Source organism: Tasmannia lanceolata, unplaced genomic scaffold (assembly GCF_043159265.1).
Source record: "Tasmannia lanceolata isolate RefF3 unplaced genomic scaffold, GAP_Taslan_0.1 ptg000015l, whole genome shotgun sequence".
Taxonomy (NCBI): Eukaryota; Viridiplantae; Streptophyta; class Magnoliopsida; order Canellales; family Winteraceae; genus Tasmannia; species Tasmannia lanceolata.
In genome coordinates, this window is record NW_027518692.1 from 41,194,462 (window position 1) to 41,337,923 (window position 143,462).

The 143,462-nt window shown below is 38.8% G+C and overlaps 10 protein-coding genes and 1 pseudogene across 17 annotated transcripts in view; 7 read left to right on the forward strand and 4 right to left on the reverse strand.

The window, feature by feature from the left end:
- The window catches only part of LOC143847291 (putative protein S-acyltransferase 7), a 15,207-nt gene extending 5,009 nt beyond the window's left edge, over nt 1-10,198 (forward strand). The window contains exons 3-5 of the mRNA XM_077356076.1: nt 7,848-8,144; nt 8,389-8,622; nt 9,278-10,198. Coding sequence (XP_077212191.1) covers nt 7,848-8,144; nt 8,389-8,622; nt 9,278-9,793 — 1,047 coding nt within the window. The 3' untranslated portion in view covers nt 9,794-10,198. The remainder of the gene's footprint in view (nt 1-7,847; nt 8,145-8,388; nt 8,623-9,277) is intronic.
- An 8,984-nt stretch (nt 10,199-19,182) lies between these two features.
- Nucleotides 19,183-27,286, forward strand: LOC143847292 (large ribosomal subunit protein eL8y-like). Its single transcript, XM_077356077.1, has 7 exons — nt 19,183-19,290; nt 19,873-19,923; nt 20,013-20,214; nt 26,147-26,316; nt 26,563-26,691; nt 26,769-26,861; nt 26,942-27,286. The coding sequence occupies exons 1-7, from the start codon at nt 19,288-19,290 to the stop codon at nt 27,071-27,073; spliced, it is 780 nt and encodes a 259-aa protein (XP_077212192.1). The 5' UTR covers nt 19,183-19,287; the 3' UTR covers nt 27,074-27,286.
- A 4,393-nt stretch (nt 27,287-31,679) lies between these two features.
- On the forward strand, nt 31,680-48,244 carry LOC143847293 (uncharacterized). Of its 2 annotated transcripts, XM_077356078.1 has the most exons (11): nt 31,680-31,948; nt 33,438-33,500; nt 33,748-33,842; nt 41,407-42,279; nt 43,135-43,234; nt 43,312-43,437; nt 43,555-44,406; nt 44,554-46,731; nt 46,815-46,875; nt 47,233-47,384; nt 47,630-48,244. In XM_077356078.1, exons 1-11 carry the CDS (start codon nt 31,876-31,878, stop codon nt 47,923-47,925), a joined length of 4,869 nt encoding a protein of 1,622 aa, XP_077212193.1. In that variant the 5' UTR covers nt 31,680-31,875; the 3' UTR covers nt 47,926-48,244. The 2 variants fall into 2 exon arrangements, with proteins under 2 accessions (XP_077212193.1, XP_077212194.1); XM_077356079.1 differs by lacking the exon at nt 33,438-33,500.
- A 660-nt stretch (nt 48,245-48,904) lies between these two features.
- Nucleotides 48,905-52,861, forward strand: LOC143845514 (pentatricopeptide repeat-containing protein At5g66520-like). Of its 2 annotated transcripts, XM_077353892.1 has the most exons (2): nt 48,905-51,196; nt 52,503-52,861. In XM_077353892.1, the coding sequence occupies exons 1-2, from the start codon at nt 49,128-49,130 to the stop codon at nt 52,624-52,626; spliced, it is 2,193 nt and encodes a 730-aa protein (XP_077210007.1). In that variant the 5' UTR covers nt 48,905-49,127; the 3' UTR covers nt 52,627-52,861. The 2 variants fall into 2 exon arrangements, with proteins under 2 accessions (XP_077210007.1, XP_077210008.1); XM_077353893.1 differs by lacking the exon at nt 52,503-52,861 and having other exon boundaries at nt 48,907-51,238.
- Nucleotides 52,862-58,499: 5,638 nt separating this feature from the next.
- On the forward strand, nt 58,500-59,303 carry LOC143891991 (uncharacterized). The gene has a single exon (XM_077396470.1). It carries the CDS (start codon nt 58,500-58,502, stop codon nt 59,301-59,303), a length of 804 nt encoding a protein of 267 aa, XP_077252585.1.
- Nucleotides 59,304-59,408: 105 nt separating this feature from the next.
- Nucleotides 59,409-63,586, reverse strand: LOC143891992 (uncharacterized). Its single transcript, XM_077396471.1, has 5 exons — nt 63,382-63,586; nt 62,888-63,211; nt 61,905-62,349; nt 60,037-60,131; nt 59,409-59,560 (listed from the first exon to the last, which is right to left on the reverse strand). Exons 1-5 carry the CDS (start codon nt 63,584-63,586, stop codon nt 59,409-59,411), a joined length of 1,221 nt encoding a protein of 406 aa, XP_077252586.1.
- A 5,174-nt stretch (nt 63,587-68,760) lies between these two features.
- Nucleotides 68,761-72,605, reverse strand: LOC143847294 (ACT domain-containing protein ACR4-like). Its single transcript, XM_077356080.1, has 7 exons — nt 72,373-72,605; nt 72,149-72,194; nt 71,941-72,055; nt 71,792-71,859; nt 70,348-70,950; nt 69,572-69,676; nt 68,761-69,351 (listed from the first exon to the last, which is right to left on the reverse strand). The coding sequence occupies exons 1-7, from the start codon at nt 72,444-72,446 to the stop codon at nt 69,007-69,009; spliced, it is 1,356 nt and encodes a 451-aa protein (XP_077212195.1). The 5' UTR covers nt 72,447-72,605; the 3' UTR covers nt 68,761-69,006.
- Nucleotides 72,606-86,488: 13,883 nt separating this feature from the next.
- On the reverse strand, nt 86,489-88,471 carry LOC143845927 (transcription factor TCP20 pseudogene; annotated as a pseudogene). The gene is made up of 2 exons (XR_013234567.1): nt 86,839-88,471; nt 86,489-86,730 (listed from the first exon to the last, which is right to left on the reverse strand). The product of XR_013234567.1 is annotated as a transcription factor TCP20 pseudogene (transcript).
- Nucleotides 88,472-113,106: 24,635 nt separating this feature from the next.
- On the reverse strand, nt 113,107-115,668 carry LOC143846208 (HVA22-like protein e). The gene is made up of 4 exons (XM_077354630.1): nt 115,505-115,668; nt 115,367-115,393; nt 115,115-115,237; nt 113,107-113,481 (listed from the first exon to the last, which is right to left on the reverse strand). The coding sequence occupies exons 1-4, from the start codon at nt 115,549-115,551 to the stop codon at nt 113,313-113,315; spliced, it is 366 nt and encodes a 121-aa protein (XP_077210745.1). The 5' UTR covers nt 115,552-115,668; the 3' UTR covers nt 113,107-113,312.
- A 7,045-nt stretch (nt 115,669-122,713) lies between these two features.
- On the forward strand, nt 122,714-135,359 carry LOC143847295 (F-box only protein 6-like). Of its 5 annotated transcripts, XM_077356082.1 has the most exons (3): nt 133,444-133,497; nt 133,611-133,700; nt 133,866-135,359. In XM_077356082.1, exons 2-3 carry the CDS (start codon nt 133,684-133,686, stop codon nt 135,112-135,114), a joined length of 1,266 nt encoding a protein of 421 aa, XP_077212197.1. In that variant the 5' UTR covers nt 133,444-133,497; nt 133,611-133,683; the 3' UTR covers nt 135,115-135,359. The 5 variants fall into 5 exon arrangements, with proteins under 5 accessions (XP_077212200.1, XP_077212196.1, XP_077212199.1 ...); XM_077356085.1 differs by lacking the exons at nt 133,444-133,497; nt 133,611-133,700 and adding an exon at nt 122,714-122,868; XM_077356081.1 differs by lacking the exons at nt 133,444-133,497; nt 133,611-133,700 and adding an exon at nt 122,900-123,030.
- Nucleotides 135,360-138,130: 2,771 nt separating this feature from the next.
- Nucleotides 138,131-143,462, forward strand: part of LOC143845581 (sm-like protein LSM7) — a 9,646-nt gene continuing 4,314 nt past the window's right edge. Inside the window, exons 1-2 of the mRNA XM_077353958.1 lie at nt 138,131-138,268; nt 141,534-141,615. Coding sequence (XP_077210073.1) covers nt 138,266-138,268; nt 141,534-141,615 — 85 coding nt within the window. The 5' untranslated portion in view covers nt 138,131-138,265. The remainder of the gene's footprint in view (nt 138,269-141,533; nt 141,616-143,462) is intronic.

Consider the following 143,462-nt stretch of genomic DNA (forward strand, 5'->3'; position numbering starts at 1 on the left):
GTTTTCTCCTGGTAAAAGTTGACCTTCCAATTACTGGCTCCCACCTGGATACTTGGATAACACTAGAAATAATTTTATCATGCTGTTAACTGTGTTGGGTACAAATTCCATTTGTGATTGAAAATTCCATTTTACCACTGTTAAGCCTCAACTGCCATTATTGCATCTTCAATATCCTTAGCTTCTTCATGTAATTACTTCTAGTGCTGCATATTCTCTGCCAGTATTTGCTGACTCCAGATACCTTGTATTTTTATTTTTTTGAACGGAAACTCCAGATACCTAGTTATATCTTCCTTCTTAGGACAGTCAAAGTTGTAGCACCTCTCAGGTCATGCATTTTTAAGCATCACCATATATCTCTTTTGTGGCATTCAACTGATTATCATGCGATAGGATATTATGTCCCTAAAATAAGACAATAATATTAAGGTGAAGCTATTTATTATAAAATAAAGCAATTTATAATATTGGTAAGTAACCAATTTATTATAAAATAAGACAATAATATTAAGGTGAAACCATGGTTTTAAATTTCGTCGGTCCGGAATTTCAAACCAAATTACCAAATTTCGGACCGAAATTTTGGTTTTCGGTGGGGTCCGAAACGGTTACTGAAACCGAAATTTTAAACCATGAGTGAAACTACATTTTCAAAAATAAATAAATAAATAAATTTTTTTTTTAAAATAAAAAAAATAAAAAATATATACATATATATATATATATATATATATATATATATATATATATAGAGGAAAATGATTGTGAGCTTGAAGCTCATATAGCTTATATGAGCTTGAGGACCCACATGGGTCCCACATTTTTTGTGTTGATCCAAACCATTCATTTACAAGGCCCCATCATAGATAGGGTGTGTACCAAAAATCAGCTCCATTGGATCATCGTAACCCCTCCAAAAGCGGAGGGCAAAAATGGGCAGATTTGTGGCAAACGGTGTCTGTCCATTTTGCCCTCCACTTTTGGATGGGTTAGGATGATCCTATGGAGCTGATTTTTTGTGCACACCCTATCTATGTAAGGGCCTTTCAAATGAATGCTTTGGATCATCCTAACAATATGGGCCCACATGTGTTTGGGCCCTCAAGCTCATATAAGCTATATGAGCTTCAAGCTCACAATCATTTTCCTCACACACACACACACACACACACACACACACACATATATATATATATATATATATATATATATATATATGAGAAAAGTGTAGCTACACATACATGTAGCTAACTTAGCTACACCAACGGCTTAATATACAGTGGGCCCCACATTGTTTGGGTGATGCAAACCATTCATTTGATGGGCCCTCACATAGATAGGGTGTGCCCAAAAAATCAGCTCCATAGGATCATCCCAACCCTACGATTTGTGCAGGCAAAATTGGACGTGTAAAACCTTCACAAATCTATCAATTTTTGCCTTCACAGTTTGAAGGGTTGGGATGATCCTATGGAGCTGATTTTTTGGGCACACCCTATCAATGTGAGGGCCTATCAAATGAATGGTTTGGATCACCCAAATAATGTGGGCCCACTGTATTTTAAGCCGTCGGTGTAGCTAAGTTAGCTACATGTATGTGTAGCTTCACTTAACTCCATATATATATATATATTAAGGTGAAGCTAAAGATTGCCCTTAAAATACAAGAAACAGTGACTTCATCTTTTGTGATGTGTCTTGAGTTATAATCAAGGTTTTAAATTTCGGTTTCGGGGGTAATTTCGGATCTAGCCGAAATCCCGAAATTTTGGGTGAAATTTGGTAAAGACAGACGAAATACCCTTTTTTGTGGGCTGAAATTTGGGAAAGAAATTTTTTTTTTTTTAAATTTCGCCAAAATTGACGAAATTTTGGACGTTTCGGAGCGCTTCGGTTTCGGTCTTGAACAAAATCCGAAATTGGACGAAATTTAAAACCCTGATTATAATATGCAAGATAATCATTACAATATTTCATGTGTTCCCCTAGAAAATATCTATGTTGCATCAGTACGGATATGAGTGTCGGAATCCGACATGGGTATCGAGTTTTGGATTTGGAAAACCTCAAAAAGAACGTTTCATGGATTCGCCAAAATATTTTAATTAATTATCAAATTTTATTTTTTTATGGGTAGCCATTAAAAAAAAAAACATTACAATATGGTTATAAAATGTCGTATGATGAATATTTTAATAGGTTAAGCATATATAATATTTTATTTCCATTTAAGAAGCTTAAATATTAGGATAATAGGATGGGTAAAACTCAAAACATATGGTAATTGTAAAGTTGTGGTAGTAGTACTCAGAGACAATAGATAAAAGAGATCAAGAAGTGTCTGAGAGAATCTTTTTTTTTTTAAATAGGTAAGCTGGGGTTAGGCGGACCCCGACCAGATATATTAAGAAAGATCAATAAAGATACTACAAGAAAACAGAAAAGCAAGCCCCTCGCACATCAGAAGAAGGGCAAACAAACTATCAAAAGGGAGCCAAAGGCCACCCAACAAAACGGCAAAGACAAATAAAGGAGAACAACCTAACCGCTTCAGCAAAATGAAAACAACAGCCACAACACTGCCAAAATTCGAACAGCTACCACAAAAACAAACAGCACCAGAGCTAACAGCAGACCCAAAAACACCAGCACCAAAAGCAGACCCCAATTCATGATCAGCCTCTCGGAATGAGCCCACGAAATGGGGACCTTATTCCAGTAGAGGGGATCGGGGAGATGGATGGCAGCACACAGGAAGAAGGAGGCTTAAGGAGGGAAGCAGCTGACGTTCCCTTTTTATTCTTCTTGCTCTGAACTAAATTCCAAGGACCTTCAGACGATGGGGACGATAAAGAGAGAGAAAGGTCCGGAGGCTTGGTCTGCTTTGTAGATGTCTCGGGGATATCAGAGCCAATGACTGAGAATTTATTTCTAGATAAGGCACTATTGGTAGAAGGGGTTTCAGGATGATCCAAGCTGATCCTATTATGAGCAATTGGAGAATCAGAACTTAGCTGAACAGCTTTATCACTATCCTTAGTGATTGGCCTCCATTCCTTTCTGTATTGAACAGGAAACGAGATGGGCTGAGAGAGAAGGGGAGGAGGCATTTGGTTCTTAGGGCATCCTTCAGAAGAATGACTAAAATCAAGACAGGTTTTGCAAGGTTTGGGCTTCCATTCATATTCTACAACCTGAGTTTCATCTCCAGTAGGAGTTTGGATGTGGACAACATCAGGAAGGGGGCTTTCGGCAGTTATTTCGACACAAACTCTAGCAAATTGTAATCTTGAGGCCTCAGCAGTGTGAGAATCCATGTATAAAGGTTTGCCAATGATGCTAGATAGCTTTCCAATACCTGTAGGAGTCCAGAATTTCAGGTGCAATGCAGGGAATTTAATCCAAATTGGGATAGTTGAAAGTTTCAGCTTCTCCAAAGAACAGCCTGGAAACCATTTCTGCAGGATGAGAGCACGACCCCCAAAGGTGGTGGGGTATTCCAGGACTTTAATGCAGTCCTCTTCCAGGTTGAACTTGAACAAGAAAAAGCTATTAGGGAGAGCAATTAGATCAAGTCCCCTTTCAGCTGCCAGATTCTCAATAAGTGATTTTTAAGAGCAGTGAAGTAGGGCCTCCGACCAAGAAAATAACCCAGAAGGCAGTTTTCCCATTTAGACTTTGCTTCAATAAAATCACCCTCCTTGAAAGCTGCCTTTATTATGCCATCTTCAGTAGTTACCGGGTTGAAAAAAGGGACAGAAGTATCAACTGCTTTGGTTCGACTCTTTCCAAACACTTCCTTCCATTTGCCCTCTGAAATTGAGGAGATGGAAGGAGCTGGTCTGGAAGAAATGAAACAGGGAGCAGAATCCATGGATCCATTAGCTCGAGCAGGGAGAGATCCAGAAGGATTATGGGAGCTGCTGGGAGGACAGTTGGCCAGCATCTGACAGGAGCCAATTGGACTAGCAATTTGATTGATAGAGGGGGATGGGAGACGAAAGGTACAAGGGGTAGGACCAGCTGGGAGAGGCCAGCAGTCGCTACACTTGAGATCAGGGGGAGAAGCTTTTTTCTCAAGAAGAGGACTAGAAAGGAGCGGTTCAGAAGGAGACCCCAATACCGAGGCATTTATCCTCATAGTATTAGCAAATCCCATCTGAATCTCTACACCTTTTCCATCAGAATGGTTTTCATGTCCAGCAGTTTCACTCAGAGAGCAGGGGTTGCCAAGAGAGAACTCAGCTTCACAAGGTTGGACTTCCGAAGAGAAGGACGGATCCGATTCAGATAAGAGTAATGCTTCCTTCTGAGATTGCAACTTTGAGCTGAGAAGGGAGTATATATCTTCTTCACCCTCAATATGGATTTGAGGTTGGGCCTTTGGTTTTCTTCTCCCATTCTTTCTCTTTTTGGATGATGAAGAAGCTTTCGAAGTAGGAGAGCTGAGCTCCTTTTCTATAAGCTTGAGATATCGCATCTTCTCTGGAACTGATAGCCGAATGCTATTAAAGCCTTCATCATCACGGAGAGCGCGGAGGTCCAGCAAAGTCTTATTCGGATTAGGAATCAGGTCGATCTTGTGCTTGACCAGATCAGAGAAAGAAAGAGGTTCGATCTCGGAATCGCTTGCAGCAGAATTTTTGATAGCATTGATGCCAGGAGACCAGAAGTTTAGACGCCCAAATGGATGGGGAGGAATATCCTCATCAGAGCCATCATGAGAAGAGTCAAGGCCCTCCATTTGACCTTAAGAAAAACAGAGGCGCAAATCTCTCTCTCTCCAAAATGGACGATCTCCCTCCACCCGATGAGATCGAAATCCTGAGACGACTCAGCGAATCCACCGATCTCGGTCGGTGCAGATGCGATTCAAAAACCCTCCAATCCCACTCCTATGAGGTCCGATCCCTCAACCTGATCTGCTCCTTCGATCGTTACCAAAAAACTAGGGCACCAGAAACTAAAACCCTAAAAACTCCATTTCTCTCTTTTATCTTCTCCCCTTCCTCTTTTCCCTCTTTTCCTATCTCGCGGCAAGGTGGACCATCAGCCGCTACCTCTCACCCCTTCCTATCACCCCTCGATCCTCCCTAGAATCTTGAAGTATTGGAATCCAAGACGTGGCCAACACAGATTCTTCACTCATTTAGAGAATCCATGTAACAGTGGAAAAGATACACAAAGTCAGAATAAACTTGCGATGAACTTTTATTTATTCTTGGCTATCTCTAAACCCTATAAGTGATCATGTTAATACCATTCAATACGGTTTGGTCAATCTTTTATTAATTTGTTAGATATGAACCAGTCCGTTATATATCCCATTATACACGAACAGTTGTCCTAAGATTAAAGATGCAACATTTTTTTGAGTTGCTTTTCATTCCCATATTGTGGTCCTCCGTCAAGGTAGGAGCAAGGTTCAGATGAACAGAGATGTTTAATACGTAAGCATATTGAAAATAGGGTTAACGATGTGATTCTATTGCAGTGGGCCAAGTGAACAACCCAGATCTAAAACAGTTATTTATTTATTTATTCTTTTTGTAGGTCAGCTGGGATCTTAGTTGTTAATTCTATTTCATTCGCCGTTTCGTTTTGGTCAATTGAACGGAACGTTTCTGCATTTCGTTCGTTTCAGCGTTTCGTTTCGGAAAAGATGCTATGACCAGTGGCTAGATGAAATTTTTTAAAGACCAAATATAGCCGACTTTTTTATCAGACTTTTGGGATTTAAAGGTGTCTTATTTCGGACGAAACAGAACAAAATCTAGTGTTTTGGCCAAAACAGGACGAAAATCTGGACGGAACAGAACAAAACCCCAAAACGGAATTCACACCTAAGGTTGGGATTGAACCTACGACCTCAAGGCCGAGGTACAAAGCCTTGACTAATTAAGCTACAGGCCCAACCCCAAAAGGTTTTGAAAGTAGTGTCCTGTGCTTGGATCGAACAATTGACTTTCAAATCTTTAGTTAGATGCTCTCCCAAGTGAGCTATCCCCACTACCAAGATCTAGACTGATCATGGGGATGGAGATGAATAACTAAAACCCTAGATGAATGAAAGCTTGGGAAAGGGTGAGAATATCGAGTAACTATTCAAAAAAAAAAGGACAAGAATATCGAGTATACTAGAATATGAATAAAAGAATGAGGGAGTGAATGAATATAATCTATGCACAGAAACACAAAAGTAAAGGATAGAGAATAGATCTAGGTGCCTATGATAAAGAGAACAAGAAATGGTAAGTATGTTGTTATTACACTAATGAACCCTAGACATCACATTAGAGGGGATCAAGGTATCGCACCTTGGAGACAAGGCATCACGTCAATGATTTTGCAAAGGTTGCAGAAAAGTTTTTTTTTTTTAATGAGAAAAGCGTTTCTAGTCTGCCGACTAGAGATCATTCTCTAGTCCGGCGACCAAAAAACATGGGTCCCACCTTATTTGGGTGATGCAAAGCATTAATTTGATGGGCCCTGACATATAGAGGGTGTCCACAAAAAATCAGCTCCATAGGATCATCCCAACCCTGTGATTTGTGGAGCTTAAAATGGACGGCTATAAATTGGCACAAATCTCTCCATTTTTTAGCTCCACAAATGAAAGGGTTAAGATGATCCTATGAAGCTGATTTTTTGTGGACACCCTATCTATGATGGGGCCTATCAATTGTATGCTTTAGATCACCACAAAAAATGTGGGACCCAAGTGTTTTTGGTCGCCGGACTAGAGAATGATCTCTAGTCGGTAGACTAGAAACACTTTTCTCTTTTTTAATTATTTTATAACGTGTTGCTACCATTTTCAAAGATATATATATTTTTTGAAATGGTACCATTTTCAAATATATATATATGAGAAAACGGTTCCGACACATATGTGTAGAGAGTTCTCTACACACTAGCTTAAAATACAGTGGGGGCCGACATTGTTTGGGTGATCCAAGCCATCCATTTTAAAGGCCCTCACATAGATAGGGTGTCTACAAAAAATCAGATTCATAGGATCATCCCAACCCTACAATTTGTGGAGGTAAAATGGATGTCTTTAAACCTTCACAAATTAGTCCATTATATATATATATATATATATATATATATATGAGAAAACGGTTCCTACACATATGTGTAGAGAGTTCTCTACACACTAGCTTAAAATACAGTGGGGGCCGACATTGTTTGGGTGATCCAAGCCATCCATTTTAAAGGCCCTCACATAGATAGGGTGTCTACAAAAAATCAGATTCATAGGATCATCCCAACCCTACGATTTGTGGAGGTAAAATGGATGTCTTTAAACCTTCACAAATTAGTCCATTTTTTGCCTTCACAGTTCGAATGGTTAGGATGATCCTATGGATCTGATTTTTTGTGGACACCCTATCTATGTGAGGGCCTTAAAAATGAATGGTTTGGATCACCCAAATAATGTGGCCCCCACTGTATTTTAAGCTAGTGTGTAGATAACTTATCTACACATATGTGTAGGAACCGTTTTCTCTCTCTCTCTCTCTCTCTCTCTCTCTCTCTCTATATATATATATATATATATATATATATATATATATATAGAGAGAGAGAGAGAGAGAGAGAGAGACCTGTTGAATAGATGTCTTTGACAATGATCTGTGGAACTAGATGCAAAACACTAGAAAAAATGATGGATACCTGTTGAATAGATGTCTTTTTCTATCCTGAAAAGATCAAGTCAACAAGCAATATGAGTCTGATCATTAATGAAGCTTCCAATTTCTATGAAAATTTTCCTGTTCCTATTTATACATGGTATTTCCCTGATCTGTAAATCTGAACTGAGGTTTTGTCTTTTTCAGATTTTAGGCCTTCTCATGGTCACCTCTGGAAGAGATCCTGGTATAATCCCTCGTAATGCACATCCTCCAGAGCCAGAAGGCTACGATGGGCCCGCTGAAGTTGGAGGGGGGCAAACACCACAGTTACGTTTACCTCGCATGAAGGATGTTGTTGTAAATGGGTTTACCGTAAAGGTCAAATATTGTGATACATGCATGTTGTATCGGCCCCCTCGGTGCTCACATTGTTCCATCTGCAATAACTGCGTGGAACGTTTCGATCACCACTGTCCCTGGGTTGGGCAATGTATTGGGCTGGTAAGTGATAAAAGTTAAGAAATACGGCTTTTAAGAAAATTAAAACCTACATTCTCAAAAAACAAAAGAAAAAAGAAAGTTAGAACCTGAGAGTTCATTTGAAGAAAATAAAAACAAGTCGAGTATTTCTTCCTGTAACTACAAGCCTAACAGAAATAACCATTTACCCTGTGTTATTTTATAATCTGTGCTACCCTTTCATCTATAGTTTTTTGGGTCTTACATATTACAATTGTGGATGCAGCGGAATTACCGTTATTTTTTCATGTTCGTCTTCTCAACGACTCTACTCTGCATATATGTTTTTGGGTTCTGCTGGGTCTATATTATGAGGATAAAGAACGCTGAGCAAATAACTATCTGGAAGGCGATGACCAAGACTCCTGCTTCCATTGTGCTGATAGTTTACACCTTTATATCAGTCTGGTTCGTTGGTGGCCTCACTGTCTTCCATTTATATCTCATCAGTACAAACCAGGTAACAAGATAATCTTCTCAATAACACATACAAATCTCTGTCACAGATATCTCCGAAATCTTCACAATATAGCTATTTTATTGTGACATTTTGATAAAATGAAAAAAAATCCCAGAATAATCCCCAAGAATTTAACAAATATAGCGATATTTTCATTTGCTGGATAATATCACAATATTTTTATGATATATCTAGGGAGATGATATCCTCCCCTCCGCGCGCGCGCTTCTGCATGACGCATGCGCCCCCCTTATAACGTGATTTGACGTGAACAGTGGGCAACTTTTAACGCTTTTTGACGTCAAATCACATTAAAAGGGGGGAGCATGCATACTGCAGGGGGGTGAAAATATCATCGCCCTATATTTACTATATATGTTTTTTTCTTAATTAATATATTTTAAAGAATTTTATTTTTATCATTTTTCCCGATATAAATCTGAAAAAAATATATATATATACATATATATATATATATATATATATATATATATATATATATATATCTCCCGAGATTTTCCCTTGCCAAGAAATTCATGAGAACGATATTTGTGACTCAGATACAAATCCACTTAAAAAATCTAAGAAGTCTGAACAAAGTTCCCTTGATTGATGGAAGATTTTTTTTCTTCTTTTTTTTTTTTCACTTCGGCAGACAACTTATGAGAACTTCAGATATCGATATGATCAGCGAACCAACCCCTATCACCGAGGATTGGTAGAGAACTTCAAAGAAATCTTCTTTACGAGCATTCCTTCCTCTAAGAACAAATTTAGGGCAAGGGTGCCACGTGAACCTGGTCTACAACCACGGTCCGTGGGTGGGGGCTTTATTAGCCCAAACATGGGGAAAACTGTGGGAGATCTAGAAATGGGTAGGAAGCCAACATGGAGAGAGGCAGGGGCGGGAGTTGGTGATTTTGAACAGGGGTTAAACAATGATGGTTTGGACAACAAAGAGGGTGGGTTTGATGATGCCTCCCCGGATTTAAGCCAGGGCCTACCTGTGGAAAGCATGGAGGGGCGAGCTGGAATACATCCAAGGCGTTCAAGTTGGGGGAGAAAAAGTGGCAGCTGGGAAATTTCACCCGAAGTTCTTGCTTTGGCGGCTGGAGTTGGGGAATCAAATCGTGTGGGTAGTGGCAGTGGGAGCAAAACAGCTGGTAATTAATGGGTTCTAGGTCAGAAACCAGGCTGTAGAAAAAGAGAGGGAGGATAATGGGTGTGGAGTAGGTTGGTTTGGTTTGAAACTTTCAACTGTTATTGCATGTGTGCATCTTTGTGGAGCTTTTCTTCAGGGTGGTGGGGTTGGGCCAATGTATTTCTTGCAAGGAGTAGTGGGCGTTTTTCTTCAGTCGTGTTGTACTAGTGTACTAGTGTTGAATTTGTTTGTTTGGCTTTTTTTTTTTTCCCTTCCCAAGGTTTTATAAGAATGTGGGTGTACAGGGGCTGGTGATTTCAGTGTGGAGGAGGATCTCCTTAATTCAGGTTGGGGACATACATTTCTATTTTATTAGCAGTACACGCTCCTTATTTAATTGCGTAATCTCTGTTATATTGAAACCCAATTATATTATTAGTTTGATTCATTTCAGTAATTTGATTGGGGCAGAGACTGTAGAGGTAGGGTCCAAGGTCTGGTCGTTTGGATTGTTCATTTGGTGGTTCGCTAATCAGATGGTTAGGGTTTTCTGATCCAATAGGGGTATAGTCCATCCGTAGTGGCCCACTAAGTTGATACTTCCCTCGGTCAGTTTGGTTAGTTTGGTTACACGTAGTTGATCTCACAGAGCACTAGTGAATTAGAAGTTTAGAACTTTGGGTAGTCAAAAGAAATTATATCAGTAAAGCAGTATTTTCGTAGTGTAGTAGTAACTATGGTTTTGAATTTCGGTTTCAGTAAAATTTCCTTCCTGGCCGAAATCCTGAAATTTTGGTTTTTCTGGGCGAACCACGTTTTGGATAACTCATGTTTTTATATTTGGATTTGGATTTGGATTTGAGTTTTGGATACAAAATACATCAATCAACTTCATGCTCATGTTATACGAGAGAGGGAGGGAGGGACGCCTTGCCGCTGCTGCAGCAAGGTTGAGCAGTGGGGTTGAAGGTACTTGCCACAAATATAGATTTCCAAATCAGGTTTGAAAATCAGATTATTTTTCACAGTTGTAGCTGACTTGGAAATTTAAGGATTTGATCCATATCCAAATCTCAACGGCCAAATGTGAGAATTCCAAATCTAAATCTTGTGGGTATCCAAACTTGGCCTAAAGAAATAAAAAGGGCATTTTTTTCTGAAATTTTGGCTGAAATTTGGTAAATTTCAAGAATTTCGGTTTTGGACTCGACCGAAATCCGAAAATTTTGTAAGTACTGTTTCATTGTATCCCAGCTCCGGGCGTTGTAGTGGGGTATCCCAACATTTTTAGGTACTTTGTTGGTGGACAAAAGTTGTCACATGGCAGATAAGGGAGGGACATGATATGTTCTGCATAAAATTGTTCAACCAAGACGTGCCCTTTCTGCCTAAGTTCTTCTAATCCAAGTCTCCCCAGGTCTCTGATATGTTCTGCATCAAAAAAATATAATGACATTGCTCAGACATCCGGGCACGTGTAAAAAATAAATATGGAAAAACTACTAGAAAGCCCCTATATAAAAACGGAGGAATGATAGAATGAAGGGCACCGTTGCAAAAATCAGCTACAAGGGTTCTCCTATTGTTTGGTTTATGCAAAGTCAACACGTTTTTCACTTTTTTTTTGGTCACATTTCCACTTGCACACCCCCGTTATAACGTGATTTGACATAAAGTTGCCGACTTTTCACGTCAAATCAGGTTGTAAGGGAGTGTGCACGTAATGCAGGGAGGTGAAAATATCAACTTCCTTTTCGGTGCATTCCACCTTTTTCGGCGCTGCACTTTGCATAAAGCAGCCAATATGGGCGCCCTAGGAGCTGGTTTTTGCAAGGGCGCCCTTCATTCAATCATTACTCGTAAAAACGTAGTATGTTCTTGTGTAAATAGCTTTTAATTTTTTTTCTTTTACCTATTTTACCATTTAGAAATCCCTAAAATCTCTCAACAGTAAGGGGGGGTTAGTCGGGCGGGATTTACGTGGTTTTTGGCAGACTTGAAATACAGCGTTAGTCGCAAGTCTAGTAAAAACAGGGATTTTTGCATTGGCGGGAACTTAATGTTCACGAATACACGTGAAAGTGGTAAGCGCTAAGTTCGCCTCAAATAGGTGAAACTTTAAAGTCGCGCTCGTCTGCCTTTCTCCGTCGCCTCTCTACTCTGCAGCCATCCAGATATCAAGCAAAAGGTCTCCCTCTCCCTCTCCCTCTCCCTCTCCCTCTCCTTTTGCCCTCCTTTCTTTCTGTGAAATTTCTACCTACGGTTTTGGGTTTTAGAGGCAGATCGAATCTTCATTTTTGAGAACTCTCTCTCTCTCTCTCTCTCTCTCTCTCTCTCTCTCTCCCCTCTTGCCATTCTTTTTCTGGAAAATTTCGACCTAGGGTTTTAGAGGCAGATCGAATCTGAAATTTTTTTTCTCATTTTTCAGAAGGGTTCTTGCTATAGGTTGCTGAAAATTTCTATCTAGGGTTCTTTGGTTCTCTTTCTTGTGTCTTTTTTAGGTTTGAGAGGGTTTTGGGTTTTGGGAAAATATGATTGTTTTGCCTTTCTTTTTCCTTCTCCCTCTCCCTCTCCCATATATTTTTTTGGGTTTTGGAAAAATATGGCTATTTTGCTTTTCATTATCCTCCCTTGCTTTGTATTTTCTTCTCTAACTCTCTCGGTATGGGTTAGAGAGGGTTTGGAAATTTCTTTTCCTAGTTAAGATCAAGATCCATGATTTATAAGATCTGATCCATCTGGCTTGCATGGATTTTATTTGGATGAGAGCTATTGTTCCTTTTAATTTATAAGATTTGAGGTAGCTTTTATAGAAATGGGTTTGGATGAGGGTTTTTGTAGCTTTTATAGAAATGGGTTTCGATGAGGTAGCATCTACTACCATTTTAATTGAGGTCAAAACCCTCATAATTTTGTTGTTATAAGTTTGTCATAATGTTTGATTTCAGCACTAGAATTAGCAAACTTTTGCAACCAATTAAGATTAAATCAGAGAGGTGATGGTCTATGCTATGGGAGCTCTTTTGCTCTAAAATCACCCATTCATTTATTTTGAACCCTGTTGAGATTAAATTCTCTATTTTTGAAGGTTACTCTATAAATGTGATAGGACAAAGGTATAGTGTGTCCCACCTTGGAATGATCTTGCTATCCATTTGATAAGTCTTGTAAACCAAGCCCTATCAGGTGGACGGCTTAGATCAATCTAAAAAGTCCACGCCAGAGTCCCGAAAGTCCTAGTGTCCGCACATTAAAGTCCAAGTCCCCAAAGAGTCATGGACAATATGGAGAAGTCCGCACATTAATGTCCACACATTAAAATCCCGCGCGACTAACCCCCCCTAAGTCATTTGAAAATCCCTCTCTCTCTCTCTCAATTATTGTCCATTATTTTTTTGGGAAATGATATATCCGCCCCTGTGATCACCAGGAACACCCCCTGGCAGTGTATCAATGACTAAAGAGGGCTGTTGTACTTATGTCAGAAGAATTCAGTGCCCCTGTTGCCACAAACACTAAAAGGGGCGGATATATCACTTCCCTTATTTATTTTTTTCAAAATGTACTTGCAGGCCACACAATAGGATGATACAAGCCGCCCATTTGATGAGCCATAACACACACTAGTAAAAAACCCGTGCGATGCACGGGCCGACAAAGAACTATACGGACAACGTCATAGGTTGATCCAAACCGTCCATGTGATGGAACACAACATAAATAGGTTGTGCCCCAAAAATCATTTCCATAGGCCGATCCTAGCCCTCCAATCTATAGATGTTTCCATAATTCCTCTTATCTTAAATCGGATGGTCAAGATCACCCTATAGTTCTATAGTTTTTTAATTAAAAAACCATAAAGGAGGGGAGGGGGGGTAAGATCGAAATTATATGGCTTTAATGGGTGCCTTTGTTAAAAGCATAAAAGAGGGGGTAGGATTGAAATTATATGATTTAATGGGTGCCTTTGTTAAAAGCATAGAGGGGGGTAGGATTGAAATTATATGAGTTGAATGGGTGCATTTGTTCAAAAAAGTCAAAAAATGTGACGTATAATTCTCATGTGATTTTCAAAAAAAAGGAAAAAACTCTCTTCTTTTCATCCCAGCTTATTGTATTAGATATGTTGTGGCCAAAATTCATTTTCATAGGATAATCCTAACCCTTCGATCTATAAGGAACTGTATTTTATGGAACCTTCTATATATCGGAGAGTTGGGATCATCCCATGGAAATGATTTTTGGGCCAGAACCTATATACATTGTGGCCCATCAAATGGACCGTTTGGATCATCCTATTGTGTGTCCTTTACAATACTTTTTGAAAAATAATAATGGATTATACGGGCTTACACCATGTAAACTCTCATTTAAAAGAGACAAGTTGCCTTTATTTACTAGAGAGATGTTGCCTTTATTTAAGGAGTTTTTGTATGATTCCCGAGCTGGAAGCACAGTGTAGGCAGTATCACCCTTAATATTTGATCCATCAAGGGCATTTCTTATTTAAGAGAGAGATTCGAATGATTGCCTTTATTGATGAGGGGAGAAATTTTAAGAATTTTTACATTATATTAGGTAAAATGGGTAAAAGAGAAAAGTAAGATCTATTTGAGGCACAAAACCATAGTATTGGTGATTAACAAAAGGGATTCTTGTATATACGTTTTGATCCATTGGGTTTTCCCAAATATAGCTGAAAGTATTGAAATCACCCTAACGTTTCCATATAAACATCTTTCGTTCCTAAACAATAGCTATTCATAGTATTTCTCCCACTCAGCAACCCTCCTGTTCGTAGCTATCTTTCCATGGAAAGTGAATATACATCCAACCTCGAAGAATTTTCTGAATCCAAACCACACAAGTAACTTACTAAGTATGCAATTTTCTGTAAAATTCAAAAATAGTATGTAAATTTGGAAACAGTCTTAATAGAGACATGGAGGAAATCCCATTTTTTCTCTATAAATACTAATTGCATTTCAACCAAAAGAACCAAGAAAAAAAAAGATTTGAAGCCATGGCTGCAATCCCAAAGCTTTTCTGTGTTTTCTTCCTACTCTCCATCTTTGCAAAAGGTTGTTCTTTTTCTATTCACTTTCATAAAAAACTGAGTTTTGGCGTATGGGTTGAGAGAGATTTTAGAGTGAGTTGTAGATGTTGGAGTGCGTGGAGTTTCTTATCACTATTAGATATTTGATAAGAAAAATGGGTCCCAACTTGCTAAACAATTTTGCCAGTGATGGCATCAGATGGAGCCCACTGCAGTAGTCATTCGTCCCCCTTTTGACTGTGATCTGAAGTCAAAAAGCGTTAGAGTTGCCCAATGTTCACGTTATAAGGGAGGGAGTGCATAGAGTGGGGTGAAAATATCATCTCCCTTTTCAAAATCTGTGTTATTATTTTGGGAGATGATATTTTCACTCGCCCTGCATTAACGCATGTGCTCCCTGATAAAGTGATTTGACGTGAAAAGTGGGCAATTTTAACGCGGGAGGAGGGTGATATCAACACCCTATTATTTTTTATTATATTATTCTTTCTGTTTTTGAATTGACCCGATTTGGAAAAAATGGGTTGGGTTAGGGGATGGCCACCCTCAACCCGAGGCTAAGGTTAGGCCGGGACAGTACTGTTGGAGATGATTTTTTGGGCACACATTATGTCGAGGCCCATACTACATTTATTTAGCACAATAGTTTTTATTAATTATTATTTGATTTTTTCAGGCTTTTCCCAGCCTTGTGATTTCTCAAGCAACTGTGGAAGGAAAGCCTGAGTTTTTGGTGGAGGTCATCAACCCGTGCAGTTGCCCGCAAAAGGATGTGAGATTGAAATGTGGGATATTCAAGAGCGCAGAGAATGTTGATCCCAACATCTTTAGACAAGATGGACCAGATTGCCTTGTCAACAGTGGAAAACCCATTCATAAGGGATCTCTCATTAGCTTCAAATATGCATAAGATCCCCCTTTTGATTTCCTTCCTGTCAGCTCCAAAGTCATGTGCTCTTAAGACCCCAAAAAAAAAAAAAAACAAGGCCTTGTGCAATTTCCTTTTGAATCGTAGTAATAGTAGGAATGAGTTTGATTTTGAGAGATTATTACTGAGCTTTTTAGAGTTTTTTCTTTGTTTTTGAAACCTAATAAAATGATTATTGAATTTGTGTTGTTGTCTTTGTGGAGCTTCTTGTTTTGAAGGTTTTGGATATTGATTGCCACAATCTCCTCCTCTCTTTTGACAACTGCAAATTGGGCAACATTAAATTTACAACTCAGGACTATTGGAATATTGCCATTCCAAAATCTCCATTGCTATCTTTAAAATGTCTAAAGCTTGGACTGTTACTAATGTAGAAAGCTATTGTAATTAGTATCTTATAATATCTTGTAATCAAATATCTGTAGGTAATTAAGGCCTTATCAAAGGATACCTAGACAAGGTAGGCTGAAATTGGCTACTCCTTCGTGTTTCTTACAGTTCTTTCATTCTCCCACTCATCTCAGATGACACAAACTCGCTGTGTTTGGATTGCTAAAATCAGGAATCGGAATCTGCATCCTATTCTGATTCCTCTGTAAATGGAATGAAAAAAAATTAAGGTTACTGATGTTGGCACTACCATGTTTTAATAGTTGCACGGACACGGCTTGTCTATTCTTTTTGAAACAGCGGTCAAATATTATTATAGTTCCCAAAAAGCTCTGAGAAGCCAATTAAAAAAGTAAAAACAAGCTGTGTAACTATTAAAACACCGCAGTTCCAATATTAGTATCCAAAATTAATTCAAACAATTCAATAAAAATTTCATCCTTGCCGGGCAAAATCAGAATACCACCTCTTAGGGTGGGGAAACAGATTCAGATAGTTTTTCCATCAATTAATTCTGCTAGGCAAAATCTGAATACCACCTCGCGTCAAGTTCAACCCCCCTTGATTCCGTTGTTTTTTTTAACCAAATGCTGGAATTGTCCGCAGTCAGAATAAGATGCTAATTCCTATGCCTGATTCTAGAAATCCAAAGGCATCCCTATGTGGTTTTGTTGATCTCAAGCAACTAATTTGAATGTTATTAGTCACAAGTCATAACACCCTTAAAACTCCTAATTCCTCATTAAGGATCAAAAGACCTACAGCTCAATTGGCTGAGGCTTCGTACCTCAATCTTGAGGTCATAGGTTCAATCCTTACCTTAACAAGTTCAAAATGCACGAGTAACCATCCATCACACATAAGAGTTCCAAAATAGACTAAGATGGTTCGATGGATCTAAAGGATCCAAACGTAGTTGGATAGGACTTGGGCACAACATATGGAACTATCAGACATGATTCAAACCATATTTTTATCATATAAAAATCCCCCCTCTCTTGTTCTTTCTTCCCCCTCCGCTCTTCCCTAACCCTAAGCCCTAGGAATTAACCTAACCCTAAAGGCTAGATGCTTGTATGAAACTCTGATTAATTATTTAATTTACAACTATTATTTTACTTATTTATAAGTTTAGATTAGTCACACATAATAAACTCATTGAACAAAATAAACTAGGGAAAACACATTAATAATGAATAGAACATTCTAACCTTTTCCAAAATTCGAACGGCCTTAAGTAGGACGTTGGACAAGTTCAAGTAGAATTCTGAGAACACTCATAATAGGATGTGGCTAAGAAGAGATTTGGATGGAATTGTAACCGACATTGGTATCTCCATAGGATCCGACTAATAAGAAATCCAAATGGACCGTGATGATGGATCCAATTAATGTGAATCAGATCCGCTAGCACCCCTATTCCTAGGGTTGTCAAGACCCAGACAGTCCAAAGTTAAACCGACAAGACCTGGACACATTACTAGGATCCATGGACACATTTCGAAACCCTATCATAGGGTCCGGAATTTTTACCGATCGAATTGAGACAATCAACAAAAGCCCATGGGACAATCCAAAATCCGATTTTAGTATACCGTTTTACGAGAATACCCTCTAATTTTTTATAATTTTAAGTATTATAATAGGAGAGAAGAGCATGTACGCCCTGGAGTGGATAACTTATCTATTATCTACTCCCTAGCTTAAAATAACAGTTGGGGCCACATTGTTTGGGTGATCCAAAGCATTCATTTGATGGGCCTCACATAGATAGGGTGTGCCCAAAAAATCAGCTCGATAGGATCATCCTAACCTATGAACCGTGGAGGCAAGAATGGACGTGTATAAACCTATACAAATCTGTCCATTTTTTTCCTCCACAGATCATAGGGTTAGGATGATCCTATCGAGCTAATTTTTTGGGCACACCCTATCTATGTGAGGGCCCATCAAATAAATGCTTTGGGTCACCCAAACAATATGGCTCCAATTGCTAATTTAAGCTAGGAAGTAGATAAGTTATCTACTCTAGGAAGTACCCACTCTTTTCTCTTATAATAGGGGTGTTCAATTAAAAATGTCATACATATTTTTTTGAAGAGAAAAGAGTAGTACTCCATGGAGTAGATAACTTATCTACTCCCTAGCTTAAAATAAGGTGGCGATCCAAAGCATTCATTTGATGGGCCCTCACATGGATAGGGTGTGTCAAAAAAATCAGCTTGACAGTCCATTGTGTTGCCGCCGTTGCGGCTCACCCTTGCAACTATCTATCATGTTTGCAATTGCCCTCTTTTGAGAAGTAGGATCCGAAGAACACTTCGAATGCAAATAAGAGATTTGAAAAGATTGTGACGGAGACAGAGATGGATCCGTTGACACACCTACCTATATTGAGTTCATTTTCTTATAATACAACACTAAGCATGTTTTATTCCGCTTTCTTTCTAAGAAATTTTTTTATTGGAAAAACCTTTTTTATTACTTTATGTTTTGTTTTGATAGGGTGGGGCCTAGCACCTAATACGCAAGCATAACATGTGTGGAGGCCACCATTTTACACTTGAACTGGTGGGCCCAACATTTTTCTAACCATGCCTAGCATGGGTGAGGCCAGCATTTTTCACCTCATTTTCTGATGTAGCGGGTCCACCATCTCCACAAAAAACCCTAGATCGTGTTTTTTTTTTTTTTTTTGGCTTGGGTAGGTTGAAGACGAGTCAACATCAAAAAAAAAACCCGACATTTTGACACAGTTTTTACGGGTACCCGCGGGTCAACATAGAAACGGGTCACAAAATATTGACCTGGACCCGGAATTTACGGGCGGGCCGGGTCGACCCGCTGGTCCGGGTCAATTTTAGCCAGGTCTAGGGTCCACCATCCCGATCCCAACCTATGCATTAGGGTGGGCCCCACCATTTTATTCCTCATGTTTTGATGGTGTTGCCGTGTGGGGCCATCAGAAATGTCATTTTTGCTTTCATTACGAAATGACCAAAATGCCTTCACTCACGTACATGAAGAAACTCCACTATATATATTCTCCCTCAGTCCCTGCTTTTGAGGTTGGGCGGGTCAGTTTCTAGGGTTTCGGCATCTCACAAACTCTCGCATTCGAGCAGCAACAAAAGAAGGTTATCTACAGAAATGGTATTTCGAACTCTCCCTCTTTCTCTCTACACACAGTAGATTATTGCAAACCCTAGTTTTTGACAGTATTTTTAGCTATAAGATTATAGGGAACCCTAGGTTTCAGTAATTTACTAGGCATTTGTTCTTAAGATCAGTTTGAAGAAGTATGGTGTACTATTCTTTTTTGCTTCTCTGGGTTTCTTCAAGCTGATTTCTCAGAAGTCTGATATGATCTGCTTTTTGTTCTCTCCTTATCTCTTTGAAGTTTTGATCTGTCGATTGCTTGGGTTAATAGCTGTAATTGTAGACGTTTAATTTGTAGATTTTGTTGATTACTTTTGATTTTATTGATCTTTATTCCACTCTTTATTAATGCTTAGGCCTTGAAGAATCCAAGACATTTTGATGATTTTCTTTGCAGTTAGATTTTGTTGATTAGTTTTGATGTTTTTCTATTTTATTCATCTTTATTCAATTTTCCTCTATTAATTCTTAGTATCTGGAAGAAACCTAAAGATTGTGATGAATATTTTTGTATTTTATCACCGTTTTAGTTGTCTTCTTATTTTGTTTAATGTTTTTTGTAATTTAAATTTGCAGGCCCCAAAAAGAGGTGGAAAAGCGCCGGTTCCAGCGGCAAAGAAGAAGCCGGTAAATTATTGTGATGGAAGATTGTTTTGTGTTCCATTTCCTGATTCCAGATTTATTTATTGTTTTGTTTGTTGTGTTTTGGGTTTCAGGAGAAGGTTGTAAATCCTTTGTTTGAGAAGCGTCCAAAGCAGTTTGGAATTGGAGGGGCATTGCCACCAAAGAGGGATTTGCACCGATTTGTGAAGTGGCCTAAAGTTGTACGCATTCAAAGACAGAGGAGGATTCTCAAGCAGCGGCTGAAGGTCCCGCCTGCCTTGAACCAGTTCACTAAGACGTTGGACAAGAACCTTGGTAACCTAAAAAGGGCCTATTTGTACTGTTATATTTTATATACATTCTGCATAATATTTCGATAGCATGGTGATATTGTTGTTTGAAATTGGCTTTTGTTACATTAGATTCTGGCAATTATGAGAACTGCTCTACTTTATTTGTGGGTTGCTTGACAATTGTTTGTAATAAGGATTGCTTTAGTGATAATAGTTTTCTGTTTGTTGGTTGAATGAAATGGTTAGGATTTCCTCTATCATTCATGAATGGATCGTTTAATCAATATTTTGTTCTAGTTGTGAGGATACTCTATGTTAAATTACTTTGAATGATGAATTGTGTAAGAAATCTTGTCAACTTTCAGATTGTTTTCCTTGATGTGCTTTGTTGTGGTACTCTTAGCAATATGACCTTTTATAACAATGCTAGACATGCCCCAGAGCCTTCTCCCACCGCGCAAGTTTTCTAGATGTAACTTGGCTTTCTGTTGCTGTACCATTGATGTGGTTTTGGTTGCAGACATTGATATTATTTTACCAACTATACTTCTTTCAGAGGGGTATAGTTGGTAAAATCAATGTCTGCAACCAAAACCACATCAATGGTACAACAACAGAAAACCAAGTTACATCTAGAAAACTTGCGCAGTGGGAGAACACTCTGGGGCACGTTTGGGACAAAGGCTTTGTTGAGTTGTTGAGTATACTTCTTTCAGAGGGATGGCCATTCTCATTACCATAGAATTTTTATTGGCTAATACTCATTGTTCCACAATCTCTTTCTGTGGATGCGCGCACACACACGTATATAATCATGAATGAAATTATCTTTCACATAAGAACTAAAACTGTTTTGTTTGGGGTTTCTCGCATCATCAGTTGTGATATAGGACCAATTTGATTACCGTATGGAAAAGAGCTTTTGATGGCACGTGGGCATGTTTTAATTTATTGTTTGGAAGCTTGCCTCTGTTCAATTCTAGGCCTTTATAACGCTTTATATCATTTACTGGAAATCAGGCTTTCATGGTCTGAGTTTTTTTTTTTTTTAAATGACGAGCCGTCACTTAAATTGGTTGCTATTGCTCAAGATTTTCCTTTTGTTATGTTTGTAAGCATGTGGAGCCATTTCATGATTTATCATGTAAAGAAGGATCCCCCTGTTTTTGTGCTTGTAAGCATTTGGAGCCATTTCATGATTTATCATATAAGGAAGGATTCCCCTGTTTTTGTGCTTGTTACTTGTAAGCATGTGGAACCATTTCACGCTTCATGATACAAGGGTTCATATGGTAATATTTGTTTCTTAGGACGTTGGGGTAGGCAATGGTATTTTTACAATACCATGATCTTGCAATCCTCTATCAAGGAACTTGGTAATTTTCCTTGTCCATTTTTAAGCTTACTTGGGTGCTTCCATTTCCTTTCACTTCTTTCTTGGTACTTTTTCTTTGCTTTACAAGTTTATAGGTCTCAAATTTGGGCTTCGTAGTCTATCTAGCATATCACTTGTAATTGAGTTTCGTAAAGTTATCTCCATGGGAAGAGTGTAATGGTGGCCAGCCAAGGTTTTGCGGCCTTAATTGTTTTCATCTCTTTTTCTTACTACTTATACACTGTTTAAAGACTCCGGCAGTAAATAATCGACCCATCCAAGTGTACTCGGTTTTACCTAGTCTGAGTTCTTGTCGAAGTCTGAGCTTTGCCGTATCAAGTCAATCAAAAACTCCTTTGTCTCGTCCGAGTTGACTCAGATTTTGCTTGGCTGGGTTATTGTTCACGTCCGAGTTTTTAAACACTGATTTTATTATATCCTTTAGTTTCACATGTAGGCCTGGAGAAGAAGTATCTTTTCCATTTTCGTGGATTTTCGTTTGCTTGATTTGGTACACCCACTGGCCACCATTGTTAGCATGGTTGGTTTATACATTATTAGTTACCTCATTTATCTCTGATTCAGTACAAAATTGGAAATGTTTAAGAAGTTATTTCCACTCATTACAATTTGTGCTGTTGCTATCTTGAATTTTGCTTATGTTGTCCTGGTACATCTTTTACATGATTTCGAAGTTTTGGATATAGGTACTCCTACATTTATGGAGCATATGGCAACTTAGACTTTCTCCTGTTGTTGCATGTCTTTTTTTTTGGTAGCTCATTTCACGATGAAGAATCTCCGCTTCTAGCCGCACTCTATTCTTACATAAACCAAGCAGCCAGAAAGAAGCACCCGCTCTGAAGCTAGCTTTCGTTCTAACCCGATCTTATATCTCTCATCGTGAAATGAGCTACCTATCTGAATGTCGAAGATGCACCAGCCACTCCATATGACATTGGGATTTTTGGTAGTGCATCTTGGCGACTCAAATTTTAATTATCTATATAAATAAAGGCTAATGATATGGGCATTACCATGTTTTGATAATTGCACTAATTTACCTTGTCTTTTCTGTTTTAACTGGCTTTTGAGAGCTTTTTCGGAATTATAATAAATGTTTGACATCCGGATAAGTAATAAAAGACAAGTTGAGTTAGCACCATTATAAAAACATGGTGGTGTGAATATCAGTAGCCTAAATAAAACATTAGTTTGTGAATTTCAGCAACATCTACTTTATATGTAGTTTTATGGTTTCCTAAATTATACATATCAACATTCGACAAAAGAAAAAATATTATAAAAGGAAAAAGTACAATACACAAATACATAATATGGTCTGTTATGGCAAAGGAAAATGTGATGCAAAAGAACTGAGGAAGTAAAGAAAACCTTTCCAAGTGAGTGTCTCAGCCTCACTTTGTGCTAACGAGTTAGTGGATGCATTAACCAAATTATTTATTTTATCAAAAAGGAAAAAGAGCGATTCAGCTTCCGAGTTCAACATTGTTTTGGTTGTTTTGGGCTGGAGACTGAGGGTTTACATTATTTTTGTAGATTCCTTCGGAGATCAAAGTGGGATAAATGACATCTGAAGTGCAAGGTTGTTACATTTTAAAAAAAAGTGCAAGGTTTTTATTTCACGTTGCTTTAAAAATGGATTGATACTCAGTTCTCACCATTTCAAAAAAAAAACAAAAAGGATTGATACTCAGTTTTGTCAAGGTTCGTACACCTTGTTAAAACCGAGCTGTACCAGTCAGACTGGTTGGATGACCCCCGAGAACTGTTTGTTTGAGTATTGCTTAAGTTGAAGGGCTTGTTGGAACTTGGAAGGATAAAAGAAATCTAGTGGACTTGCTGTTTTAGAAATGTTGCAGGCCAGCTGTGGGATTTGGTGGCATTGCATAGTGGGGACTTAGGAAACAAGCTACCAATCCATTGAAAGTTGAGATGCTCTGATCACTTGCATGAATTGACAGTTGATACATAGGACTCGTGCCATGACGGCTCTTTGAACTTGCATTGGATTTTGGAATTGGGAGGTTTGCTGTCTGCCAATATCATGTGACCAAGGTTTTAAATTTCGGTTTCGGTCACACGGAAACAGGGACATTTCGGTTTTGGTGAACATTTTGTAAGTTTATGGAAACGTATGGAAACAAATGCAAATGATGAAGTTTATAGTGTTGGGAAAGTTGCCTTATTTCCCACCACCGTTGTGTGGTTTGGTGGGAAAGGCAGAGGCAAAAACAAGAAAGTAGCTGTTTAGGATTTTTTAGAAACCTAAGTATAGAAGAGAAAGTTTGTTCTCTTGTGTGGTGAGAGGAAAAAGAGGCTTGGTGTGACGGCTGCCGAGAGAGATGAGAGAGAGAGAGAAGAAGAAGAAGAAAAGAAAAGAAGAGGGTTTTCTCTTTGGGTTTTCTTCTTTGGGTTATTCTCTTGGGTTTCTTTCGGGGTTTTCTCTTGGTTTTCTCTCCGTGTACAGTCTTGGGTTTGAGAGAGCAAGGAAAGGGTTACGGGTTTGTGGGTTTGAGATTAATCCGTTGTAATCCTTGTATTTTGTTTTTCTCATAGTGGAAGATCGTGTTTCTCGCCCGTGGAGTAGGCTTTGCCGAACCACGTAAAATCATGGTGTTCATCTTGTGGCTTGCTTGTGTTTATTTTACTTTCCGTTTAATTTGTGCACGATCGGATTGGATTTGCCCGGTGGATTTTCTCAACATAAAGGAAATGCTAGAACAAGCACAAATACATACTTAGAAACCATCACGTAAGCACGAAAGCCATCCATAACGGTTTAATCACATTGAACACTTAGTGGCATACGTTTTCTCACATGTCCGTAACAGTAAAGTCAATTTAGAAGTACAATATAATGAAGTATAAGAAAGTTCAATGACCACCCACCCCTCTAAGGACCCCAACTCTATGTCAATACTCTACCGCATAGAGTTACAAGGTTTTATTGGTCCCGTGCCAATCTGACATCCCCTGCATAACATACGGTTACTTTGTTGTGCAAGTCAATGATGTTGCCTAAAATAAAATGCAAATCATAACATCTTTCTATTTTTTGTCGTTCCGACCATTTCGGTTGAATCTTGGAAATTTCGAGGAAATAATGACGTGAAAGGAATTCATGTATATTTTGTTTTGGTGGGGATGGAAATTGAAACATTTCAGTCGCTTCGCTGAAATTTCGGAGAAATTTGAAACCATGTATGTGACTCCCACATTTCATTGTATACCTTGTTAAAAACTAACTGTATCTGTCAGACTGGTTGGATGATCCCGGAGAAGTATGAGTATTGCTCTTGTTAGAGGGATTAAAGAAATCTAGTGGGGTTGCTCTTTAAGAAATGCAGCAGGCCAGCTGTGGGATTTGGTGGCTAATGTCAATGTGGGGGGCTTCCTTAGGGAGCATCTACCAAGCCATTGAAAGTTGAGATGCTCAAATCACTTGAACGAATTGACAGTTGATACATGGGACTCATGCCATGACACAGGCCCTTGAACTTGCATTGGATTTGGGAATTGGGAGGTTTGCTGTCTGCCAATATGTGACCCCCATATTTCGCTAGAAATATTTGCAGACCATCAAGAAAGTAAGATAAATAAATGTGTTTGTTTGATTTGGTTTGTTGCTCGAAGGTCACGATAGTGTGATTGTTTTGCATCCAATGATAAAGTATAGAATAGTAGCCTGCCCACTTTATCTTCTGAGATACTCCTGCCTGTCAGCATTGAACACAATGTTTAGGTATTTCCCCATTCTTTATCTCATCTATTTCTTTCAGCACTTATTTCTTGCTTGCACTCTTCTGCCACTTACTGGCAAGTGGCATTCCAATGTGTATTGGATTGGGCCTTCTATTCCATTTTTTTTTCTTGGATTGACAAGGGCTATAATCAGATATTATTGGGATTTCAGTCTGAGGTTCCAGATCCAGTTGTAGGCATTGGGACTGTTTTCAGGATTACTCGGGCGACTTTTTTACCTTGTATTTGGATCGGCTTTATGTTGAATCTGTTTTTTTTTTTTTTCAAACCAGCTCAACATAACCCAAGTTTCACCCGTATACATTGGGAAGTGATATATGCGCCCCTTTTGATTACTTGGGACACCCAGCAGGAGTGTACGTGGCAATCAGCACCCATTGAATCCTTCTGATGTGAAGTACATCAGCCCCTCTGCAGTCATTGATACACTTGCCGCTGGGTGTCCCAAGTAATCAAAAGGGGCGGATTTATCACTTCCCTATATATATCATCAATTGATACGATTATAAATTATTATATTATGTGCCACCGACAATTTTGGCTCATCTCCTTTCGGGGAGATGCATCAATAGGTCTGCAGATATTTTTTGTGTAATTGGATGTAATATTTATTTGCTTTAATATTCTTGTTTCCAATTAAGCCTTTGATTTTTAATTGAACTACTTTTAATCCAGGGAATATAGCATGAGGTCTGGCTTTCAGCCTTACATGATGGTCTTTTACATGTTCATTTTTTTTACGCCAGTAACTAAAAATATACTAAGAGATGTCTTTCCTACTACTTCTCTGCAGCAACTAGCCTTTTTAAGATGCTTCTCAAGTACAGGCCTGAGGACAGGGCCGCAAAGAACGAAAGGCTTCTGAAAAGGGCTCAGGCCGAAGCTGAAGGGAAGACTATTGAGGTCAAGAAGCCCATTGTTGTCAAGTATGGGCTTAATCATATTACGTACCTTATCGAGCAGGTTTGGATAATGTCTTTACACACAATACGTTTTTCATTTATAACTGATGGAAATCTAGATGCCAAATAAATATTTTACTGATCAGGACATTACAAAGGAAGAAGAAAATCATCAGTTGCTAGCAGTTGCCTTATATTTTAGTTTGGAGTTTATTGTAGATTGTGGAAGTTTTTTTTATTGCTTTTCATCCTTTGAAAAATTGATCTCCACTCTGTTTTACTGTTCATCCTTTTTCCATCTGTACAGAACAAGGCACAATTGGTAGTTATTGCTCATGATGTGGACCCAATTGAACTGGTTGTCTGGCTCCCAGCCTTGTGCAGAAAGATGGAGATTCCATACTGTATTGTGAAAGGAAAAGCACGCTTGGGAGCGGTAGGGTCTCTTTTGTTATTTCTCTGTCTACTCAATTTTTTGTTAGTCATGGCCTAAGTTATTGATTTCTTCAACAGATTGTGCACAAGAAAACCGCAACGGCTTTGTGTCTGACTACTGTGAAAAACGAGGATAAGATGGAATTTAGCAAAATCTTGGAGGCCATCAAGGTGGAGAAACAAATATCTTATTTCTCATCCTTTTCTGTCATATGTTACTTTTTTTTTTTATTAACTTGTTTTCTCTTCAGGCCAATTTTAACGATAAGTATGAAGAGTACCGTAAGAAGTGGGGAGGTGGGATCATGGGATCCAAATCCCAGGCCAAAACCAAGGCCAAGGAGAAGTTGCTGGCCAAGGAAGCTGCCCAAAGGATGACCTAAGGGTATCTCTCTTTCTATACGTTCACTCAGTTTTGTGTTCGTAGGTTTATCTTTTGTCTCTCTGCTTTTACCATTTCCCATATGGTCTGTTCACTCTATCACAAGTGGATAATATTTCTGCGAATCAGGACATTCATAGAACCTTAGAATTTTTGGTTTTTAGTTGTATGCGCGTCTTCTTGATTGATAGGAAAGAGCAGGAAATTTTTTATTCGTCTTCCGATGAATAATCCGGTGGGAACATTTTTTATGCATGTCCTCTTCTTCTCAATACTAGAACCCTAGACGTTATAATCCGGGTGCACCGATGGTGAGGGCCCCTGCTGATTATTGAGACCCTCACCATCGGTTGTCACAATCCGAAATGAACAGGGCCTTAAGATTATTACAGCCCAATGCGAATCCAAAACCAATTATTGGACTCAAAATTAAAGGTTTGGATGCATTGAAAAATCGATCTGTTATGCCTGCTTTTGTCTTAAGGCACAAGCTTGTGATCAGTTTGCAAGGGGGAATTGATCTTACGCTCACCAAATTGGCTAGTATGGCCCTGTTCGTTTGAGATTGTGGAAACTGATTGTGAGCCCTCAGACTGATAATTGGACTCGAACTTAATGTAATTTCGAGTCCAATAATCGGATTGGGGGCTCACAATAGATTGTCATAACATCAAACGGACAGCGCCTAGCGGGCCTAGCCAAGCAGAAATTCTCATGATTCATGAAATGTGCGAGGCTTATTTATTGACATGGTTTCTTAGTGTATTGTACACTGTGCGTCTATGTATGTTCGTCACTCTGTTCATGATTAGCGTGTGGTTTGTAGGGTCTACCAAGTACCAACTGATTGACATTGAGATGCGGACCCTACAAAGGCTAAATAATTCACACACCGAATGTTTGTGTTGTATGCACTGCAAACACACGGGAAAAACAAGATGTTTACCCTTTCTATATTTTGAGTCTCAGTTGGTCCCTTTGTACAAAATGTCTCTTCCTTGTGTTCGTCAAAGTTGCTCTGCTCTTAGTGTTATCGATGAGATCCATAAAGAAAGGTTATTGAAGGGGTCCTGTTTAGATTGCAGGAATGTTTTTGGAAAAATTCGGAAAAGAAAAAACTTTTCTGGAATTTCATGCTTTTCCATTGCTTGATTTGCACATGAAAAAAATTGACTTGGACCTTTAATGCTTTTCATGCTTTTCCCGAGAACAAATTTTCCTGAAGAGATGTTTTTCTTGCAATCCAAACAGGGGATTTCAATCTCACAAAGTCATTCGGCCTCTTTGGTAGGGGGCAGCTTTCTTGGGCAAAGGGATGTCAATCCTTTTTGGGAATAAAAAGAAGAAAGCACGATAAAAAAACAATTTGAAAAAGGAAAATGCGTGTTGAAGACTCCAATTCATGATTTTTTTTCCCCCAAAAAAAAAAAAAAACTCTGTTTTCTAGGCAATTTGCAAAAGCTTAGAATTTTTCTAGAAAAAAATGAGCACTGAAAATGAGTTTTCTAGCGTTTGACTAATTTATTTTTCACGGGACACTTTTCCAAAATTAAGAATTTTCCTATTTTGTAAGAATATGCAAGCTTGCTAGACGGCGACCCTTGAATTCTTTTCTTCCATGGAATATTTTTTCCACGCCTGTTTTTCAACAACTTTTTCCTCTGTCCAAACAACCCCTTTTAGGGTATTGAATTTGCAAATCTGCCCATTGAAGGCAATTATTTCTCCCTACCTATTTAATTCCATTTTTGCAAAGATATTCGTACAATGTATCCTTAAAAGAGAAATTATATGATGCCCGATCGTCAAAATGTAAAGGGCGGAAGGAGACAAACGTGCTGCCTTGGTTTTTGAACCAAACGGTGCTTTCCCATAAAAATCAAGGGAGAGAGGGTCTGTCTCTCTCCGCCATTTATTTTGACGGTCGGACATCATATAATTTCTCTTCCTTAAATATCCTTAACCGTTGAAGAAGTAATGTCAAATTATTTTTATTTTGAAAATTAGTCAAATTAACTTTTAATTTATGCATTTATTTCTGATAATATTTTTAAATCGCCCTCATTTATTAGCTGCCTATTTTATATAATCTTATCCTGTAGTAGACACCCTTAAGCTATAAAAAATGCTGGCTATTCTTCAGGCCAAAAGCCAACGGTGGAATGTCTCTGTTGGCTACTATTGCTTTCTAATCTTCTAATTTCCACTTAGGAGCTGTTTGGATAGAAAAAATTGTCTTGCAGTCTTTTCCATGGGAAGAGAAATTCCAAGGTCCAACTAGAATAAAATTTTCAATCCTGTATGCCTTTTCTAAGTAGCATGTCCTTTTTAAAGTCACAATTCGTCCTAATTCTTCACTTTTATTTGGAAACTTTGTGACTTCGTGTTGAAGTAAATTATGCAGAGTGCATTCCTTTTCTTTTTTTAGGGGAGTAATATAATAGAGCATTACACCTTATGGACAAGTGTGATCCAGCTTCATTGGTCTAAAGCATCCCTTGAAAATGGGTCCAATCTGTGATGGTTTATAACCCTAAAATCTGTTTAAGGGTTATATTATCACATTTTAATTCAAATTTAAAATGCATTTTGTTTTATTCTAACCAATTCTAATAGTTTGATCATGCTGATTAGTTTTTAATTAATAGCTGCTTAATATAAGTTTTTGATAAGAAGAATGTAGTTGCTTAAATTAAGTTTTTGGTGAATAACTTGAAAGCTCTATCTCAATCATTTGTCATGCGGGCTCGTTGTATGATAATAGGATTGTTCGTCCGTCGTGGGGATGGTTTATATGGTTAGCTATCTCTTGAGCGATAATATGCAAGTAATAACTTCAGGTTGAAGTTCATTTATCATGAGATCTCTATTTTAGATAACCCTCCCGTGAAGCGATTGATGGAGGAACTCAAGAACCGAATGATAAGGGGATTAGTGATGGAGGAACTCAAGAACCGATTGGTTAGGGGATCGTGTTAGCGCTGTGGTGAAAAGTGGCACAAGGGTCATCAACCGCTGTACATATATATGGTTGCCGGAATTTTTTTGATTCTTGAGACTTTTGTGGAATTTCCGCAGGAAACCCACGTTTGGTTGGTGGGGAAAAAAAAAATACTCCCAGGAACCAAAAATAAGCTTGCAGAAGAATTTTTTTCTTCCCAACAGTTCAAGCAACCAAACATAGAATCTTTTTCCCACCATAGTCCGCTCAACCAAACAAAGGATTTTTATTTTACCGGGATACTTCCAGGGAGTTTTTTTTCCCACCAATCTCCCAGGAAGTTTTTTGTTCCACAAAAATCCCAAGAACCAAAAAAATTCCGGCAACCAAACCAGATTTTTTTTATGGTGTCAGAATGTACGTAAGCATATTAAAAAAAAAAAAAAAACTTATAATAGGGACCACCTTGCTTGAGGATCCAAATCATTCATTTGTTAGGCTCCAACATAAATTAGGTTGTACCCAAAAAGATCTTCTCTATTGGATGATCTTAACCCTCCTATTTGTAGAGTTTTCCATAATGTGTCATCCCTATGAGGACTAGGATCATCCTCTTCGATGGAGTGAAAAAGAGTTGTAGAAAGCAGTGAGGCTCACATATTTGGATGATCTAAGTCGCGACTCAAAATTTCAACCCTAGGAAAAATTTGGAGTAAGATGGATGGCTCTGTATTGGTATAGAAACCTCCACAGATGAATGGTTAGGATCATCTTATGCGAGGATTTTGGGGCCAGGAACACAAAAGAATGACTTGCATCATCCAAATTGGTAGGACTCCACATTACAAAGGTTTTTCATTTTTGGTTGCTTTGAAAAAAAGTGTAACATTGTGCGACACAATATGGTGACAAAATCCATTTGTCTGATGGTTAGGATCGTTTTGTGACCCTTTGTTTTTTCCTTCTTAAGCATGGGAGTGTCGAGTGGGACCATATATGGACGGTCTAGATTGATCTAAATGGTCCCTGCATTACCATCGTGGTGGGCCCACATTCTTCAGCCCTGAGGCTTCGTTTAAGATTTTGACAACAGAGACTGTGAGTCGGAAAAATCACTTTTAATCTGGAGTCCAATAATCGGTTTTGGACACAATAGGTTGTTATAATCTTAAACAAACAGGGCCTTGACAACCTGTTGTGCGTCCAAAACCGATTATTGGATTCCAATTTAATGCCCTGTTTGTTTGGGATTATGACAATCGGTTGTCACCCCACAGTTCGATTATTGGACCCAAAATTGTATTCAATTTTGAGTCCAATAATCAGTTTGGCTCTCACAATTGGTTGTCATAAAGGTCGACAATAATCATTGGACTCAAATTAGGTTGAATTTTGAGTCCAATAATCAGTTTTGGACACAATCGGTTCTGAAAATCCAAAATCCAAAATCCAAAACAAACTGGGGCTTAGTGTTGCCTATCTCAAAAGGCCTTGTCCGTTTTAGATTTTGAAAGCCAATTATCTCCAAAACTGATTAATCGAATCAAAATAGGTTGACCAATTAATTATTATCCTTGCGTAAGCCATCGTTAGTTTTCAATCTTACGCTTAAACACAGCTTATAAATATATGTCTCTCATTTAATTTTAAGATCCTCAAAATCTCAACACTCTTGTTTTGCTCTTTCTGACCACCCAAACAAACCCTCACCCCTTTTCTTTCTCACAGAGAAGCCCATCTCTTTTCAAATTCCTTCCTTTCATTAACCCCTCAAAACCCTAAAACATCTCTCTCTCTCTCTCTCTCTCTCTCTCTCCCCCCTCGTGATTCTCCTTGGATCCCTAAATTCTCCTTGTAAAACGATGACTGAAGGCAAGGTCGATCTACCGTCGGACCTCCTTCCCTTGAAATCCTGCGATCTGTGTCTCGAGAAAGGTAATTAGGATTTTAGAGCTCTTTTATTTGGCTTTATATTCCTCTTTTCTCTTATTTTTTCCACTTTAATCAAGTTCCTGTTGATTTTTTGTTTCTCGATCTGAAGTATTGGTAATCGGACGGTCCTTTAATCGTTTTCATGATTTCAATCATTTTTTCTTCTATTCTCTACTTATTTTTCATGTGATTTTTAGGTCATTGAATATGCCGGTTTTTTTTTTTTTTTCAATTGTTATAAAAATTGCTTTTTTTTTTTCGTTTGAGATTTCTCAGATCTTCGAATAGCTAGGTTTTTGTTTTATTTTCACTTCAGATCGGGAGATATTTTGTTTTTGTGCCTTTGATTTTATGTGTTTTTCTTTTTTCATTGTTTTCTTGGTTTCAGATTTTGATTTGTTGTGATATCTGGTCAAACAGCTTGTTTTAATTTATATTCGGTTAGTTGTTCTTCCTTTTAGCATTTAGGTTAATTCTCTACTTTGGTGGCATGAACGATACGATTCTGGTGTTTATATTTATCCACTCTTGTGGATGATCGTTAGGTATTGCCTGTTGGTTTGTTCCGGATGGTACTGGCCAAGGTTTTAAATTTCGGTTTCGATGTCGGTTTTGGCCATCACCGAAATTGAAATATTTTGGTTTTGGTGGAAATTTTGACTGAAATCATGTAAAATTAAGTTAAAAATTTCGGTATTCATAAAATTACTGTAGAAATGTCTTTTTGGTGGAAATTTCGGCAATTTCGGTGGATATCTTAAAATTTTGGTGGAAAAATTTGTAAATAAGGGTGAAAAATGAAATTTCGGTTGAAATTTATGCAAAATATTGGAATTTTGGGGTAATTTCGGCTAAATTTCAGTGAAATGCTATAAAATCCGATTCGTGGTGTATTTCTTTTCGGTCTTGGCCAAAACTGAAATATTTCGGCCGAAATTTAAAACTATGGTACTGGCCTGCTACCGAAATTGATTTATTCATGTGTTTTGCGGAGTTTCTTTAATTTTATGTTCATTTGGAAAATTTCCTTTCTTTTAGCAAGAAGATTGCTCCTTTATTTGACAGGAAGTTTTAAGATTGGTTCTTTGCACTTCTTCTGCTTATTGCCTACTGTCCACTTTGCTTGCTTAACTCAAGGGCTTAGAGCCACATTAATCTTCCAATTAACTTGCATTTGATTTTTTTTTTTTTCGGGCAAGGATTGCCATGATTTCAACCTATTTTAGTTCCCATGGCTTTTCTGGCTTGTGTAAATGAGTGGGTTTTTTCCCCTTTGTTGCGTCCCATCTCTTAAATTTGTTTTTGTTGATTTTCTTTGATAGATTTCTAGTTATGTTGCTGTTTAAGTCACTTATCGATGCAGTGAAAGCTTTGTGTTATTCACTAAGCTTTTCTCCCTCTGGTTATATCCATATTTTTTTATTGTGAATTTCTCTTTAAAAAATGGGGTTATATTATTTACCGGCACTATTATGTTTTCCTGCCATGCTAGATGATGCCTGTGGAGGAAATAATGATGAAAAGGCACTTATGGGGTTTCTTGATAACTCCAATGGTAATTTAACGATTAACTGTTTAATCTCTTCATAGTATTACTGGTTTAATGTTTGAAGCATGAATTTAGTCTTCTCTTCTCATCTTTATTAACTATCTCTCTACTGAAAGCTTTTTTTTTTGCACTCAGATGTTTTTATTTGTTTAATACTTTTCTTTAGTGTTTAAATACCTTTTTTTAAGAGTGCATGTATATGCATTCAAAGTCATTACTTCTCATTTTGACTCTTTAAATGGAAATTGTGCAGATCAAGCAGCTTCTGAGAGCTGTATACCATTGTCTCCTCAATGGCTTTATGTGAAACCCAGTGATAGTAAGGCTGGTCTTTCTGCTGCATCAGGGGTATTGTTTCTCAATCTTTTAACATGTCTAGCCTTTTTTTGTCCTGTTATTTTTCTTTTCAATATTCGATCAGCATGTTGATGCTATGATTATTATAAATCCTCTTAAGTATCATCAAGTGTATGGTGGGTCTTCATCAAGTGTATGGTGGGTCTTAGAGATAATTTTCATGTACATGTGATCTAATTTCTTGCAATAATAGCATAACTTCCATTGTTGTATACTTGCTAGCCATTTGTTTTCCTTGTCTAAATTAGTTGGTCCTTGTTGTTTAAGCTTCTCTGATTTGAAATTTTTCGTTTGCCCTTCAATTGACACTTTATGTTCTTAGTGCAAAGCTATATCAGTTAGCCATAAATGTATGTTATTGATGAATGATAGTTTACAAATTTGTTGCTCACTGTTTTTCATATTTTTTTCTGAGTAAATCCTACATTTTAATAGATTGTGCATCCATCATGTTATATTTTATCTGTGTTGCATGATTCTTTGCCCCTATGCTGAATCCATGTCGACACGTGAATTGGACATGATTCTTGTGGGACACATCTGGATTCTTGTCGTAGCTGTGTCCCGCACGGATCATAATTTTTTGGGCGAATCCAACACATCATCTAAACACATTTTTTTAATAAAAACACAACCCGTCTTATCTTAATAAAAATCCTAGTCCGTCGAACCTCCACCTTCGAACGTAGACCTCCTTCCCCTTTCTTCTTCGACTCTCTTAATAAAAACCCTAATGCCTGAACCCACGACCCTCAATTTTTTGATGAATATATATACACACATTATTTTAAAATTTAAAATTTTAATTATTCTAATTATATTTAATAAAAATTACCGAATCAACTGATCCTACTTTTGGAGGTTTGCAGAATGCGACACCTTGAATCGTGTCGGATTCCGACACGTGAATCCAAATCCATGCAACACAGATGAACAGCATGATTTTTTCTTGCTTTATGATCTGTGGTTACCGATCCCTCCGCACACATAAACACCCTTTAAATTGAAGTTGTTAATAAAGACCATAGATCTCAGTTGCTTTTGGTTTTTAGGGCATGCGACTGTTTGTTAAAGCAAGCACATCAAGACTGATGGAATGATAGGCAAATACGAGTGAGTTCCATTTCATTTCCTGGGTTCCTACCTGCTGCCACTAATTAAGGAGTTTGCTTGTTGCAACAAAAACGCGGTGTGATGCTATATTAGGCGTAGTGCTACTTTAGGACCCCTTCATTTATTTCAATTTTTCATTTCCTTCAATATCTCATCCTTATGCGGTTGTGTATCTTCCACAAAGATAGGAGTTAGGTAGGGGTTATAGGTTGAAGCTTTGGATGGGCAGGCAGTTCATTATTGCCACGTTTGTGACGGATAGGTCATGTTATTTATGAGATTGTTGAAGTATGTAGAGAAAAGTGTGTTCATTTATCTCCTGTAATCTTGTACTGGAGAAGCTAATGATGTTGAGGATTCACTTCCTAGGAAATGCGCTTTTAGGGTCGCTTCTTGCATGATGGAATAACACCCTAATCTTTTCAGGGTCACTTTATGTCTTGAGGCAGAAGCTAGTGACTCCTATGCTAGGAGTACCCTACACTCAGTCTCGAGGCTGATTGGTCATGCAGATTCCTTGATGGCAGAGTTGAGAACCCTTCATTTTAGTCTTCATAGTTTCTTAAGAAAATTGGATGGAAATCTTGAAGTTGAAGGTGATTTTGCAAATGCGATTTCTTGGTCCCTTGATAATAGTACATGCCATGGAGATTTGTGAGGTTGATTGGTGAAATAGTCAATTTGTTTAGAGGGAAAGGCATCATCTTCACGCATATTTTGAGGTGTACTAACCACCTTCAAGTTTGCTAAGTCAGTTGCTTCTAGTTCTTCTATGTATTTTGGGCCTAGCTTGCATGCTGATATTTCTTTGTAATTTCACAATTCTACTTCTAATAAATCTGTTATTTTCGTAAAAAAAAAAGGTGACTCCTATGTTAGAAACGGAGACAAAGTAGTGTGCACATTAAATTTTGTTGTAACTTCTTTAACAGAGAGGTCAGTCAGTGTTTGATTGATGTGATTGGATTTTTTGTACATAAGCATAATGTAAGGGGTAGGCGGATAACTCAACTAGTTAATGAGAGTTTCATTTTTTATTAGATTTTTGTATTATAGGTTAACAACATCTGGTAAATGTTACACTCCTTTGTTTAGGCGGTGGAGGATCATTATTTATTTCTCATGTTATGACATTTTTTTAGATAGCTTGTCTCGACAATATCGTAATTGATGATCTTAGAACTGCAATAAATTCATCAGCAACATGTGCAGTCAACAACCAAATTGGTTAATCCATTTCGATGTAATCTGTGAGTTATGGAGCTTCCTTCAATCAATAAAAAATAAATAAAAAAATGGAGCTTCCTTCCAACTTTTTTGGGGCAAGTTGGATGCAAGCTTTAAAACATGTCAGTCTTTGATGGAAATTTCGGTAGAAATCATATAAATTAATTGAAATATATTATATATGAAAACATATGCAAATGATGGACATTTAAAATGAAACTTAAGTGTAGAATAAACACAAATACACACTGAAAACCATGCTGTAAGCGAAAGAACTACCCATAATGGTTTAACAACATTGAACACATACTGACAAGCACTGTTGTACATGTCTGATAATTCGGTGCATACTGGATTTTATATGCGATTAATATAAATGTTTATACATAATACATACACCACATTTCACTTGGAATCCATATAAATATAATTATGTAACACATACATGCATAGTATACTACTGATAAACTTATGGTTTTGGTTTCGATGTGCGTTTTGGTTTTGTACGCGTTTCAATAGGGATGGAAACAAAAACATATCGGTCATGTCGTGTCGGTTTCGGTGAAAATTTAAAACCATGGCTTGGTGATGTTAGAGCATATCGATGACTTGATTTAGCCATGGGTGTAGTCATTGTGTCTTGTAGAGGTTCAAAACTTTGTGGCATGTTACTTATGATGACCTATTTGTTATGGATCATGCGGAAAAAAAGAAATAGGGGATTTTTCATGAGGTGGAACAGCCTGTGGGATCGATTAAGAACATGATGTTTGACTCCATCGTTTATTATTGAGTGGTTGTAGAGAAGTTCAGAGGAGTCTTGGCTTCTGATTTGCAACTTTGCACACCTTCTGGCATATGCGTTGGTGTTATTTCATGCTGCCTTTTTGCTATAAGATGTCCTCTCCCCAGATCCCTTTAGTTGAACTTTGATGGTTTTAGTTTAGGCTACGTTGCATGGGTACGGGTATGACTGTTGAAATCCGACATAGTTGTTGAGTGTCAAATTTGGCAGTTTCAAGATAAAGGACTTGGGTATTTGGCTATCTATCTCAATCAATTCTAGAAATTTAATACTTTTGCACAATAGTATGGTTTTAGCATATAATATTTTGGAAATAATAATAGGTTAAAGAAATATGATGTTTTCTTTCCATATAGAACCTCACTGTTAAGATGGATAAAACTCAGAGCCTATGGAAATTATAAATTTGTCAGTGTATTAAAAAAAATAGATAAAAGAGTTCTTGAAGCGTCGCAACTCGCAACAAATTCATGAAGTGTCGGAATCCACAAGTGTCAGACATGGGTAATTCACCCATTTAGAAGAATCCATGTGACATGGAGTTTAGGTAATTCATACCAAGGTTACCAGGAATGCTCCCAGAAGTTGGGAAGCAGTGAAGCACGCTTCTGGGGAATCGCGTTTCGGAAGCGGGTACCGCAACGCTTTACAAAAACCGGGGAAGCACGTTCTCGATTTGTTGGAACCACATTTCCCATAGTTTGAGAAGCATTTTTCAAATTTGGAAGCACGTTTCCACATTTTGGGAAGCACATTTTCTAATTTTTTTTAATTTGTTCTTTTATTTCTCTAATTTATTTTTCTTTTCTTTTCTTCTCTTTTATTCATTTCATCATATCCTGCCTTTTTAATTTTAATTTTTTAGTTTAATCATACCTATTTTTGTAGGTTCTTTATTTCTTATCTAATTAGTAATAAGAAGAGGTATTATTTAAAGTTTCCTTTTTATTTCCCCTATTCTCTATTTTTCTTTAATTTTTGATATTTTTGAATGATTAATTTTTTATTTTTTGAATATTGATTAACTTGTGCTTAATTGATTAATCATGAAAAAGAGGAAGAAGAGACGAATCAAGAAAGACAATAAAAATAGGAAAGAAGTTGGTTTGAGCTGATACTTTGATGAAATTAAAATACTAAATTAATCTTTTAACACTCCAATACTTTAATGTTCATTTTAGTATACAAATGGCTATAATGAATATATGTTTCTTGAAAAATAACATAAATAGATTATATGTTAATCAGTTATTGTCCATAATTCATACATGAGATGAGTCAGATGCTTTATTTTAGTGTTTATGTAATGCTGATGCGTGATAAAGTTATATAATTCTAGTTACTCTGTAGATTAATTGATGTTAGTTTGTCACTTTATCTAAGTGATTAACTGCACATTTATGTAAAAACTTACCCATTTACCACACTTCATTTTAGTGTTTATGTAATGTTAATGTGTATATGTAGTTATGTTCAATTGACAAGAAAGGTGATGTTTGTTAGTTTCTTCATTTAAGCGATTAATTATTTAATCATTTAAGTGATTAATCATTCAATTGTTCATTTTAGACTCGAGAAAATTTCGTATTAAATTTGATTTTAAAAATTTTCATTAATGGGTGGGAGTTGGATTTGCATAAAAATTTGTTATGTTGGTTGTAATTAGGTTTTAACATTGGTTTGGATTTTGATTTGTTTTCGGTGGTAAGATTTGATTTGCTTATATTGCTTGGAAACTTGAATTCACATGCTTTTAAATTTTACAAACATTAAAAATAAATCATTAAAGCTTATTTCTAATTGTCACTAATTTTTACAGTTATTTTATATTTTATATTTTCACTAATTCATTGTGTTGTATGGATTCGGATTCGCGTGTCAGGATCCATCATGGATTTGAGGTATCGGATTCGGCACACTTTCAAATGTAGGATTCGTAGATTAGGTAATTCTTATTAAATAAAATAAATAAAATAAAAATTTAGTGTGGGAGAGGGGTCAACGTTCGAGGGTGGAGTGTCGAGGCATTAGGGTCTTTATTAAAAGAGTACGAGCTGTTTTTTTATAAAAAAAGAAGTTAAGAAGAATGCGAGTTTAGAAGGAAAATATCTAAGATTTGCATTTACAACAGTCAATGATGTGTCCGATTCGCCTAAAAAATAGGATTCGCGCAGGACACGGCTATAGCAAGAATCCGGATGTCCCACGCGAATCCATTTTCGAAACGTGTGTCAGAAAGTGTTGAGACAGATTCGGCATAGGAGGGCAAATAATCCGTGCACACAACTAATTTCACCTACTTCTTCTTTACTTCTCTGGCACGTCTCTTTACGCTTCCCTTTATGCCTCCCCATCTTTTCCGTAACCCTTCACGCTTCCTGCTTCCTCCCTTCTGGAGAGCCCTCGCACCCCGGCCTGGCAACTATGATTCAGACCCTGCTGGTATTGGGGGAACCTTAAGGGCACATGATAAAGTGGACGTGGTGGGTATTTTTGAATAGTTTTAAAACTCCCCCGCGTCATCGTGGACTCCCCCAAGTCGATTCCTTTTTTCCTTGGCCGCATTCTGCGTTTTGCGACAGTTTCTGCGTTTTGCGACCGCTTTCCACGTTTTGCCCTGTAGAGTCAATAAAATTCCTTTGACTCTCCCGAGTTATGAACGCGTCAACCGAGTACTCAGCTGTGTCACTTGGCCGCGCATGCGCCAAGTCGACAAGGATTTTTTTGTCCGCATTTTGACCCGCATCCGCGTTTTTAAACATTGGTATTTTTTGTCCGATTGGGGTGAAGAATTCCAATGAAATGGAGGTTATTGATCTTAAATGTGGTTTCTTCACGCGGATCCTCCGTTGACTTGCTGGTGGAAGGTGGGGATTCTCTCAACAATCATAAATCGGCTGAAAGGTGGAAGGGCTGCCCCCCTTGAGACCCCGCAATGATGGGAGCCTCGTGCACTGGGCCACCCCTTTTATTTTTATTTTTATAGAGGAGCTGCTATATTACGTTGTCTTTCCATCAGATTTCCATCAGCTGTTGTTAACAATTATTTTTCTATAGAGAAGTTATTTGAGCTTGCTGTTTTGCTGCGTTGTTGGCTTCCTATGGCCATCTTGTTCAGGCCTTCATTTGAATCCCCCCTCATTTAATAAAGTTTCTTTATCATTCGGAAAAAAGGACAAACGTAGGGAGGATTTTATCACGGAGCAATCTCCGCCCTCCATCTTAAGCAGGAATCTTCCTCATGCATGCCATTCCCGCTCTAGAACCGTGATTCAACGTTCCTTAGGAAGGAAACCGCTCCCATGGCTTTCCCGAAGAGACGGAAACCGCTTCCATGACGCTCCCAACCTGCTTCTATTACCCCATCGGTCCCACCATACCAACTTCCTCGCATAAAAATTAACTTTTCAAAATACTTCATTGGGGCAAGCACAAATGTGTCTTCAGAAGGCACGAGGAAAGAGGGCACACAAATGAAGATGGTTAGAAATTAATACGTTTTGATTTACTTAGAAATTACTATTTTATATGTACTTGAATTTTGAAAAGGGAGATGATATTTCCATCCCCTATAGTATGCATGCCCCCCCCCCCCCTATAACGTGATTTGACGTGACGTGAACAGTGGGCAACTTAACGCTTTTTGACGTCAAATCACGTTATAAGGGGGGCGCATATCATCGCCCTTTTGAAAAACATATAAAGAAAAATATTACATAAACACTCCCATGGCGCTCCCGGCGTTAGACTCTTCTAGATCCCACGCTTCCCCACTCCCAATCCCGCACCTGCTTCGTGCTTGTAAGCCCCTTATATAATTCCCTTCCTTTTCTTTAATAAATTCTTTAAGAGAAAAAGGATAAACCTGATCCCTCATCATGGTGGGAAAACTGGGGACCATGGCTCCATCAGCTTTGTTTTTTCATTAAGGCTGCATAAAGTATATAGTGCCTAAATAACGCTGTATCTTCTGTATTGAGTCCTTTCTACAGGGATGACTAGAATTTGTTTCTTTGCACTTCACTTGCCTTACTACAATTTTGGCTTTCTAGGGATTGCTTTTTTTGGCCCTACATTGTTGGGTTTTGAGCTATGGCTATATATTTCATTCTTTTTCACGGCGATGCCTTTGTAATGCTTATATGTTTTTAGATGATTAGCTCAAGTATATTTTAAAAGCGACTTTAAATGTAGAAGGAGCATGTTTCAGCTAATGCTATGAGTATTTGTTTTTCAGTTTCAAGAAATTTCTGTTTATTAATCGTTTGTAGCTTAGTAAGGAGGCTTGCAGACGCTCTCAATTTTTATTGGTCACTTATAATCCTCATTTTTCTATTCGTGGTTTGTTAGACTGTAATGGTTAGACAATTCTTGCTATAAATGATGAATCAATATTCCTTTGTCTGGCAGGATGTGCATATACCAAATTCTTTGCCTCATGGAAACTCTGCTGATCCACTTCAGAAGGAGGCCTGGCGCTTGGATGGATCTCAGGACAAAAAGGAATGGCGAAGAAATACACCTGAGGTCGAATTTAGCCGTCGTTGGCGTGAAGAGGAGAGAGAAACTGGCATACTTGGCAGGAGAGATCGCAGAAAAGAAGATAGAGAAAATGAATACCGCAAGAGTAGAGAAACCACCGAAACTAGGGCATTGCCTTCATCTGATAGGTGGCATGACGCTAGTAGCCGTAATTCTGGGCATGAACCACGGCGAGACAGCAAATGGTCGTCAAGGTGGGGTCCAGAAGACAAGGACAAGGACTCTCGAATGGAGAAACGGATAGATGGAGAGAAGGAAGATTCTCACAATGAAAAACAATCCTTTGTAGGTAGCAACCGTGTGGCTTCTGAGCGTGAAACTGATTCTCGGGATAAGTGGAGGCCACGCCATCGACAGGAAGGCCACTCTGCTGGGTCAGCAGTTTACCGTGCTGCTCCAGGATTTGGGTTAGAAAGAGGAAGGGTGGAGAGTTCAAATGTCGGATTTGCTGTAGGACGAGGGAGGTCAAACGTTATTGGAAGACCATCACTTAGTAGGCAGTCCTCTGCAGGTCCTATTGGTGCTGCCCCTGCAGAAAAGAGTGGTGTAGGACAAGGGAAGTCAGGCCTATCTGGTGACATGTTTTGCTACCCAAGGGGAAAACTTCTTGATATTTATCGGAAGCACAGGGTCGTTCCTTCCTTTGACCCCATCCCTGATGGGCTTGAGGAGGTTTCCCAGATTACACAATTTCACCCACTGGAGCCATTGGCCTTTGTTACACCTGATGCAGAAGAGGAGGTAAGATTTGTCTCTGTGGTGAATTTTATTCACCTTTTTCTATATTATTTTCTATTGACTTTCCGATTTGAAATATTACAGTGTTAGTAGGTTGAAATAATATAGTGGCACGGCAAGTTGTGCCTGAGTTGAACTTTGTTAATATTTTCGAGACCAAAGTAGTAAATATTTCTGCTTTGTTAATATTTTCCAGACCAAAGTAGTAAAACCATATTTTCTATTAATAGGTAGATTGCTTTCTTCCTTACTTTGTACATGTTTTCTCATTTTTTTTGTGTTTGACTATAAATGGGTTCAGTGCTTTCCGAAATGCTATTTACAGCACATGTACAAACCTTTAATATATTTGATGGTTTTTTTTTTTTTTGAAAATAATATATTTGATGGTGTTAATAAATCATACAAGGCTAAGTTTGCCATTTTCCCTTAGTTTTTCCTTGTCCTCTCAATATTTTGTTAGTCTTTGATCATTTAAATTTCAAAAAAAAAAAAACCCAAATTTTAAATTGCTAAATATTGCATTTTTCTGGTTTCATGATTTTTTTTTTTTTGAAATTCTGGGACACATCATAGGTGTCCCTTCCAACAGACTGACCACTGTTCTTGTTATATAACTTTTTTTGTATTTGTATCCTGTTCTTGAAAATTGCAAAAGCATCTGGGTGTCTATTTTGTTCCTTTCAAAGAAAAAAAAAATCATTCCTTTTTTATGTATTGGTTGCGTGAAGGTTGAGCAGCTACATTTTTCACTTTACCATTTATTAGCCAAATAATTTCAGTTTCAACTTTATGGGAGAATGTCTTCTATTTGTCCTGTATCGCCAAATCAGCTCATGTAATTGATGGGGCTGGCAGGCTGTTCTAGAAGATATTGGGAAGGGTAAAATCATTAGCAGTGGAGCATTTCATAATTCAACTAGAGACAAGATGGTTAAAGTCAATGACAACGACATTGGTAATCAAATTGTCATTTATCTCAATTTTTGTCCATTTGGGCACAATTCAAAATCTTTAAACAAGTTCTTTGTTCAGGTGACGTAAAACTAGATATACGTTCAAATGGTAAAATGGAAGAGACGGCTGAATTGTTTGCAGAAGTTGCAAGTAATGATGTTTCACAGGGAAGTGTTGCTGGAATGAACTTGTTTGATGGTAAAGGTAAACCTTAATCCAATCTTTTAGAATTCTCTATAATTTTACTTGAATTTGTGTGGATACTTGGTCTCGTAGTCTTTTGTTCCATGTCTGAAAGAACTGTTCTATTATTTCTTTCAGAAAGCGATACGAATCTTGAAGAACGCGATGATAAAGTTAGGGATCCATTTGAGACTTCGGTAGTTTCCAAGGGTAACAATATTGGCATTATCAGCGGATCAGGAATTGACCAAGTTGACTATGGACCCAAACATGGTGAAACTAGCAGTGTAAATAGTGATGTTAATGTGGGACATTCAAGGATGTGGGACCAGCTTCTCAACCAACCTATGTTTGCGGACATTGGGCCAGCTTCTTTTGATATTCAAACCAAGCTACCTAATGATTCAAGTTCTCTATTTGATCTTCTATCTCTCCAAGATGTTCCAAGTAACACACAGTTTATAGAGCCTAATGGTGAAGTAAAGGCGTCAGAAGGGGCTACCCTGCCTGAGGAGTTGAGTTTATTTTACCGGGATCCCCAAGGAGAGATACAGGGTCCTTTTCTGGGTGTTGACATTATATCGTGGTTTGAACAAGGCTTTTTTGGCACTGACTTGCCCGTATGTCTGTCAACTGCTCCAGAAGGAACACCTTTTCAGGAACTTGGTGAAATCATGCCGCATTTGAACCTTAAAGCTCAGTCCATCTCAAGTATCATCCCTGAGGATAACCTAGAAACATCTGATAAAATGGAAGGCAGCTTGGAGGCTAGTACTCTGACTCCTGCTCTTACTGGGTCTGCTGCCAGAATTGACCCACAGTGGCCAGCAGCTGAATTTGAGGGTCCTATTCAGCCAAGACTATCTAAACATGAAGATCAGATGGGATCCCAGTATGGTAGGTTGCCACCTTCTGATTCAGAAATTTTGACTGCTATTTCCAATGCTGAGAGGGAAAGTTTTCGTGAACTCGGTGCACAGGATGCTGAAGGTTAGTTGTTACTTTGCTTGGGTTGGTTTTTTTGACCTAATTGGCATTTACCTTTTTTTTTTGCTAATTTTAGTAAGTCATACATTCGATTTTTCCTCTGATGTTCTTTTTTCTTTTTTGCTTTTTTGCTTTTTTTGGGGTCGACAGAAGTGTTGTTTCCTGGGAGGCCTGGAAGTAGCAATAGAGCAAGTAACCTTCATGATCCTTTAGGAAATCCTACCAGCCACCATTTTCTCACAAATGATTTGGCAGAAACCAACACTCTCAATCATAATGTTTCAAGGGATGATAATTTGCATCCCTTTGGGCTATTGTGGTCTGAGTTGGAAGGGCCTCATTTGAAGCATACCCAGTCATCAAATATTGGCGAGCAGGGCCATCTTATCAGTACTGGTATGGGAAGAGATGCCCCTCTTTCCAGCCGTAAGCAGAACTCGTTCAGTGCTTTACCTGATAGTTATAGAATAAACACAGTTGGTAGCTCTAACATGCTTCAGGATCCTATGGATGCTCGCCACCTGTCACACCTAGAGCTAGAACCGAACCAGTTTGATTTAGCAGAGCACTTGCTCTCACAGCAGTTGCAAAAACAACAACTCCAGCAGCAAAATTTACTCTCCACTCATCCCTCTATGCATTTGAATGGTTCTGCCCTGGAGCAGTTTTCAAATTCTGCCGTCCCTCAGGGCTTAAATCCTATTCATCAACAGTCAATCAGTCAACGAATGCCAGATTTGGAGCATCTTTTGAAGCTTAAGCTTCAGCAACAGCAAATACACGAGTTGGAGCAGCAGCAGATTCAGCAGCAACAGCAATTTGAACTCCAACGGCAGCATCAATTGCAGCAACAACAGCTTAATTATCATCAAATGCAATTGGAGCAACAACAAAAGTCTCAAGCTCAGCAGTTGCTTCTTGAACAGTTGCTACACCATCAGATGCATGACCCTGGCCTTTCTCATACACGAGTTGATCCTCTTGGGGGTAACAACATGCTGGATCAGGCTTTATTGAGACAGCGTCTTCATGAATTACAGCAAAAATCTCTTCCTCCAAGGCACTATGAACCCTCCCTAGAGCAACTCATCCAGGCAAAATTTGGCCAGAACCCACATCCAGAGACTCACAATAATCTGTTACAACTACTAGAACATGCAAAGCATGGACATAGGCTTTCTTTGGAACAGCAAATTCTTCTAGGCATTCAGCAAGAGCAGCTGCAGGCTCAACATTTCGCTTTGGCGTCAAGGCAGCGACCAATGGAAGAAGAAAGGCATATTGATGGGGTCTGGTCGGTGGATGAATCTGGTCAGTTTGTCAGGACAACTCCTAATCATCACCAGACACAGCCCGCAGGATTTAACCCTGGTGATTTTTACCAGCGTCAACAGAGGGCTTCCTTTGAACACCCAAGCAATCTTGAGCGGAATCTCGCCTTACATGAGCAACTTCAGCGAGGATTTTACGAGCAATCTCCTGGGATGAACAACATGGACCTTGTAAACAATCTAGCCAGGGTTCAAGGGCAAGATATGCGGGGAAGGCATGCTCAGATGTATTCTGCTCGTCAGATGGGTTCGTTCTCTTCTGGTATTCAATCTCATCACTCTCAGATCCCAAACAAGATTCAAGCTTCACATCTGGATGGGATAGACAGTGGATGGTCTGAACACAATGGTCAGCTACCAAACGACTGGATAGAATCACATATTCACCAGTTGCATCTTGAGGCTGAGCGGAAGAATAGGAATTCAGAAGTAAATCTCATTTCTGAGGATCCACATTCATGGGTATCAGCACATCAAAAGATGGGCCTTCATCCTACTCACTCATTTGAGATGAGCAATGGTGCTCCTACTTCATCCTATGAAAGGAGGGAACCCTCTTGGCTCATTTCTGGGTCTCCTTCGGATCATCCATATAATCTTCTCACAGGTGAAACAGGTTCGGGGGATTCTTTTGCAGAAGGGCCTAATGGCCCTAATTTAGGGCATGGGGTGCAGGAGCGGTTGGGGAATGTTGGCATGGATGAGCGAGCTAGACCTAATTCTGCAGCATTCATTGAAGATGAACAATTTTTTCCCGGTATGAGTGAGAATGCTCTGGCCATTTATGCAGATTCCAACGTGACTGGTAAGCCACCTATGGACAGAATGGACTTATCAGAGACGAAGAAGTCCAGGAAGCGGGGTTCGAAAGGAAAGGTGGTAAACATATCAACTACTGAGTCTCAAGAAAGCACGGTTGAACATGGAACGTCTGTTATGGAACGTAGGGAGGTGTCGGTTAAGAACCCTATTGGGCATGCTTTATTCAGCAGTGCTGGTAAATGCTCTCTTTCAGTGGATATGCATTTTAGTTTAGTCTCCTGATTTGTTAATCATTGATGGCTGTATGGTATGGTACAGGTGGAAACATGGGCTTCTACAATTATGAGATGGCAGCGGATAATGAGGTGTCCAAGGACAGGTATATGACTTTGATGTTGCTTCCAGGACTGTTTTTAATGGTTTACTAGAAGAGTGATTTTTTTAGTATGTTGTTTAGTTACACATCTTGCTTTCTGAAGTTCTCTGTTAGGCTCTTCCCTAAAATTAACTGAGATACTTGGAAATCGAGTAGTCTCTGTTGATTTTGCAGCAATCTGATGGAAATGAACTGATCCTATTAATGAACCAGATGGTACTGGTTGGGTTTGTTTGACTTGTTTAACTGTTCAACTAGAGATAATCTGTAGATAAAAACCAGAGATTTGAGTACTGGATCTATATGCCTCAACATAGACATTCTGCTTATATTATGTCTTCTTTACTTTTCCTCTGACAGGGTGCCTGCAATCCTATCCAAAGGGAATGATAACTTATTGCTCAAACGCCCAATTGTCTCACGAGCTTTATCGTCCCAAGAGTCATTATCTGAACTGGCCAATGCCAATACCATCAAAGGGAAGAATCCAATCAATCTTGTAGCTTCAGATGGTAAGTACATCCTCATCAGGCCTCTTATTCCTTTAGGATCCTTGGTTGAATTAAAAATTAATTGCCCTTCAATTTAAGTACAACAGAATATTGGCAAATCACATGACCTGCAAAATACGGCTACCAACAGTTAAACTCTTCTTTCAATGAGTGGCTTTCTAGACAACACTTAACTTTTTCCCCTTATCATTGTTACTATTTTGAACCCAATTAGACATGTTTAATGGTTTGGAATGAACTTTCAGAGGGGAGACGTGAGTCTGGAGGGAATCCATCATCTCAGGTTTCTCAAACTCAAGCCTCTACCAAGAATGCAGATGTGTCAGAGCCATCATTCATAGACATGCTCAGGAGTACAAAGAAACCAGCGTCAGAATCCGATTCTATCAATGGAGCTTTCGAGTCATTGGATGGTGGACAAGGAGGTAGAAGTGGCAAGAAGAAAGGGAAGAAAGGGAGGCAGATTGACCCTGCTCTTCTTGGCTTCAAGGTTTCGAGCAACCGCATTATGATGGGTGAGATTCAACGCCCTGAAGACTAGTATTCTCTCCTGTATTTTTGTATCTTCTCTTCCATCTCTGTAGATTGTACAGTGTTCGCATCCTTCGTGTGAAGTTTTTGAGGTGTCAAAATTCTTTCATTTTTTTTTGGGGCAAATGCCCTATCCAGTTTTGGAAATTCAGGGAACCATCTGGGGCTCTCTGGTGAGATAAAACTATGTTAGTTGTAAATCTTTGTATAGACAATATAAAATTCATAGGGTATTCTCATTGAAGAAACACCATGACTAACATGTATCCAATTTGCAGCTGATTTTCCTTCCGTACTTATTGAATGTCTCTGCCTTTTTCATTTGATCCCATGTAAAATGGTGATAAATTGGATTTCATTTTTCTGGTTGCTCCAAACTGGAGGAAGACATTCTTTCCATTCAACAATGCCATATGAATATGATGGAAACAAGATGTGTAAGATCTCATATAATTATGTGTGGCTTGAAGATTTGGGTTCTTGTTGCTGTATAAGCTTGTAAAGTTGAGGCTTGAAAAAGGTTAGGAAGTTGTAAAGCAAAAGAGAAGGGTCTCAGTATTTATCTCATATCTCATTCCATACCAATGCTATACAAGTATACAGTACTAACACATCTCATGAACTCATGCCCTATCATTCAATCCCAACCATCTATCTATAATATCTAATAAGAACGCCTTTCTTTCGATTGTCAGTTTTATCTTTTAATTGAAAACGTTTTTTATAATGTCTAATAAAAACGCCTGTTTTTTAATTGAAAACGTTTTCCACAAAAGCCTTTTACTTGAATTTTTCTACGGCAGACTTTTTTTACACCTTACCAGTAGCATGACTAGGGCCCATCATCTTACAACACATTTTGAAAAAGCTGAGGGCATCATTTCATACCCATGAGAGGGCCCACCATCTCTACCCAAATCCATGCATCGGGTGGGACCTATCATTTTACCTCATGCTTTGATGGGGGTGGCTCACCCAATTTCCACTCAAGCCCATACATAGGATGAGCCCCCCTGTACTCGAATCATAGGCCTTTCCCAATGACAAACTAGATAGATACATACTCAACCAAACTAAAGCCCAAAAGCCCGTGATTGAGACTTACAAGGCCCATGTGCAAACCCAAAAGATTCAGTCCACGTCACAATCCCAACGGCTCTATTATAAAAACAAAAGAAAGACCGCCTACGAACTCACAAAAAAGCCCCAGAGATGGCTTGCTTGGCTCCTCCCTCCATCTCCCTCCAACCCCACAATTTCAATTCAAATGCACCCCAAAAGTCCACAGAGGAATGGCTCTTCTCTTCTCTCAAATCCGCCCAAACCCCAAACCAACTCAAAACCCTCCATGCCCAAATCATCAAATCCGGCCTTACTCGAAACGACCTCGTTCTGGGCCAGCTCATTCTATGCTGCTCTTTCAGCAATTCCATGGACTACGCACGTCAAGTGTTCGATAAAATTCCTCGACCAAAACTTTTCTTCTACAATGCCATGATCAAAGGGTACTCCGAAACCGGGGCCCACTCCGTTGCTCTTCATCTCTATTCGCTCATGCGGGTCCAATCCATTCCTTGTGATTCCTTCACATTTCCACCCGTTCTACGCTCTTCCTCTACTTTGAAGAGAATTGACATTGGACAAGAGCTACACGGGCTTGTTTCAAAAAAGGGTTTTGGTTCCAAGGTGATTGTTCAGACTGCGCTAATTGATATGTACTGTGCGTGTGGGTTCCCAAATTATGCTCGCCAATTGTTCAATAGAGTGCCTGAAAGAGATGTCATATGTTGGAACACTATGATTGCTGGTTATGTCAAATGTGGAGAGTTCGGGAGTGCTCGGGAGCTGTTCGATCGAATGCCCATGAGGAATGTCTCAACGTGGAATACTTTGATGGATATGTATTGTAAATGTGGGGATGTTGAGACTGCGCATCGTTTGTTCAATGAAATGCCTGAGAGGGATATTATCTCATGGAATGCGATTATTTCTGGGTATGCCAAAGGTGGGCAGTGTGTCGATGCAAGAAGACTGTTTGATGAAATGCCTAAGAGAAATGTGGTTTCTTGGAATGTTGTGATTACCTGTTACATGCACAATCGGTGTTTCGTGGAGGCATTGGAGTTGTTTAGAATGATGCAAGTGTCAGACATTAGGCCGAATGAAGTCACCGTTGTGGCCGTGCTTCCTGCTTGTGCTCATTTGGGGGCATTGGATATGGGGCAATGGATCCATGCTTATATAGGTAGAAATCGAATAAAAATGGATGTCTACGTTAATACTGCGCTGATAAATATGTATGGGAAGTGCGGGAGTGTGAAGGAAGCGAAGAGAGTTTTCGACAATGCGATAGTAAAGGATTGCTTCTTATGCGGCACAATGATTGAAGTTCTAGCAATGAACGGAAAGGCGGATGAGGCATTCGAGATTTTTGAATATATGAAAAGTAAAGGGATCAAGCCAAATGATGTAACCTTTGTTGGTCTCTTGAAGGCTTGCAGTCACACAGGCTTGGTGGATATTGGTGTGAGATATTTTGATATGATGAGAAAGGAATTTGGGTTGATGCCAAAGGTAGAACATTTTGGGTGTATGGTTGATATTCTTGGCCGGGCCGGTTTTTTGGATGAGGCCCATGAACTCATCAAGAGCATGCCTATGGAACCCCATCCAGTTGTATGGGGAGCTCTGCTTAGCTCTTGTAGGATTCATGGCAATGTCAAGCTAGCTGAAGAGGTTGCGCTTCATCTCTTAGAATTGGAGCCAGAGAGTTGTGGGAATTATGTATTGTTATCCAATATATATTCTAAAGCTGGGAGATGGGATGATGCTGTAAAGATAAGGAAGCTTATGAAGGAGAAGGGAGTACAAAAGAAGCCTGGTTGTAGTTCAATTGAGGTGAACAATGGGGTCTATGAATTCTTTGCCGGAGATCGAGCTCATACCCAATGTATAGAGATATATGAAATGTTGGATCAAATGGTGAGAAGCTTGAAAGAAGAAGGATATGTGCCACACACCTCTTCTGTGTTACATGATGTGGAGAGTGATGGGAAGGAGCAAGCGCTTATCCATCATAGTGAGAAGTTGGCTGTTGCTTTTGGACTTCTAAGCACTGAGCGAGGAAGTGTTATTCGGATTGTTAAGAACCTCCGTGTATGCGATGATTGTCATCTGTTCATGAAGCTAGTCTCCAAGTATTATGGCAGGCAGATGATTGTGAGAGATTGCAACCGTTTCCACCATTTCAGAGACGGATATTGTTCTTGTTCTGATTACTGGTAAATATATATCTTTTTTAATTTAACAAGATTTTTTTAAAAGGTAACAACTTTATAAATTGCTATAAGCAAGATTACATTAACGGGGCCAAGCTGTCCCACCAATGGGGAAAAAAACATACAGCAAAAACCCAACAAACCCCCAAATAGGTCATCATATGATGTACTTATTAAGGGACTCCTTGTCCCTCCGCTATGTAATCTTCGTTTGATTTCAATATATATGTCACTTTTTTAAAAAAAAAAAAAAAAAAAAAACCCCAAATAGATCAAAGGGGCCTGCATCCTCCTACAGCTTGATTTTTTTTTTTTGAAAATTAACAGTGAATTTTATTAGATTCAAAATTGGGACAAGATGTCCCAGCTCAAGAGTACAAGTGATAATTCAATGGCCATCAGCCTATTGAGATGGTAGAGATTTTATACAAGTGACATTTGTTTCCGTTAGAAGAACCCCTGCTTTTGCTAACTCATCCGCCGAGGAATTTGCCGTTCTCCTATGATGAATTAAATGTGGACGGATGCTCTTGACGAGGTCTCGAATCTCATCAAGTATATACTGCAATCTCCACGGCCCACCACCAAGATTGATGGCCCAAGCTGTCACATTTGACGAGTCCCCCTCCGCAATCAACAACCCTAAATTATGATTGGCATACCACTGGAGGCCGAATAACACCCCCCTAGCCTCAGCTTCATTTGCATCGCATATTCCCGCTGATCCGGAGTAGGAGACTATAGTTCTACTATAGGAATCACGAATTAAACCCCCAAAGCCGGCCGGTCCAGGGTTGCCTAGTGAACTGCCATCGAAGTTAAGTTTTAACCACCCCTCTCCTAGAGCCACCCATTCTGGAGTGATTGCCATCCGAGGTTTTCTTTCGTGTAACACCACCTTCCAATTTCTCAGAGCCATCCTTGTTGAGTATGGGATTTTAGGGATTTTAGCCCATAAAATGATAGATAATTTTATTTCCAGCACTACATGCTTCCAATGCCGGGCTTAATCGGCAAAAATTCTATTGTTCCGTCCTTCCAGACAAACCATATAATGGCATATGGTGCCATTATATGGTTGGGGACTCCATAGTGCTTCGCCTCACGCCAATATAGGATAACATCGGATATTTGTCCCTGCATTACCCATTGGATCCTGAATGAACTAAACATGACATTCCATATTCTGTTTGCATACGGGCAATGGATAAAAAGATGATCGATTGTCTCCTCTGCCGCACCACATAATACACATTTGCTTGCAATTTGAAGACTCCGCTGTTTAAGCCTTTCTTTAGTGTTTATGCAGTTATGTGTCACAGTCCAAGCGAACCCCGAGATTCTTGGCGGGATTGATTGGCCCCATACGTTTTTCCGACAGGCATCAACCTCTTCCTTGTTGCACAACTGATGAAAGAATGATCGGACAATGAATCCTCCCTCCGACTTAGGTTGCCATAGAAGACCATCTTCTGTGTTATGTGAAAAAGAGCAACCCTCCAACAGGTGGAGTAGTGATGTATAGTTAATTATTTTATCGTCTTTGAGGTTCCTCCGCAATTGTATCTCCCACCCCACTTTTCCAGTCCCCACCCTTGCATTTATGTTATCAGCCACAGTAGCTTGTTGGTCGCGTGCCAGCCTGAATAGATCCGGGAACCTATCTTTGAGTGTTTGTTGCCCTAGCCATAAATCAAGCCAAAATCGGACATTCGCTCCTTGACCCACTTTAGACCGAATTAATGGGTTTCCAGGCCCCCGACCCTTAGCCGCGTGGCGGCTCTCGACAAATCCAGTCTCCCCAACCGCTTCCGTAATTTCTCCCAATGATATTCTGCCACAAAGCGTTTTTGTCAGTGCCGAAACGCCATAGCCATTTTCCCAAAAGTGACTTATTCCGTAATCTCAGTTTTCCGATCCGGGAACCTATCTTTGAGTGTTTGTTGCCCTACAGCTTGATATGTTGGCGATTTTTTCCCAATCTAGCAAACTCGTAGTAATACTCTCCGTCAATGTAGGTTCCGGGTGAAACAACCAATTACTCCAAATGCTTAAGTTGTTGATTTATTAGATTTGTTGCTAAAATATCGTATTAACTTCAGTTGGGGGACATCTTGTCCCTAATTGACTCTTTTTGGAATTAATAAAATGCCAATTTTCAAAAAAATAAAAATAAAATATCGTTATTAAGCCCAAAACTCCCGGTGGATGACTAGTATCCAAGGAAACGAAAGAATTGGTTACATTTTTCATATGCTCTCCTCTTATAGATAGGACTAACAAAATTGAACAGAGTTCTTTATTGAATCATTTCGTAACTGATAACTTGAAGTCCAATTATGAAAGATTTCACTACATTCAAGAGAGTAATAATAAGTAGTACAATTATTTTTGTTGGGAAAGTTGCCTTATTCCCCATGACTATGCTGGGAAGGCATGAAGGCAAAAATAGAATTTGCCATTTTAGGGTTTTTGCAAAACCTAAGTTATAAAAACACTTGTCTATACACGAACAGTGGTGTGGGAAGGTAAGAACGAGAGTGGGTGTCTCTTGTGTGCAGCTGCAAAAGAGTGCCGTTGAGGTGTGTCGGCTGCCTCAGGTGAGAGAGAGAGAAAAAGAGAGAGAAGGGAAAGAGAAAAAGAGAACAGAGAAGAAAGAGAAAGAGAGTGTTTCTTTGAGTTCTTGTGGGTTCTTCTTGGGGGTTTTTTCTCTTGGGTTTTTTTATTTTTAAAGGTAACAATTTCAATTCATAAATATAAAATTTACATATTAACACACGGGACAAGCTGTCCCTGTGAATGTACAAAAACAATCATAATAGATCTTAAGAAATCCCCGAATCTTAATGAAGAATATTTCCACACTTGGTCGTCTTACATCATCCTTTGCCAAAGTGTCTGCCATCGAATTCGCTGTACGTCTCCTATGCCTTAACAAGGGACCAATTTCTCAGATGAGATCTCTAATCTCTTCAATAGAGTTTGCCAGCCGCCACAGCCCGGCACTTTTACTCCCAGCCCAAGCGATTACATTTATGGAGTCCCCTTCAGCTATTAACGGGCCCATGTTGTGGGACCTGTACCACCTCAAACTGAACAACAAGGCTTTCGCCTCAGCCTCATTTGCGTCACAGAGACCAGCCGGTCCCGAGTACGTCATGATGACCGTGCCATTTGCGTCACGCAGTACTCCCCCAAAACCCCCAGGCCCTGGATTTCCCAGAGAGCGTCCATCAAAATTTAATTTGTGATAACCGTCAGGAGGGGCTATCAACCATGGACATATACTTTTTGTTGCTTTTCTCTCCGAGAAGATAATTTGACCTTTCCGTAGAGATTGATCCACCGAATATGGAATTTCCCCCTTACTACTTGCCCAATGAAAGATCGCAATCTTAATAGTGAGAGAGACATATGAGGCTGCCCTCGATTTTCCGTTGAAAATTCTACTGTTTCTTTCAAGCCATAAGAACCAGAGTGCAAAGGGTGTTATCGGCAATGCATGGGCCGTCCAGAGCAAGGCGGTGAAACCAAAACTTAGGAAGGAAATCATGGAGATATATAATCAGTGGACTGGACCTTTGATTATTGGGGGAGATTTCAACACTATCAAATTTCCTTATGAAAAGAATGGGATGGCAATGGGAAGATGCTCTCTAAGCATGATGAATCTGTCAAAGGTGTTTCAACCGTGTGAACTAGTGGATCCACCTTTAGAAAGTGCAAAATTCACGTGGACAAACAATCAAGTGTGTCTTATCACAAGCAGATTAGATCGATTGGGAGGATTTTTTTCCCACTGATTTTGCAAATGCAAAGGGGGCCGCTGTGCCCATCTTCCAACCACTGCCCAATTGTGCTTGAAAAGAGAAGTTGGGATGACGATCCCTTTGATCTAGCTCTATGTGAAATAGCGGCAAATAAACTTCTGGTATACAAGGTGTTACAGGGATTGCTGGTAGAAAATAGACTAATGCTAATCCAGAGAAGAGAGAAAACTCAATGCAGATGGTAATGAGGAGTTGAGAGGTGATTCTTTCAACCCCTTGGCCGTTGGAAGGAAATTGAGGGCCTAAGTAACTACGGAAAGAGTCTGAATTTACGGATGACTGATAGTTTGAATTCTATTGACCTAGATGGGGGTGCCCACTAATTTTTTTTAATCTCACACTCTGATTAATGTTGCCTATTAATTCCCCCCCCCCCCCCCCCCCCCCCCCCCTTCTTCCTTGTCTCCTTCTTCCACATTCTTTATTTTTCATTTGCAACTAAACACTTGAAAGCCAAAATCAACTTAAATTCTTTTTTTAACTCTGTATGATTTCCCACTACTTTCCTGCCAACCAAAAGCCCCTTAAATATGCGGAGATTAGATCACTTATACTTGTTAATCTAATGATTAGGAATGCATGACATGGTTATGATTTATTTAGAGGGAAACTACCATAGATTTATGGGCCCTCAAAGGCCGTATTCGTTTAAGATTATGACAACCAATTGTGAGTCCAAAACCCATTATTGGACTCAAAATTTTAAAACTTCAATGCGCTGGTTTAAGTTACTTTTTTTTTTTGTTGTCATTTGTATTCAAACAATGGTATAATTCAATCTTAGGTAAAAGGTAATTTCTGAGTCCAATAGGGGCACAAATGGTGCAATCTAGACCGTTGATCTTGTAGAACATCATGAGGCGACCGATATGGCCTTGATCTCATCTGAACATCCCATGGGTAAGAGATCAAGGGCCTAGGATCATCTAATGAAGTTAATTTAGGCATTTGACTGAATTTACCATTGTCATCCTATGAAGCTAACCACATTAAGGAGCCAGAAGTTGGGCCCAAGGAAAAAGGAAGAACGTAAGAGTAATTTCTTTTGGCTCTGTTTCTTTCTATGTAAAATGGGTGCAAAAAAATTTGTTTCTTTTGGCATAAAATTTGTTTTAAGCCCATTTTGCCTAAAACGAAAGAATGGAGTCATTTAGCATTTTTCATTTCTTAACAAACTCATCAGAGGAAGCAAAATATCTTCTTCCTTTCCAATGAGCTCCACAAGTCAATAAAGGCAAAAATAAGAGCTATTATTTTAGGATTCTGTCCAGAAAAGCTAAACCATTAATCTTGAGGCCAACCCTAAGTCCAACACAAGATAGCATTCCCTCAACCCTAAGCCGACCCAAACTGAGCCTCCAGCGGAGGATGGTCAACCCTGACCCAACCACCTCCAAATCTCTCGACACTAACGCTATCTTCCTAACCCTTTTTTACCAATTCAGGTTGGGTCGAGTTGGGTTGGGTTCAAGTTGGCCTAGTGCAAAAATAGAAAAAAAAAAAAGCAACAAAAGAACATAACCATAATTATTGAATGATAATTGACCCGTGCCCACGCGCAAAATTACAGGTATGGGTTGGCATTTGAGTGACCCGTCAAAATTGACCCGCGGGTCATCCAACCCGCCAAAACATGGTTTTGGTCGAGTGAACCCACGGGTACCCACATTTCGTTTTATTTGTTTTTTTTTTGTTTTTTTTGGTTCTAGTAGATACCGGCTGCATTTCTTAACACGCAACATAGGACAACTTTCAGATAAAAGAGAGGATTTCTCTCTTTTGGAGGGTACTACAGGTATTTTGTGTTACTTCATTGAGAAACAATCCATACGAATCGTGAGATCAAAGAAAAGAGAAATGGACGGTCTAGATTAAGAGGAAATACAACCTAGCATAAAAGGGACAAGGATTCGGGATTTGCCAGTTTCTCATCCTTTTCCTTAGCAATTTGCCAGTTTCTTGGAAGAAATTCAAGATGCGGTTAGGGGTCATCTACATCCTTCTCTCACGTTAGGCGGTCGGCAAATAGGGAAGCCGATGGTTTAGCTAGGGCTGGTGTTTCGAGGGAGGCCTGTTACTTAAGGTCACTCAGGGTAAAATTTGAACATGTTTACTTTTTTCTTATGTAATAACGTGGAACTTTTAGAAACTTCCAAGCAAAAAAGGGTTACACCTATCCAAAAAGGGCTAATGTTTAAGGGATTTGCTAATGGCACTCATTAAGGGTTCTATAAAAGGTAAATTTACAGCGGTTTCAAAACAGGTGTTGTTTCATATCGGTAAAATTCTCTCAACAGTGTAAAATTACCTTTTATAGAACCTTAACAAGTGCACTCGTCAGCGAAACTCTAATTATCTCTCATTATTTGAATCGGGAAGCAATTCCTTTACAGGTTTGGCCACCAGGAATTTGTTTTCATGATAAATCGGTAGTCACTAAGTGCAGATAAGGTTGGAGTAGCTAAAAGTCTGGAAACAAAATCAAAAGATGAATCGGATTTTGAGAAGAGTTCATCTCATAGCCGGAAACTAGGGCTGCAACTCGGGTCGGGCGGGTCGACCCTACCCAAGAAATATCTCGGGTTGGGTCGGGTCGGGTTTTTTTTCGGAAAACCCACGATTCCCAAACCCGGCCCTGCCCATGATAAATCTCGGGTCGGGTCGGGTTTTTTCACGTTGACGCAATTTTTTAAGGAAAATTCTTGTTTGGCAAGGCAACTCAACTCATAGAAGCAGAAACTACACTCACATTACACTTGGATCAAACAATGATGTAATTACACTCACATTACACTTGAATCAAACAATGCTGTAATCAAACAATGTTGTAATTACAATCAAACAATCCTGAATCAACTCAACTCATAGAAGCAGAAATTACACTCACACGCAATAACAGTGGGTGCGTGGGTTTTCACTTTTAACTTTTAACTAACAATAGAAAAAAAATGTACATACTATAACTTATGTAACTCGGGTCGGGTCGGGTCGGGTTGGGACCCTTCAAACCCGGCTCGACCCGAGATTCATGCGGGCTTTTGAATGCTCAACCCGGCTCGACCCGAAACCCATGAAACCTGAACCCAACCCAGGCTATTTTCGGGTCGGGTCGATGCGGGTCGGGTAAAACCCGGCTCGAGTTGCAGCCCTACCGGAAACACACACCGATTTTGTTTCCTGATTTATACCAACTTCACCCTTGTCTCTTGGAGACTACATATTTATCATGAAAACAAATTCCTATTTAAAGGCCGCTGAGGGTTATTTTTACGTGTCCATACAAGTCTACTTTCTTCACTTTCTCTTTCCCATAGCTGAAGGGATCTCTCTGCTTCTTTTCATCAAAGGCTCGTAAGAGTTTAATTGTGGCTTTTTCTTTCTATTTTTCTTCTCAACTTAGCCTCTGCTTCTCAAATACACAGAAAAAAAAAAGACACTCTCACCATGTAATCTTTATATTGGAAGGAAGAAGAAACATGGAATCAAAAGGAGAATACTCCTTCCTTCCTCAAGACATAATTGATGTTAATATCCTTCCTCGCCTCCCTGCCAAGTCTCTCCTCAGATTCACATTCGTATGCCAAACGTGGAAAACACGAATCTCTTGTATGTTGCCAACTCCACCAAACCTTGTTTGCTATGACCATAAAAATCCCAGTTTGTCATTCCTCTCCTTTAAGGGATGTCCAACTGGCGAACCTGACTATTCTATCGAATTCGTCCGCAGAAGATACAATAAAATGATTGCATCTTGCAACGGATTGCTCGTCTTTGGGGAATGGGATACCCCAAATGTCAAATTCTACATATATAATCCTGTAACTAGAGATGATGACTTCCCTGATTTAGAAGAATTACGCTATATATTCTTCGGATTTCCAGGATTGGATTTCGACCCATTGAAAGCCAATCCTTGTTATAAACTAGTTATCCCTTTCGAGTTTCTCAAGTTCTGCAACTATGAACTACACTTCCAAGTATTCTCTTTGAAGACAAACAAGTGGGAGTTATCTAAAACGAACATCATCTGCTCGGATAGATTTTATATTGATTCTCAATCATTTTACATTGGTGGCTTTTTGTATTGGAAAGTTAAACTTGAATATTCCCTAAAAATTCTGGAGTTCAACCCTGATGGAAATGAAGCCAGTCTCATCTCATTACCATCTGGAACGCAGCTGCATGAATATGCTGCGGATGTGATTGAAAAATGGAAACCATATGGAGATGTTATGATTGGAGAATGGGATGGTAGGCATGCTTGCACTAGAACAATCTGAGGCATAGTTATGGAGTTATGGATAATGAACGAACACAAGCAATTTTCGAGGATGTATTCAATTGGATTGGAGACAATACTCGGAGAGAGGGGGATTGACATATGGTCATTGTCTTGTGAGGGTGAACTCTGCTTCCATAGTAGAAGTAGTTATGCAAGTTTGCTTCTTAGAAGCCCAAGAGACAGCTCCCCCACCAAGAGTGAATATCCATCCACTCGTTGATGAATGATCATCATGCTCAGTTAACCAACTGGCATCTGTGTATCATTCTAATACCATAGGATACCCACTATAGTTCAACCCGTAGTCTATAGTGCATTTTAGATACTTCAGTATCCTATTTATAGCATTCCAATGTATATAATCAGGATTACTAGTAAACATACTAAGTTTTTTTCTATTGAGAATACAATATCAGGTCTAGTGCATGTCATAGCATACATTAAACTACCTATGGCACTAGCATACTTTAATTGAGAAATAGACCTACCAGTATTAAGATATAATTTTACATTTGAATCAAAAGGTGTGCAATCAAAGTGATTAAACTTTTTGAGGACTTTCTCTGTATAGTTTGATTGGGTAAGAATAAGGTTATTACCTTGCCTACCAGTATTAAGATATAATTTTACATTTGAATCAAAAGGTGATGAAACAGGTGTGCAATCAAAGTGATTAAACTTTTTAAGGACTTTCTCTATATAGTGTGATTGGGTAAGAATTAGGTTATTACCTTGCCTTATAATTCTGATACCCAAAATCACATCTGCTACACCCATATCCTTCATGTCAAAGTTAGATGACAAAAACCCTTTAGTACTAGTGAAACTGTCCATATCAGTAACAAATATCAACATGTCATCTACATAAAGACATATAATAACACATTTTCCATTTTTATATTTACTATATACACACTTATCTGACCCATGTATCTTGAAACCATTTGACACTAAGACCTTGTCAAATCTCTCATGCCACTGTTTAGGGGCTTGTTTAAGCCCATACAAAGACTTAATTAATTTAAAAACCTTATGCTCTTGACCTAACATGATAAACTCTTCAGGTTGATCCATATATACTTCTTCATCAAGTTCACCATTCAAGAATGCTGTTTTAACATCCATTTGGTGAATGTGAAACTTGTATATGGATGCAAAAGCAATAAGAATTCTAATGCCGGAGATCCTAGCAACTGGGGCATAAGTATCAAAGTAGTCTATTCCGGCTTTTTGTGTAAAGCCTTTGGCAACCAACCTTGCCTTAAACTTTTCTATGGTTCCATCTACTTTCATCTTCGTCTTGAAGATCCACTTACAACCTATGGGTTTGGATCCATATGGTAAATCAACTAGTTTCCAAGTTTTATTACCCATTATTGAATCCATTTCATCATTTATAGCCTCTTTCCAAAATGCTGCATCTTGGGATTTAATGGCTTCTTCATAGGTTTTAGGATCTGTTTCTATGTTTAGACTTAACATATTAGATTCAAAGATCTTATCTCTTGATCCTTCAACTAAGTATACTACAAAGTCAGGACCAAAGTTTTTATCTTTTCTTTCTCTTTTACTTCTTCTAATTTCTCTAGGTTCCTCGTTACTTTCCTTTTGAGGTTCTAATGAAGATTCTAAAGGTAGGTTAGAATTCATTAGTTTAGGAATAGAAGAGAACCTATTTTCAAAGAAGGTTGCATCCCTAGACTCAATAAGGGTATTTATCTCTACTAGGTCATTCGGTTCTATTACCAAGAACCTGTAGGCTTTGCTATGATTTGCATATCCTAAGAATATGCATTCAATGCATCTTTCTCCTAACTTTCTTTTCTTAGGTTTGGGTACTTGGGCAATAGCCCTACAACCCCAAACTTTAAGATATCCTAAGTTAGGCTTCCTCTTTTTCCAAAGTTCATAAGGGGTTACATGGATTATCTTATTAGGTATCCTATTTAGGATGTGACAAGCCGTTAACAAGACTTCACCCCAAAAACCCTTATTTAATCCAGAATTGACTAGCATGGAATTAACCATTTCTATTATAGTCCTATTCTTTCTTTCTGCAACACCATTCTGTTGTGGAGTATAAGGAGCATAAAATTCATGGATTATACCTTCATTTTCACAGAAATCAAAAAATTGGTATTCACCACCCCTATCAAATCTAAGACACTTGATCTTAGACTCACATTGGTTTTCTAATTCTGTTTTGTAAGTCTTAAATCTGTCTAAGACTTCATCTTTATGGCCTAGTAAATAAACATAACAGTATTTTGAAAAATTATCAATGAATGTGACAAAATACTTTTTACCCCCTCTTGTAGGAGTACCATGCAAATCACATACATCACTATGTATTAGTTGTAATAAGGTAGTAGACCTTTCTACACTAGGGAATGGTTTGGTAACTATCTTGGTTTGCATGCAGATTTTGCATTTATCTACCATATTTTCATTGCATTTAGGAGTCAATTCTAACTTTACCAAGTCATGCATTTTTCTAAAGTTAACATGTCATAATCTATCATGCCATAATGAAATTGAATCAAGCATATAAATAGAAACATTCACTTTATTAAGATTCATTTTAAACATCCCCTCATACATGTATCCCTTTCCTACAAATGTTTCACCCTTAGAAAGTACAAACTTGTTGGATTCAAATACAAGTTTAAAGCCATTATTGTTAAGAAGGCTACCAGATACAAGATTTCTTCTAACTTCCGGTACATGGTACACATCAGTAAGAGTGAGGACTTTGCCGGAAGTGAATTTGAGATCCACTTTCCCTTTGCCTTCGAGTTCAACAGTTGAAGAGTTTTCCATGTAGAAAACACTCTTATCTTCGAGCGGTACGTAAGTCGAGAATGCGCTTCTGTCCTTGCAAACATACTTTGTAGCGCCCGAGTCAATCCACCATGCATCTTCACCTTCGAGGAAATTAGCCTCGGATATCATGGCAACAAATTTTTCTTTGTTTCCATCCTTGTTTCCTTGAGTGTTCGACTTGTTATATGACACTCCTTTTTGTAGTGGCCCATTTCGCCACACTGGAAACAAGCACAATTGCGCTTCTTGTTCTTATCAGAACCCCTGCCATTTTGATGCATTTCCTCTTCCGATTACCTTTCATGCTCTGTTTGGTTGCCGGGTTTTTTTTGTTCCCGGGAGTTATGTGGGAGAAAAAAATACCCTGGTAGATAGGTGGGAAAAAAAGAGTCCCGGAAGTATCCTGGTAAAATAAAAATCCCATGTTTGGTTATGTGGGAGAAAAAAATACCCTGGGAGATATGGTGGGAGAAAAAAAAACCTTTGTTTGGTTGCTTGAACTGTTGGGTAGAAAAAAAATTCTTCTCAAGCTTATTTTTGGTTCCTGAGTTTATTTTTGTTCCTGGGGTTATCTTGGGATGGGATGAAAAGGCAATCATTACAAAAGTGGGATTAAAAAATTCACCCCACAAGTAATCATTACAAGAGTGGGGTTAAAATAAACCTAGTGCTAAAAGGTAACCAAACATGGGATGGGACCAAAATTTAACTTACTCTCCCACAAAACTCCCAGGCACAAAAAAAACCCGGCAACCAAACAGAGCATCAAGGGTTTAGTAGGGGAGTTTGAATCTGTTACATTGGCAACTTCTACCATATGGACTTTAGATGACTGATTTGCAACATCATCTTTATTGTCTCGAAGCCTTGATTCGTCCTCAACTTGGAGGGTTTGAATCAATTCTTCGAGAGTCATTTCCTCTTTTTTATATTTTAGACTTTTCCTAAAGTCTTTCCATGATAGTGGTAACTTGTCAATGATAGAGGGTATGATAACATAATCATCAAGGTTAACCCCTTGTTGATGTACTTGACTGATGATATGTTGGATCTCATGAACTTGATCCACTACCAACTTATCATCTGTCATTTTGTAATTTAAAAAATGAATTACAACAAACTTCTTGGCACATTTTCTATTACATATTTCGCCTCCAAAGCCGTCCAAAGTGCACTTGCAAACTCCATGCTTTAATAGATGTCGAATAGTTCGTTTGTCATGGCATTGAAGATATGACCTCTGCATAGATTACCATCTCGATCCCACTTCCTCCTTCTACGTGTTTGTGCGAGTGTCTCGTTTTCCACTACTGCCGGTTTTAGTGTAGTCAGAACATACACCACTTTGAGGGTGGTCAAAATGAAGTGAACCTTCATTTGCCATCTCTTGAAGTTTTCCTTGTTGAAGCGCTCCAATTTCACAAAGTCTTGGGTCATCTGCTTCATTGATTGCGCCATGAAGATCTTCAACAGAATATTGTCTTAAGATTGTTGTAAAAATCTGTTGTGGAGATGGGAAGAAATAGAGAATAGTAGAAATGCTTCAAGGAGCGATGTAGCTTTCCTTAATCAAACAATGTTATAATTGCAATTGTGCAATCATGACCATTGATCTTGTAGGAAAACATGAGACGGCCCACATGGTCTTGATCGTGTGTAAAATATATTATGGATGAGATTTAGGTTTTCAAAAATTAACGATTTTGATTTTCTTGATGAAACCCTAAGCAAAGCTTGATAGATCAAGGGCCCAGGATCATCGAATGATGGTTATTTAGGCATTCAGCTGAACTTATGGTTGTCGTCCTACCAATCTGACCAATTAACAAGGCAGAAGTGGGACCAGGGAAAGAACATAAAAGTAATGGTAAATGAAATATTCACCCCCTTTTCTTCTCCAGGCCACCCCTTTTTAGTTTAAAAAAAGAGTAATTATAATTAGAGGAAGGAAAATATCTTCATCCTTCAGCTCCCCGAGTCAAAAAGAGCTATTGTATTGTGAAAGAAAGCTAATCCGCTTTTGGGGTTCTTATGAGAAAAAAAATCTAAATTATTGGATGATCCTGACCCCTTGATCCATCAAGCTTCATTTTAGGATCCTGCCAAGAAAAGGCTAAACCATTGATTATTCCGGTTCTTAGTGAGGCCTCTGAAAGGGATGCCTGTTCCACAAAGGACCAAAAACATGTTTGTCGACTTATGATGGTGTTATGGTCCTGAGTGGGGCCTACTTAGATATAAGACTATGTGGTACCCAGCCAGGTATGAGACAAGTTTAAAGGGCCTAGCCTAACACGTTCCATCATCAGCTCTGTCGCTTTTGGTTTTTGTATAGGTACCTAACAGATGTTTTGCAATATCATCGATCTGGATTACACATTTGTGGTACATAGTAATTAAGATCACTCCAAACCATTCATTTGTTTGAGTCTGGAAGCTGAACTTGGATTTTTGCAATTTCATTCTCTTAGTCATAGCCTTTCATTTAAAGGGTCAGGATTGTATGATAGGAGAGATCTTCCGAAGCATGATGGGCCCTGTTAAATGAACAGTTTTGATTGGGAAACGAGATATTCTTGCCATTTTCTTCCCCTGCCAGCCCCTTGTAGTGTAAAAATAGTAGTCATAAACATAGTTAGCAAAAACCGCATTTTTTTTCCACGCAGTTTAAAACTTGTTTTAATGGTTTGCCCGTTAAAACTTTTAGAGTAAAAAATCCCTTTTTTATCTAGGAAAACACACATTTTAAATGTATAAACACGTTATTTTGGCCGACTTTCCAACTTTACCAGGACTATATTTTGTAAATCACAAAAATTGAAATGAATTTTTTCGTGTTTCTGTTTTTTTTACTCCATTTTTTTGAACCAGAACCATATTAAACTCGAATTTTCACCATCTTGTTTTATTACCGAATTACGTTCTGCTAACTATGGTCATAAATATACAAGTGGGGGTGGCCTAGAGAAGAAAAGGAGGCCAATATATCACTTCAAACCACTGGGCCCCCACCTGTAATTCCAATCAGCATCTTTAATAATAGGGTAAATATATGATTAGGAGTGTGATTAAGAGCATTGACTTTGTGTAACTACCAACATATCAAATCAAATCACATCAAAACAGATAATAACACATTAATAATCTCAAAGGAGGGAAAAAAGTCCCCGTCACGAGGTTCCACGAAAACCATGAACCGTCTTTTTCAATCGTAGCTGTCCATCCGTACATCTATTTCCACGTGGCAAGATCTTGAACGCAGAAAGCAGCCGCTAGGAAACAAAGTGGTTTGTGTCACTTTCTTCTTTCTGTCAAAAACTTGAAAAGACAGAGAGAAGCTGGTCACAGGATCAATTGAAGTACAAATCAACTTCGAACGAAGCACGTGGGTTTTACTCTACAAAAATGTCTTTGTAGCACGTGCGGATTAAGGGAGAAGCCTAACCGGGCCCACCCACCATCTCCCGACAATCCTAAGATGACCCAACGCCTAAGATAAGCTGGAAAAAAAAAATCGACGATATAGATAGCTTTTGCTAAAGTGGCTTGTGATGATCAAGGGGCCTAGGATCATTCTTTCTTTCATTTTTTTTTGTTTTTTGTTTTATTCTTTCTTTATCTAGATTATGAATGAATTTACATGGTAATGGAAATTTTTTGTTTGACTAAAATGTATAGTGTCTCCTTCTAGGGAGATTTGCTAGCGTCCATAGCAGAAGGCATTTCACAGATCGTCTGTTGCATCTGACAACAGCCTCTCTCTCTCTGTGGTAATATTCTAGGTAACTTTTTAGGCATAACATTCTTAAATTCTTCCAAGACATGTTAGATGGCCCTAGGATTAGGGCTGCAACTCGGGTCGGGCGGGTCGGGTTTTGGAGAACCCAACCCTACCCGAGAAATATCTCGGGTCGGGTCGGGTCGGGTTTTTTTTCCGGAAAACCCACGATTCCCAAACCCGGCCTACCCATGATAAATCTCGGGTCGGGTCGGGTTTTTTCACGTTGACGCAATTTTTTTAAGGAAAATTCTTATTTGGCAAGGCAACTCAACTCATAGAAGCAGAAATTACACTCAATTACACTTGAATCAAACAATGATGTAATTACACTCACATTACACTTGAATCAAACAATGCTGTAATCAAACAATGTTGTAATTACAATCAAACAATGCTGAATCAAACACTTGAATCAACTCAACTCATAGAAGCAGAAATTACACTCACATACAATAACAGTGGGTGCGTGGGTTTTCACTTTTAACTTTTAACTAACAATAGAAAAAAATGTACATCTATAACTTATGTAACTCGGGCCGGGTCGGGTCGGGCTCCTTCAAACCCGGCTCGACCCGAGATTCATGCGGGCTTTTGAATGCTGAACCCGGCTCCACCCGAAACCCATGAAACCTGAACCCAACCAGGCTATTTTGAGGTCGGGTAAAACCCGGCTCGAGTTGCAGCCCTACCTAGGATGGTGTTCTTCCCTAACAATATTTCTCTAATTTTCAAAGTAGGCACAAAGCTAGTTTATTCCATTTCTAACCCATTATTCAACAAGATTTGACATGTGTTTGCACCGACCGAGACCATGCAAGCATCCTTTCCCAACTATGCACGACGAGTTGAGGCAGGACATTGGCATGAGGGGGTCCACATTCAATTTCAATTAGCCAATGGTTAGAATTGTTCGGAGTGATTTGCATGTAATCTCAGGTACTAAATGTATGCCCACACGAGAAGGAATAAGATGATACTCTCATCATGTGGAAGAGAGCTCGTTGTATCATTCCAAAAAGAAAAAAGGAAAAAGAAATAGATTGACAGAAATAACCTTGAGTATTTTGTAAAATTGGTTGCTAGTTAAGGACAAGGATGTCATTTTTCGTTGTCAAGATATTTATTCTACAGAAAAGAAGCTACCCACTTGGAGGACAAGTGGGGAAGAGATTCTCTGAGATTATATATAATTATAAATTTACACTGAAATTAAGTGTATACACCATCTCAACCATCCGTCTCAAATGGTTGCACATGCTCACGGAATCAATGGGACAAAAGTTAAGGCCAAAAGTATAACAAAAGAGTTCTTTTGAGTGAGAGGCATGTGCATCCATTGTGGGTTGGGATGGGCTTTTTTACAATATGCAGGTTATACACTAAGTTTTGGTGTAAAGATTATTATGGAGCTATTGTTCTGATATATTCACCCCTCTTTCTCTAATAAACTTCTTTTGGCTGTTATAGCTCATTGATTGCCGACAGGCAATGAGAGAAGTTTAAAATTACAAAGGGTGAGACTATAAAAAAATTTGGAGTTCTTGAATACCATTTCTCTCATTGAATCAGATTGTAATGTATCGAAAACCAGCCAAGTTGACTTAATCGAGTAATACTTAGGCGCTGTTCATTTTATATTTTAAGAATTGGCCCTTTAGGGGTTCACCCTCTATCTCAACTGGTTAAGGCTCTGCTCTTCAACCTTGAGGTCGGAGGTTCAATCCCAGCTTACCTACCAAACAAACTTAGTCAAGTTAAATCATGAAAACTCAGGCTTAACTCAGCTTTTTATTCTAATAAGTTAAAACCCAATCCGACTCCGTTATGTGTAATCAAAGCCCCTACCCAAAAATATATATATATTTTGGTAATCAAACCCCCTACCACTATTCTCAGAGGTTGACAACCAAACTATACATAACACTAGTCTCCTAGGTAAGTTCTAGAAAATCCAATACTTACAAGTTACACTAGCTACTACTCTAGGAGGTAAATACCCACAACCAAAATATCTTGAACCAAGGGTGGTTCATGCCCATTATGTGGCTCATTATTCATGGGCGACCTGTCACATCTCAAACTGACTTGGACTTGTTCTTGTGCCCCGAGATTCCAACATCTCATAATATTTGTCCATGCATGGCATGTGCTTGTGTGAAGCGCAAACTTCACCGACAACATAACATTCCGTTCATGAGGGCCGCCCTGAGGCCCACCATGGTTGGACTAGAATTTTTTTGTTGAAAACAAAACAAGGATCATCAAAATTCAAGATCTAATAATGCAAGAAATTCAAATTAACGAGCTCCTCAGTATAGTGAGGACAATCAAGTTGCTGAACTTTTGACCAACTATACCTGTGATATGAGATCTAATAATACATTTAAACACTCTATGGATCTTCCTAATAAAGTTAGGAGTGCTTTAAGATGTGATGTCTTGGGTCTTCCAAGTATTCAATGTAAGTAATTCCAATACAGCTATGGGTTTTGTGGTTAGGCGGGTCGTCCCCCTCTTGTATGTTTACCCTTTCAATTAAAGTTAGAAGTGCTTTCCTGGGTCCCTAGATAAATTCCAGGTTAAAAATCTTCAAATTAACGAGTTTTTGGCTCTCCATTATAGAGAACTGACCAGTAAACCATTCATAGGAGGTCATTTTGTGTTATTGAAGGAGACCCGCTTAATGTTATTAGATGGATTTCTTGTAAAGGCAAGGGGGGTCTCTATTTGCTTTTTGTAATTTACTGCGCTCTGTATGTATGTTTCACATTTTACCTCTAGTCTAATTGATACATGAGGGGGTAAAAAATGGGTAAAACCATGACTAAGCATTCCCATGGAACATAATACAGACAAGCAAACAGAATCATGTACATTCTATATACGGCTTCCAGTAGTTTCTGATACAAGAGGCAATTCAGTGAAATTTAATTATGAATTTACAAGGCAATCAGACGAAATTTAAGGCCTAACAACCCAAGATCAACAGGAGGTTGAACAGTGAGTCTGATATGTATAACTAAAGGCATGCTTAATCAGGCCTGGTTATAGTAATATTTACAGAAATTAAAAACATCCATGTAATGTAACACTGTCCTCAAGGGCAAGATCTTATCAAACCCAAGTTGTAGAGGAACTTCTCTGATCTGGACCTGAAAATATTACCTAGAGAGAACTTCCCACTTTCCTGTGGGAGGGATTTTGAATATGAATCATCTTTCACATGCAGTATTGTCTGGCCAATTTCACTCCGAACCGCCTCAATCGTTTGGCTACTGACTGGATTTCCCGCTGCATCTGTGACATAGAACACGTTCACGGCCTGTGATCCCCTTGTAGTAACTTCAGCCCGAGTGACAGAGAGACCATTTTCTCTAAATATGCGTGTTACATCAGAAAGGAGCCCAACTCGATCTTCGCTGCAGAGTTCGAGCCTTAATCCCTGAATTATGCAAGACACAAAAGTTAGTGTTGGGACCCAAGTAGAACTCACCCCTAAAAGCTAGCCGTTAAAGGGAGGGTGCCCAAGTCCTTATAAGCCCTTCGACATCCTTTCACTATTCCTATGTGGGATCTTTGCATTAGCATGCAACCCCAACAGTTAGTATCAGCCATTTTTGATAAGAAAAGCCAGCATAAACTATTCAGCTAACCATTTATACCTCCGAAGTTCTCCTTTCGATAGCAGCCTCCAAGCAATGAATTATTCGCTGCCTCTCTGCTTCCGAACTAACAGGGCAACTGTCAATATGTCTAATGAAGTACTCCTACATTGCATAAATAAAGCCAAAATTAACAAAGACAGTAATGCACTAATTCATGAATGAGATTAGCATTTGAATTATAACAGTCGAACATATTTTGCCTTGTCCATCATCTATGCTGGATACGAGTGTCGAAATCCGACATGGGTATCCCGCTCAGATTCGGTAAACCTCAAAAAGAACGATTCGTGGATTTGCAAAAATATTTTCGTCAATTCCCAGATTTTAATTCTTTTACATTATAATATGATTATAGCAAGTAATATAATGAAAATTTTAATAGGCAAAGTAGATATAATATTTTATTTCAATTTGATAAACTTACTATTACGATGAATAAAACTCAAGAGATGTGACAATTGTAAAGTTGTGGTAGTAGTGTTGAAAACACATAAAAGAGACTAGAAGTGTCTCAAAGAATCGTAAAGTATAGAAATCCGAGACGTATCCGAACCAGATTCTTTGCCCTTGTAGAGGAATCCATTTAACACAGTTCATCATGTTTCCATATACGAATAACTGAGACAAAAGAATATGCTGGTTATTCTAACCTGAATTCAGTTCTTATGAACTCTCCATTAGCATTTATAATTTAGCTTTAAAATTCAACAATTTGCTCAAAGTGGTCACCAGTAGTAAAAATGCAAGCTTATTTATAGGGTAGCAAAGAAAACCTGATAAGCTTCCGGTCCTTCGGCAATGATAGTTGCGTGGAAGACAACATACTGCATATCTGTTAAAGTGCAGACAGTATCAAAGAGCAGTTTAGGTCTATCCTTACACAGTACATTCACCACGGAGTATCCTTTGTCGATGCAATTTTCAACAGTCACAAGAGGTTTGCTCCTATCACTTGCGGCCTCTTGCCCATCCAAATGATTTCTATCATAATCGCGGTCAGCATACATCATTTGATGAAGTCTCCTTTCTGTATGAGTCACAACCTTAGAGACCGCTGTCTTAGCACCGCGTTTATCTCGATCCCCTTTCAGAACATAGCGAAGGAGTTGTTTGATCTTAGAAAGCCGTTCAGGGTCATCGATTGGTAATCCAGTGGTCTCATCGGTAATGTAAACTACCGATGCCATTCGTGAATTATGGGTCCAAACCTCTGATGCTACGACATTGCATTTGAGGTCTGCAAGAACAGCGAGCACCTCAGAAAGCAAGCCGGGTCGGTCTCTTCCGATCAGTTCTATCGATGAATGTTCAATGGCTGCCTGGACACCCACGGATCTTCTCAAAGATCGGACACCAAATGGTCTAGTAGCCAATGACTGCAATAATGTGTAACATTAATTCACCAACTTAGCACATAGTTATTTGGTGAGTATTCAAACAAAAAGTAGCACTCACCCAAAAACACCCCAACCAAATCTTACACTGTTTCTGGCTAAAATACATGTAAATTTCTTTAAAACTTCAACCAGACAGAACAAGTACTAATTATGCAGAATCACACTGGGTGGAAAAAATTCTTCTAATAAATAACAAAATTACCAACAAGAAATTGAATTAGAAAAACAACCCTCAACTAAATGGTGCTTAAAGAATCATCAGCGGCTGTTTATGTTGCTACAAAGATTTCATCGCAAACCAAAATAATGTGAAATCAACTCAGCCCCAACTCCAGAATGTTACAGAAAATAAAATCATAGAGAAAAGAAAAAAAAAACATAATGGTTACACCAAAAATCAGGAAAATAAGTTCAAAACTCATCTAATTCGTAATTTCTATGGGGCTATAAACCTCAAGTAGAGACAGGGTAAAGTGATCTAAATTTCTTTGGAGTGGGTAAGCCAAACCAAATCATCGTTCTCTTCACATTAAGAAGACACAGGCCATCTAACTATCAGAAACAGAGATCAGTAGTATAATATAAACCATTTTAGAATCTTAAGAGCAAAGAATTGTCGCTATCCCTGTACTAACATTAAGAATCACTCAAACGACTGTTGCGTGAGATTTTTATAGGAGGACTATAAAACCTATATTCTAAAGTATTATTGTATTAGAATTTCTGTTTTTTTTTTTTTTTTTTGTTGGTCTCTCATAAGAACCTCTTAATTTCTGATGATCTCAGCAAGTAAAAACAAGGCATTATTACACAATTGTACCTGTTGAATTCGGTCAATAACTTTGCTATCTGATAGCTTATTGCCATCTTGGTCTATAACATGAAATACTGCAAGAACAAGAAGCAAACAAAGAATCAAGAAAAGCGGTTCTTATATGAGAAAGAGACTCTGAGAAACCAAAAGCCTACCATCCATAAACCATTCCCCATCTGAAGAAATGTATGCCCTGCTAATAGTAAGGTTCAAATCAGTCAAAACCTGCACAACTTCTAGCAAGCTTCCATGCTTGTTAGCACTATCAACCTGTAAAAAAAAAAAATTTAATTTTTTTTTCTCAATTAAACCCAAAACCCAAAAAGACCCAGAAATTCAAGAACCAAATGAATCATAAGGTACCTTCACCAGAGTGGCTTTCCTACTGGAAGTATTATCTACAGTAACCCTGCAGAGTCCATCAAACCCAAAAGAGAACAGATAAATAAAACCCATGTCACAAAAAAGGTTCAAATTCAAGAATTCCCATCAAAATGCCATCACCCAATCCAAATCAACAAGAACCCAGAAAACCCAGACCATAAAATCACAACCCAATTCAAGGAAAAGAAGGTACAACCAATTACCTTGGTGGGTTCATTCTCATGACCAACTTTTCGTATTCATCAGAGACATCTTGAGAAGTAGACCAGCAATCCATGTGGAAAAAAGAAGAAAAAGACGAAGAAAGTATAAAATCAGGTAATAGAGAGGAAGACAAAACAGACTTGCCCCGTCTCTCTTGTTTTGATGTTTTCTCTGTTTTAATTATCTATTGTTCTCCGTCTGTCTCTAGTGTAGAGATAATGGTGAATGTATGGGGTGGTGGGTCAGTTTTGAGTTGGAGGAAAGAGGGAGAGAGTTTTGGAGGGACATGGTATGGGCCCCACACTTAGTTTCTAGGGTTAGGGTTTTGTGCCTGTTTGTGGTCGTGGGGCCATGTTATGAGGTGGGTTCTATATTTATTGAGCTGGGGTCTAGCCCCTTTGGTGGTTTGGGGTGATTGCTGGTGGGCCCCACACTTGGTTTCTAGGGTTAGGGTTTTGTGCCCATTTGTGGGTGTGGGGCCATGTTATGAGGTGGGGTCTGTGCTTATTGAAGTGGGGTCTAGCCCTTCTAGTGGTTAGGGTTTTATGGTGGTGGGGGCATTTTGGCTTTTGGAAGCCCCCTTTCTCTAATTTTAATATCTTCCCAAATCTAGAATGTTTTATGACTAGTGATGGAATCTCTCTTTTTCTTCTAACCTTTTGTTTGGATGAATGGAATCACCATTAAGCTATAAATGGTAATCCATTCATACCTCATCTTTGTTCAATGTATAGAATCAACACAAATGTGAGATTTTATATGGAATTCATGCATACACAGCATCCCATGGAGATGATTTATGGGGTACAACCTATTTGTGCTGTGACCATAGTTAGCGAAACTTAGGGTGTGTTTGGCAACCATTAAAGAACCGCATTTACCCCTTTTGTAGGGGTGGAAAATGACGAAAGCCAAAAAAATCTCAAAAATCTTGTTTATAAAATTTATGGTACTTTTTCGACGAGAAAATAGGATTCCGATAAATAACCGTTTCTAAAGTTTCTCATCACTCCGTTTCCGCCCTATTCTTTAGGCGAGAATAAGAAGTGTTGTTTTAAACAGAAAAAACGCGTTTTGTATTTTTGTAGATTCGCTGTTTTGTACTTCGTTTAAAACTTTTTTACGAAAAAAAACTCCATTTTTAAGGAAAACGTTTAAAATAATTTTCTTTTATTGACTTTCTAATTTTACCCTTGTTATATTTTGTTCATGACAAAACTAAACATGTTTTTTTGTGTCTTTATTCGTTTTTTTTTTTGCCAATACAATATTAATCTCGAATTTTTCCCATCCCAGTTTTTTGACGTATCACGTTTTGCTAACTATGGTTGTGACCGAACAAATGTATAGTTTGAATCATCCAATGGAGATGATTTATGGGGTACAGACAAGACTATTTACGTTGTGGCTCAACAAATGAACGGTTTAGATCATCCTATGAAGAGGGCTCCACGTGACTTTTTAAAAATAAAACTTAAGACTTCAAGGCCGCATATCATATAAAATCTACATTTCATGTGGGTGGAGAGAGAGAGAGATATGATGTGGAGCCCCATTAGCATAAAAGGAAAGAAAGAAAAAATATTCGTGAGGCCACACTTGTGTAGAGAGAGAGAGAGAGGGATGATGTGGAGCCACGGTTTTCCGTGCATGTCCATGAAGGGAAAGAAAGAAAAAATATTCGTGAGACCAAACTTGGTGTAGGGTTAAAGGATGTAAGAAGCCAGTCAGATCCATTTCAAGTGCTTTCTGACTCGCTATATGTTTGGAAGTGCTTTATACTAAAACAGCAATCCATTTTGAAGGAGGTATTTGGATGGATGGAAAAAATATTCCGAAAAAAAAAATAAAACATCACGAAAAGAAAATTAGGTTGAATTTTCCCTAGAAAAATAGGAAATAGGAAATTCGTTTTTTATTCTCTAGAAAGTTTTTCCACTGGAATTTTTTACACCTCATGCATAGCATGAGTAGGGCCCATCATTTTACAACACATGTTTTGATAATGTAAGGCCCATTATTTTTACACACATGCATGGCATCGTTAGGACCCACCATTTTACACCTCATGTGTTGATGTGAGAGGGCCCACCATCTCTACCCAAATCCATGCATAGCCCACAGCTTTACACTATGTTTTGATAAGATGGGTCCCACCAACTTCACCAAAATCCATAGGGTGCGCCCACCATTTTACACCGTGTTTTGATAGGATGGGTCCCACCAACTCCACTCAAACGTCACCATCAGGAGGGACCCGCCATTTTAACTTATGTTTTGATGAGGTGGGGCCCATTATTTTACACCTATGCATAGCCTGGGCCAAGAATGCTAATGTAACCAGAATACTAGTATACTACTATATATTATGAGGAATGCTAAATTCAGGGGCACCCTTGCAAAATCAGGTTGTTGACGTGCAGCCAATGAGGGTGCCTTTCCCCTGATTTTTACAAGGGTATGCTCGAGTCTAGCATTCCGTATATAATATAATCATATGATGTTGCTTTCTACTCATCAGGGGTGACATGGCTTGCCCTATACTGGGGCCATCATGCAACTGAGGGCTCAATTGCCGGGCCCAATCTTGACTTCATTAAGAACCCCAGGTAAATGGAGAAAGTGATGTTAACTTCTAAAAGGACATTGGGTAAAATGACACTTATAAAATGGGATCCCGTGTTGAAAATTAATGAAAGGTGAAAATGACATTGATTAGGCCATTTTCAACCCTTTTTTGCATTTATGGGGACATGTGCTCTCTTTTATTGTTTGTGCACGTCACGCTAGGGGGACATGGTAGTCTATTTTTTTTCTCAGCATGGGATCCCGTTTTGCTAGCAACCCTCATGCTTCCTTTGGTTGCTCGGAGCGGCTCGGTAAGTAGCGGAATATGATTTGATTTGTCTAGACTTACCTCGGAAAATAGTTACGAAGAAAGAAAATAATGGTTAACAAAGTGCTCCTTCCTCAATCCGATCACAAGTTGGTCAACATTAGTCACAAATTGAACTTGGAGAGAACCTGAATTACACACCTGAACAAAGTGATAGCTACTTCTATATGTTTTCTCCGACCATGAAATATGGAGTTAGTCACCAAGTAGGTAGCATGGGCGGAGGAACATGAAGTATGAGATTGGGACCTAAGAAGATGCAACACCAATTGTAACAATGATCAACCGTTGACTCGCTCAGTTAATGTCTAAGAAGGCTCAAATGGACGTAATAAGAGAAGCTTGGAAGGTGATACCAAGGGAAAGTGTAGGAACCACATAATGCATTTGATCACTTGCAAGTGGGCCATACTGTGCATGCACATGAACTACAGGATTTGGTGTAAGATATAGGAGAGATCCGGAGTGTGACAGATGGACTAAAATGCCAATATAGGTTCAAATCTCCCACCAGTCATCATGGACTCTTCTGAGTTGACTCTTTTTTACCTTGGTCATGTTTGGTTTGAGCCCACATTCTGCCCTACAAAGTAAGTCAAAACTACTTTGACTCAACCTTGTACTCAGTCGAGTCAACTCATTACTGGACCACGTCATGTCGAATCGATCGACTAGAATTTGCTTTGGCCACATTTTGACCTCCATCCGCGTTTTGACACACTGAGTGCAACTATGGCCATTCCCTTGTTGGCTATCTGAGAGTAGTCTTTATACTTAGATAAATTCTCATATTTTGTGATTTCCTATACTCTTCTAATCTTCTTTTATTATATCTAGCATGAGATATGTGTAAAGGGGAATGCTAGACTAACAGGCGCCCTTATAGAAAAAGGGGGTAAAGAAGAGTGACCCCATTGGTCAATTCCCATTTAAGATGGCACAGAAAATTAGTATCGTAACTGTCTTTACTCCCGTTTTCTGCAAGGGCCCCTGTGAATCTAGCATTCCTCATGTGCAAATACCCCTCAAAACAATAATATGGAATCTACAGAGGAAGTTGAAGGGAGGAATCAATCGAGGGAAGAAAGATAATTTTTTCATTAAGCATAATGGAATTAATACATTGACTTATAATAAGCAAAAGATCAAAATATCATTAACGACTAACTTTCTCGTTCTCGTTGCTTCCTCTCTCGAAGAAGGAAAAAAAAATCTTCAGTTACTGTATTCTAAGAAATGTCCCACAACCCGAAACCCAAAAAGACCTAGAAATTCAAGAATCAAATGAATGATAAACGGGATTCCGTTTTGGAAATAAAAATGGGCATGACATGACCGTTGATTTGATTATTTTCCATGCGTATTTATTGCATTAAGGGGGTTTGTATTCCCCTTGTCTTTTAGTGAACATGGAACCAATGGTTGATGCCCCTTGTTTTCTCCAAAACGGAATCCTGTTTTCCTACCGGTGCTCATTTTCTATTGTTCTCGTCTGTCTCTAGTGTGGATATATTAGTACATTTATGGATGGGGTGGTGGGTCAGTTTGGCTCTTGCATTGGTCAAACAGGGAGAGTTTTGGAGGGATATGGGAAGGAGGAAGTAGGCCCCACACTTGGTTTCTTGGGTTAGGGTTTTGTGCCCATTTGTGGGCATGGGGCCATGTTATGAGGTGAGTTCTATGCTTACTGAGCTGGGGTCTAACCCTTTTGGTGGTTTGGGGTGTTTGGTGGTGGGGAATTTTGGCTTTTGGAAGCTCCCTTTCTCTAATTTCTTTTAGTATGTGTTAGGCCTAAAATCGGTAACAGATATGACAGTGACGTAAGAGCCGAGCTGGAGGATCCGAGAAACCGAGGTGAGGGAGCTGAGTAGCTGAGCCCTGCGTAAAGAGCAAACGAGGTTGGTCACCAACCCGGAGTGTTACTCCGGACAGGCCCTTCGACACTCAAGTCAGTATGAGCAGGAGTGCAGAGCGAGGTTAAAAGTGGTGGGTGAGAAGTTATTACCCTTTTTATGAGCTTTGGAAGCCCCTTTATAGAGAGGAAACTGGGGTAGTTGGGGAGTTATTACTCCAGGACAGGTGTCGGCCATCTATAGGTTCGAGCTCACATACTCTGCTGCAATTACCAAACTACCCCTGCTGACGTGGGGTCTGCGGTGGGCCATCCTCGGGCTACGTGTCGACAGCTAATAGGCTGCTGTTTTTACACCCCATCAGTTGCCCCCCAGTTCTCCAAGTCATTATGGTGACTTGGGGAAGAGTGGTGAGTTACATCTCTGATCGGTGGGAGTCTGTCCGGGTTGTGAATCAGTCCGGGAATTTGTCAGTCCGGCCTGGAAATCAGTTCGGAAATTTGTCAGTCCGGCCTGCGAATCAGTCCGGAAATTTGTCAGTCCGGCTTGGGCTGGACTGATTTTTGTCATTTAGCGAGACGGGTCATATCCAGTCCGGCTTGGGCCGGACTGATTTTTGTCGTTTAGCGAGACGCGTCATATCCAGTCCGGCTTGGGCCAGACTGATTTTTTGTGCCGGACTCAATCGCTTTTGAGAGCTATCCTTCACACGAGCACTTTCACGGATGCCCTTAGTCTTTTGGAGATACGCGCGTATTTTCACTTACGCCCTTGCCTCGAAGTTTGTGCCCGTCATTAATGAAAGACACGTTTCACCGTACAGGCGCCCTCGACGCGCGTGCCCTTCATTAAATGTAGGCCCACATCGCCAAGGCTTATAAAAGGAGGGTTTTCACCCTTCATTTCTTACTTTTCACTTTTTACTCTCCTTCTGCTTTTTGCTCTGCGAGTTCGGATTGCGTAGTTCGTGGTTGTGAACGGCTGAGGATTTGGGAGCTTTCAGTTTGAAACCAGGAGATTTCAGTTCTGTCCGGTAATCTTCTTGAGCGCGCCTTTCATTCGTTTCTTTTCCTGCTTTCATGTCAAGTAGTAGCTCTAGTTCTGAGTCCGGTTCAGGGGAGTCGTCTTCTAATAGCTCAGGGTCTAGGTCGTCGATTAGGACCCAGGATAGGCCGATCTGGACACCAGCCCCACAAATGGCAAGTCCTGATGTTAGTGTGGATATCGTAGGTAGTGATGACGAGGTGGTTGGGGAAGAAGTGATTTTGGATCTGAACACCACTCCGCTCCCAACGGATAGCTATCTCCGAGCAGAGGGGAGTGTTGGTAGTGACGCTACCGAGGCGTCCACAACGTTTCTCCCTGGCCGGGCCGTTGAGGTCGTAGCGAGGGCCCGGATGGACGCCGATCCTAAATACAACGTACAGGCTCTTTACGAGGAGAACTACCTTGATGAGTCTATGATGGTGGATATTAGGGATAGGTACTGTCTCCCCTCCAGGTTTGGGCTGAGGGAGGCGACGGAGGGAGATAGGGCATGTAATGAAAGTTCTGATGTTTGTATATACGATGAGTCGTTGAGGGCCGGGATCAGGTTCCCTCTGCACCCATTCTTCGCCGCGGTGCTTCGACACTACGGGCTGGCACCGGCTCAGGTTGCGCCAAACTCGTGGAGGATGCTGACGGGGTTCGTATACCTTGTCCAGGGCCGGCTTCAGAGGAACTTGTGTGTGCCGTTGTTCCGCGCGTGTGCGCAATTGAAGAGGCACAAGGGCGTGGGTTGGGTTTACATTAGCCAGCGCCCGGAGGTGAAAATGATCACTGGCATTCCCTCTTCGATACACTTATGGAGGAATAGGTTCTTCTACGTCGAGGACAAGGAGTCCAATGAGCCCTGGCCGGTTCCTCTGAAATGGGACGCCCCGGATACAGTCGCAATGAGTCGCAAGCCGTTTCTTGAGGGTGAGGATGTGATGACGTGATGACGTTTGCCCTACTCCGGGAGGAGTTGGACCGTGAGGGACCCATTCATTGTTCGGATTTCCATGGGGAAGAGGTTCTGGTTGGACTTGGCCTTAGTACTGCGACCCCGGCACATATGTGGCTAGTTTTGTTTTAAAACACATTTTCCTCTTTTTCTTGCTTCTGACTGGTTTTGTTTGTCTATGTTGACTTTCAGAGATGCAGTAGCAGTCCCTGGTAGACAGAATGAGGCAGGGGGCATTCGGGAAGGCCCAGCAGGGCCAGAAAAGAAAGGTCGTAGAGATGGCGAGTCCGGCCCAAACCCCAGACACGCCGCCGCCTCCTCCCAAAGCTAAGACTACAGTGAGGTTGGTGGGCGCCTATGGCCGGGGCGCGGGGTCCTCGAAGTCGGGGGGACATCTGCTGGAGCCCGTCCTTCCCCGGCGAGGACCGGAGACAATGTTTTTCGGCCCAATTGGGCCGTCCAGAAAAATGACACCGGCCTCGGTGAGAGCCGGGTGGCTAAGGAGCTCCTCAGCAAAGTTCTCCTCAGCAATGACAAGCTTCAGGTTCTCAACGAACCTCCTGCTGCGGCTGATGAGGCCATATTTTCGTCAGTTTACCAGGTGAGATGGCTCTCGAGTCCTGGTTTATCTTTATCTCGTGCCTCGATTTCCTGTGTTAACACTGGGTGGTTTGTAGGTTTTATTGTATTATAACGACCTCTGAGAGAAGAGCCAGAAGTTTTCGACAGTTCCAGGTTCAGTAATCTGGGCCCAACTGGTATTTGTGGCCTCCTTAGAGATAAGCTCAATGTGTAATTAAAATGATTTTTGGTGGCTTCTGCTAATAACACTGGAAGATCTGAAATGGTGTGTGCTAATTTACAAAGTATATATTGAAGCAAAGGCTTACTATCTCCACCTAAATGCATGCATAGGGTAGCGCCCTGGTCTGAAGTGAATTTTTTTTTTACCCCTCGTGCATAGCATGGGTAGGGCCTGGCCCATCATTTTATACCCATGCATATGCATATGATGGGCCCACCATTTTACGTTGCATGAGTAAGCTTGCTATCTCCGCCTAAATGCATGCATAGGCCAGTGCCCACGATTTTATACCATATTTTGACAGGATGGAACCCACCAACTTCCCTCAAACTCATGCATCCAGTGGGGCCTATTACGTTACGGAACATAACATGGGCGGAAAAAACTGTTGAAAGTGAGCTTGTGGCTGCTCTCTCATGCAACAGACCATCTGCGAAATGCCTTCTGCGATGGTCCCTGGCAAATCCGATAATATAATCATATAATGTTGCTTTCTGGTCATCACATATGTGGCTTCCCATTTACCGGGCCATGAGCCAACTTTGACAAAAAAAAACAAGGGAAAAATACACTTAGACCCCCTGTTGTTTCTTACTCATTCAACTTAACCCCTAATGTTTAAAATGTTACAAGTAGACTCCCTGTGGCTTCTATTTGTGTAAGGTAGACCCCCTCAGTTGATGGTTCGTCAACAGATTGAAGGTTTAGGATGATCCTATGGAGCTGGTTTTTTGGGCTCACCCTATCTATGTCAGAGCCCATCAAATGAACGTTTTGGATCATCCAAACACTACCAAAAACACAGTGGGCCCACATTGTTTGGATGATCCAAAGCGTTCATTTGATGGGCCCTGACAAAGATAGGGCGTGCTAAAAAAATCAGCTCCATCGGATCATCCTAACCATTCAATCTGTGGACGAACTGTCAACTGAGGGGGTCTACCTTACGGTCCTTACACAAATTGAAACCCCAGCGGGTCTACTTGTAACTTTTTAAGCATTAGGAGTTAAGTTGAATGTGTCAGAAACCACAGGGGGTCTAAGTGTATATTTCCCAAAAAACAGTTGGCCATCAACTCACCTCTAAATGGAGAAAGTGAGTGGAACTTCTAAAGGTTGAGTTTGCCGTTAAACGAAAAAAATAAAGGGCGATGATCCCCCCGCCAAGGATTATGCACTCCCTATAGTCTGCCTTGACAAAGAGCCACTTCATCAACCCGTTAGCAAGTTGGTCAACGTTATTAGCTGGGGTGTCAATGGATCCAGATGGTCCGATGGATCGTTCGAATCCGAACGTTAATGAACGGGATCCAAACATATGAATAGGATCCATGGGCATATTCCGGATAATCAAATCTGGGATTCGAAAATTTTTGGATTGTGTATGGGCACGCCACAGATGCCCATTGGATAGTCACGATCCGAAATGGTTTACAAAAATACCCTCTAAATTTTGTTAATGCTAATCGTTCTATGAAGGGTATTTTGGTCAAATACTCTCTTATCACTTGATGAATCGGATGGGAATACGATTTCACTCATTTCAGTTGTTTCATTTCATACTTTCACGAAGGAAAAGAGAGAGGGGTTTTGTTATTTATGCATCATATTCTTTGATAATAGTTATACATTATATTTGTGTATGTAATTTTGATTAGTTTTATTGTTTACAAGCATTATTATACACATAGATTTAACATAGATTAATTTTTAATTTAGTTGAAGAAAATGCATAGAGACACATTAATAGTGGACTGCCATTCTATCTCTTTCTAAAAAAAAATTGTTTACTTAGCTTAGTAGGACATAATACGACACTCCGATGGACAGTCCGAATTAAAATGGATCGTAATCATGACGTGGAAAGTAGGATCCGAAGAACAATCCGTCTCCGACCCGACTGATAAGGAATTTGAATGGATCGTGACTGTGACATAGGTGGATCCGACCCGAAATGGATCCGTTGACACCCCTAGTTATTAGCAACAAATTGGACTTGGAGAGAGCCACGTATATTCCACAACTGAACGAAGTGATGGCTACTTCTACATGTTTTCTCCGAGCATGAAATACGCTGTTAAGCCCCCAAGTAGGTTGCACTGATGTGGTTATGGAATTAAACCAGTTAAGCTTTGACATTAGAGAGCAAGTCGATAAAAAAAATTTTTGGAGCATCAACATTCAGATTGGGGCTTAAGAAAATGCAGTGTTAATTAAGAAACAATTATCATTGGGTGACCCACTCAATTAATGGCTAGGAAGGCTCAAATGGACATGATAAGAGAAGCATGCAAGGTCAGAGTAAGGCAAAGTGTAGAAACCGCATAATGTATTTGATCATTGTTGAACCGGTGATGCATTATCAGGGTTCTTATGTTCTTTTTTTAGTGAGTCTCAACTTTTTTTTATAGGTAAGCTGGGGTTTATGCGGTGAGTCCGGTGACGCCTACCAGTTTATTAAATGAAAAGAAAGATGGTCCCTAGTAGGTCCCACTTGGCAATTAAGTGGGCTGTTTCTTTTCTCTCACTGAACGGTTTTGGTGAGGACATAAAAAGGGTTTAAAAAGAAGAGGAAAACGTGAGAGGCTCGAGGGAAGAAAATTTAGGACAATTGAGTGGGGTTTTCTCTTGGGCTCTTGGAGACTTTTGGTGAAGAAAAAGCTAAGGGTTCTCCTTCTTCTTGACTACTCCTTTGAATCTTCTTCTTCTCTGTTAGCTTTATTCTTTGCAACCTAAAGATAGTGTTGGAGGGTTTTCCAAAAGGTTTTTTTTTATTCCTCATACGTGGATGTAGCCCATTCTGGTGAACCATATATATTCTCTTCTTCATGTGGTTGCTTGTGATCCATTTCTTTTGCTCCCTCTGTGGCTGTCGTTGTTTGTCATTATATTTTCTCCATCTTATGTGCGAAAGATCCTAGATTGTTCTGTGTATGCATCGGTGGAAGATTGGCCAGTTTTATTGGGGGTGGGTTTTGGCTGCTACAATCACTTGCCAGTGGGTCGTACATTGTATGTGCTTGAATTAGAGGATTTGGTCCACAATGTAGGAGAGATCCAAGCGTGTCATAGTCATGGGCTAAAGCGCAGCCATAGTTTTAAAACTCTCCAAGTCATAATGGAATCTCCCAAATGACTCCTTTTACCTTGGGCAAGTTCTGGTTTGAATCCACATTTTGCCCTAGCTATAAAGTCAGTTAAAACTCCTCTGAGTCAACCCGGTACTCAGTAGCGTCAATTGAGTACTCCACCACGTCATGCCAAGTTGACTAGGATTTGCTTTGACTAGGGGTATTTTGAGACACTGGAGTGCGACTAAGACCATTCGCTTGTTAGCTATCTGAGCAATCTGCTCTTAGAGGAAGTCTCATATTCTTTTTACTTCTCCAGACTCTTCTTTTATTATATCTAGCCTGAGAAAGGTGCAAATACCCCTGAAAGCAATAATCTGGAATCTACAGAGGAAGATGAAAAGACAGGAATCACTTGAGGGAGGAACGATAGTTTCATCATTAAGCATAATGGAATCAATACATGAATAATTTTCTTTTTTGAATAGTGAAAATATACTAATAGAATGAGAAAATGCCCCAACGATCGAGATGGTCAATACAAAGAAGGAAAAAGCTGGAAATCAGAAAGCCAAAAATAAAGAAGTGACAGACACATTTAGAAGGGGAGGAAAGCAAACAAGTCTAGCCTCTCCTTGACAACGCTGGCTGGAGCTAGAGAATCCACAGTTGAGTTTGTCGCTTCTTCTAACATGACGATAGTATACTTTAAATATTTTTTAAAATTATTTTGTCCTTTCTGCCCATTTCAAAATGTTGTAAGAATGCCTTCATTTCTTAGCCTATTTACAGTCTCTGTCATGCTCCATTTTAGTATGTAAACACCCCCAAACATATTCAAATTTATAAAGGGCTGCCACTCTCATTCCATTTTTGTTTTTCTCCAAAAAAAATCTCCCAATTTCGATTCTTTCCCCTAAAATCTTCCCCAAATGGACCAATAAATTCAAATCATAAGGCCATCACCCCAAACATTCAATTATTGCACAAAATCCCAAGCAAATTCGTTTCTTGCTCGTTTTACATTCAGTTTTCTTCCAAAAACACACCCAAATTCAATTTCAATATATCCTAAATCCCCTTTGATCGATTCTTTTGCCCCTCTCATCTCCTATAAAAACTCATGCAAAGGTTCTCCATAGATACGAAAAAACACAAGGCAAGGAAAGCCACTACAAGCTCTCTTACATTTTTCTCTATTTTCTCCATTTTGTTCTTATCACGCCTGCCAGCAACATTACAACTTTTTACGTCTTCGAACTTTCTCTACATATCCACCAACATCTACCCTTCTCTAGCACAAACAATCGGCAAGCGCAAGGAAGAGGTTCCGTAGATTCCGCTGCTAAAACGACTGGTTTGACAAGGAAGGACTGAACCCCTTTACTATCATATTTTTCCATCTTAGCACGATCAATAATTGATTTTCCTTCTCTTGAAGATGTATCTCCTCATACAAATATTGAAACTATTATTTCATTAAGTTGTTAATTTTCATTAAGTTATTATTTCATTATAGTGGAACTATTAAAACCCATACAAGGGTCCTCCATAGACACGAAAAAATGCCACAACAAACTTTCTTCCCTCGTGCTCTCTTACGTTTTTCTCCATTTTCTCTATTTTCTCCATTTTTGTTATTATCACGTCGGGGCAGCAACATTAAAATGCTTCCACGTCTTCGAACATCCCCGACAGATCCACCAACATCTATCCTTCTCTAGCACAAAGGAATCACCAAGTGAAAGGAAGAGGTTCCGCCAATTCTGCCACCAAAACGATTGTTTCGACAGGGAAGGATTAAACCCCTTTACTATCTTATTTTTCCATCTTAGCACGATCAATAATTGATTTTCTTTTCTTGAAGATTTATCTCCTCATACAAATGGTGAAACTATTATTTCATTACGTATTCTACTTGACATTCAAATAGAATATGCAGCTCTTGAATAGATTTAAGGCCTCAATCTAAGGAATAGAATACGTAGATGTCCTCCTTCCATCTTGTCTTGTCCAAACCGGCTCCCATTATTTCGTAGACCACCTCTATGTTCTTTGAAATATTTTTGAATGTCAAGTAACATTTCATAGCATTTGGAACACTCGAGATCTCCATAAAAATGCGACAATTGATGGAGATCACATTGGAAGTGATAGCCAAGCTTCAAAATTCTAGGAGAACATAAAATGCGTTTTAAGGCAGCCATCTAAGGAATTTGGTTCATCTGCAAAGGCTGTATCAAGTCTAAGATGAACACCTTTTCAAAAGCAATTTGCATGATCAACACCTTATTTGGTTTGTTGCCTTTTTCACAATTAGGTTTCCATTAACAATCTATGCTGACAGCTTTACATCCTTCAATATGGCATGTAGCTAGAGGAAGTCTCATAGCTAGAGGAAGTCTGCACTTATAATATCGTCTAGAACCAATTCAGCCTTTCCTTGACAGTCTGCACTTAGCTAGAGGAAGTCTCATATTTTTGGCTGAGTCGTTATTTGCATTGTCCACGCATTGTCTAAGGAATATGGTTCGTCTGCACTCATTGTCCACCCATATAATATCTTCTAAAAGCAAGCCTTCCCCCCAGTCGTTATTTGCATCTTACTGAATTGTTTTTAGAAAATATTATATGGGTGGACAAAGTCGAAGCGTTGCTTAGTGCTACAAGCCATATTGAAGGATGTAAAGTTATCGGCATAGATTGTGAATGGAAACCTAATTATGAAAAAGCAGCAAATCAGATAAGGTGCTGATCATGCAAATTGCTTCTGAAAAGAAGGTGTTCATCTTAGACTTGATACAACTGGGAGGACCTCTACGTATTATCCCTCCGTATGGAAAAGAGTGGTAGAGAGAGAGAGAGAGAGAGAGAGAGAGAGAGAGAGAGAGAGAGAGAGAGAGAGAGAGACATGGTAGTCATCTTATTCCTCCGTTTGGTAATGGTCTATATTCTGATTTCCCTTGATTTATCCCCATGTTTTTTATTCTTGTCATGAAGTTCAGTTGTGATCCTTATATCTTCAATAGATCCATCCATCGTGTTCCATTCATAGATGCAATTCTTATAAAGACGACACAGATCTAGCTCTATTTCTTCTCTTGTTTCTTTGTTCAAGAGCGGAAGTAGAGGGAGCAAGATTGTTAGTCATTTTGGTCTTTTGGTTATTACAAGTCAATCTATTGATGTAAACAGATGCTTGAAGGGGAGCCACTTCCATCCATGGAGATTTGTGCACTGGTTTGAAGAGATCAAGGATCGAGTGGCAGGCTCATCCATATCTGAAAACTAGTAAGAATTTTAAAATTTTGAATATTTGAAAGTTCAAATTTGAATCTAGTAACAGGCAAGGATGTCAAAATTTTAAATTCAGGTATGGAAGTAGATGATAAATAACCTTAGATTAACAAATTCAAGAAGAGGTTTCACTTGATTAGTTTCGAAGAAGTAAGAGATGGACAAGATATAATTCAAACAGTTGACTATGTTGGATTCAAATAGAGTACCACAAATATGATTCTATCAGGTTTATGAGATAAATCTGTTTCAGGCTAAAAGCATACGAGTACAAAAGAATCCGAACACAAATGGAAGTTATCTGTAATTAAGCAAGACACGCATATCTGTAATCAAAGACGGTTCACACTGTTATTGGTGAAACTTGAAATAAAAACAAGTCCAATTGCAAGCTATTCAACTTTCAATACTGCCACCTGCATCCATTTCGAAAAAAAAATAGTGCCACCTGCATATTGCAGACCAGACACAACCATTACTCTCAAAGAAGGAAATTGTGTAAACTACTGGTATCGAATGAAATAGAAGTGATAAAAAAAATAAAAGGCAAAATTACCTGTCGTTGGAGACTGGTAAAGCAGTGAACAGAAAGAAGGGGCAACCCAATACCCAAATCCAGTCTTAAAAACCCAATTCCATTAAAGACCGAATTTCCATCTCTCTCTCTCTCTCTCTCTCTCTCTCTCTCTCTCTCTCTCTCTCACACACACACACACACACACACACACACACCCACACCCACACCCACACCCACACCCACATATGGAATTGCACAATGAGGAAAAAAAACATCTGGAAAAACTGCATCTTTTCAGTGTATTATATCCTTCTGTTTCTCCTCAAATTCTCTTATAGAACTCTTCTGCTCATTTCTCTAATGTCTCGACCCTTGAGAATCATCCTTAGCAGGAGGGGGAATCTGTACTTGCGGATGTGTGGGACTAGACCCTCTCCCTTGCTCCATATTCTGATAAAACTGGTTAAAGTACTGAGGATTCAACACCCCAATATGACCATCTTGAGAAAGCCCAAGCTCCAAGCCAGGAAGCTGCTGGTTATGTCCCCCCAAAATCGAGCTAAAACTCATTGAACCCAGATTGGAACCTTGCAATTCAAACCCATGAAAGCCCACTCTAGGCAAGAAATTTGAGCTTTCCCTGCCCAAATTCAACGTTGGCTCCAACGAATGAAGGAACCCAGAACCAAAACCACTTATAGAGGGCCATAAAGCTGTACCCATTGGAGATCTACCAAAATTCCCACCTAACATGGTCCAATTAGTCCTACTACTCGACGCGAACCCCGGTCCCAATTCATCTATCTTTGGATGCAGACCAGCCAAAACAGACGTCCCCTGCTCCGAAACGCATCCAGCAACAGCTAGTGCCGAGGCCGGAATTGTTCCAGTCCCAGTTGCAGCGATGATCGATGGCTCGGCCTGTTGCAACAGCCACTGTATGGTTTCTCCATCTGATTTGTGGCCTAGTTCTCTTGTTAGTTGGAAAATTCTAGCAGCACAGAGAGCTGGCATTCTGATTCTCCTCCCTCTGCCTTCCACCTTTGTGTGCCTATCTTTGTTAGAGCTTCTCTTGGGTACCAATTGTTTCTTTCCGTCGTCTTTCTCTGACACTACAATTTGTAATTCCCTTTTCTCTACTGCTTTGTTTTCTCTAATATCTGGGTGTGTGAGACCCAGAGTCTGATTGAAGTTGGACACCTCTTGACGCAGCTTTGACCCATTGTGATCCATGAAAACAGAGGAAAGGAACAGCTTTAATTGAATAAGGTGACCTTAAAAAACCCGGACGGGTGTGGCTCTCCGGCTTAAAGTCGTGAGTATGCTCCCAAGTGACGAGAGTTTGAATCCCCCTGTAGGAAACACGGCACGCGTGGTTTACGGGTGATTGCGCGCATCCATAGGGATTAGTCCCTCCCTAAAATGGGGTGGGATACCTATGTCATGAAAAAAAATAAGGTGACCTTAAAAAGCCTGAACTTTCATGCGATTTCACTGTTTTTAGCAAGCAATGAGCTTGTTCTTCAAGAGACGCAGAAAGCCAACATACCCATTTCAAATTCACAGTCTGTAACTGTCTATCTTCTTTCTAGTTTTCTTTCCTCCTTTTCTTTCCCCCCATTTCCCTTTTATTTTCTTCCTCTTTTTGACTGTTGTGAAATTGGACTGTTTTGATATGAGACCAACTTTTGTTAACTTACCAACTTCTCCAAAAGGACCAAAACTTCTCCAAAAAAGCTTAAGCTTTTGGAGAAAGACGTTATTTATCTTTTATACTTTAACACTCCCCCGCACGTGTGGCCCACGTGGCACATGTGGTCCCACTTTGGGCCGACCATCGGATGTGGATTTTTGCTTTTCGCTATCCGGGAGGTTTGAACTCGAGACCATTGGTATTGATACCATGTTAACTTACCAACTTCTCCAAAAGCTTAAGTGAAAGGCGTTATTTATCTTTTATACTTTAACAACTTTAACTGCTAATTTCACCACTTCAGACCTATAAAAATCTTTCCCACATTCCATGGGTTCCCTCATTATTGCAACAACAATTTTTTGTTTGTATCTCTCTTGTAAGATACTCAAGTGACATGTGGCACTGTGGCAGCGTCACAAAGGTACACATGTCAATCGATGAATGGTCACATAGGGCCATTATTCTGCACAAATCCAGACCCACGTGTCCAGAAAAGAAAAGAAAATTACGGAACCAAAAACCATAAGAAGTGAGAGGTAAGGTGGGGTTGTTGCAGTTACAACTTGAGTCTATATTTAACTGTTTGAAGCAGTTTCTGACAGTACATGGGTCTTTCATAGGTCTGCAGTTTTGCTTTTCTTCTTCTTCGTCTTTTTTTCATGGATCCAAAGCTGCATTTCTGACTTTAAAGATGGTCTGAAGATGCTATGAAACTCATCATTGGAGTTGGAGAGGATCATCTAGAGATACCCATCTCATGGTTAGTTTTTATCTCATGTTGAGGAAAGCTAAATAGAAGTGTATCTGTCAAAATAAACACCTATTTTTCTAAGGATAACAAGACCAAACTCAAGAAAATGGCATGGTATTATACCTTTCTCATGACAAAGACACCCATTTTCAAATGAATTTGGAAAGTAATTCTTATGTTCAAATGTTGGGTTATGATTTTTTTTATATAAGCAATACACCAAATATACTTGTATATACTATCGCCCAAGAAATTGCACTGATCAAATCATTTTAACCGACCCATTGGACGCACAATCGTCAAGAAGTAGGATGTTGACTGATCACTCTTACTTCCAATATTTACAATTTTGAGATGTGGACCCACCAACTGGATGGTCGGATTCAGCGCTATCTGTACCTATTTGGCACTATAGATTGTTCATACGTTTAGTTTTGGTGTGTATTCTAACAACAGTAATTGTTACATTCTGAGGATTCCCATCACTTCGCATGTCATGTAAGTGCAAAATCATGTGATGGTTGGGAGTGGCCTTTCATTCTTTATCGTTTTCATACCCTCCAAGGGGATTTGCTAGGCCCATTGCAAGTTGATGTGATGATCGAAATTCAAATTTCAAGCTGGTATCATTATGGCCTCTTCACCGTTAAAAAAAAAATCAAGCTGAAGGAAACACATATCTTTTCTGTTGTTGGGTTTTCCTTTCCCTCTTCTCTCTCTCTCTCTCTCTCTCTCTCTCTCTCTCATTATTTTTTTCTCTTTCTTTTATGTGTGGAGAAGACCCTTTTGTTAGTGTTAATAATGATGGGAATGAGTATGAGTGTGTAGATGCTTGCAGTACTTGTCATACGTGTTTCCCACCATGGAGACATGTAGGGGCCCTTCTAAAGCTGTTGACATACCACTGAAGATCTCATGAATTCAAAGCAAACAAATAAAAGATCTTACTTTATATGGCTTGGAAGAGATATTTTCACAATAGATAAGCTTCGATCTCTGTTTGGCTTAATGCCTTAATCATTTGTGCCTCCAACTCATCTTTTTCAAAGGCTTTTTCTTTGCCCATTTGAATGGGAGGTGATAACAACCCGTTCAATCTCAATAATTAAAACCCCTGGGGTTAGAGCCTCATGACCCTTTGGGTCGAACCCAAGGCTCTCACCATCAGGTTGTAAAGGTTGTTCCTGATGTGGCAGACGTAGTAGAAAAGATGGTGAAGATCACCTTCTTTAACCTTGAAAAGAGATCTTTGAATCCACAAAGAGCAGACAACCAAAATTCCCTAAAAAAGATGAAATATTAAAAGGGAGCGTGCGTGTAATGCAGGGGGAGTGAAATATCATCTCCCCAAAATCTATCATTGCAATTTGATCACATTACTTAAATAAGTAGCAAACACCCTTAAGCTAACCAAGACTCCTAACGTAACTCAACTTGCATATTTACCAAAAGTAGAGCTTTCTTAAAATTGTAAACTTATCTTTCTAAAAAAAGTAAAATTCTGCTCCACCTAAAAGTCACTAGGAATTAATAATTAAGGGCCCGTTTGGATGCCCAGAAGAATTTGATTTGGATTTCTCACATTTGCAGCCCTTTTTGCACTGTGATTTGGATCTGGATCAAATCCTTCAATTTCCAAATTAGCAACTGACAGTGAAAAAAAGCAAATTTTCAAATATGTTGTGGAAATAAGAAATTGAAAATCCACAGATCTGCCAGTTTCCTTCACCCTCTCTGCTCCTCAACCTCTCCCCTCCACTAGGAAGTACCCCCTACCCTCTCTCTCTCTCCCTCTACATGAGCTGGAAGATTTGTTCATTTTGTATTAAAAACTCAATTCCAAATCCAAATACAAAATATGAGGTATCCAAACGGGCCCTAAAGGAATTCTAAACTATTGTGACATCCAGCACGCTTAAAACACTTACCATGTGAAAGATTAAAATTTACTAAAAACAGTAAATTTTGACTTCAGACTAAATTTGATCATCAAAACTTCAACTTTTTGCGATTCTTCTGAACTTCCAGTGAACCTTGGTTGATTGCCACCATGTAGTACTCATTCTGATAACCGTAGCCCAAGTCATAACTTTCAGAAGATAGGTTACGCGCCACCACTTCTTGTGCGCTTTTGACTTGGTTTCTTCTAATCCAATTGCTCCAGGTAGTCATCGGTGACATGTTCTACATCAATCACCTCCACTTCTAGAAAACTCACCCTCAAGTTCTTCACTGGCTTTGGTTCATAATACTCAAATATTGAATGTTTGTGATATTGCCATGTCATTAGGAAGATCAACAAGACATGCATTGTCATTAATCTTCTAGATTATCTAGAGGGGGCGCATCTTCTTGTTCTTTAGCTTCTTGTACTTTCCTACTGGAAATTGTTCTTTCCTTAGGTGAGCATGTCACATTTTGTGAAAACTCCGATCCCCTATGCTGGTAAACATCTTTCTTGTATTTGACATCAGTATCCTACAATGCATAGTCATGATTCTCGCAGCCATTTTGTCAATAGAAACGCTGGAAAACTTTGGTAATATTACGATGCTTAGGGGCATGCCCATACATGATCTTGAAAGGAGATTTTTCTGTAGATCGATTTGTCATTTTGTTGAAGGAAAACTTAGCTTGAGCAAGACAAAAATCCCACTGTCTGGGCATATCTCCAGAAAATATTTCTCAAAGTCTGATTCACCATCTCTGTCTGACCGCCTATTTGGGGATGGTGCACACTGATGTACTGCAATGTAGTGTCGAATTGTCTCCATAAGGTCCTCTGGAAATGACTCCAGAACTTTATATCACAACCTGAAATAATTGAATTTGGGACACCATAATATTAAGAGATGTTATATGCTATGCTATCTTTAGTATATATGTGAATATCCAGCCTTTTTAAGTACTAGTAAAAATGCACGTGTGTTGCACATGGGACCCAAATATCAGTTCAAATAGTGCAATAGTTTGAGACTAAATAAGCAATAGTTTCAAAGAGAAAATGAAAGTTGATTTTAAAAAAAGGGAAAAAGCTATAATACATGAAAAATAGAGCGAGGTGGTGGTGATAGTAAATAGGCTAAATATATCAGTAATTACTCTCAAAAGCTCTAAACATTTGTCAATCAAACATAATATTGCATTAATCCTTGAAAGACATCCTCTTAAGAAAGTAATATGGAATACACCCCATAGCCTATATACCCCATAGCCTAAAGGTAAAAGAAAAATTATTAATACATGAACATTGATAAAGAAGCGCTAAAACAACGAAGTTTTTGTAATAGCACTACTCACCGTATTTTGTTGAGCGCACTCCTCACCTTATGAAAATGTATGGTATGGCCCGTACCATAGGATGATCCAAACCGTCCATTAGATGGGCCACTGCCTACATAGGTGGTGCCCCAAAAATAATTTTCATAGGTTGATCCGAACCCTCAGATTTATAGAGGGTTATAGGTTGATCCAAACCGTCCATGTGATGGAACACAACATCAATCGGTTGTGCCCATAAAATCATTTCCATAGGTTGTATTTTATAATAGCACTACTCACCGTATTTTGTTGATCGCACTCCTCACTTTATTAAAATGTACGGTATGGCCCGTACCATATGATGATCCAAACCGTCCATTAGATGCACCACTGCCTACATAGGTGGTGCCCCAAAAATAATTTTCATAGGTTGATCCGAACCCTCCGATCTATAGAGGGTTATAGGTTGATCCAAACTGTCAATGTGATGGAACACAACATTAATCGGTTGTGCCCATAAAATCATTTCCATAGGTTGATCCTAGCCCTCTAATCGATAGAGGTTTCCATAATTGTTGTTCCGCTTAAGGTGCCCGGAATCCGTCAATATTTTGCAAGTGTCCTGCATGAGTAATATCAAGTAGTTCTTTTGTCATTGTCATATGTCTTTACCTCTTCTTGGTACTTTTTTCCGTAATTGTCATAGACAGGTATCCGTGTCGGTACTTTTCGTATGTAGATTACGATTTTACCCTAAAGAAAGTAGGTAATATCATAACGTCTTATGCAAGAGAATAAGCATAATACACTTGGGATATAGATGGAATTTTTGCCAAAGGGAAGAAAATAACCAAAGATTTTGCCTTTATATATGTAGATGTAGTCATGTAGATTACGATTTTACCCTAAAGAAAGTAGGTAATATCATAACTTTTTATTGAAGAGAATAGGCATAATACAACTGGGATATAGACGGAATTTTTGGCAAAGGGTGGAACACATTAACCCATCATTTTGCCTTTATATATAGTAGTTAGCTTAGATTTTTGCCTATATAAGCTTCTATTAGCCTGCTGTTGGTTCTACTTTTTCCCACATATACATAGTTTGTTACAACAGATATCCATCTCAAAGGGGCATATATTGACTTAATTTTTTGCTCTCTTTCCTTAGATGTGTAAAATTTCAATGTACTTAAATGGGAATGGGAATGAGATTTAGAGACTTTTAGCTACTATTGTAAGGGCAACCTGTGTAAGCATTTATGTCAGTGCTTGTTTTCTTTCTACAACTACATGTATGTACATTGGCATTTATAGAATCACAAGAAACACCATCTAGAAGAAAATAGAGGGAATCTTTGTGACACGGAAACTAGAAAAGAAAGCTCACTGTCAACACAAAAAACCAACCTTTCTCTTTCCAACACTTCTCTTTGTGCTCTACACCTGGCTCCCTCATTATGACAATATGAGGAGACATCGACCATGGGAGGATTTAAATAGGTTACAGCAAAATCCCCCTTGAATATTGCAATAAATAAAGGGGAGTGATAAATCGACTCCCATATATCTTAAATCGACCCCCCATGTGTCTATCTCTCTCCAACCCAGAGGAGAGAGAAAGACACATAAGGAGTCGATTTATCACTACCCTAAATAAAAAGCAATGTTTTAAAACGCAGATGCAAATCGAAATGCGGCCAAAACAAATCTAGTTGAATTGGCATGACAAGGTTGAGTACTCGGTTGACACAGTTGATTACTCAGTTGACACGGTCGTAACTCCGGAGAGTCAAAGGAGTTTGATTAACTTTGTAGAGAAAAATGCGGACTTGGACAAGAACGTGGCCAAGGTAAAAGGGAGTCAACTCTGAGGAGTCTACGATGACACGGAGTTTTGAAACTATGATAAAAAGTGGCGAATAAAGAGAGAATAATAAAGGGGATTGATATCAGGGTGATCATGTTTTAATAAATAACAGGGAGAACTCGCCATAATTTACATATTTCAATTAGCTGGCAAAGGTTATTACAATCCTCCAAAAAGCTCTCAACAGCCAAATCAGAAGTGTAAACCAAAAGTGAGTTGTCCCATTATGAAAACATGGTTATGTGGATATTAGAACACACAAAAACATGAAGATTTACGTGGTTTAACCATAGTTACCAAAATGTGATATGTCAAAAAACAAAAACAAAATGGGACAGGAAAAATTCGAGTTTATTATGGTATTGGCTCATAAAAACACAGTCAAAAGGTCAAATAAATGAAAACACGTAAAAAAACATAATTTATACGTATAAAAGTTTATCATTTACAAAATATAGCAGGGATAAAATTAGAAAGTTGGTAAAAAAAAAACTCATTTAATAAGTTTAAAACACCTTTTAAACATTTTCCTTAATAAAACAGAAATTTTTTTTATGAGAAAAGCATTCCTACGATGCAGCGCAGGGAGCTTAACTGTGCTTTAGTGGTTTATAAAGCCTCCCATTGGTTCGTATAGCGGGTCCCCCTTTGAAACGTATAGCAAGTCCACAAGAAAGGAACTAATGGGAGGCTTTATAAACCATTAAAGCACAGTTAAGCCCTGCAGCGCTTTTCTTTTTTTTTACTGTAGTTAAAAGTTTTAGACAAAGTATTAAACGGGTACGAAACATGTTTCTTTTCAAAAATGCTGTTTAAAATGAAGTTTCTCTAACTATGGGTTTAACATTATTGTCTATATCCATAGGGTGAGCTCCTTTATCTTCCAATCTGAAAAAATATCAAGATTACAAGAGATCTCAAAACCCCCATCTCTCTTGTAATAAACACCATCCTTGCTCTCTCTAACCAAACTATATGCTCATTTACTATAAAAAGGAAATGCCTCCTTCCTTAGGTTTATAAAACACTCTTAGAAAACTAAGAAAAACATAAAAAGAACCTCACAACTATTTACTAATCTAACAGTACGTTGAAATAAGACATAAATCTGACAATCTCCACATTGGCTGCTTCGTAGCCTCCTTAAAGATTTCTTATTTGCGAATTCGACTTATACCTGTTTAAGATACAATAGGTCCACCCCTGTCACTCTAGGTGACCTACCAATCTTTAACATAATGAAAGATTGATCGAGTCAACTTCTCTAATCTTCACCAAGTTTATCTTACCATATATCCATACGAGTATCTTGTGATGGCAAACATTGCTTGTTCCTATCATAGTAAATAAACTTTATTTTTGGCCTAAGTGAATGGTATTTGGACTGTCACGATATAACTCTGATATATTGCTTTAACCCAAGTTTAGTGACTAAATCAGACACCCAAAAAGCCTCATTGGTACCCTTTGTGGTTGTCATGTACTCCACCCTCAATTGTAGAAAAGGTAGCTTTTGATTGAAGCATAACACCCTCAGTAATAGGCGCACTTTACCGATATCTAATTTATATAACTGGATTTTTCATATATTGCTAATAACGGTGATTGCAATTGAGAAATCTGATCGACTATACACCATGCCATACATAATACATACCACTACACTAGCAATCTGATGGACTATACACCATGCCATACATAAGACATTCCACTACAGTAGCATATGAAGCTCGGAACATATCTTATTTTTTATCATCTATGGTAGGCCACAACCTAGCATACAATTTGAAATGATTTGTCAGAGGAGCAGCTACCAATTTAAACCCTGTTCGTTTGGGATTATGGCAACCGATTGTCACCCCCAAATTCGATTAATGGACTCAAAATTACATTAGTTTTCAGTCCAAGGATTAGGGGTCACAATCGGTTGACATAATCCCAAACCAACAGGGTCTAAATTGGTAAGTGCTCCTTCGACGTAAGGCCCTGTTCATTTCAGATTGTGACAACCGATATTGAGCCCCCCCCCCCCCCCCCCCCCCCCCCCCCCCCAAGCTGATAATTGGATTCAAAATTAATGTAATTTTGACTCCAATAATCGGTTAGGGGGCTCACAATAGGTGGTCACAGTCTCGAACGGACAGGGCCTTAGTGTTATCAAGATTGAATCTCTGTGACGGACTGGACCTTTTGCACTATGAGGTTCGCCCTGTAGCGTAGGAAACTATCTCGAACTGGGCCGTGTGTACCGTTCCGGTGTGAACATGAATCATAAAGAAATCAAAGAGTGGGTACCAATGTTTGTGAGATTATTTAGTCCATAGAGTGATCTATTCAATTTACAAAACAACTTTTCATTACCTTCCTCTTTGAAGCTAAATCTGTTCTTCTAATTCACCATGATGCCTCATAGTTGATATTTATCAGATTCGATTGATATAGGATAATATACCACTACAATGCTCTACAATTATCCTCAGTTCATTTAGTCGGTGCTGATTTCCAAATCTTCTTAGTTGATTTTTCTATTGATTTAGCCGAATTGATGAAAACATGAATAGCATCCAAAGCAAAAATGAATATTTTGTCAATTTTCCCTATCAATCAATCCGTAGATCAGGGCCTATTGATTAATATTGTAATTCGATCCTCATTGGATTCATATCTCACTGATTGATCTTCAATTGTGAATTTGATTAATGCAGGAGAACAAAATTTGGGCAAATTTTCTAACCATTAGATCTATTGGGAACAGTTGAATACAATTAGTGACTGTTAGATCAAGGGATCAATCGTTAACATCAATTATGGTGCTCCGAAATTACAGTCATTTGATAGTCCCCATCCGATTCTAATGTTTGAGAATGGTTATGCGTCGAAGTTAGCCATGACCGAGGTTAGTTCACTTCTAAGATTATGAGGTATAGAAAGAGGCCATTAGGCATCAAATTAACAAATTTTTACATCATTTGGAGGCCATCAATGAGATTATTTAGTCCATAGAGTGATCTATTCAATTTACAAAACAACTTTTCATTACCTTCCTCTTTGAAGCTAAATCTGTTCTTCTAATTCACCATGATGCCTCATAGTTGATATTTATCAGATTCGATTGATATAGGATAATATACCACTACAATGCTCTACAATTATCCTCAGTTCATTTAGTCGGTGCTGATTTCCAAATCTTCTTAGTTGATTTTTCTATTGATTTAGCCGAATTGATGAAAACATGAATAGCATCCAAAGCAAAAATGAATATTTTGTCAATTTTCCCTATCAATCAATCCGTAGATCAGGGCCTATTGATTAATATTGTAATTCGATCCTCATTGGATTCATATCTCACTGATTGATCTTCAATTGTGAATTTGATTAATGCAGGAGAACAAAATTTGGGCAAATTTTCTAACCATTAGATCTATTGGGAACAGTTGAATACAATTAGTGACTGTTAGATCAAGGGATCAATCGTTAACATCAATTATGGTGCTCCGAAATTACAGTCATTTGATAGTCCCCATCCGATTCTAATGTTTGAGAATGGTTATGCGTCGAAGTTAGCCATGACCGAGGTTAGTTCACTTCTAAGATTATGAGGTATAGAAAGAGGCCATTAGGCATCAAATTAACAAATTTTTACATCATTTGGAGGCCATCAATGAGATGTCTCCAAATATTTTGATCTCTGAAATTCTAGAAATCTAGCCCGGGGTATGCCCTAGATGATCAATTCTTCTTCCAATACATGTGCTATAGGTCGTTCACTTTGCTAGAATCATGCGTTGGAATCGGGATCTGATTCCAGTCTGCCCAATTCCGCTGCTTGGTTAAAAAAGAATGGAATCATGGGAGCATAATTCACACCAAGGCGGAATTAAGAAGGGGGAAACTCTGGAATGTGTTTCCTGGCCAAGATGTGGTGGTATTCTGATACCACCCCGGTTGGAATGGAATTTTTATTAGATTTTTTGAATTAAAATTTTCTTATTTCATTTAAAGGAGAATCAGAATATGATGTCGATTCTGATTGCTGATTCCGACAATAAAAATGCAGCCTATGTGTACAGTGTGGATTGAGGTGGCCTATCAACTTTGGTAGTCCAGTTTCTACTAAACCAGGCTCCTCTCATTATTGAACGAGGTAGTAGAGAGAGAAAGAGAGGGGGGGGATTTAGGGTTTAGCAATGGGAGACAAAAGCTTGGTTCCAGTGTTGGTTTTATGGTGCTAGCATACCTAACCATGTGTCCAGACTAGGCCTAAGGCAGCATGACAGACATAGTGCTCAACCCTTGTACTTGCCTATTGAATATACCTCACTAATTGATCCTTGATTGTGAGTTTGATTAATCCAGGAGATTAAAATTTGGGTGAAATTTCTAACCATTACATCTATTGGGAACAATTGAATACAAGTCATGATTGTTAGATCAAGGGATCAAACCTTAATGATCGATTATGATTCTCCTATTATTCACACTGTCATTTGATAGTCCCCATCCAATTCTAATGTTAGAAAATGATTCACGTTTCAAATTTGGTAATGCGGCCCAACAGATCCAAAATGGATGGTCAAGATCAAAAACTGATGTGGTCGGACAATCTTAACATTGAAATATTTTCAATTGTATTTCCATTTGTAGTGAACAATTGGTTTGGCCCGGGGTGAAAGATAGGAGATCCAAGAGTTTGCCTCCCATGCCAAAATCACTACTTATTTCCCTATAATATTATTTTAAGTTAACCTTATTTGGAAATTGGACATTAAGGCCTCTTTAAAAGCTATTTAAATATGTCATTTCTAATATCATTTCAATTATTAGATTAAAATTATCAAGTTTAACTTCAAAACCATTTTCATATACATAAGATAATGATGCTTTAAGCTCCTTCATGACTAACTTAAAAAATAAAAATATTATCGAGGTCATCCACCCAAATCCAGCTCAATTTCTGTGCGGCAAAGTTGGCCATAACCGAGGTTAGATCGACTCTAAGATTATATGCAAATAATTTGTAGAGTTACCCAAAGAGGCCCTGAAGCATCAAATCAATAGATCTTTAGATGATTTAGAGATGATGAGATGAGTCAGAATTTAATTCCAATCCACCCAATTCCGGCATTTGGTTCAAAAAAAAAAAAAAAAAGGTTGAACGGACTCAAGGAGGTGGAATTGACACCAGGGCGGAATTAGAGGAAAATGGTAGAATCTGTTTCTCGCTCCAAGATGTGGTATTTTGATTATCAATTTTTTTGAACTAAAATTTTTTTTATATATATTTTTTTTCATTCTTTTTGCCGGCATAATCCTTTGCTTTAAGATGAAGTTACAACTGCAGCACCGCAAAGTAGATGCTCGAGTTTCATGTAACTTTAGATGTCGCTTCGCGTTCCCAGTCGCCTTTACGTACAGCAGGGAGAATCAGACTAGGAATCAAAATATGCTGTCAATTCCAATTCCCAATTCCGGCAATCCAAGTGCAGCCTATGTGTACAGTGTGGATTTAGGTGGGCTATCAACTTTGGGAGTCCAGTTTCTACTAAACCAGGCGCCTCCCATTCCAAATTTATAAAGTGGTCGCTGAGCATACTTACATGAGCCCTAATCCATAGGGTTTGTTAGAATAGGATTAGTGTGTTGAGCATTAAATTAATTAATAGAGCACGAAGAGATGCTCATCTCTCTTTCGTCTCTCTCATTGGTCCTTTTTCCCACTGATTTAGGGGAAAAAATGTTACTCCAAGGTGCCTTGGTTGGTGTATTACGTCACCTAAAAACACTAACAAAGCATGAGGGTGCCTAAATAATGTCAAGCACAAACTCACTTCTATATATATGAAAAGAAAGCAATGTTCCCACAACCCAAATTCAAAGAGAAGAAGGTTCAGGGTTTTGCAATGGGAGGCAAAGGCATAGTTCCAGTGTTGGTTTTCATGGCGCTTGCATTCATGACCATGGGTCCGGACTTGGCCCATGGCACCGTGATCGGCATACTGCTCAACCCTTGTACCACAGTGGAATGCGTCGCACAGTGTAAATATTACCTCAAGAAGAAGCATTACAGCGCGGCCTGTAGTGGAGGACTATGTATATGCTCAGATTGAAAGCCTTAATGCTTCACTTTCGATCCCTTAAACTCCATATTAATGGCCTATTAAATTAAGTGAAGGCAAACTAGATATCTTATTGCAGTTTCTCTTTTTGTCTGATGAAATTAGGAGATTCATTTCTTGTAAACGAAAGAAAATGATCACTCTATTGTATGCATGCATTTATGGCTCAATACACACATCTATAGAGAGAAATAGAGCATGGTGTTATTATTTTATTTTTTTAATGACAAAGAAATTATAGTACTAAAACCCAGGAAGCTACCTGGAGATTGAGACCATCGATGCAACCAAAACACACATAATAAATCAAGGTGGAAGGAAATCGAAAGTTTCCAAAACCACACTTGAAACTCCCTCCCTGGCCAGTCTATTAGCCTCCCTATTTGCTGCGCGCTCTTCGTACATGATGGAAAGATATGTAGTGGATTTAGCTACTCTGGACTCGCGATCCATTATCTCATCAATCCAGTAAGCATGGTGTTATTTTTTGTTGGAAAACACTTCTAAAATGGGCGTAGGCGTATTAGAAATAAAAATTATGACAGTATATGACTAAAATACCCTTAGGGTAAAATTATCAAATAAATGCCACCTCAACTGAACCACTTATCTAGCAAACCCCTAATAAATCTAAGTGTTAGTCACAAAATCAGCTTCTACTGATTTGATGGCCAAGATGAACCCATCTAAATTTAGCCTCCTAATGATGAAAGTAGTGGGACCCGTTTCCAATCAACAATCTCATTATGATCCATCAATGGTAACTTCCTTTTTTGGGCCGAGATGATATATTCGTCCCCATTTTCTTCCCTTGGCCATCCCTTTTAGCATAAAAAGAGCAGTCATAAATACATTATGGTTGGGTGGCCCAGGTAAGAAAACGGGGGAAATATATCACTCACCCACTCCATCCGTCACACCACGCTTTATTTTTTACAATTTTCCAGGACCAGTTGCTTTTTGGCCTTTATAGGAAACATAGATGGGTACTCTTTAAAGAGAAAAGTTGGGGAAGTGATATATTCGTCCCTTCTTCTTTCCAGGGCCACCCGTTGTAGTGTAAAATAGAGTCATAAATGCAGTAGAGTCGGGTGGCCTAGGGAAGAAAAGGGGGTGAACATATTAGTTTCCGAAATGTTGGGCAGAAAGAAAGGGACCAACGCTCGTCTTATAAAGAGGGGTCGAATCATGAATTTTAGGTCAGCTCAGTCTCATTTGTGTAACTGATTGAGCCCACAAGAGACCCAGTCTCGCGCTGCCCTTCCTTTAACCCTTTTGAAAGCACTATACTAGCTTCGTCTACAAGTAAGCTCTTGTTCTTCTTCAAAGATGGTAAATGATACAGGCCTTATTATTTGAATGACGTCTAAGAGAAGTGGCTCCAGCTCAATTCCAATACTCTTGAAAAGTCAAAAAAAGGGGGTTCTATGTATATAAACTAACATGTCGTCTCAAAAGTATAGGAATGAAAATGGACATATCTTTGATTACAATAAGAAAAGTGATGCATGTTGCACATGAAAAATGACTTCATTTCACTTTCCTTCTAAATAACTTGCATCCAAAGGAAGCCTTGATGAAAATGATTTGAGGAATTTATAGGCGACCGTGGCGTCTGAAAAGGGTTCAAAAAAGCTTTCGAAATGACAGTTTTGACCCTCCACTTATCTAGGCCGCTGGACTAATCACCATCTGTACGGCCTCATAGCCGATTTGCATATCAATGGCTACAATCACGGTTAAGTATAAAAGATTAAATAATGCCTGCTTAAGCTTGTGGAGTACTCGGTAGTTTCACATGTTATCAGAGTAATTTCCTAGGTTCAAAACTCCTTGATATTAAAAATCCACATCTAATGGCCACCCCAAAAGAGGGGCCACATGTGCCATGTGTAGGCCATGCCCAACCCTAAAAAAGAGGGGCCGCAAATGAGTAGGAGTGTTAAAATATAAAAGATTAAATAATGCCTTCTCCAACTACTTCAGCATTTGGAGTTATTGGTAGTTTCACAATCACCAAAGATAGCCCCACCTTATGATACTGATAATGGGCCCCTTTTTTTCACAATTTGATTATTGGGTTTTCTCCATTTCATTTGTTGTTTCATTATTATCCATTTATTTTGTTAATTTAAAAAAAAAATTGTATTTTTTGCCTATCTCTGGCCAACATGCACCAATCTGTTTCACATATTACACCCAGGGGAAATTGAGGCCTCTGAGGAAACAAAAGTATCATAACATCACCAATACGACTCTATTTTGTTGCATTTCTGCCAGTATACCAAGGAATTGATTTGAATTTGCATGGGCATGTTATCTTGAGAAAGACAAAGAACTAAAGTTTTTCTTCCATTTTTTAGAGACTCTAGATGTAGAGAGAACCCTTATATTCCACAAAGATCTCATATACACTCAAGAGTATAGAAGAATTTGGGCTCACAATTTAAATCTAGGTAAAAATAATAAAAACCTAGTCTATGTCCTAAGGTTAGTTTTTATTCAGCTTATATATTTTAGGGTTGCCCCCTTTTTTTTTCCTTCTCACCCACTACAAGCCAGCAGTTTGGCCTCTAGCTTCCTTTGCTTATTCACCTTAGCAATGAAATCCTCAACCCTTTTGTTCAATTCCTCAGCTGGCAAACCAAGTTCTTCTCCTTCTATACCCTCATCCCCTTTGTTCTTCTCTTCTCCATCTCCCCCTCCTTTTTCTTTTTTATCCTCCTCTCCATCTTCTTTAATTATCTCCACATTCTCTTCAACTAAAGGCATCTCCTTTGCCTTCTCCCTCTCTTTCTCTTCAATTGAAGAGATCTTTTGGAGGTTCCAATTCCGGTTCCGATTCCGGCGTACGTACTCATCGTAAATATCGGATTCCGTAGATGACGATGAGGAACCGACAAGCTTCGACTCGCCAACAAGGAAGATTATGATGATATTGCAGATGAAGAACAAGCACTTAGGATTGAGAAATAAAGTGCCAAGGTTTGGGAGGGACACAAAGAAGAAGAGCTTGAGGGAAGAAAATAGAGAGGGGAACCAAAGGTGTTTAGAGAAAATTATGCTAAGTATGAGAGCTGTTAGGGAGTATTGGAAGAGGCTTTGGAGGAAGTGGGTCCTCTTGTACTTGTTCATGGCTTGAAGCTTCTCTTCCCTTATGGAATCCATAGTCAAAAAGTAGAAATTTGAGATGGATTCTTAGGAGAATGGGAATTTGGATTTGAGGGGTGGTTTTAGAAGGTTTTTTTGGAGATGGGATTTTTTTGGAGATTTCAAAATGATTATGGAGGACAATTTGGAGATGGTTTAAGGAGAGGAATAGGGAGAAGAAGAGTAGGAGAATTTGTCATCCGACTGAACATAGAGCAATGCAGAAAGCAGGTTTAAATAGGCAAGGAAAAGGAGCTTATGATGGTGGGATTCATCACATGTTCTACTTTATTTTAATATTTTATATGTAGAGGAACTCTTTTGAAAAGCCATGGGAGATTTTGATTGGTGTTGATGTGGGCTTTTCTACCACCTTTACTTTCCACTCTTCTGTTGATGGTTTTGAATCGGCCCACTCTTACCATTGTAACAGATAGAAAACTATCAACACTTGTTTGTAAAATTGAAATGTGTAACAAGCGGGTTTTGCTTTTTTAATTACCATGCATTATTGGTCAAGTAAGAGAGAAGAAATAGTGAAAGAAAATTCAAAATGAAATGGTATTTGCATGGATTTCGTGTGAATTTGCTCAACCTTTTTTTAGGATTGTCGTCGGTGGCACGTGTGATGAACTGAGAAAAAGCTAATTAACTGAATATTTTCACTTGATTGAGAAAGACATTTTTGGTCATTGTAAAAAAAAGAAGCATTTGGGAGGGCTAGAAACTGTTTACAACATTAGTGTGTCCATTTCATCAATTACATGCAAATATATATATATATATATATATATATATATATATATATATATATATATATATATATATATATATATATATATATATATATATATATATATATACCCAAATAAAAAATAGTGTATTTTTAATGGAAAAAACATTTTCCACCTAAGACCTTCCAACCAGATTTTATAGCCCAATTATCATTTTATTTTTAATGGAATTTGTATCGGCAACTATAAATTTAGGGATTTTGCATAGAAGCTTTATTTGCGAGTAATTCTCTCTCCCTCTCTCTCAGTCTCTCTTTTATTTATTTATCCATTGGTAAGGTGGTTTGAATCATATGTAAAACAACCAATTACCCCAGAAGCTTAAGCCGTTAGAGTTGGTGTTATTTAATAATTTATACTTGAGTACTCCCCCTCATGTGTGCCCCTTTTTTCTCTGGGTTGGTCATACGCATGGATTTCTAATATAAATGAGTCGTTGAGTTTTTGAACCCAGGACCTGCCGTGAAGCAATAACTCTAAAAGCTTAAGCCGGTAGAGTTGGTGTTATTTAATCATTTATACTTCTGCATTATGATTTTACTTTTGCCGGTAATTCTAGATTTCAATTTTTGTTTTGTCTTTTTCATTCGAACACATAAATTTTAGTTATTCTTTTATTAATTTTTTCAGAATAATCTTAAGTTTTTTGGATTTTTTTCCGGAATAATTGCAAATTTCACGTCAATAGTAAGTAAACATGACAATTACTTTTAGCCAAAGGCACAAATAATGGCTGACTTAGTTATGGGTGGGAACTTTATTAGGTAGTGAAAGTGCTTTGGTTTCTTTATAGAAATAGGAGGGGGGTTGTAAAGGCGTTTATGGTGAGGTAAGCAATGGTCTCTCTCTCTCTCTCTCTCTCTCTCTCTCTCTCTCTCTCTCTCTCAATTCAATTACCACAACAGCTGCCCTAGTTGATTACTCTACCTGATCAGATTAAATGAATGGGCATATGCTTTTATGTAAAGGGAGTTTCCAAGATTCTTATCAAAAGAGATCCTCAGGTCTTAAGAACCTTTCTCTTTTGAGAGAGAGAGAGAGAGAGAGAGAGAGATCATATATTGTGTGCAAGGAAAAAGATGGTAGGCCTTAAGCTACCAAAGTTGCAGTCCTGCTCAATTTCCACTATACATGTGTCGTGTGGTGTATATATGATGGCATCTACGGTTAGCCCTAGTGAAATGTACGCATGGATCTAGACCTATTGTTTTGTAGAAAAGCCAGAGTTTAAAAAACGAAGCTCTATGGTAAGTTTCGTTGTAAACATTGTAAAATAGACTTTTGTATGAATAGCTGTCCTAGCAAAGGCAAAAGCAAGTAGTTATTTTTCTTTTTCTTTATCATACTTTGTTTTTAGCCAGATGTTGCACCAGTGAGACACTCCAAATTATGGGCTAGATGAATCTTTGGCCGTTGAATGTGTATGTTGGTTGGTAGAAAAAAATGTGAATTATTGGTCCACTTTTGCTTTAATTTGGTTGTCCATTTGCGAGACAATGATCAGATGGCAGTAGTGATTGTTCTACCAAAGTTGGTCCCATTAGATGATCGAATCCAACGGCCAGACACATGCGACACATGTAGAGTGAAGAATTGGGTGGGCTACAGACTTTTTTAGTCACGATTTTTTATAAAGTATGTCTAATATAAAATATCTAATTAGCATAAATAGAACATGGACTGAGCTGTGTTTGGGGAAGAAGGAAGTTTCATAGAAGGGATATTTTATTGCCGCATGCATAAAGCAATGGGTTTAATGGCTATATGAAAACCTCCTCCTTTGACTTATTTGCAAAAGCAGTGGCAATTTACAAATGGGAGAAATTATATGGTGTAAGGCCTTACAACAATATGGCCCTTGTACGGTGGAGGTACCGAGGGTGGTACCACTACCGTATTGTTGTAAAGCCTTACACCATATAAAAACTCTAGAAATGGAGCCATCACATTTGGGAGAATTTTGCAAATCAAATGCAGAGAACTTCGAAGACATGATCAGATCAATTTAGAACCCTCTGATCAACTGTCAGGTCATCATATTGAGTGCTAGATTACATGGATAGACTGTCAACCCTGATATATTGCCAGATAAATAAGGAGTTTCTTATTTCTCATATGATTGAAATTTTAATTTTATGAGCATGGACTTGAGGAGTGGTGAGACGTACCCTATCAAAAACATTAAAGGCCCCACCCCATCAAAATATGAAGTGTAATGTGGTAGGGCGCCACCCCATCAAAATATGAAGTGTAATGTGGTAGGACCGCCCGATCAAAACATGATGTGTGAAATAGTGAGCCCCACCCTAATGAATGGTTTAAGTTGAGTCGGTGGACCCACCGTATCAAAACATATCAAAACATGAGAAATTATATGGTGGCCTAGGCCGTCTGTCAAGTTCCGTGAAGATGGTGTTGGGTATATAATATAACCCATGTATGTTCTAATATAAGCCCAATAACATAATGGACCGGTGTAGTGGCCTTATTTGGGCTAGAGCCCAATCACATTAGAAAAGAGATTACTCACTCTCTCACCGACTATTGGATGCATTGGTTGGAGAGGTGGGCAGAGCTTATACGGGATAGTAATTCCCAACTAGTCCTTCGGCAGCCTACTTGCCTAAGAAGGAGTTCTGAAGTGAAAATTTTGTCGGGGTTAACATCTTCGTGGTGGAAATTTTTTTGGGCGTGGATCTGCGTAACTAAAATATTAGTTCTCAAACATCTTGGTGCTCTTTTGCCCAAATTCTTGGGATCGAGTTCTTTTTCACAAAACCGTATTGGCTGAACCTCTTGGAGAAAATTTTTGATCAGATATTTCCCAACCTATTTCTCGAGTTGAGGAACCGAACCTATTGTGGTGGAATTCTTTTGGGATTCTATAAGTTTGCCTTGTGGCCGAACCACTTTGTGTGCCCAAACCCCTTTTTTGCCGAGTTGTTTCTTGACTCCGACCATCTTATTGCTGAAACCTTCTTGGATTTGGTTCTTGGCGCTCGGCTTTGAATTTTTTTTTGAATTCGGCTCTTGGAAATGTTTCTTGTTGGAATCGAAATCTTGGTGGAAAAGATTTTCTTGGTGGCTAAAGTTATTTTTTCGGTTCTTGGAGCTGGGCCTAGAATCTGGTTCTTGCGCTGGTTCTTATATTCGGTTCTTGCCGGTTTTTCGCCCGGTTCATGCGGTTCTCACGGTTGAAAGGTGCACTCTTTCGCCCGGTTCTTGCGATTTGGCACTCGTGATTACAGTTCTTGCGATTCGCCGAACATGTGCACTCTTTCTTATTTTTTCTTTCCTCTAAATAATACAATGGAGAAGAATGCAATTCCAATTGAGATGGTCAAACTTCAATCATTTGGTGGATCTGAGTTTAATTCATGGAAGCGAAAGACTCAATTCTGTCTAAAATATATGAATTATTTTTACACCGTTTTGAGTATCTTTGCTGACTCGAATGAAGAAGTTGATGAATCTCAATGGCATTTTTTTAATACTGAAATGTATTGGAAAAAAGTGCAAGTGAGACTGGATGATATCAAACGATTCATTCAAATCGCAGATGAGAATCGAGCCAAGAATAACTTGGAGATGGTTAGACAGCAACAATCTGCTGCTAACGTGGTAACAAATCTCAAAAAAATTTCTCGGAAATCCAACTCACCTAAAAGTGAACATCCCAAGTTGGAGGCCAAAAAGACTATCTTTTAGAAAAAGAAGGGCAAGTGCCACAACTGTGGGAAATGGGGTCACTTTGCTGCAGAGTGTAAACAACCTAAGAAGGCTAAATCTAACACACCACAAAAGAAAGCTCATATGATGGTGGACAGTGCTGAGCCTAAGAGTTTTGCTGTCATGTTAGGCAATGGTAAGGTCAGTACTTTTTCAGATTGGTGGTTAGATACAGGAGCCACTTGTCATGTTTGCAACTCCAAAAAACTACTAGTTGATGTTGTTGCCGCGAAAGAGACCGTTATAGTGGCCAGTGGAGCAGAGGTAGAGGTGCCTCACGCTGGTACTACGAACTTGGTTCTTTCTTCAGGACAAATACTAACTTTAAAAATTATTAAAGTAGTTCTTGCTCCTCAAAATAATTTAATTTCTATTAGTCTTTTAGACTATGCTTTTAGACTATGCTGGCATATGTACTTCATTTATATGTGGTAGAGTAACTTTGATTGTTAACTCATACTATTTTGATTGTGCATATTTGATAGATGATATGTATGGTTTGAGTTTAGAATATGAGACTGTTAGTTATGATAGTTCACCGCTCATTGATCCTAAGTTGTTACACTACCAATTGGGACATGTGAACTATTAGAAAATGGTTCACCTTTCTATCACTCATAAGATACCATTATATCTGTCAATTAAATTTCACAAGTGTGAGAGTTAGGGGTGATAGAGAAGGAGAAGATACACATTGACAGGGTTCAAGGAATTCTGTGCCTCTCAGGGCGTAATCCTTGAAACTACTGCTCCTCTCTCGCCTCAATCAATTGGCATAGCTGAGTGTAAGAACATGACGTTAACTTCAATGTTCAACTTCATGTTAATGTTAGCTGGTATGCCTAGTTGCATTTGGGGAGAGGCAGCTTTGACTGCAAATCACATCCTAAATCTCTATATGCTCCTTCATGTGATAGAGTACCCAAGAATTTGGTGAGGACTTTGTGACCTACCAATTGGAGAATGATCCATCATCCTATCAGGAAGTGATGAGATCTAGGGACTCTATGTTGTGAGCAGAAGCCATTCATGATGGAATAAGCTCTCTGTTGGTTATCTAACTTGGTAGCTAGTCAATTTGCCAATGAGGCTAAGACTATGGGCTGTTAGTAGATATTTGTTTGTATGTGATTATACAAAGCTCGTATGGATGTTAAGATCTAACAATCCTTGTATTGGTCTTAATCATGCACTTAAATTGTGACATCAAATTTTGACTAAGTAGTAAAGAGCTTTGGGTTTATGACCAGTTACTCGGATAAATGCCTTTACTATCGTTTTGTGTCGAATAAGATCATGATTATTTGCTTGTATGGAGATGAGATGTTGATTCTTGGTTCCGATCTCTCTGTAGTGAGAAATGTGAAACTACCCTTGGGTAAAGACATCGACATGAAAAGACATGGGTGTTGTTAACATCATTCTTGGTATGAAAGTTAGTTTTTTGAAAGGCAGGAAATCACCATTGGCCTAGCCCATTATATGACCAACTAGTTTCCTTTTTGAGGATGCAGTGAGTGCAAACTGATTGAGACACCATTTTAATTATACCAAGAAGTTGATCTCTAAGGAAGAGACAGTGTGAGTCAGTTAAATTATTCTAAACTGATTGTTAGCCTCATGTTTGTGTTGCACTAGGCCAGACAAAGCCTTTACAGTTGGCATGCTGAGTCGTTTCACTAGTAATCCTAGCCATGAGCACTGGGATGCCCTTATGAGGCTGCTGAGATACCTTCAGGGCACTCAAGGATATGCTCTTTGTTATAATGGCCATCCTCCTATCCTGGAAGAATAGTCTGATATGTCATGGGGATCAGAATTAAGGGACAGCAAATCTACTGCTGTTGTGTGGAAGTCAAATTGGAACTTTATGCTCTCACTTCAGTTGCAAATGAAGTAGAAGAGAAAAAGAATCTAATTATGGTTATGGACATTCTACTAACCCGTTAAGGATTAGATCCTTCAGTGTGTACTATGATATTCAAGCTACAACTATGGTTGTGACGAACTCACTCTTTAATGGTAAGAGGAGACATTGTAGGCTAAAACATGACATGCTGAATTATCTCATTGAACACAGGATTATCACTTTGATTGATATGAGATCAAAGGATAATATGGCTGATGCTCTCACAAAGGGACTGACCAAAGATCGAATATTCAAAACTGTGGGGGAGATAGGGTTAAAGTCTGTATAGATAGGACTTAACCTACATCCATGTTATTTTGAATCTTCGAATCTCCCTTTTGGCCAAGATAGGCACTTGATATGTTTCGACGATGTTTACAGTTGTTGTGTGTCATTCCACATTTGATGACATGTCCTTTTTGGGAAAGGTTGTACATTCCAAACTTGATGATTCAGCTTAACTCAAATATGGATAACATGACTGTAACATTCCAAATGGAAACATGAAATGGTTCTTTGCAAAAGAAACTATTAGGTCTTGTTCTTTATTGAAACTTGATAATGATGAATGCATTTTTGCAAAAGAAGCTGTTTAGGTCTTGTTCTTTATTGAAACTTGACAATGATGCTTATGGTGAGAGTGATACTGATACTTTTTCAGCTATTTTGGAATTGTACTAAGTTCTTCAGGTAAAACTAGATACTTTCGTGAATTATGGAATTGTACTAAGTTCTTCTTCAGGTAGAACTAGATACGTTAGTGTTTTACACAAATGATTGGATTCATTTTCATGAAATCTATATTTGGTAATTCACAGGGATTGGCGAAAAAGGAGGAGCTTGTCTTGATTTGGACTTTGATGAAGATTACTTACTTGATGAGTAAATCTTCTAAAGTCATAAAGACTATGCTTTCATTTCAGTGTGTATAGAAGTTCATTTTTTTGTGGAACTTTATTTTGGATCTCGATGAGAATCATACCCCATGAATGAATTCATCTAAGATCAGTGGGGTTCACTTATATGTGAAACTACCTTTTGGTTGAGTCTAGCTTGTTATATATCTAAAACTCTTGGTTTTTCATAAAATGAATCGTGTTTTCAGTGGATTACAGATCTTTTATGATATATACCATATGGTGATGTGGATGATTCAATATTTTGTTTTGAACATTGCACTATCTATCTATTGGATTGTGCTATATGTAGAACATAGGAGGAGATTGTTGGATATATAATATAACCCATGTATGTTCTAATATAAGCCCAATAACATAATGGACCGGTGTAGTGGGCCTATTTGGGCTAGAGCCCACTAACCTATTAAAACCCTAGTGTATCTAATATATATAGGGACTGGAGGCAACAAACTTGGTATTCCAAATTAGATACCTTGGGTGTAATGCTTCAAGCAACCTCTTGCTTGACCTAATTACTCTAACAGATGGTACGATGGAAGCTACCATCCTTGATAATTAATCCAACAGCAGCCTCTTAAAAAGTGGGCTGTTGTTTGACCCAACAATAGCCTCTTAAAAACTCTCAAAACATACCACAGAGTTCCATGTGAAAGCAATAAATGGATGTGGAAGGGCTTGTAAGTAGGGGTGGACATGGTTCGGTTCGGTTCGGTTTTGGGGTATACCCAGAACCGAACCATGTATAATCGGTTTCCTGAAATTGGAACCAGAACCGAACCATATATGTTTGGAACCGAACCGAACCAGAACCATATATAATCGGTTCGGTTCTAGGTTTACCCAACCTTCACCAAATGTAGATATTTTGCCTAATCGTATTTATAATCGGTTCAATCCTGTTTATATATGAACTACAAAGACTAACATGCACAAATTTGGAATAATCAGGCACAAATTTGCACAAATTTGGACAATGCAAAAATTATATATGACCTACAAACATGCACAAATTTGGAATAATCAAGCACAAATTTGGGGGGTGAATTAAAATTTTAAAGGCAAAGCAACACGTTAAAGAGGGGCGAATTAAAAGGGGGTAAGGTGATTTTATCAAGCGATGAGGTATTGGGTTTTAAGGTGAGAGTCGGTTTTCGGTTCCGGGATTCCAAACCCAGAACCAAACCGAATTTCCATCGGTTCCAGGATATCAGAACCGGAACCGAACCATATAAATATGGAACCGAACCGAACCGAACCATATTTGCCGGTTCGGTTCCTCGGTTTGAACCGGAACCATATCCACCCCTACTTGTAAGGACTTGGGCAGCCTCCCGTTAACGGCTAGCTTTTAAAGGTAAGTTCTTCTCAGGTCCCAACAGCAACTTACCTCGGTCCCTAAAGCAACGTCATTGGTGGGAGTGAGGTGAGCACGAAAAGCCCTTGAAAATCCAGAAAAATAAAACCTAGTAGTGTATTATTTTACACTAGTTTTTTGGGGATTTCTCTTCCTCCCCATGATCTCACCATTCATGCCCTTTCCAAGTCTCGCTCCTTCTCCCTATTCTGAGTTCCTCTTTCACAATTAGGCCCACCAATGTCCCATGGAAGAATTTTCCATAGTTTTTTTTTTATAATTAAGCTGGGGTTAGGCAAGACCCCCACCAGAAAAATACAACAAAAGAATAAAAAAAGAAAGAAGAGAAGAAAGAGAAAATACAATACAAGAGGAACCAGACTAAAAACCAAGGGCAGAACTAAATTCTGACATAATCTACTCCATTCCTATCTGAATTTAAAATTTGAAGAAGCTTTTGAGGGCCTATGAATGGAGGAATGAATTTCCCTTTACAAGCTGGAGAAGCTTTTGAGGGTCTATGTGGAAGGGCCTATGAAAATTTGAAGAATTTTTCATAGTTGCCAAACTACGTCAACAAGGGACTGATATCCGCACTACCAGTTTTTATAATGGCACTGGTCACTCTGTTGTTTACTTTTCTGATCGGATGCATATAGCACCTGAGAATACTAACAGCTCAATGCTAATTAAAAGGTAAAAACACAAACTGAGTGGTGCCATTATAAAAACACTCTAGAATTCTTTTGCACACATTATTTAGGTGATATTTGTTCCCCCATCCATCAAGTTTCTTACATTTTATTTTTGCAACATGTTTTTTTTTTTTTTATCAACAAAGAATACTAGCAGCTAGACTCTTGAAACGAGTTTGAAATACATGAGAAGATCCCCAAGAACAAATTGAATAAGGAAGCAAACACAAAAACAAATAAAAACGAATCAACTCGCTTTCTTGGGCTTACGAACTGTGCTTCCCAGCTGGGGAGTGATGATCTTTCCGAGTCTTTCCACCCAATTTCCTCAGCTGCTCTCTCACGAACCTCTCGTACATGAAGGAAGCACCTCTGAACTGTGGTAACACTAACCAGGCCACGAACGCCACCTTTATCTGATACCATATTGGTATCCTTCAACCCACAAAAAAATAGAAACAAAATTAAAAACCATATGGGTTGAGGGAGAAAAGAAATAAAGACAAACGCTTGAAAGAATCCATTTTTCAATTTGAATTCAATGCTCCCACTAATGCAATGTTCGTTTGAGATTATGACAACCAATGGAGAGGGCCCAAACTGATTATTGGAATCAAATTACATTAATTTTGAGTCCATTAATAATCGGTTTAGGTGCTCACCATCGGTTAATCTTAGTCTCACACGTTATAATAACAATATAGGTCAAGTCTAGGTCAGTGATATTCCCTCCCCCACTCTCTTCTTGCGTGAATCCCACTTCTACTCCACAACCGTACAATTAATTTGTTTAAATCTTTCAGCAAGGTAGGCCCAACCCAACCCATGTTTTTCAAAATGAACCATACAGCCCACACCATTGAATGATCCAAATTGTCCATTTGATGGGCCACATCGTAAATAGGTTATGTCCCCCAAAAAAATCTCCACTAGATGATCCTAGCCCTCCAATCTAAAGTGAAAATGCATATTAGGGAAACCTCTATAGATCAGAGGGTTGCGATCATCCTATGGAAATGATTTTGAGGGCACAATCAATTTACGTTGTGGCCCATCAAATGGACGACTTGGATCATCCTATGGTGTGGACGTACATTTCATTTTGCAAAATATGGGTGGGGCCTTCAATTGGGCCTCAATGTTACTGTACGACCCACACCATATTATGATCCAAACCATTCATGGGTTGTGCCCCAAAAATCATTCCATAGGATAAACGTATATTTCATTTTGAAAAATATGGGTGGGGCCTTCAATTGGGCCTCAATGTTGCTGTACGACCCACACCATAGGATGATCGAAACCATTCATAGGTTGTGCCCCAAAATCATTTCCATAGGATAAACGCAACCCTCCAATCTATAGAGGTTTCCCTAATATGCGGCTTCTCTTTAGATCGAAGGGCTAGGATCATCCTATTGAAATGATATTTTGGGGCTCAACCTATTTATGTTGTGGCCCATCAAATGGTGTGGGCCGTACAATTCATTTGAAAAATATGGGTGGGGCCTACCTTGTTCAAGATTTGAACAAATTAATTGTTGGGCCCAAATACCTTAGATTACTGGTGTAAGTAGTCAATGGGGAGTTAGGGACGACACAAGCATTGTATTTACTTGAAACTTACTAGAATTGTGGTATGTAGTGTTTGGTTGTCAACCTCTTAGAGTTAGGGAGTGTCATTACCAATATAGAGAGAAGAGGGAGCTAGAGAGAGCGCATTAGTTTAAAAATGCATCATTTTAAAAAAAAAAAGAGAAAATGCATCATTCTTAAGAAATCCAAGCAAAATTCCACCATGTTGTGGTTTTTTGGCTTGGATTTCATAGGGACGGGACAAGAATGCCACGTTAGCCGACGCACAATGATTGAGCATAATAGTCTTCAAGGATTTCATAGGTATATTGACAACCAAACAAGCGGACGTAGCACCTAAATGCCAAGCAAAACCTCGGATTTTGTGCAACCAACGCAACTAAACAAACTCTCGCAAGGCGCACGTTATAATAACCCTGTAGGCTAAATCTAATGTTCGCATGGGTAACAAAATCCCACCAATTTTCCTTACCATTTTAACACGGGCGCCAGGACCATCTCTGATAGCGTGAGAAAGGAATATAAGATCCAATAAGCTAGCCACTGCTCTTCATCAAGCTTTGATGGGCTTTCGATGGCTCGAACTGAGGCAAATCTGAGAGAAAATCAACAAACTATTTAAGAAATCATGCATAGATTAACCCAGATGTTTACACACACACACACACACACACACACAAAATGTAGAAATTCACACTGATTTCTAGACATGGGTTATTCTTACAAGGGATATAAGAGCATCAGGGTTGGCCTGCATGTAGAATCATACCAAAAAAAAAACTAAATTAGAACCAAAAAAAGAGAGGAAAGAAACTAATTTCTTTAGAGAGAGAGAGATCAGACATGGGTTTTGGAGAATTACCCGACTAGGGAATGGAAATAGTTTAGGAAAGTCAAAAAATGGCCCATTTCTGATGTTATTTTTCTTTCCCAAAGTTAAAAAATCAAAGGAGAAAACCAGAGAGATTTGGTTGTTAGAAATGGTGAGAGAGAAACGGTTTAGAAGTTTTGAAGAGATGAAGAAGGGCGTGTGAGAAGATCCTTATATTGGGGTGAGAAGAACAGGTGGCAATATCTGAGTTCGCATCTGATTCTGCCTTAGACTTGGTGTACTAGGTTTAGAACCAACCAGGTCACAGGCACAGGTAGCAAGGAAACTTAAGAATATAATATCATTCCTCTTATATAAGAAATCTGCTTTAGCTTTTTAACATTTTTCTTGTGCTTTCTCACATGCACAAGCCACGTGATACGCTATTTGATGTGAATGTTCGGTGACAGATGTCGTGACCACGAATTGGCATTTGAGGGATCGAGAGATAGCTTGGAAAGGTTAGGAAGGATGTTGTCGCAGGGATCCCTATAGGAACAACCATTGGATCTCTGTCCGAGCATCGACGATAGCTTTGAAAGCTTGGAAAGATTGATCCCTGCGGTAATTGATGATCATGAAAAATCGTATTTCTTCTCAACTTTGCTCGCAAAAGATTTTCAAAGTGAGATTCAATAGAACATGAGCATTATTTATGAAAACATAAAGGTCTGATGTCAATTATGATATTCAACAAAATTATGTCCCATAGGATTTGAGACCCTTGTGGATTAAAGTTTTTTCTACAACAAATCTAACCTTGAGGACAAGGTAGTTTTATGGGGAAGGAGTGATATGTGCTTATGTTTATTTGTAGATATTATGCAGTAGTGGGTGGTGGTTGCGAGATGTGTTGTAATGGTGTAGTTATGTAAATGTGTTGTAGGGATATCATTGGTCCAAGTGTCTTATTTATATATACTCTAATTGAATGTAAGGAAAGAAGAGAAAATTTACAGCATATGTGACTTTGGTTAGAAGAGTCATGGCTCCTTTCGAATTGAGCCATTAGGAGGCCCGGTTGCCTCAACTCAACCTCTCTCCCCTCTATTCTATTTTCTTTTTGCTTATTCGTGTTACGGCTAATTAGGCACATAACATGCATGTTCTCATGTGGGGCCCAAAAAGATGATAATTAGGATTGAGTAAACCAAAATTCATGGAAAATTTTCTAATAATTAAAGAACACCAATCATGCAAAGCTTATCTATTTTAAGTGTACGTTCACATTGAAAGGTCACCACTTCATTACACACAGACACTTGTGTGCTTGCTACCAAAATGGGTCACATGACATCCATGGTCTATGCCCGTACAGGAACTATGGAGCAAAAGATGGCAACAACAACAGCGATGAGTCCATGCATGAACCCATCGGAATCTGGCAATGGCAATGCGGATCCACCAGAAGCCGATGTTCTTGATGATGCAGGGGCAGATTTAGAACTCACTGTATCAACAAAGGATAAAATGGAAGTTGTTAGGCCCGAAATCGGTTAGCAGATATGACAGTGACATAAGAGCCGGACTTGAGGCCCCGAGGTGCTGAAGTGAAGGAAATAGAGTTTGGACAAACTGTGTTCTGCACGGAAGCAAACGAGGTCAGAATGACCGACCCGGAGTGTACTCCGGACAGGCCCTTCGATACCCAAGTCAGTATTAGCCGGAGTGAAGAGGGAGTTTTAAGAGTGGTGGGTGAGAATTCAAATACCCTGATTTATGAGCTTTGGAAGCCTTTTTATAGGGAAAATTTGGGGTAAGTGGGGAGTTACACCCCATCAGAAGTTTAGGGACGACCAAAACCTTAATTCTGATAATTTTTTCAAGATGCGAAGGAGAAAGAAGCTTAACCGGCCTGTTGAAGAATTTGTGAAGAGGGCATACTCGGCCGAGCCTGGAGTTAAATTCAGAAGCTCTGTAGCATGGAGTTAAATTCAGAAGCTCTGTAGCATCAAAAGAAAGTCTTAGGAGAAAATATTATATTGAAATCAAGTAGGCCCACTTGAGAGGATTGTCCGATCTTATAATATTCATCAGTAGGTAAGGGCCGGGAAATGATATTAGCATTGCAGTGTTATAATAACATGCACGAAGTATGTTGTCGTTTAGTATTTAAAGAGCTTGAAAGAGCTTTTTGAGAAATGTAATATCCCTCTGAAGGATAAGATGCTTCCGCACATCTTATTAAAACGGTGGAGTGTTGATATCTTTTTCTGTGCTATAATTCAATATATATTATAATATGTGTGTGTCTATATATATATATGAGAGAACATTTTCTACACACTTGTGTAGGTAAGTTACCTACACACTAGCTCAAAACGGTGGAGTGTTGATATCTTTTTCTGTGCTATAATTCAATATATATTATAATATGTGTGTGTCTATATATATATATATATATATGAGAGAACATTTTCTACACACTTGTGTAGGTAAGTTACCTACACACTAGCTCAAAATTCAATTTTTTTTCAAATTGGCAAAATTGCTTGAGAGAGAGAGACTTGGACAGTCACTACTGTTTGTGACTTTGTGTTAGGAAGCTTGCAGAGAGTTGGGAGCTGAAGTAGTCTGGCGACTTGCAAACCAAGGTTCTTAACACCCTGCATTCCTTCATATGTCTGTTGAATGATATAACAGAGACAAACAATTTTCTCATCCCGAATCTCTTTTGTCGACTTACAACACGTTTCAGTGGGCAACACAGTCCCACTCGCGTAATCTAGACATGAATACAATCAATTAAGTAACCACTCCCGTGACATAAGGGAGAGATATTCAAGGGATAAGATACAATCTAAAAGATATGACAGAATAGGTAAATGAGTGCTTGATGCAAGGGAAAGATAACTGTTGTTGTGTGGGACCCACACAGTTTTGCAATCCTCTTAGTATCTCCAATATAGCAAACTCATTGTTGCACTTATCTTGTATTAAAGGAGTTGAAGAAAAATAAATTAAGCCAACTAGAGAGGAGAACAAGAGAGACTGAAGTTTCATAATCTTCTCTTTTCTCTTTGGAGTAGATTGAAGAAGAAGAAGAAGAAGCAGCTTTATCTAATATTAGAATTGAAGAGAGATATACAAGGGAGTTTAATGGGAGCGCACTTTGAGTTTGTTGCATGAGGTGCTGTTTTGGGCTGTAAGCTATAATGGGCTTCTTGTCATTTGAGGGAATGAATGTTGAGTAGATGGGACAGTTAGTAATACACATGGTGGCTACGTTAAATAGCTAATGGTAAGGTCGGTTGGTTGACATGGGTGGGCCTGGGGGTTCAGCTGTCTGCGGAGTAAAATGGGCTGTTGATGACGTAGCCCATGCTAGTTTAATAGTCGACAGCGTAAATGGGCTTTTCATTACCTAGCCTGTGTGTGTCATTTTATGGCCCATGTTGCCAGTTCCCACCCTTTCTAGGGATGCAACTTGGGTCAGGTCAGGTTGAGCCTTTGCCAAAAAATGAATTGGAATCAGCCAGAACCTGACCCGATTTATATTTCTAATACACAAAATATAAAAATTTATCAGGAAAAAAAAAAAAAAAAAAGTGTAACACATAAGGGATCCCTTGTACGTAAAAGCCTAGCTGCAAGGGATCCCCATTGGATCCAAGTAACCCAATTCAATAGCTGTGATTGGATGGCAAAGATCTAATGGGCCCCCCTTGTGGCTTGGTTTTCCCAAGGATGCCCTTCAGTTTAGCATTCCTAAATAATAGTATTTGAGTTCATCACAAAATTTGCTAGATTAGGTTTTAAGTTTAATTTTGTTTTGAATTAGCAAGATTTGTAAATAATATATTAGAAATCGACGAATTATTAACCAAATTTGCATTTTTTTTTTTTTAAGGAATCAAGAGATATTTTAAAAGTTAAGACGAGGGATAAAAACTCAGGCCTTTTTCAATAATTTTTTCAAATACAAGCTGTAGATGCACCCTTCATACGTATCCAAGGAAGTAACATGAAGACCATTTACCTGCAGTTAAGTGAGAACAAGACGATCCTGTGGCCCCTATTTTGGGTGGGCCCTATCCATAAAATTTCATGATCTTAATCATGGCCATTCAATTGAAGAACTTTTTGAGGACTAAAAACAGATAGCTATTTGGATGATCTGAACCATTCATTCGGTCCAGATAAATTCAGCAAATGGGACCACATCATTGGATGATCTAAACCATTCATAACCTAGATAGGTCCTACCCCCAAAAATCATCTCCCTAGGCTAATCCTAATTATTTCTCCAATCTGTGGAGGTTTCTATATCGTCCGCCTGAGGATCATTATCATCTTATGGGGACAAATTTTTGGCACGTCCCATCTACGTTGGGGATACAAGTGAATGGTTTAGATCATCCAACATTGAAAGTACCAGATCAATACACAATACCTACAGCTTTAGGTAGTGGGCAAAGTTTGGCCTAACGACATCTTGGGCTTGGGCCCGCTCAAAACCCTAGGCATTGAAAACCCTGACCAAATACGGATCCCATTGCTTTATTTGATTGCATGACCAAATGGAGCAACTTAAACAATACAATTCAATAGTATAAACTTGAATGGAAATGAAATTATGAGACAACCTTACATAAGGGTCACCTTAGACCAAAGTTCCACCTTCACAATATCTATATTACCCTCCCTTTCTTCCCTGGGCCACCCCCTCCAGTTTCTTTATGACTACTCCTTTTACATTACAAGGGGGTGGCCCACCGAATGAATGGTTCCAATCATGCTGATTGAGTCCCATCAAATCCATGTGGTAGCCCTAAAATCATTTTAATCAAACAAAGAACGACCATATGATAAGCTAAAGTACTTCAATTGGATGGTTGTGATTGTCCGACCGGCTACTCAGTTTCAGGCCATACCATCTCCATGATAGACGGTTCAAATCATGTAGATTTACTCGGGTGGGTGGGTGGGTGGGCTCTCTCAAAGTAGTCTCACAGAAATGCATCTCATAGGATCACTCCCATGTTCATTTCAATTTCTAGAAACAAACCCTATATTTGATTATAGAAATGAGTACTCTGGTGGGCTTCTCTACACTCTGAGAGAACAACCATTGATGACCAACCTTGTAAAATTTATATTTTTAAAAGAAATGAGTGCAATCAGTTGAAGAGATCTCAAGTAAAAGAGGTTTTATAAGCCACAAACATCATCTTCTTCTTTGCCAACTCCCTAGAAGAAGGCAATGATCACACAACACATCCACTTGGTTAATTTTGACAAACCTAATCATTTCCTTCCTTTTCTTAGACCTTGCTTTTAGAAAAGATAAATGTGAAATGACCAAAACCTTGCCTCACATTTCATTCAATGTCATCTCAGTCTTGTCTAGTAATTTTTTTGCACAAATTGTCTTGGTTAGTTCAGTTGTCATAACTAAAACATGAGGGGTGCTATATTGACTAGCTTGGTTTTTTTATTGGGCTTTATTTGGTTTGGGTGGACAGGCCCACTTTGGCCCATGATTGTGGGGGCTATTACCATGTGCGTTCCCACTATTTGTGGCCCATCCCATTAAGGACGATCACGATTATAATCGATGACACATGTCACTATAAAAACTTATGATTGACTCCAACCTTAATTTTTTTTATACATTTTCCTTTTCTTCTAAGTGCTATGTCTAAATAATTGAATCTGTTGATCTGACCAGCAAACATAGGTCCAGATTGGCACCATTAACCCACCTTGTTCAGATGATCCTACCCACTTGAACCATCAAGTTTTGCACTTACAATCGGTTATAAAGATCCAAAATGTGGATAGATTGGTTGTCCCAGGCCCAGGCCCAGGCCCGGGGACGGGGTTTAGGCCATATTAAGGCCCAAACTCAGCCTAACATGAATTCTCTTTCTTTTCCAATATATTTAAGACAATCTGGAGGGCTTTTTTGTCAATTCACATTGTAGAGGCCTAAACTGAGCCTAACATGAATTTTCTTTCTTTTTTACAATTGTGGTAATTATGCCCTAAACTTCAGAAAGCTTCCTGAAGATGGAATCTCAGCTGTTGATTTTGAGGTCGAAAAAGTTAGCCTGTCTTACTTGACCGTGCAACCGCTCTTACGTGTTAGAAAGAATACAAAAATTCCCTGGGGCATCCCCTTTTACATAAATGCCCACTGTTTTGTTCGAAACATCCTGTATGCCACCCTGCCACGGAGTGAATAAAAAGGGCCTAGTCAATCTTGCCATCAGCTTGGCATGATGATTGGAAATCGGTCACCTAGTGGGGCCCATAACTAACGTATCACACTTGAATAATCCCATCCATCCCATCTACAAGCTTTGCCAGTTGGCAGTTGGCACTATGGAAATGCAATCCTCCGGTGGTACAATCTCAATTCTGTGGGCAATCCTAGTTATTTTCACAACCAATCATGGAGATTAGGGGTGTCAATGGACCCAGACAGTCCGATGGATAATCTGAATCCGAACTTAAACGGAAAAGATCCAACACGTTACCATAATCCAAGGACACATTTCAGGACCCTATCATAGGATCTGAAATCATTCCCGATTAGATCTAGACAACAAACAAAAGCCTTCAGGACAGTCCTAAATCCGATTTTATAATACTATCTACGAAATTATTACACATTTCAAACCCTATCATACCCTCATAGAGTCATAGGAGTTGAAATTATACTTCTCTTTCTTCTCTATCCATTGATCCCAAGTCCCTGGCCCAATGCGTTGTGACTCACCCTCATAGCGACCGGGGAGGAGACAAGTCCCATCCTTCTACCTTCTAAGCCAAATTTGTCGATTGTTTAGCTGCAAGTAGTTTTTACCTTACAGATTAGTAGTATAAGTAGTCAACAGGGAGGAGACAAACAGTTGATTTACCTCGTAGAATAATGATGTATTGTTTGGTTGCCAACCTTGTAGAGTACTGGGAGAGAAAAAGAGAGAGGGAAGAGAGAAATAGAGATAAAATTTGGCTAGGCAAATGATGATTTTTCTTTCTCTTCATTTTCTATATTTGTAATAACACCCCATCCCACTATTCTACAAGGTTAGCAACCAAACACCACTGGTCACTATTCTACGAGGTAAATTCAAGGTCAATCAAATGCTTGTCTCCTCCTACGGATACCACTATCTACACGTTAAGAACTACCTGCGGCCAAACAGATACTGGAGATTGAAAAAAAGAAGAAAAGAAGAAGAGCCTGCACAACTCTCAAGGGCAATCTCGGGAAAAAAAATGGTAGTTTCGTAAATAGTGGACCTTAATCGAGTAACTGCCTCATCAGTCAATAAAACAATAATTACATCATATTGGTCAGATTCAAGAGCTCTTCTTCTCTTCACCGCCAAACTCAATTCTCAAAGGTTCTCTCTGTCTTCTCTCTCTCTCTCTCTCTCTCTGCAAGTAATTTTCCGATGGAGTTTCATTTTCTTTCCTGGAAATCTATTTATTTTCATGCTCTTTAGGTCGGAATTATACTCCTTCGCTACAATTATTCTTTCTTTTGCCCCCCTTTCATCTCTTCGGTAGGGTTGGTGAATTTTACTTATTAGGTTTCTAGGTTTTCATTTTGCCCTGTAAAATCTGATTGCTTTAACTCCTCTTTTGATTGTAAGAAAAGCATTTCGTATACAAAAAAAAGGTCTTGTAAATGAAAACATGAACTTCGCTGCTTCAAATTTCTTTTTTCATGTGTAATCAAACAATGGAAAAATCACGAAATTTTTTCTTTTCCAAACTTTTCCACAAAATTCCTTCAATCCAAACTAGGCCTTCGCCTATATTTCTTTGATTGACCTATCTTTTTTTAGGTTTTGGTTTTAGGCCTTTTGTTCTGCGGAATTTTGGAGGTGTTTTGTCAGATATAAGGATTTCTATCCATTTTATGTTGCATATGAGAAAAAAAGTCTATAAGATTTGGTTGAATTTTGAGTGTAGTTAGCGCTTGTAGTTGGAATTTATGATATGGGTGTGTTATGTTCTGCATTTGGTTATGTGTTTTCTTGTTTCTTTTTCCTTTTTCATGGGAATTCTGGGTTACCTTTTCGCTGCTTCAGTGCTTAGGTTTTATTCTTTTTGTGAACTTCTTTGGTAATCTTGGAAGAAAGAAAGTAACAAGAAGAGGGTTGCTTTGCAAAAGAAAAAATGTCACACACAACATAACTTTGTAAATCCTTAGATGCACTTTCAGAAACTAAGGAATCTCACTTCAACTATCTCCATGTTCGCCTTTTTTATTAGCATTCTAAGAGTTTTGCATATGTAAAACTGTAACTACATTGGTCAATAGCTTACCTAGATAGAAACGACTTCTTCTTCTAGCTATCCTAAATAGAAACAACTTATTCTGTCTTATCTTCAGATAGGAACAATCTCATCTACATAACCTACCTACTTCAAGCAAACTCTACCAAGTACCTATCTATGAATTTTTTTTAAACTAATTAATAACTAACTAGTAAAACTAACCAATATGATCGGTGACAATCTTTATAATTCTCCCCCTCACCACCGACTCATTCCCATCAAACTGAGCTTTTCACAAAATTTATTGAACTTGTTGATCGGTGTTCCCTTTGTGAAAATATCTGTGATCTGTTCATTCATTTCAATAGGAGTTAGTGAAATTTCACCACACAAAACCTTTTCCCGAATGTCATGGTGATGAACTTTGATGTGTTTGGTTCTTGCATGGAACAAGGAATTCTCAGCAAGTCGAATTGCACTTTCATTGTTACAGTACAACCAAACTGCATGATGAGTATCTTCCCCAATGTTGCGCAACAGTTGTAGTAACCACGTACATACTTGAGTTGCAATTGTTGCTGCCTGATACTTTGCTTCAGTTGTAGACAATACAACCATTTATTGTCGCTTGCTACACCAAGATACGGCTTCGGATTCACCACTAAATATGTATCCAGGTTTTGATCTGCATGTAGAATGGTCATCTGCATAACTTGCATCACAACATCCATAAATTTCAAATGGAACCCCTCATTTCATTAAAAAAATCCATAATCAATTGTGCCCACAAGATATCCCAAGATTCGACGAACTACATCTAGATGCGGCATTCTTGGTTTCTTCATGAACCGATTCACAAAACAAACTGCATGGGTTATATCATGTCGAGTGAGTGATAAATACATAAGACTCCCAACTAGCTGTCGATACAGTGTAGTATCCTTCAAAAGTTCCCCATCTTCTTTTCGTAGTCGTTCATTCACCGCAATCGGAGTTAAGATCAGCTTACAGTTGGTCATTCCAAACTTCTCTAAGATGTCCGATGTGAATTTCTTCTGGCACAGTAATATACCCTTATATATATAGATTGCCTCCAACATAGTGGTTGAACTCCTCGTGCTCCTTCATCTCAATCTTGCAGTAAGATATTTACGGATGGAGCCTTGATTTCTTCTATTGCATCTCCTTTAATGACAAGATCATCAACGTAAATGAGGACAATACTCGCATGTCCTCCCATCTTCTCCGCAAACAAGCTTGAATCTGTCGGTGCTACGGTGTACTCATTGAACATTAAAAACTTCTGCAATTGTTCCGTACTAAGCACGTGGTGCTTGCTTTACAGCATATAACGCCTTAGCTTGCACACATAACTAGGATTTTTTTTTGAAAATTACATACCTATGGTTTTTCCTACATTCAAATCATTGTGGTTGGATCATGTACATCTCCTTATCAAGTTCCCCATAGAGGAACACATTTTTCACATCCATTTGCCACAACTGTCATCCTTTGCTTGTTGCTAATGCAATCAACACACGAATAGATGTGATCTTTGCTACCAGACTAAATGTCTCATCAAAGTCAATCTCATATTGTTGGGAAAAACCTCATGCCACTAACCTCATCTTATATCGATCAATTGAACCATCTGTCTTGCGCTTCACCTTCTACAACCATCTACAAGAAACGGGCTTAACGTTTGGAGGAGGTGGGACAAGATCCAATGTTTAATTCTTCCATAAGGCAGTGATCTCGCCCATAGCAATTTGTCACTCCTTGATGTCTTTTGTCTCTCCAAAAGAAGTCGGCTCCTCCACCTTACGATCTTCTAAGACATTGCACTCTACCATAATTGTCTCGTGAGCACAATCCGAATTTGTTGTACACTCAAGAATCTTCACAAGAAGATTCTGCAATGCTCAGTGCAAACAAAACCTCCCCCTCAAAGTCATATTCCATGGCAATATCTTCTACTGCCACACCACAAGCAAATGAAGCTTGCTTGCCCCATTCACCATCATCAACAACATCCTTGTCTTTAGATTCGATGACAACATTCCCATCATTGGTGATAAATCATGTATGTATAGCGGTGATAAATCCGCTAAACTTGGGTCTCAAGCCACGGATAATCAACCTCAGCATTCAGTTTTCACTAAACATAGGTTCCAGATTTAATTGATAGATCTCATTACACAAGTTCTTAATTATCATGAAATAAGCAGATGAGATAAAGTACCTTGTGTTGATGAACCAATCTCGTTCTCCATCATTTGCAACAGTGCATCATTCGCTTGTGAAAAGAGAGATGAGAGTGCCTCTCACGCTTCTTTAAGAGCCTTCGCATCTCTGATATGTTCAATCAACTCCTTCTGTATTGTTGCTTTCAATACATAGATCATTTTTTCGGCACTGATATTCTACATCCGCAGCGCATCCATTCCCTCTTCTGGTGCCCTGATGTCGTTGCATTCACTATCTCCCATTGATCCTGGCCTTGAAGGTATGACTCCAAGCACGACTTCCAATAGATGTAGTTAGTATTGTTGAGCTTTTTGATCTCGTTTTTTGCCATCTCTTCTTCTAACCTCGATATCACCTCGAAGCAACCAAAGAAAACATGTTCTGACCGACCACCTCACTCTGATACCAATTGTGAACTTTGGTAATCTTGGAAGAAAGAAAGTAATTGGAAGAGAGTTGCTTTGCAAAAGAAAAAACGTCACACACACAACAAAACTTTGTAAATCTGGAGAGGCACTTTCGGGAACCCTAGAATCTCACTTCAACTACCTCCACGTTCACCTTTTTTATTAACATTCTAAGAGTTTTGCATATGTAAAACTTACAACCACATTGATCAATAGCTTACCTAGATAGAAACAACTTCTTCTAGCTGTCCAAGTTAGAAACACCTTATTCAATCTTATCCATATAGAAACAATCTCATCTAGATAACCTACCTACTTCAAGCAAGTAGTTATCCATGAATTAAAAAAAAAAAACTAATTAATAACTAACTAATAAAACTAACCATTATGATCAGTGATGATCTTTACACTTTCGGTACTGGAGAGTGGAGATTTTGGGATTGTAAAGGTGATGAAAAATCCAATGATTTTAGGTTCCCTTTCTCACCCATTTCTTGTGCTGAAGAATATTTGGGATTTTATCGGTATTTGAGTCTAAGTTGCTCTGGATCATGGTTTCAAATTTCGGTTTCGGAATGCATTTTGGTCCTCTCCGAAACTAAATTTCAGCTGAAATCCGACGAAATAAATAATACAGCTATTTTATCTCCTATAAAATTTTGACCTCGGTAATTTTGGCTAAAATTTCCGGAAAATATTAAATAATTATCAAAATCCAGATTTTTTGGGTGAAATCCCTTAAATTTCGGACGAATGTTCGGGATAAACAAAATTTCGACCAAAATTTCAAAATATCAGCCGAAATAAAGGACGGTTTCAAATATTATCGATTTGGGTTTCATTCTCGACGAAACCTGAAATTTCAGATTTCGGTCGAAATTTAAAACCATGCTCTGGATCGGTTGCATTCTGTTTGGTTTAGAGGTTTACGGTGGAAAGTTTTTATTCAGTACTTCTTTTATGATTGGGAGGGTTTCTTTTATTTGGAAATGTGGGTGTCATTTCATCTGTTTATGTGTTAAGGTTTTGGTTATAAGGTTTTAGCTCTCTTTTGGCGTTGGAAAGGCTGGTTGTTGTTTAAATTTTTTTTTCTCCAGCTGTATAAATTTATGTTAGCATTTTTGTCAGTAGTTTGACTATTGGTATTTTTTGTCTTGTTTCCAAAGGATATTGTGAATCCGACTCTAATTAGAAAAACAAGTGTACTCAGCATTTGATTAGAAACTTCTAGTAGAAAATTTTGCACTCAACATTTGATTATATTTGCACTCAACATTTGATTATATTTGCAAGATCTTCTATGTGGAAATTGTTATTGGAGGATAATGTTTGAAATATGTACATGTTACTTTGATCCAGATGTTATTTCAATGGATTACAGTTTGTTGCTTTTATGCGCAATGGTTGTCAAAGTAGGACTGGGGCCACGGGGCTTCATTTGTTCGAAGGGAGATCCTTGTTGGGTAGGTTGCAAGGAATGTGATTAAGTTTTGGGAATATGTGACTCTGTTCGCAACAAATTTCACATGCATGAAAAGAGAAATCACACACATAGAATGTACTGAGATCAAATTTCCCTCTTATGAGAAGAGGTTTTATTAATTTTGGTAGGGATCGTACACTTCCGGCTCTATTGGCCGTTAATTACGTTTCTTGAAGAATGAAAACAACTCTGATTATCCATAAAGAGGTTTCCTATCTAAATACATCTTTTGATTTTTTTTATGAACAGATCCTCTCGGACCGAATTTCTTTGTCCTAGATGGGACATTCTTCATCTTCCCTTTAGGGAAATACCATCTTTGTCATCTTTCTCCCGGAGGATAAAGTTCTTCTCCTTTAAGGGGTCTTTGGGAAGAGATTCTAAAGGGACCTTTAAAGTCTCTAGAAAGAGATTTTAAAGGGAGTTTCCTTTGTATTCTTTTTGGTGGCTATCGTCTTTATCATCCTTCTCCTGGAGGAGAAAGGTCTTGTCTCTTTAGGGAGTCTCTGGGAAGAGATCCTAAAGGGACTTAGAGGGTCTCTGGAAGAGATTCTAAAGGGATTTTCTTCTTTCTCCCGAAGGAGAAAGAGCTTCTTCTTATCTCATTTATGGAACTTTTTAGGTATCTTTATCATCCTTCTCTTGGAGGAGAAAGGTCTTCTCCCTTTAGGGAGTCTCTGAGAAGAGATCCTATAGGGAACTTTATAGAGTCTCTGGAAGAAATTCTAAAGGGATTTTCTTTTTTCTCCTGAAGGAGAAAGTTCTTATCTCCTTTATGAAACTTTTTGGTGATCTTTATCATCATTTTCTTGGAGAAGAAAGGTCTTCTCCTTTTAGGGAGTCTCTGAGAAGATATCCTAAAGGGACCTTTATAGAGTCTCTGGAAGAGATTCTAAAGGGATTTTCTTCTTTCTCCCAAAGGATAAAGGTCTTCTTCTTTTGGGAAACCTCCATCTTAATCATCTTTCTTCCGGAGGAGAAAAGGTCTTCTCCCTTTAGGGAGTATCTGGGAAGAGATCCTAAAGGGACCTTTAAAGAGTCTCTAGAAGAGATGCTGAAGGGATTTCCTTCATCATTCTGATGAAAGAGAAAGGTCTTCTTCTCCGAAGAAAATGTACAAAAGAAAGAAAGAAGAAAAAAAAAAGAAACTGTTAGCCAATAATCTTTTCTGACCTTTCTCTCTTCTCTTTCTTCTGTTTCTCCTTTCGCATAGCTTTTTCTCCCCAAAAGATCTGATCCCTTTGCTAAAGGATCTTCCCTCTATTTGTAGAATTCTCTTGCAGTTTTATTCTCTAAAATTTAGGGATTTCTTTTCCATTAGTTGTTGACTCCTTTTTTGTTTTCTTTTTCTTTAACTTTATATTTAGGGAGATATTTTTTCACCCCCTGGAGGATTAGGTGCCCCCCCCTTTTAACTTGATTTGATGTAAAAAAGTGTTAAAGTCTGCCACAAATCCGTTAAAAGGGGGCGCACAATCCTACAGGAGGGGTGAAAAAATTATCTCCCTATATTTATCCTTTCACTTTAGGGAATAACGTGATGCGTAACCAACCCTTTTCTCTCTTTTCTTATTTTACTAAGAGATTTTACCATTGTCTCCTTTTTATTAAAATTTCGAGTCCAACAAACTCTTAATTAAGCCATTCTTTCCAGAGCCTACACCTAGTCGATTGTACAGGGGTATTGTCAAACGAATGTTATGAATGGTGGGGGAAGGGTTGTGTGGTCCTTTGTCGTTTAAGAGGAAACTTAAAGAAGATGAGTATCAATTCTCTCTCTCTCTCTCTCATTTCAAGTTGCTAGGAGAGGGGCACATCTCACCTTTGAGGCCGACGAAGGATTTAGTCCTTAGATTCTAAGGGTCTTTCTGGTAGCATTTTTTAAAATTTTTGCTTCTCTTGTGGGAGATGAAAGCTTTGCTTCTCCCCTTGCTCAGGTTCGGGGTGCCTTGATGTATCCACAAATGGAGGGTTTTTTTTTGGATAGCAATGGTGAGTAAAATAATACATGTGATGTGAGAGAAACTATTGATCACTTATTCATTCACTATAAAACGGCCAGGTACATGTGGAGTAAAGTTCTTAGTAGATTTGGAATTTCGTGGGTCTGCCCATCTAACCTCTATGAGCTCTTGGTAGGATGGGCTTCGGCCCCTTGGCCGGGAAAATGGAAGATTTTGTGGAATGTGATCTTGTTAGCGGAAATTTGGGTTCTATGGAAAGAAAGGAATGCAAGGGTGTTTAGAGGCTTTGTGAAATCCCCTCATTTTTTCCATAAAGGTCATTGCTCTAACAATCGCTTGGTAGAGAGCCTTGCCTTCTTTCTGCTTTGTCTCGGCTCAAGAACTATGGCGAATATGGTCATTGGTATGTAACAATAGGGTGGCAATGCCAGTGATTCGCAAGTGTGGGAGCCTCCTCCCATCGAATTCCTAAAGTTGAACTTTGATGGTTCAAGCATGGGAAACCCAGAACCGACAAGGATAGGCGGTGTCTTAAGAGATCATGTTGTCAACATTAGATGGGCTTTTTTAGGTCCCATTGGGCTCGCCAATTCCAACGACGCGGAGATGACGACGGTGCACCAAGGAATAAAGTTGTTAGAGCAAGATTGCTTAGATAGAGTCATAGTGGAGGGTGATTCCTTAAATGTGATAAAGTAGTTAGAGGGTAGATCATCTCCTCCATGGCGGTTCGCTTGATGGATGGATGAAATATCGGATCGGGTGGCGAGTTCCTCTATTTCATGTAAGGAGATCGGCCAATTCTGAGGCCAATAGGCTAGCGAGGGAGTGATGCTCTAGATCGGAGTTGGAAGTCTTCGATTTCCTTCCTTCTTGATGTTATTCTTGTTGTGGTCTTATTTGTTTTTCTTTTCTTGTATAGCTTTGATCATCTCGATAGTTGCTAGTTTCCACGTGTTTCTCTTCTTCATTAATACAATTCTTTGCCATTTCAAAAATAAAATAAAATCAAGTGATGCTCAAGTTTGTAGAGAAGGTGAGGAGTTTGTAGACCATTTATTCATCCATTGCGAGGTGGCTCATATGATTTGGGGGCAATTCTTTTTGCTAGGTTGGTATTTTGCTAAATCTGTAATGTTGGCCAAGGTGACAACACGAGGGGGGAGGGGGTGTTGAATTGCCTATTAAAAAAAAATTGTTCTTTAAAGTAAGTTAACAATTAAGTGGAAGAATGAATAAAATTAAGAACAAAATGAATCAACCATGCACGATAAAGATAAAGAGATAGCGAAGAAAGAGTGCACCGAAAGATTTATATTGGTTCGGCCAAACCCGACCTAGATCTACTCTCAAGGATATCCCCTCCTTGTGCCTTCACTAAACTGGTCTCTTACAAGTGAAGACTGAAGAGGAAACCATTTACGCGTCGAAGGTTGATCCGGTGCTAAGTTATAAATTCCGTTTCATTCACCATTTCGTTATGGCGACCGAAACAGAACGTTTCAGTGTTTGTCTTTTTCATTCGATGTTTCTTTTGAAACTTTTCGTTCAGCTACGAAAAGGGAATTTTTTTTAATGGTTAAAATATGATAAAAATTTTAAAAAAAAATCAAAAATTATTAGAAAAATATAAGAAACAATTAAATGAACAAAATATATAAAAGATCCAACATTTACTTAAAGGAAAATCACTATCAGCTGAAATGTCTGTGTTGACCAGTGCAGATGAAGAAATTTTAGAGACCAAATATGAAAATTGTTTGCCGGACTTTTGGGATTTAATAATGTTTGGGCATGATAGAATTTATGAATTTTTAAAATTCGTAAAATACCCCATCGTTTGGAATTGAAGATTTTGACCCGACCCATTTTTTTCCAATTTTGTACTAGAACTGGAAAGTTGACTTTTTATCCTTTTAGACTTGGGTCTTGAAACTATTTTTAATAGATCCAAATGGGGGGTATTTCCTTACTTACATGTAAATCTTAAGTAAATGTCCATTTACTTAAATCACTCTACATGTAAATACTAAGAAGAAAAAGGAAGAAGAAAAGAGAAAAGAGAACCAAGAAGAGGAAACAAGAAGAGATAAAAAAAATATAAAAAAGGGGAATTCCGGATGAAACAGGGCATTCCGCCTCTAGACTTAAAAGTATACATTATTTACGTATAAAATTGAACCTTTGGAGTGATTTTATGAAATCCAAATACTTAAAAGGGTGAAAGTTTCTTCTTAAAGGAAAGCAAGGTGGGTGACTCTAAACAATAGAGGGGCATGATCAAGCTGAAATAAGAATGGACGAACAATGTTACTTTCTGGACTGACAACTTGTTTGGCAATCACCCTTTCATCAACCAAGTGTATAATAGGGAAGATTGAACTTGAAGCTTCAAATCAAAGATGTGATAAATAACAATGGAGAGTAGAAGCTTTCTGAGGTAGAAAACAATATTCCACAAGGAGTTATTAATGCCATTAAGTTTTTAAGATTAAAATAACCGATGATGATGATGGTGAGATTGTTGGACTACAAATACCTCTGGTCATTTCTCCACCAAGTCTTCTTGGAATATGATTAGAGTGAAGGTGAGTACATAAAGATGATCATCGTATATTTGGAAGGACCTTCCCACCAAAATTAGTTGGCTTCGATATTAGGGTTCAGTATCCTTATATTTTAGTATCAAAACCTCAGTCAAAATTCAACGTCACTTAAAAGTTAAAACCCTGCCTAATATGATTAAATCCCTAGACTTTGACTTTCCTTATGCAACTGTCCTGCCACTATCATTGGATTGAGCGCTAATGTTGTTAATGATGAGATTTGACTGGCATTTCGGAGCTTCTTGTAAGATAAAAAAAGCCGACCTCGTGTTTGATTGTAATTAACTTCAGATTTTGGATGGAAGTCCCCATTCAGTTGACTTCAGGTGTTGTTGATCGATATATTATTTAGAAGTAAATAACTTGGGCATAGTTTACCGGGTTATGACATGTAATTTTTTGAGGAGCTGGATCCCACCTCCAAATGCAATTTATGAAGTGTCTTATTCTATTCATTCGAGCTATATCAATCCTTGCATCACTCAAGGTGTTCCTCCACTGGTAACCAGGTCAAAGATCTTGGAACAAATCCATCATGTTGTTTATGCCTAAGTTTATTGTGGCATATTGAAACTACTTAACCCTTCATCCGTGTCTCTATGGAGAATCCCCTCTAATGTGTCAAGAGAAACATTTTTTGAAAGCTGGAATACAGATAGACAGGTGGCATTGTACAAGCAATGTTAATGAAAATTAAATTAGTATTGATATTTTCATGTTGGACCTGTGAAGAGAAGGCTCAGAAACCTGACTTGCCACAACTAGTCCTCACTAGTCACAATAGAAAAGGAAGCTGAAACCATAGGATAAGGTTTACATAATGGAAGTAAAGAATTTAATTTGTATGGAAACTCAGGATGAATTGCCCCTGTTGCATAGGATATATCACAGCTTCTTTTTTTTAACTTTTTTTAAATTCAATTTCTGCTTTTCTATTCTGTTTGACTGGGCATATTTTGAAACATGTTTCCTGCAACAGAAGGGAGCAAGGGTTTGACAATCTTGTTGGTCAGATCAGGGCGACATTCGTGTCTACAAAGTAATACTCTTGTATTTTGCCGAGGATGTGTTTTTAGTATTGAAATGCATGGAACTATTATAGAAAGAGAAATTCATATTTCCACACCTTTTTCTATGCTACCCTGTGTCCAGGAAATTTCATGAGTGCGTGGTTTTGGCAAGTGCATTTTAATGCTGAAATTTGAAGAGATGTGTTGGATGTTGAATGGGTGGCAATAGATTGTACTATTTTCCTCTCATTTGTTTCTAGACCTTCATCTGCTTTGAATGTTTCCCTCCTCTCATACAATCTTTCTTGCCAATCATTTTGGATGTATTCTTTGATGATCTGGAGAACAATTTACTTGAGTTATGATTTAGCTAATTGCAACTTGTTCTCCTGCACAGATGGTGTTTTCTCGACCTCGAAAACTATGCTGTTGATGATGGTTACTACAGTCATATAATGAGGGGAGGGAAATCCAGCAGTTTAAAGATGGTGGAAGCTACTCAGCCTCCACCTACGAAGAAATCTCGACGAGAAAAAAACCGTGACAAGTTGCCTACCTCTGCCAGCTCAGCGGAGATAATGGAACAGCAAATCTGGAAAGAATTCCCTCAGGATCTTTTTGAAGCTGTTATTGCAAGACTCCCAATCGCCACTTTCTTCCGTTTTCGTTCAGTTTGCAGGAAATGGAATTCCTTGCTGGCATCCCATAGTTTCGCTCAACATTGCGCCGAAGTCCCACAAGTCTACCCCTGGTTCTACACCATTACCCACGAAGACGTCAAAAGTGGAGCCATGTATGACCCTTCCCTGAAAAAATGGCACCATCCCACAATCCCTTCGCTGCCCACAAAGGCAATCATTCTCCCGGTGGCATCAGCAGGTGGTCTTGTCTGTTTCATGGACATCGGTCATCGTAACTTTTTTGTTTGTAACCCTCTGACTCAATCCTTTAGAGAACTCCCAGCAAGGTCAGTTCGGGTCTGGTCTCGTGTGGCTGTGGGGATGACTCTAAATGGAAATTCAACCAGCAATGGCTACAAGATCCTATGGTTAGGATGTAACGGGGATCATGAGGTTTACGATTCAGTGAATAACAGTTGGGCCCGCCCAGGATGCATGCCACCTGGCATCAAGCTGCCACTCTCCCTGAACTTCCGCTCGCAGGCCATTTCCATTGATGGCACACTGTACTTCATGCGTGCAGACCCAGATGGTATTTTGTCTTATGACATGGCTAGTGGTGTTTGGAAGCAATTTTCCGTCCCACCACCGCCACATTTGACGGACTACAACCTTGCAGAGTCCAAGGGAAGGATAATGCTAGTGGGGTTATTGACTAAGAATTCGGCTACTTGTGTGTGTATATGGGAGCTGCAAAAGATGACACTTTTGTGGAAGGAGGTTGACAGAATGCCAAATATATGGTGCTTAGAGTTTTACGGGAAGCATGTGCGAATGACATGCTTGGGTAACAGGGGGTTGCTCATGTTGTCTTTGAGATCAAGGCAGATGAACCGTCTGGTTACCTACGATGTTCATAGGAAGGAATGGCACAAAGTGCCGGGATGCATGGTCCCACGTGGGAGAAAGCGCCATTGGATCGCGTGTGGTACAGCGTTCCACCCGTGTGCCACCTCCGTGGCCTGATTTCTAGGCAAAAGGTATGGGTTTTGCCTTTGTCTATCCATCTGCAATCCTGTTGCTGCTAAATTTGGTCTTATATGCACATTAATGATGATGACCACGATGATGGTGGCAATGGTGATGGTTATTGTAATGGTGATCTCTTCTTACTTCATCATTGAACAAACACACGAGACAATTATCGTAGTTTGATTGCAGTTTGATTGCAGAAGAGAAGATCAATAGTAGTTTCTTTTTTATTCCTCTTAGATTGTCTTTTTATTTTCTCTTGCAATTCCATAGAAACGCTAGACTTTGAGGAAGTGAAGATCAGTGTTATGGGATGCCTTAGGAGTCGGATGGAGAAATACTCTTTGGATAAATCATATATCCCATGGATGATGACTGTGTTTGTTCTTTAAAATGTTAAAATCTCTCCTACTTGATGAAGGGTACTTCAAGGATATTCAAAGATGGGAACCCTAAAACTCTAAGGCCCTGTTTGGATTGGTCTCTTGAAAGTGAAGTTCGGGGTATTCTTTGACGGCCTCACATGGCCCTCTACCAGCAAGAGTTGCACTGGTAACAGAAATCATACATGAATTGTTTTCAACCACTTCAAACATCAACCATGCCACCCCTCCAACCGCCCCAAACTCTACTTGTTTTCTCCGTAGAAAGTTATTGGTAGAAGACAATATTACTCTCCTCAGGTCTTTTACTAGTGAAGAAGTTGAGGAAGCCATTGCCTTCATGGATGGAACCAAATGCTTAGGTTTAATAGCTTTAGTGCAAGCTAAAGTTTTATGAAAGCTAGGAAATTGTTGGAGAGCAATTGTGAAGATCTAGCGTGAAGGTATGAGGAGAAAAGGAGCAATTGGGAGAGAATATGGGTGCAAGTTTTCCAATCAAAATAAATTGTTCTCTCAGAGGTGTGGATTTTCATATCTGTAAACCTAGATCTGTTCTTTCTTTTTTCTTGAAATGTTTCCAATGATGGATTGTTGCTTGTGCGGAGTAACAATGAAAGAGACTTTCTCTTTCCCTCTACCTGAAAGTTAGGTCTTTCAATTTTCATATCAAGGGTGAAGACCACTGCCCCTCGTTTCCAGCAATCACACACCCACCAAAAACATTCACTCTTCTTGTTGGTGGTTTCACACAAAAGCAAAGATCTCACATCAGAGAGGTTAATGGATGTGGATGGGCTTAGAAGGGCTTGGGCACCCTCCCCTTACTAGCTAGCTTTTAAGGTTGAGTTCACCCAATAAGATTAAGCTGTTATTTAATTACTCAAAAGGCTTAAGCTGTTAGAGATGGTGTTATTTAATTATTTAAACTTCAACACTCTACCTCATGTGTGATCCCTCTTTGTTGGGATTTACGTATGATGATTTCAACCCTCCCATCTGTAGAGGTTTCCATAATATACATTTCCTCTATAGATCGAACGGCTATGACCATCCTTTTGAAATAATATTTTGGGCACAGCCTAATTACATTGTGGCCCATCAAATGGACGGTTAGATCATCCTACAGTACTTTTAGGAAAATAAGGGCCTATATAATTTCTCGTATTTGATAAAGTCACCCCTTCGGAAATTGGTTTTATATAAATATAAGCATAAACAGAACTTGAAAATCAGATGCAAGTGGGTGGGGCAAAATGTGTCAAGGGTTTATCATTCAATGAAAATAATCAATGGCCACTATCTCATCATCAGGGATCTTCGATCGAGGGCTGATGGCCATACTATCTGACAAACTAGTTCTCCTTATTCGAACAATCTTTGTCACTGGTGAGTTCCACTGAAATCATACACACCTTCATTTACCTAATTCCTAAATCTATTCACCCCGCCATTGATGACTGCAGATCAATCTATATAAATTTTTTACGGCATCCTCGCTAAGTTTATGGGGAGATAATTTGTGCCTTTCTTACAGATCCGCTCTTACAATAATTCGGGCAAAAACAAAATCTACATAGGATCATACCTTCTAGACCTGGCAAACAGGTGGTCCGTGCCCGGTTTCACCTAACCCGTACGGGTCTGGGACGTACTGGACAGGTAAAAAATGACCCGGAATTTTACAGGTCACAATTTGGTGAACCCAGACCCATCCATACATACGGGCCGGGTGGATCTATTGAGGAGTTGCATATTTTTATTTATGGAAACCTCTATAGATTGGAGGGCTAGGATCATCCTATGGAAATGATTTTTGGGCACAACCAATTTACATTGTCTTCCATCACATGGATGATTTAGATCATCCTATGATATGGTCCGTACAGTACTTTCTGAAAAATACAAGACTGCAAGGGCTTACACCAAATGGGTGGGGGTGCAACTCGGGTTGGGTTGGATCATGTTGAGGCCAACCCTAACCCAACCCGAGATAGCATTCCCTCAACCCTAACCTAACCCTTCCTGAGCCGGACCATAAATTACGGGAGGGCCGGGTGGACCCATGGGCCCGGATCACTTTTTCCCAGGTCCAAATGTACGGTTTGGATCATCTTATGGCGTGGGCCGTACAGTATTATTTTTTTGACAAATACTATACACCGTATAAAATATCGGTACATTACTTTCCTTCGACTTAAAACACGCACTCTCTTTCTCTCTCTGAGAGCCGAAGCGGGAAAGACAGAAAACTAGGGCACGAAATCTCTCTCTCTCTCTCACTCTCTCTCTCAAAAGGAAAAGAGAGCAAAGAAGCTGAAAATCTCTTTCATACAAGGCAAAGTTTTAAAATTTTTCTTTACCATTTCCCCTTTTTCTTTTTCTTTTTTTGCTTTCTATCTTTTACTGTCGAGAGAAGAAGTCGGATATTTTTTTTTTGTTTCAAGATTTTCGTTCAGAGTAAGAAAAAGAGTAAACAAACAAGTTAGATGTTTCTTTTCCCTATGATGCCTTTTTTCTTGAATCATTTTCTAAATACCATTGATAGAACTGATTCATCATGTGGAGAAAAGTAATATTTTTAATATGTTTTTTTTTTTTGGTTATTTTAGATATTGTAATTGAATTTTGATAGTCTAGGCGTAATCTGATTTTTGTTATGAATTTATGATCACAGGTATTCGCGTTGATTTCATTAAAGTAGTTGCCAATTTTCACCAAATTGGGTATTTACAGAGGGAAAAGGAGGGGAAAGACAGTAGAACATGGTATACTCTACTTTGGTTTCACCAATTTCATTCTTAATTTATCTATGGTCATCTATTGACATGATAATGTTCTGTATGAGAGATTGATTTGTTGTCTTTTCCGTATTTGAACTGATGGGTTTTATTTTCTCCTTATCTTCTTTAACAATGTATGGCTTTTCAAGAAGGAAAACATCTTTTGAGTACATGGTGAAAGTTCACCGAGAGTCCCTATGGAACTTTGCTTTTTTCAAATATCAATGTTGTTGATTTACCTAATGTTTCTCTGTTGACTTCCGTTTAACAAAAAACTATGGTCCTGTTTCTAGATTATAAGTTTCATCTTTACAAAATTTGTCCTTGCTTTTAGAACTTTTGGTATTGTTTAACTGTATCAACTGTACTTGCACCGTACACCGTACCCTTATCTAGGCAATAGATATTAAAGCATTTACCAGTTCCCATTGTCATGCATAGCAATCTTTATTGTAACTTGATAAGTGACTGGAAGTTTTATCATAGATCTGAGTTTTGCCAGGCAAGACTAGAAGACAATTTGCAGCTTGAAGTACTTAGATACCGTGTCTTAAATAAAGCATGGTTACGGCCAAAGCAAACAATGACCATTTGGCAATCGATGACAATGTCTAATAAAAGGCTGAAACTAATGAAACTGTCCTCAGTGTTTAGTGACTCAAAATCCAGACATAGCTAATTGATTTTTCACTGTTGACTTGGATTTTCACTGCAACCCGTTTTTGGATTGGTCATAAAATTGGACGACTTGTGCTAAATACTTGAGACACTAGAAAGACTAAGGGAAGACTTACTGAAAACTCTATTGAATATCTAAAAGCTTGAAAAATTAGGTCTAATTGATTCATGATTCCACCAAGTTCACTCATCAAGAAAGCAGTTCAAGTCCAAGTTGCCCTAGTGTTTTTAAATCTTAGCTATCCTTGGCCTTTATATAAATAGCAGGCTCCCTTTATGCACAATATTACTTTCTCTCATGATATCTTGGAAATTTTGAAATATCATACCTATCAAATGCACTTGAAGATCTGCAAACAGAGGTTGAATGAAGGCATCAAATGGCTAAAGGAAGAAGGTAGTCATACTTCTAACAATCACCATAAATCACATACACCGTTGGTAGTAAAATAGTAACTGTCCGCAACATGTTCTGTTGCATGCAATGCTTATTGTAGTACTGACGCACAATAAAACATTGAGTATTAGCTTAGATTATCAAACCAGAATGTGAAAATTTGAGCTCCGCCATCAGCAATACGATCCTTATCCATGTAGTAACATGACTTAAACTGGTTGTACTTGCATTGAGACAATAACAATATTCTAGAATTATGCCATATCTTGTAGTCGATGTTCCATAGAGCACATCTTGGTACATATTCAGATGATCATAGTCTGTACAATTTATGAAAATCATTGGTGACCTATGCCACTGATATATTAGTGCTCTTTTGATAATCTCCAAATGAGGTCATTTGTTTTTTTTTTGGGTGCTAATGGTTGCATTTCCATCATCCCTCAATAAATTGCTATTTTATTATCAATTTGATAGGGATTCTTGCGTTTCCATCATCCCTCAATAAATTGTTACTTTATTGTCAATTTGATAGGGATTGGACCAATGTTTAAAAACTTGTTGACTCGACTCGGAACTCACACAAGTCGACTCCCTTTTACCATGGCCTCATTCCACGTTGCACCGCATCCACATTTCGCGTTTTGCCCTACAGAGTCAATAAAAACCCCTTTGACTCTCCCGAGTTATGACCGCGTCAACTGCGTTCTTGGCCGCGTCTGCGCCGAGTCAACAAGGATTTTTCTTCGCCGTGTTCCGCGTCACATCCGCATTTTTAAACACTGGATTAGACACCCCTGAAAGCACGCAGGGAACCTACTTTCAAATCTCCAGCCATGAGATGGCATGAGGACGAAAGTGGAGGGTCTACTACACGGAAGATTCTGTAAAAAGATGTCAATATCATTTGGGACCATATTATGTTTAAGGTGTCAATATCATATACGGATGTCGTTATCATTTGATAGCATCGTAATTGATGGGCTTTCATTATCATTATGACCCCAACCCTTTAAACACCTGTGACATAAGCTGACATTATGTCAATTAAGTTGCGACTAGGACCCCAAATAAAGATCCAGGTTTAAGTCCAAGATCTTTTCCAGTATCAAGCCAATGGACTTCTGTTTGCCCCAATGCAAAAGCTGTCCTCTTTTGGCGAAAATGGGAAGATCCTTTCTAGAGTCACGTAGAAACTTGGAGCTGGTGGTTGTGTTGGACGCTAAGTTATTCATCATTACCTGGTCACTTACTAGGAAAGAGTTTTGGGGGTTTCGACTGGATGGAAACTGATTTATATGAGTTTTTATTTGCCAGGGTGATGGATTATCAAGGCTCGCTCTGACCCTTTTGGTGTTAAGGACTCAGTTGGAGTGGAAATGCTGCCTCTTCTCACTGGTCTTCAAATCTTCAAGGTGGAGTCATTAGTCCTAGCTGGACAAAGATTCTTCACATGTGATTTCTTGGGCAGAAGAGATTGAGGGTGGTTCTTGGAGATTAGCGAATATAATTTAAGATGTTCTCGATCTTTGTAGGGAGGTGTCTCCATTTAAGTACATTTTGAGAGGCTCCATTGATGTGATGAAAATATCACCTACGGAAGAGGGAATCATTTAGAGCTTTATAGTGGGCAACCTTTGCCATTTCTGTAGGTTATTCTGTCTTTTGTTTTCTTTGCTTCGGGCCATCTCCATTCCCCTATTTTATTATACAAAACATTATTAACATTTTTATTCAAAAAAAAAAAAAAAAACTTAATAATGAGGCCACCTTTGAATTATCTTTCTCCTAATTTAAAATTTACAATATGAAATGGTAACTTGGTTCTTTCAGTGTCACTGTCTTACATAGTTACATGTACACCTTTGTTTTCTGGAAATATGTTTTCCTTTTGTTATTATAAAGGAGAAAGTTATATTTCACTAAGTTCTCAATAATATTGAACTTAAGTTTTTCTTGGTTTTTTTTTTAGTTTTTTTTCTTGGTGTATTTTGAGTTTAAGTCTTTCTTGGTGTATTTTGAGATATTTGATTTTCTTATTAGTCGTAATGTCATTTTTTTTAAATCCTTTTCATCGTCTTATGTTTTTTGTGCAGTTGTTGTTTCAACTGTTATCATAACCATTATGTGTAACATTACATACTCTAAAATACATACTCTGTCTATTTGTTTCAGTCAGGCCGAAAGGAAACCGTTTTAGATTTGGCAAAGTTTGTTGACAAGGGTGTCCAAGTCAAGCTGACTGGTGGAAGACAAGGTCAGTCTTAGATATGTCATTATTGCTCTGACTTCAGCAGCTGCAACTCAATTCCATTACTTTTCTACTTTCTTTTTTCTGAAGATTAAATCCTTATATATATGAGGAAAGAGAAGGTACTCCCTGGAGTAGATAACTTATCTACTCCCTACCTTAAAATAACAGTTGGGGCCACATTGTTTGGGTGATCCAAAGCATTCATTTGATGGGCCCTCACATAGATAGGGTGTGCCCAAAAAATCAGCTCGATAGGATAATCCCAACCCTATGAACTGTGGAGGCAAAAATGGACGTGTATAAACCTGCACAAATCCGTCCATTTTTGCCTCCACAGTTCATAGGGTTGGGATTATCCTATCGAGCTGATTTTTTGGGCACACCCTATCTATGTGAGGGCCCATCAAATGAATGCTTTGGATCACCCAAACAATGTGGCCCCAACTGTTATTTTAAGGTAGGGAGTAGATAAGCTATCTACTCCAGGGAGTACCTTCTCTTTTCTCTCTCTCTCTCTCTCTCTCTCTCTCTCTCTCTCTATATATATATATATATATATATATATATAATTTTATCATGCAATGTTTTAACGAATATAAGTTGTCCTGGGGCTTCAATTGTGTACCTTTATACCTTATTATGGATTTTCAAATTTCCATGCATTGTATCCTGACATGACAGTCAAAATTTTGTGACATTTTCTTGATCCATATGAGAAGCAAATAGACAATGTTGGAATAGTTAGACACCCATGGGCTTTAAATTTTTGTGCCACAGCTGCTGTATATGCAAAATAATTCCAGGCGAGCATTCAAGGTTGTGGCATTTTGTTTGCATAATGTTGGCTTGGAAGTTCATATCCAATGTTCAAAAACTTGCCAAGTCACCATTGATTACGAAACCGCTTAGAGCTTTCTGCAAGTTGAGTTGATGATCAGCTTGGTGATAGATAAACATTGGCTAAGCTGGGATTTTATAGTGTTATATTAACTCCTTTGAATTTATTACTCTATTTTTCAATAACGGTACACCCGGTGAGTGGGTAGGTATTTTCGAGAAGGACGTATATGTGTAAGTGTACATGGCATGACTAAATAAAAGATAAGTTTTGTATGTCTGTTGTTTTTGTCTGCGCATGTGTTATGGTACTTTAAAATTTAATCCTACAAAATCTTTTCTTTGAGAAATTGGTTTTGGTGTTATGCTGTTTTACCTTTCAATTCTCTATTGTTAAAATCTTACGATTTACGATTTGAACCGATTCAAATCAGACAAAAAATCTTTTTCGTAAAAATCTTACGATTCGGCTTTGAATCGTGCGATTTTTACGATTTTTTCCGATTCTTTTTACGACTTTTACGATTCTGTCTTTGATTGTGATTTCAAAATGAAAATCATTTCAAAATGCTTTGTTTATTGCTGGCCTTTCTTTGTATTATGATTATTATAGATTTGAGTATGTGCTTTGTTTAGTGTTGTGATAAATTATATAATAAGTGTTGTGATAAATTATATAATGATTTATTATATATGTTTTGCTCAGTAATTTATTGTGCGATGAATATGGTTTATGCTTCGGATTACTAATCATGGAATTTTATATTTAATTTAATAGTTTCAAATGGAAAATAGATAATTACTCATTTTATTCTTATTTTTTTAATTTTTTTCTCATTTATATATATAAATCTGAAAAAAATCTTACGGTTTACGATCCGATTCACGATTCGATATGATTCGAACTCGGTTACAATTTACGATTCGATTCCGATTTTCAGAACCTTGTTTCAACTGATTACCAGAACTGAAGGTAATAATTGAGATTCATTTTTAAAAAAGGTAATAATTAA

Bases quoted from the DNA above. Each gene is read 5' to 3' on its own strand.
- LOC143847292 (XM_077356077.1), top strand. The intron at 20,215-26,146 runs GTAACCTAAAAA...ACTTCTCTGCAG, and splicing joins GACGTTGGACAAGAACCTTG to CAACTAGCCTTTTTAAGATG. The intron at 26,862-26,941 runs GTGGAGAAACAA...TTTTCTCTTCAG, and splicing joins AAATCTTGGAGGCCATCAAG to GCCAATTTTAACGATAAGTA.
- LOC143847295 (XM_077356081.1), top strand. From the start codon at position 122,960: ATGCTCTTTAGGTCGGAATTATACTCCTTCGCTACAATTATTCTTTCT. The intron at 123,031-133,865 runs GTAGGGTTGGTG...TCTCCTGCACAG, and splicing joins GCCCCCCTTTCATCTCTTCG to ATGGTGTTTTCTCGACCTCG.
- LOC143891992 (XM_077396471.1), bottom strand. From the start codon at position 63,586: ATGGCGCAATCAATGAAGCAGATGACCCAAGACTTTGTGAAATTGGAG. The intron at 62,350-62,887 runs GTTTGGTTGCCG...GCTTGTTTCCAG, and splicing joins TACTAAACCCTTGATGCTCT to TGTGGCGAAATGGGCCACTA. The intron at 59,561-60,036 runs GTAATAACCTAA...AATGATACACAG, and splicing joins TATCAGAATTATAAGGCAAG to ATGCCAGTTGGTTAACTGAG.
- LOC143845514 (XM_077353892.1), top strand. From the start codon at position 49,128: ATGGCTTGCTTGGCTCCTCCCTCCATCTCCCTCCAACCCCACAATTTC. The intron at 51,197-52,502 runs GTAAATATATAT...GTGTTTATGCAG, and splicing joins TGTTCTTGTTCTGATTACTG to TTATGTGTCACAGTCCAAGC.
- LOC143847294 (XM_077356080.1), bottom strand. From the start codon at position 72,446: ATGGATTGCTGGTCTACTTCTCAAGATGTCTCTGATGAATACGAAAAG. The intron at 72,195-72,372 runs GTAATTGGTTGT...TGGACTCTGCAG, and splicing joins ATGAGAATGAACCCACCAAG to GGTTACTGTAGATAATACTT. The intron at 72,056-72,148 runs GTACCTTATGAT...TTTTTTTTACAG, and splicing joins GGAAAGCCACTCTGGTGAAG to GTTGATAGTGCTAACAAGCA.
- LOC143847293 (XM_077356078.1), top strand. From the start codon at position 31,876: ATGACTGAAGGCAAGGTCGATCTACCGTCGGACCTCCTTCCCTTGAAA. The intron at 33,843-41,406 runs GTATTGTTTCTC...TTTGTCTGGCAG, and splicing joins GTCTTTCTGCTGCATCAGGG to GATGTGCATATACCAAATTC. The intron at 44,407-44,553 runs GTTAGTTGTTAC...TGGGGTCGACAG, and splicing joins CGGTGCACAGGATGCTGAAG to AAGTGTTGTTTCCTGGGAGG.
- LOC143891991 (XM_077396470.1), top strand. From the start codon at position 58,500: ATGGAATCAAAAGGAGAATACTCCTTCCTTCCTCAAGACATAATTGAT.
- LOC143846208 (XM_077354630.1), bottom strand. From the start codon at position 115,551: ATGGGCCATTTTTTGACTTTCCTAAACTATTTCCATTCCCTAGTCGG. The intron at 115,394-115,504 runs GTAATTCTCCAA...TTCTACATGCAG, and splicing joins TATTTCCATTCCCTAGTCGG to GCCAACCCTGATGCTCTTAT. The intron at 115,238-115,366 runs GTAAGAATAACC...ATTTTCTCTCAG, and splicing joins CTGATGCTCTTATATCCCTT to ATTTGCCTCAGTTCGAGCCA.